The sequence below is a fragment of the Equus caballus genome, chromosome 16 (genome assembly GCF_041296265.1).
Source record: "Equus caballus isolate H_3958 breed thoroughbred chromosome 16, TB-T2T, whole genome shotgun sequence".
NCBI classification, from domain to species: domain Eukaryota; kingdom Metazoa; phylum Chordata; class Mammalia; order Perissodactyla; family Equidae; genus Equus; species Equus caballus.
In genome coordinates this window covers 85,247,256-85,382,896 of record NC_091699.1, presented here as the reverse complement: position 1 = coordinate 85,382,896, position 135,641 = coordinate 85,247,256, and the positions used below count along the sequence as shown (strand labels likewise).

At 44.9% G+C, this 135,641-nt stretch overlaps 2 protein-coding genes across 3 annotated transcripts; one reads left to right on the top strand and one right to left on the bottom strand.

Annotated features, from left to right (window-relative positions):
- The first annotated feature begins 50,920 nt into the window (after positions 1 to 50,920).
- COPB2 (COPI coat complex subunit beta 2) lies at positions 50,921 to 78,422 on the top strand. Its single transcript, XM_023621017.2, has 22 exons — positions 50,921 to 51,348; positions 55,031 to 55,168; positions 58,871 to 58,957; positions 59,158 to 59,284; positions 60,334 to 60,482; positions 62,340 to 62,486; positions 63,335 to 63,434; positions 64,096 to 64,238; positions 64,495 to 64,694; positions 66,057 to 66,167; positions 67,910 to 67,998; positions 68,084 to 68,190; positions 69,261 to 69,404; positions 70,009 to 70,139; positions 70,390 to 70,597; positions 74,304 to 74,414; positions 75,382 to 75,596; positions 76,950 to 77,042; positions 77,132 to 77,312; positions 77,508 to 77,576; positions 77,732 to 77,803; positions 78,057 to 78,422. Exons 1-22 carry the CDS (start codon positions 51,346 to 51,348, stop codon positions 78,147 to 78,149), a joined length of 2,718 nt encoding a protein of 905 aa, XP_023476785.1. The 5' UTR covers positions 50,921 to 51,345; the 3' UTR covers positions 78,150 to 78,422.
- MRPS22 (mitochondrial ribosomal protein S22) lies at positions 62,670 to 95,242 on the bottom strand. 2 transcript variants are annotated; one of them, XM_070239106.1, is made up of 8 exons: positions 95,012 to 95,223; positions 88,701 to 88,864; positions 87,177 to 87,341; positions 84,866 to 85,009; positions 84,469 to 84,552; positions 82,988 to 83,133; positions 79,916 to 80,024; positions 62,670 to 64,578 (listed from the first exon to the last, which is right to left on the bottom strand). In XM_070239106.1, exons 1-8 carry the CDS (start codon positions 95,181 to 95,183, stop codon positions 64,558 to 64,560), a joined length of 1,005 nt encoding a protein of 334 aa, XP_070095207.1. In that variant the 5' UTR covers positions 95,184 to 95,223; the 3' UTR covers positions 62,670 to 64,557. The 2 variants fall into 2 exon arrangements, with proteins under 2 accessions (XP_070095207.1, XP_001495392.4); XM_001495342.6 differs by lacking the exon at positions 62,670 to 64,578 and adding an exon at positions 79,041 to 79,175 and having other exon boundaries at positions 95,012 to 95,242.
- Positions 95,243 to 135,641: the final 40,399 nt, after the last annotated feature.

Below are 135,641 nucleotides of genomic sequence, written 5' to 3'. Positions count from 1 at the left end.
ATGCCAGCCCAGCCTTGCCCTTGCCCACCACAGCCTCAAATGACTCTCCTTTGTCCCTCAGGAAAATCCTGTTGAAAGAGATCATATTCAACAGCCCACCAGGACTAGCTATAGAGTGCTCTGCACTTGTCAGGGGGCAGGTTTATCAGTGACTTTTGAGCCCAGGTTTTGCAAAATGCACTCTAGAGCATATTAGCCCCCCAAGATTCTGTGGAAAGGTTCATGGTCAAATGAACTTCTGAAATGCTGGGAACTGTGTCCCCTTTGTAGAAATTCACAGTGAGAGTTAGTGTTCTTAAAGCTCTGAAAATTCCTGCAGCCAAGAAGCCCCGCCTGACCCCTGGGACCCGCTTTACCCAGGAGGGTTCACGGGCACGGGGTTTGGAAACACTGTGCTCGTTCCTTGCAGTCGCATGGCCCTTTTTCCATTACAGATAACAAACACTGTCATTTAGAGCTCCCAGTTTCCAAGTGGGATTTGCTCAGTGCATTTTCTCCGTAAACGGAGAGTGACAATGAATTAGTTAACATATGGTGTGAAAGACGGACTGTGGCCTGTTCATTCTACTGATGATTCCTTTTCAACAAAGATGGATCTGAGCTGAGAAGCGGTCAGGTCTGAGGTGCGCATGTTAAAGCCGGGGCAAATATTCCGGCCAGGGCCTGCCCTCCAGTCCTGCACTCACTGTGGAGGAGAGAGGGCAAGTCGTCACTTCACAGCTCTGTTCCCTCAGCCTGTTTCCAAACCAAAGCGTGACAAAGGCATCCCCCGGCACTGACAGGGCTGTCTGGGAACAGAGCGGAAGGGGTCACCTTTAAAAACCTGTCTGAGGCTTATACTGAGGAGCAGTGGGCTGGCGGGGAGGACTCTCAGAACCTCAGAATCCCGGCCTCCAGGGGCTGTCATGAGAGAGGTCGGGGTTAGCTGTAAACCAGGGGGCATGATCTTGAAAGTTGAAGAAAACCCATCCCATGAAGATCCCGGCTCAGAAATGGGCAGCATTGCAGAGCGGCTCGCAGGGACTTCGGTGTCAGCCCTTGGTCCAAATCCTGCCCTGCACTCTCCAGCTGTGTGACTATGTGGCAGTTACTTCCTCTCTGAACCTCCGTTTTTCTATCTGTAAAATGAGGAATATGGAACCTGCTTCATAGCGGGTAGAAGGGATTGAATGAGATCTTAGCACAGTCACTGAAGCATCAGTCAATACCACATGTATGTATGTGTGTGTCCATGTATATACATACACATGTATATGTGTGTGTATATATACATACATAGACATAGACACACACACACGTATACACATTCTCCTCCCCAATCCCACATCTCACACTTAGTGATTCCCTTCATTAAAATTCTTTGCTTTCTAAAAGCTTTAACACTGAGACCCCTTACTACAGTCCTTCTCAAATTTGAAGATCACCAGGAAGACTTATTAAAAACACAGATCTCTGGGGCTGGGCCCCTGGTGCAGCGGTTAAGCTCGTCGCTCTCAGCTTCAGAGGGCTGGGTTCGCAGGTTCGGATCCCAGGTGTGGACCTACACTACTCATCTGCTGTGCTGTGGCAGCGACCCACATACAAAATAGAGGAAGATTGGTACAGATGTTAGCTCAGGGCCAATCTTCCTCACCAAAAAAACCCCGAAACACAGATTCCTGCTCCCACCCCCATCAAGATTCTGGCTCTGAGGTTGTGGGCAGAGCCCAGGAATCTGTTGTTACAAGCTCCCCTGGATGAGTCACCTTCAGGTGTGGGCAAGCACACTGAGGGACCCTGCCTCCTTCAGTTAAAGAGTGATTCCTTTCAAAGGGGCATTCGCCCACGTATGCACACTCTCAAGCAAAAGCCCCATCCATGTCGACAGGTGGCCACAGCTCAGGTGAACTGCCCACGCATCTTTCCATGATGCTGTACCAGGGCCCCTGCCTGTGTGTGCCCAGCCCTGGGGGGAAGTGAGGTCGCACTCTCTGGAGCAGTTTCTTGACCAGGGAGGCATCCACGCCCTGGAGGATGGCGTTGGGTGGTGAGGACAGGGCACACAGGAGGAGGAAGTGTCATGAGCCAAGGCACAAGCCTGAAATAAGCAAAGAGGGTTGGGGAGAGTGTAGCCCTGACCATGATGAAAGAGAGGAGGCCAGGAGCCAGGACGGTGGTTACTCAGACCAGGGTGGGTTGTGTACACCTTGCTGGGCCTCAGTGAGAGGATCGTGGGAGCCAGTGCACGCTTCTGAGTGCAGGGCAACGTGATCGGAGACACGGACCAGGAAGCATGCTCTGGCCACTGTTGGCAGGACCGATGGAGGGGAGGAGAGGGACTCAGTTTCGCCTGTTGGGAGGCTGTTGTAATTGGTAGTTCAGGAGAGAAGCAGCAAGGGACCCATGTCAGGGCAGGGGAGCGGCCGCAGGTAGGAAGGGAAGAGCCTGAGAGTGGCTGGAAGGAGCCCCTGCACTAGGCAGCAGCTGCCCGAAGCTCACAGAGCAGGTGAGGCAGGAATGATGGTTGTGAGCCTGGACAAGAGGGAGCAGGATGATCTTCAACACGGCCTGGCTGCAGAAGGGAGAGGTGATGCTGGAGGGCAGATCGAGGGTTTGGGTTAGGCCTGCTGCATGCGAGGTGACAGAGCAAGGATTGCAAAGGTCAGCCCACCCTCTCCCCATCACCCACTGCCACCCTTCAGGGGCTAAATGTTACCTCGTCATGAACCCACCAGCCCCCACTGGCTGGGAAGGGATGAGGCAGCAGCCAGCAGTCACAGACGCTGCTTCTGAGGCCTGGAAGTGATGATGTCACCAGGGACGAGGGGAGGAAATGGGAAAGGAGAAGAGAGAAGAGGAGGAGAAAGGATGGGTAAGGAGGGGAGAGGAAGAAAGAGAAGGAGAAGAGGATGAGAGAAGAGCAGAACAGGAGGAAAGAATGGGACAGGAGGGGAGGGGAGGGAAAAAGGGGAAGAGAGAAGAGGGGAGAGAGAATGGGGGAAAGGAGAGGAGACAAGAGGCTGGAGGAGGAGGAGAGGCTTGGGGCAGAACCTGCACCCACCATGTGCGAATGCAGACAAGAGAAGATGTGGGGTATGTCTGGACTGACCGTGAGACATAGACCGCAGAGCAACTGCGGCTGAGACAGGCCCCAGGGGCTTTCTCTAATTTTGTCCTCCCCCTCCAAAAGCAGACGGGCTTATGTCAATACAACTGGGCAAGTGCATTTACAGGCACTCCAGAGGCATGGCCTGTGTCCTTAATTTATGCTCAAGGAGAGGCTAATAAGCCTTTAGTTAAGTACCTCCTCAGTCCCAGAACTCTTTCCAGTACTATGAGAGAGGAGCCCATTTTACAGATGAGCAAACTGAGACTCAGAACTGTCACTCACTCACCCAAGATCCCACGGCTGGTAAGTAGCAGAGGCAGAATTTGAACCCAGGTGAGTCTGTCTCCAAAGTCTGAGACCCTCTACACAGAAGGTGGCCCCTGGCAGGCACAGGATGGCCCTCCCCCTGCCTGGACGTCCAGTCCCACCCCAGCAGGCTCTGGACCCCTGGCGTACTCAGGAGACCTCTGATGCCCTTTCTCCCCAGTCCCTTGAAATCAGGCTTTACTTTTCTTGAATCAGCATTCCCCTTAAGTCTCCTTCAAGACTAATTCTGCTGCAGACAGGACGTCATTGGCAGCGGCTCGTCGGCGTTCTCCCTGGCTGGGGGTTTAGGTCTGGCCTCTGTGCAGAGTGGACAGAACTGATGCACAGAGCTGGCCTCCCGGAGCCGACTCTTCCACTTGAACTGGGTCTTTTTACTGGAGATTTGTGATTGACCAGAAGGGCAGAGGTTGGGGATATTTACTTTTGGCTCACTGATTACACTTCCAATTAGAAGCTGAGGCTTGAGAAAAAGATAGAAATGAACTAGACAGAATTTTCAAGAACTTTAAAGATTTGGTCACAGATTTGCTCGGGGCTGGCCCTCACTCGCTCCTCATGCTTCTCAATTGCTGCCGTTACGGGAAGAGATGGGGGACCAAAAAGAAGGCCTGGAAAAGGAGGAAAAATTCCACCTCTTTTGGAATGTTACAACAGAAAATGCATTCAGCCAATAGGAGGTCAATGAGCTCCTACCATGGTCAGGGGCTGTGGGTGCAGAACACGCTCCTGTCAGGGAAACAGCTATGCTGGGCATTTCACGTGGAGGGAATTCAGTACAGGGAACGGCTTCCACAGGAGATGGGAAAGCTTAGAAGCCTAATAGGAGAAGGTGAAGTGGCTCAGAGCTCAGCATCAGCAGGAAACTGCCACTACCACGAGTGACAGAGGGATAGAGGGAGGAAAGTGGTGTTGTCAGAACCCAGAAGCCAGGGCTTCCAGGTGGCATGGGACCATGGCGGGAGGAGCTATCAGAGGAGACACGGCCACTGCCCCAAACACCCGGAAACACAAGAGGGAGGAAGAGACAGAGAAACACTCTGGCTTCTCCTTTCTTAGCTCTTTCCAATCTCCCATCAGTGCTCCCACTGGTGGAAACTAGCCCCAAGCTGGCTGCTAGGGAGCCTGGGAAATGTAGTGCCCTGCCGTGCAGAACCCAAGAGAGAAGGGGGAAGACATTTGATAGCAATGGGCACTGAGGGGCACTGAGGCCAGTGGCGCCTGCCCCTGCGCCTGCCCTCCTGAAGCTCCCAGTTAGACTCAGACCACTGCAAGGATGCCTGAAGTGAGCACGCCCCCAGAGGAGGAGCTCTGGGCCCACCCCCACCATTGCCTGACTTGAGTTTTAAAGAGCAAATATGATTGAGAGAGGCTGTCTCTGAAGTAAAGGGAAGAGGGGAGGGGGCCCTCGTCAACTGACCCCTCCACGAGTGTGCCAGGCGCTCTCCATAGATTCCTCAGCTCCCTTAAGCCTCAACAAAACCTTGCACAGTAGTGCCAACCCAACTCTACACAGGAGGAAACTGAGGCTTAGCAGGGTAGGGAGGGGAAACATGGGGACAGGGCGACAGCCAGGAGGACATGGCAGGGCCAAGATTAGGAAACAGCCTCACAGAGCCTGGCCTCTTGTTGGCGTTCCCAGGGCAAGCGGCTGCCTTACTCCAGCCAGCCATCAGCCTTTGGGCCAATGCGACCTGTCCCAAGTGCTGACAAACCTTCATCCCAATCTTAAAGGACAATGACGTTAATAAAAGAAAGTACTTATTGAATTGGAACAAGACATGATTTTATTAGCGTTAATTACTTTTAGCTCCTATTAAATATTTAAAAGCTCAATGGAAATGCTATCTTTTATTAAAGTTCATTGTTTTAAGCTTAAAAAGCAATGAAAACCTCTCTCAAACTTCTTCAGTGCCTAGCTCCTTGGCTAACCACATCCCACTGGCTAGATCGCTGGGCAGGTGGTCTCACCTCCCCATGGATGGTTGTGCTTACATGTGGGTATGTGTCTGGGTGAGTGTGAGCATGCGGGCAACTCTGAATCTCTGCTTTGTGGTATTTTCACACTTGCAATTATTTAATGATTTGTAATTCTTGTTCATCGTCGTTCCCATCCACCTGGATCAGAAACTCCACAAGGGCAGCGGTGGCGCTAGTTAGAGCCCTGCTCGTAGCGTCCGATGCCTGCTGGAGCCTCTGTCCTCTGCCCGTCTGCCTCACACACACTCACAGTCAGCAGTAAGTATTTATCAGGCACATGGTGGTGCCAGTACCTGTGACAGATGCCCGACATTTTCTCCATCAGCCTATTCATTCAAGGAGCACTGACTGATCACCTACCCTGAAGCAGGCCCAGAGGCTGGGCATCGACGAGATGCTGGTGGGCGAAGCGGCCGTGTGTCCTCTCCTGGCAGATTGTGTGTTTGAGCCTCACAGCCTTGTGAGGCACGTACCGTTATGCTCTTCAAATAAATGAGGCTCCAAAAGCCGAGAAGGATTCCAAAAGCACACCCGGAAGGGGTGACAGGGCCAGTCTCCAATCTCTTTTCCCTGCCTGACACTGGGTGGGGCAGGAGGCAGAGGGAGAACCAGCAAATTAACCAGAGAAATTGGAAGATCTGTTGCTTTATATGTTTCTCATAATAAAAGAAGAAAATAAAAGGCCCCCTGTAACTCAGCAGCCACAGATAAACAAGATCCTGTCTGTTAGGCCCTTAATACAGTGCCTGGCATGTAACAGTCATACAATAAATAGTGGCTAAAAGAATAGTCAATAATTATTATTATTTTTTCTTCTTTGAGGAAGATTAGCCCTGAGCTCACATCTGCTGCCAATCGTCCTCTTTTTGCTGAAGAAGACTGGCCCTGAGCTAACATCCGTGACCATCTTCCTCTACTTTGTATGTGGGACGCCTGCCCCAGCATGGCTTGCCAAGCAGTGCTATGTCTGCACCTGGGATCCGAACCAGCGAACCTCGGGCCGCCGAAGCAGAATGTGTGAACTTAACCGCTACACCACCAGGCTGGCTCCAATAACTGTTTTTTTAAACCCCAAATGGGACCATTTTGCCCCCCAGGGGACACTTACCAACGTCTGGAGACATTTTTGGTCGTCATAATTGGAATGGGGCACTACTAACGGGCAGAGGCCTGGGATGCGGCTAAACATCCTTCAACACACAGGACAGCCCCTCAACTAAGAATTATCCAGCCCCAAACGTCAATGGTGCAGAGGATGAGAAGCTGGTCTAGTGGGACTTTTCTTGTGTCATTAATTATTCTTTTCTAACTTTTTTAAATTATTTTTTCAGTGGATGCAGAGCCATCAACCACACGGCTGATGATCTAGAATACATCGGAATACTCTTTTTCTCTTGTAACCTGAGTAGGGGATTAATCCGCTTTACTCTGGCTTCCGAGGCTTCAAAACAGTCGCAGTCACCTGGGGGGCTTCCTTCAGAGCCCGGCTTCGGGGTGTTGCCACCATTTGGCTCATCCCACTTCCGCTCGGTCTTGTTGGCTCTCTCAGGGAGCATGGGAGAGTTGGACAAAACCTGCTTCTTTCCAGAAAGAGTCAGGATTGCAAAGATTTGGTTAATATTTTTAAATTTTAAATCCACCCTCTCAATGTTCTTTCTGTCTCCTGTCACAGGCCTGGAGGCCCCCTGTGAGCCCCATTGTGACCTTTGGGGAATGTTAATGCTCTCCCAGTAACGGGAACCCTGGAAGCCAGGCCATGTGACGTGAGCCCAGCCAGATTAGAACACCTTCCAATCCCTTTGGACTTAAGGAACAAAGGCCTTGTTGGAAATGTCAGGTTAATTAGAAAAAGTAGTGCTGCTTTCTCTAATCAGGGTAGGTGCCGGGGACGGCGAAGGCATCCGCCGGGAAGCAGCTGCATCTTCTCTAAAACACGAGACTGTGGAAGACCTGCGAGAGGGAGACTCCAGTCCCTGATACCCCATCTTGGCTGAAGTCAGGGTGTCAAGTTTATTGTATACCAATTACTCCTCAATAAAGCTTTTTTTAAAAGTCAAGTTTCTACAGTGGGAACCTGATTATAACTCTGGCTCTAGGGGTAAGAAGTTCAATGAAATTCACAGACCTGGAGCCAGGAGGGGCCTTAGTGGTCATCTGACACCCCTCCCCCCATTAGAAGCCAGACCACTTAGTGAGAGAAGAAGCTGGGACTCCAATTCAGATTTTTCCGACTTCCACTCCAGAACTCTTCGCAATTACAATGGGGCCCAAGGAAAATAACCACCTCATTGAAGGTCATGCTACCCCCTCCCATGCTCTTATTTCCAAATGGGGAAAAGTTACAAAGCACAGCATTGGGTTGGGGCTCACTAAAGGGGCCCCTTGCGTTTATGCAGCAGCTTTCAGTTTGTATGGCGTTTTCATGCTGATTATTGTGCATAATCTTCATAAGAACCAGGAAGAAAAGAAAAAGCAGGTGTTATTAAAATCCCCTTGGCAGATGAGGAAACTGAGGCACAAAGGGATTATGATTTTCCCCAGGTCACCAGGAGAGCTAAGGGCAGAGCAGACACTGAGCCACAGTTCTCCTAACCTGTGTTCCAGACCCTCCCCCACCCCTCTGGTGCTCACTTTTATTGCAGATCCGGGAGTTCCAAAAGGTAGGAGAAACCCCAGGGTGCCCAGAAATCCCTGGTGGGCCCACCCCAGTTTGGGAGACTCCGTTCGAAAAAGCAGAGAAGAAGCCTCAGAAAAGAGTGAGACACTCACACGGACCCTGCTGCTGCCTCGGACTCACTGGCCTGGAAGGTGGGCATCTCAGTGGCGAGAGGAGCCCACGGCCTCTTGCTGGCACCTGGGAAGGGAAGCCTCCTTGTCAATGGCAGAAGTGTGGAATGGCTATTCCTTGACTCTGGGTCTCCCATCAGAAAAAGAAGAAGGAGGAAAAGGCCACATACCCCCATCTCCTTGCACCCCTCCAGGAGCAAAGGCCAAACCCCCACCAGCCACCAAGTGGACTCTCCCCCCTGGCTCCTTTGATAACCAGCTTGTCCCAAGTCCTGTTTCTGATTCCTTATTTTGTACCAAGTGTCAACAGAGAAACTTCTTGAAAGGAATCACATCTTTCAACAGACGAACCAATGCGTTTGCCTTAACCGAGTAGACATTCTGGCAGGCAATGCCTGGGCCAGCTCGCTCCGATCTACTCAGATGGGCTTCACCGCCGTGTGGTCTCGTGGGGAGCTGCCCCAGCCTCTCTGCATAGGAATGTCCTTCCTCTCCCTTCTCCCTGTCCCCTGCCTATCACACCCACCCTGGGAGGACTTTGTCATTAACTGATAGTGGGGGCTCTGGGGACAAAGGTCACTAGAGGTGGGAAGGGAAACATGAGAAAGCAGGGCCTGTGGGGAGGACGCAGGGTGGTGGCGGGGGAAAGTGGTGCCGGGGAGCAGGCGGTTGGCCGCGAGGGGCTGGGGCTGGGAGGAGTCAAGCACCAAAGTTCTGGGTGCGTGTGTGTGTGGGATTGTCTGAGTGGATTGTTATGTGCCGAATGTACACAGAATAAACCACTCAATCCCCCCCAGGCCTCCCTCTTGCCCTCTGGGCATCCACGGGATTCTAGACCACAAAGAATCTCTGAGCGAACAGGGAGGGGAAAGAAAGACTTGCTGTTCCTCCTCCGCCTGTGTGACTTTGAGTCAGTTTCCCAACCTCTCGGAGCCCTTTTCCGGCAAGTAGGTAGACTAATCCTTGCCCACCTCTCAAGGTTGCCGTGGGTCTTCCAGAAGCTAGAGGGTGTCACAGTCCTGAAAACCTGGGAGTGCTTCCCGTGTGCCAGTGTGAGGTATGTGTTTGCTAGGACATGTGAGAGATGGCTTGCCAGCCCAACCCACAATTCTCCCCTGCCCCCTTTCCAATCAAGTCTCAAATCTGTTCTGGGATCCCCCTGGCTCCAGAGGGAAACCCTGTTATTGGCCTGCAGTGCCCTAAATTGCACAGTCAGGCTGAAGGGAGAGATTGACATTTCACGGTTGGGCAAGAGGTCTCTTGTGCTCGTCCCCTACCCTCGCAACCAGCCAGGTACTTGCCATTTTCCATGGCAGCCATCTTGCGCCTCTGAAGAAAATCGTCTCAGGAGGATGTCCACAGCAAGGACGGCAGAGCTGGGACACACGGACAGCCTGCTTTCGTGATGACGTCGTTGGGCCTCCTATAGTCCTTCACCCGGAGCCTGCCTTACCTCTGATCTACTAGAATTGTGAGAAAACAAATCTCCTTATTTTTCAAGTCTATTTGAATTGGAATTTCGGTTACTTACAACCCAAAGCATCTTAACTGCCCATGGTGAGGGCTTCTTTCTCACGCCAGCCGCTGAAGCTGTTGCAGGTGCTGGTGGATCTGCCACCCTTCTCCTCACACACTGGGAAACAAGGCAGCTCCATGGTGGGGACAGAGAGAGGTCGACAGCTCCCATAACCCAGGATGAACGGTCACTCTCAGGTCCAGCAGTCAGGCAGGCCCCCGCTCTGCGCAGCCTCCCTTAGTTCCTGAAATGCTTGCCCCAAATCTGTTTCCATTCTGTTCCTGGGTCTTCCCTAGACCTGGATGGAACCCCAAGCCCTGACCCATGCAGACCCCCAGACCTTTCCCTACTAGGCACGCTGCTCAGCTGGGCATGCCCACCTTGCCTCTGCTCAGGCCCCTGCCCAGGCCTCAGGCCTGTCATGCAAGAAGCCCTGCCCATATCCTGTGGTCAGTGGCAGCCACTGAAGAATTTCAAGAAGAATGAGAGATATACTTTAGAGCTCTATTTTCTGAAAGACCCTACTGGAGGCCCGGTGGAGGGTGGATTATAAGGGGGGCTCCGTCAGCCTGTGCCGCAGTCTCCAGGCCCCAGGGTCTGTGTGCAAGGCTGAGGGGTTGATGGATCCTCTCCGTGGTCCCAGCTTTGACACTGAGCCATCTTCTTGAAAGGAATAATAAAGATATAAAGGCCACCATTTTCGAGTACTCAGCCTGTGCCAGGCACAGTGCCAGGCCCCTTCCGTGCTTATTTAGTCCTCACAACAACTCAATAACCATTTTTTATCCCCATTTTACACATAAGGCTCCACGTTGCTCAGAACATTTAAGTAATCTGTCCAAGTTCCCCCACGGTGAAGAACAGAGCCTGCAATAAACCCGGATCCAAAAGGCCCCCTGGCTCCTAGGCAAGTGCTGGTTTTTGTCCTGTAACATGAGCATTGTGAACACCACATTTCAGAAGTGCTGGCCAGAGGTATTTGCTCAGGAACACGGTGTCAGATAAGCTTGCATTTGGTGAATGTTCACTGGGTGCAGAGCCCTCCCCAGGCTCTGGGATCTGAGCTGCCACCCAAGGCAGAAGAGGCCTGTCCAGAAAGAGGTCCTTCAAAATCCTGGTTCCCATTCAGCCCTTCTCTCTGAGCTCTGGGACATGAAAATGATGCATGTGGGAACTGACGGCCCCATTGTACTCAGGCTTGTGCTCTCTTTATGCACGGGCAGTGGGCAGGCATGGTGCCAGGGGGAAGGATGCCAAAGAAAGCTGAGGTCCTTGTGTGTCCTGGAGATGGGCCCTGGGTGGGCGAGCAGGTCAGTCTGTGAGACCAGACACTTGAAAACGAAGAGGAGGAAGAAGTGTTTTCAGGTTCTGTCCCTTTCTTGGATTTCTGGATGCCAATAGGATATGTTGGTAAGAATCCAGCAGGACGTCAATTGGTAATGTTGTTGAATCTCTGGAACCCTAGATTTTGCTCGTATTCACTTGTCTTTCAATTTTGCTCATACGTCACTCGGCTTTGAAAAGAGGCCTTTAGTTGATTGCACAACAACATCCCTGATCAGCCAGTCTTCCCAGCCCTGCCCCACTCCCCATGCATATTTTCTCAGATGCGGGCCAGGCAGGCCACTTTCAAGCCTGAGAAATCACTGAAGAGGGCATCTAGCTGAGCCCACTCCCAATGACGACAGCCCTTTCCCTTCCTGGATCAACTTTGTTAATTAAGAAAGCAGACTCAGGCTTGGTGTGAGGGAGACCATTGTGCCTGCTTCTCAAAAGCAAGGGCACCACTGTAAGGACCAGTTGGCATGGCGACTGAGCCAGGAGGACACTTTCAAAATGGGCAATGTAATTTAAAACCATCACTGCGTTTTTAACTGAAGGTCACATTCCCATAATTGCGAGGACAGCTAATTGGGCAATTAATTGTTTGGAATCTTTTATTTCTGTTCCCTTGTTCCACTTAATGTAAGGGCACATGCACACGCGTGCGTGCAGACACACCATATAGACCAAGTTGTAGTCCCATGGTTACCAATGACCAAAATTATGAAGAACCTGGTCTCAATGCTCGACCCTTTTGGTGGTTGTTGACTCATCAATGTCGTTGCTTTCTAATCATGTTTAAGGCAAGATGCAGCCCCTAGAAGTTCCTTCTTTCCCCTCCCCCGACAAAGAGGGTGTCTGTGAGGGTCAAGGTGTTGTCAAGCCCTGTGTGGATGCACGCCCACATGACAGAGGTGAAATTTCCCTGGCCTGGGACTCTGACTTGGGAAAGCTATGACATGGATCTTCTCGTATATTTAAATTCTGAAGTCCCTTGCCTAAAGAGCTGTCTAGGTTCATTTGTATATCCATCTTTTCTTAAATCTCAATGAAAAATACTGATGTCACTTGAGGGAGAAACTGCCTGAACGGGGTGCAGATTTGCTCTGATTAATCCTGGATTCCATGGCCACATGCTCTGTGACTGAACTGGAACCCAGCTCTCTGAGTTCACTGCTTTGATACACCAGTTGACATAAACTATTTTTGTTTAAAATGCTGTTTCCAAAACTCAGATCTGGTGAGCAGTTCCGTTTTGCTGGTTCCTGCGTGAAGACTACCTGAGAGAGAGAACGTTTTCACTATACCCTAGGACGAACTGTCCCTCCAAAGAGAAACTAGGGGTCTGGTTAATTCATCTTAATTATTTTTTAAAATTCAAATTGCTGTTCTGAATAAACTAGAAGTAACCAAATGTGTCAACTTGTGTTTCAGCCCAGGGCAGCAGGCTGACTACTGTTTAATTGAGCTGAAATCTAGAGATGAAAAGCTGGGAACCAAGAATCCGTCACCCTGCAGGGGGAATGGAAACCCTGTTTCCATCTCAGATGACAGGTGCCATTCTGACCTTTCATTGCTGATTGCCAGCCTTTTGAGTGCAAAGCATTCCCTTTTGTTCTGATTTCTGACAACTGTTTAATCATGTTCTATTCATAGAAATTGCAGTAGAATTCTCTTGTTTCCCTCATATCAAATAAGATAATGCACAGGGAAATCAAGTTCTGGAAACAAATAATTGAGTTGTAAGACTCCCACCAGTAGTGAAATCTTAAAGTGTGTTGAAGGCTAGATGTGTGGGTATAGACTAGGGGACAAGGAGGGGATCTATCCTTCCACAAACATTTCCAAATAAATTTGCCCTCAACCCAAGGTCAATAAAATGAAAAAAATCTAACTTTAATGGCACAATGGAAAGATTTTGAATAGGAAACTGACATTTATTATATATCTTTCGTGTATATGATTTTATCTGATCTCTAAAATAAGCCTATATGTAGGTCCCGTTAACTCTGTTTTATAGACAGAGAAACTGAGGCTAGAGGAGAGAAATAATTGCCCAAGATTGCCTGGCCAATAAGTTGCTGGGTTTTTACTCTTCCACAGCCCCATTCTGCTTTCCAAAGCAATTCGTCTGCCACAACTCCCATGTCCCAACAGCGGCCTGTCCAGCTGGTCATTGGTAGCTTCAGTCAAGCAGCTGCTGCCAAGGCTTCCCAAGGGCTCAGGGCTGCAGACTGTCCTAAGGCCAGGCAAGGTGTTTGGCCAGGCGTTACGAAGCAGACTTGACCTGGTCTCATTTCACCTGGCCTACGTCATCCCAGAGTACTCCAGGTAACTTGAAGTCCCCTGAGCTCAGGGAAGGCGGAAAGGGGTATATAAGCTTTTTTATTTTTTTTTAAATAAAATCAATGTGCATATGGTGTGAAAGAAAAAAGGCAACTCAATACAGAAAAGTACAGAGAAGGGTGAAAAATTAGAAATGCCATCATGAGACTTGGGAGCCATTGACAACAACATCTTGGGAAAACACCCTCATGGGCACTTTTATGAACACAAGCACAAGCACACCATCGCAGGTACGCAGATGAATTTCAAAGGGGTTTCCCTTTACATGTTGCTCCATAACCTAATTACTTTCACTCAGAAAATGCAGCTCTCAATCCTCGTTCTCAACACTGCATGATAATCTACTGCATGAATTTCCACCATTCCTCAATGAATTTCTGCCTATATAAGTCATATCTTTGAACATGTATCATTTTTATTTGTTTGGGGCACTTTGATTTTCTCCTTAAGCACTAATTCCCAGAAGTAGAGATCAAAGATCTAAGGCCTTTTCTTTCCTTTCTTTTTCTCTCATTGCTGTAGAAATCTGAGGAACAGCCAACAGCACAAAAACAGTCACCTCAAAATGGCCAGGGGGAATGTTCTTTTATTCCTTGGGTTTTCTTCCAGGCAGAGTTCTTCATCCATCCTTCGCCTTCTACATATTGTTGGCTTTCATACTCATCATGTATTCCTTGTTATTTTGCTCATTAAAATGTAGGTAGCTCTGAAAAACTTCCCTCATGGACTACATCCCACTGTACCCAAAGCCTGTTTGTCTTCTCCAAGATGCAGAGGCTGGAGTAACACAAGTCTCTCCAGTTTTTTATATCCTGAGTCACAGAAGGGAGAAGAACTCATGCATAAGTCATGTGAAGCCTGGAGGACTTTGGCCGTCTCTACTGGGGTTTTTATTAAAGCCATAGGCAGCTCCCCTAAGGCTTTAGAACGATCTGCCCATTCAGAAAGGAGCCCAAGGAATGGCGAGTCCTATTGCCAATGACTCCTTTCTAGGGTAGCTAAAAGTTTCTACTTGAGCCTTTGTTTTGTTTTTTAATTTTCTGCTCGTCACCTCAGTCTAGTCTTGCCAGATTTAATCAAAATGATAACAATAATAAGAAAACCAGGACTCCCAGTTAAATTTGAATTTCAGATAAATAACAAATTTTTTTAGTATAGGTTCGTCCCCAATATTGCGGGGGGCATATACTAAAGAATTATTCATTGTTTATCTGAAATTCAAATTTAACTAGATTCCTGTATTTAAGCTGGAAGCCCTGCCTTGATCTGCTTTGCTCCAGATTGGGGCATAGTTGTGTCAATTCTAAGAATTTTTTTCACTCACCTTCTTCCGTCAAAGTGGCTTATGGGGAGAGTTTACAAGTGATGGCAAGTCTAGACAGACTTCTCGCCTTCATTCCTTGACCATCGCTTTTCAGACTTGTGGCATCAAGTTGTACCCCCTTTCCTTGATTGGCTGCTGCTGGGGCTTCGGGGGTCGGGGTGGGGTGAGGTTGGTTTTAATTTTGTCATTCTTTCTCCAGGAAAGTGAGTTTGTGATCCAACTTCATTTTCTCTCTAGAGCTCAAGAATCACTTTCTTTGCTAGAACCTTTTGAAAAACACAAAGATGGATCCACTCCATAACCCTTAGCAATTCTCCTTGGAAATCTATTTTCCCTCCTTCCTAAGTTTTTTATACTCTACTCTTGCTGAAGTCCTCATTGGCCAAAAGGCCCTCCAAATCACGTCTCTCCACTGCCAGCCTTCTCAACTTGTTTCCTTCATCTCCTCCCTTCTTTGTCTCAACTTTCTATTTTGCAGACCTACCTCCTTCCCCAGGGGCAAGTTTTTCCTCTCTTCCTTTTCTTTTCTCCACCCAATTAGCTGTGCAGAAACAAACTCAAACTCTCCTGGTGTGCAGGTGGGGTGGGGAAGGATTGAGGTAGGGATAAGATGCAACCAAGTAGAAAGTTGAGGGGGATTTCTCTTTGGCAGGCTGGGAGAGGAGAAGATCTTTGAATATTTCTGTGCTAAGAATTGATACCCCATCTCAAGTCCAGCAGTGGACTTTACAGTTTAATGGTTCCAAGAGCTTAAGTGATTTGCCCAAGGTCACGTAGCCAGTCAGGGAGGCAGCTTAAACTCAGATCTTTGGATTCTAAAGGCTGGGCACTTCCTATCTCATGATGCTGCCTGTCTCACGTTTTAGGTGTATGTCATAGCAGAGATATTAGCATAACGTTCATTTCCTGATGGCAGGTGTAGTGGTCATGGCGATTGACTCCCCAGCATATAGCCCCCTTCCAGAAGGTGTTAGTTTGCTAGGGCTACCATAACAAAGTACCTCAAAGTGGGTGACTTAAACAAAAAAATTTATAGTCTCACACTTCCGGAGGCTGGAAGTCCAAGATCAAGGTGTCTGCAGGGTTTGCTCCTTCTAAGTCTGTGAGGAAGAATCTGTTCCATGCTCTCCCCTAGAATCTGGAGGCTGCTGGTGACCTCTGGCAGTCCTTGGCTTCTGCTGCAACCCCCTGTCTCTGCTCTCATCTTCACATGGCATTCTCCTCCTGTGCAGGTCTGTGTCCAGATTTCCCCTTCTTCTTAGAACGACAGTCATATAGGAGTAGGGGTCCACCCTACCCCAGTGCAGCCTCATCTTGACTACATCCACAATAAGTACGTCGCATTCTGAAGTACTGGGGGTTAGGACTTCAACATGTAAATTTTGGGGGAGGGAGGGGGTGTAGGGACACAATTCAACGCAGAACAACTGCCAAAGATTGGGGTAAGCTACTGTGTTCTTCCCATCTTGCTGGTCACGGGTTTAGAAGCAGGCATGTAGCTTAGGAACAGCCAATGAGACTTGAGGGGAAGCCTTCCAGAATCTCATGGGAAAGGCTTCCTGGTTCCTAAAGAAAGAGGCGCAAAAATAGGCTTCCTTCTTAAAGTGTTGTCAAGTCTGGATGCGACGTCTGGAACTACTGTAGCCCCGCCACCCTATCCTGAGGATTCACCAACGCACTGACGCAGGTCCAACAGAAAGGACCTCAGCAGCCCAGTGCTCCAGAGGAACTGTTCCCAGACACAACCGCCTGTGGGACTCATGTCACAGGAACTAAGACATTTTCCTATTTCTCACGCCAGTCTCAGTCAGGATCTTCTGTTATCTGCTGCCGAAAGCATCCTAACGGATACCAACTGAAAAGGCTCTGCCAAGTAGACATAGTTCCAACACACTGTAGAAATACTGTTCAAAATGCATTCACTCAACTTTGAAATGCAGCAAGTCGTAATGATATATTTATTTGGGAATATTTGCACTATTTCTACTTTGGTACATAAAGTGAGATCACTTAACATATTCTATGACACCATTTTAAATTCTCTTAGCTCAAGTTTGCAAAAGAAGTACAATTGTTCTTAAACTCGAATGTGCGTCAGCATCACCAAGAGGCCTCATTGGAACAGCTCGCTGGGCCTCCCCCCAGAGTTTCTGATTCAGAAGATCTGAGGGGAAGTCTGAGAATTTGCATTTCCAACCAGTTCCCAGATGCTGCTGGTCAGGGTACCACAGTGTGAGAACTACTGGTCTGTGAAATAAACAGGCTGGTATGCGTGACCCTTTCCTGTGCGTGGGGTCCTACAAACGGCCGTGAGAAGAATCCGCATTCACGGAGCGTCCACCACTCCAGAGCCCTGCCCTGGCTGTTCTCCACTCATTTTTGTTACTTCGCCCGACAACTCATCCAGGTGGGTTTATCAACCTCATTATACAGAGAAGAAACGAAGACACTCAGAAGCTAAGCCATTTATCTCAATGGGAAGAACCAGGGTCTGAACCCACGCCTCTGTGACTACGTGGTCTTTTTACAAAGTGTGTGCTCGCCAGAGACAGAACACTGGCCTAGCTAGAAGTCGGGCTGATGCAGCAGGCCAGTTTGGAAGTAATGTTATCACGTCTTTTTTTTTTTAATTTTTTTTATTTTTTTGAGGAAGATTAGCCCTGAGCTAACTGCTGCCAATCTTCCTCTTTTTGCTGAGGAAAGACTGGCCCTGAGCTAACATTTGTGCCCATCTTCCTCTACTGTATATGTGGGATGCCTACCACAGCATGGCTTGCTGAGCGGTGCCATGTCCGCACTCAGGATCCGAACCGGCAAACCCCAGGCCGCCGAAGCGGAACGTGTGCACTTAACCGCTGTGCCTCTGCGCTGGCCCTGTTATCACGTCTTGAAGCAAAGGGGCTCGTGTGACTGAGATCAAGCACCCTTGGCCCAGGGAGGCAACGCTCTTCTTCAGCACTTCTCTCTGAGGCCGCTCAGCATCCTACTTGGAGGATCACCTCGGAGGCCGAGGTCACAAGATCGACCGTGGGGCTCAGCTGTTTCCTCCCCACACCATGGGTGCTGCTGGCCAGTGGGGGACCCAGGATCAGTGCAGAGGCCTGTGTGGCCAGCCACACCCCCAAGTATTCTGAGCTTGCCTTGTCCCTCGTGTCCACATGCGTCGGGGCTGGTGCCTCACTTTTCACTGCAGAGACCAGGCTCTGCTTCCTGGGGCCCAGCAGAGAGGGTGCAAGGACACCGGGGAAGGCAGTCCCCATCTGTGTCTGATGTGTCCCAGGATCTGACACTCCCTGTGCAGCATTTATTCCCATATGAGGTGCCCTCTGCTCACGAGGAATGCAGATGAGGAAGGAGCTGAGTCCACACTGGGTTCCCCACTCAGGAAAGACGTACCAAAGTGTGAAGTCCCCCGAAGCAGGCAGCTGAGAAGTTAGATTAGGTTTTGTTTCTGCTGCTTTGGTAGCTAAACCTGATGGAAATCACAGGAAATTCAAGGAGCTGGGACACTGCCAAGTGCCATTGTTCCTCGGAAGCTGTTGACGAGTCTGCTGTGCTGGGGAAGAGAGCAGGTCAGCGCCTCTGATTTAGAACCCTCAGGGCCCCATCCTGAGGAATGATTTTCCTCCCGGAAAGGACAGTATCCCCTCACCACACAACACCTGGCTAGGTGGGGGTTGTGCGAGAGGGGAGACAGAAGCATTCTGAATCCACCACCCTTCTCCTCCAGGCTCTAGACTGACTCTTCCCAAAGCTCCTCTTTCCACTCACGGCTGGACCAGGGGCTCAGGCCCAGAGCCCCAGAGGATCTCTCTCCTCCCCTGGACTTTTACATGCAACCACTTCTTGAGTTCTGCCATTTCTTCACTCCTGGACTAGAATCCTGGAGCGAAGGAGCTGAAATTGGAGCCCAACGCAATCATCTGGCCCAAGTCCTCCCTTTTGGAGAAGATGCCCAGAGAAGGAATTTGCCTTGTCCAAGGTCACACAGGATGTTATTGGCCAAGGTGTGCAGAGGAAAGACCCAACTGAGGGCTGGTGCCGGGAAAAGCTAGCCAGGAGACACATTTTGACCCAGCTGAGGCTTGTGCTTACATTTCTTACAGAAGTGAAGCAGACGGAAAGGGCAAAAGGGAATAAACCAACAGGGAAGGAAATCGATCTTCAAAGAGCTCCACTTCTGTTCTGGGTGTGAGACACTTTCCCTGTAACTTCAACTTACCTCTTGCTCTACTTGGGAGTAGATTTTTATCTCTGTTTTACTGATGAGAAAACTGAGGCCCAGAGAGGTTAAGTGACATGCCCAACAGCACACAGCTCATTGCTAGCAGAGCCAGGACGAGAAGGCAAGTCTCTGTACAACGGCCCTGATATTCATACGTCCTTTCTAATCCCCCAGCCCAGGCTCCCCAAGGTCAAGTCAGGGTTCCAGCACCAACCTCCTAGCAGGTACGTTACCCTGGGGATCTCTGCAAGTCAGGTCACCTCTACATCACCACTGGATTATTTTTCCCAGAATGCCCCTGTTTAAAGTTGCCAGAATGCCGTGTAAGTGGAATCATGTAATCGTCTGCCTTCTTTCACTTACCATGTTTTTGAGATTCACCCATGTTTTGCATGTTCATTCCTTTTTTTACTGCTGCATAGCACTGCACTGCATGGACATACCATGGTTTTTCATCCATTGACCAGCTGATGGGCATTTGGATTACTTCCAGCGTTTGGCTATTATGAATAAAGCTGCCATGAATATTTATATACAGGCGTCTTTGTGGACATATGCATTCATTTCTCTTGGACTAGGAGTGGGATGGATAGGAATTACATTGTGTGTGTTTAACTTATAAGAAACTGCTGAAGTGTTTTCCAAAGTGACGTTTCCATTTTGCTTTCACACCGGCAGTGTGAAAGTTTCAGTTGCTCCACACCCTCGTCAACTCTTGGTATTGTCCTTTTAATTTTAGTCATCTAGTGGGGTGTATGGTAGTATCTCACTGTTTTTTTTTGACTAACGTTGAGCATCTTTTCATGTGCTTACTTTCCTTCTGTATTTGTTCTTTAGTGAAGTGTCCATTCAAGTCTTCTGCCCATGTTTTAATTGGGTTGTTTGTCTTCTCGTTATTGAGTTGTAGGAGATCTTTCATGTATTCTAAATACAAGTCCGTTGTTAAATATATGTTTTGCAACATTTTCTACCAGACTGGGGTGGACTGTTTCATTATCTTAACAGTATCTTCTGAAGACATTGTTTTTTGATGAAATCCAATTTAATCCATTTTTTTGTTTATGTTTCATGATTTTTTTTTTATTAATGTTATGATAGATTACAACCTTGTGAGATTTCAGTTGCACATTTTTGTTAGTCATGTTGTGGGTACACCACTTCCCCCTCTGTACCCTCCCCCCACCCCCCCTTTTCCCTGGTAACCACCGATCAGATCTCCTTCTCAATATACTAATTTCCACCTATGAGTGGAGTCATATAGAGTTCGTCTTTCTCTGACTGACTTATTTCGCTTAACATAATGCCCTCGAGGTCCATCCACGTTGTTGTGAATGGGCCAATTTCGTCTTTTTTATGGCTGAGTAGTATTCCATTGTGTATATATACCACATCTTCTTTATCCAATCATCAGTTTCTGGGCATGTAGGCTGGTTCCACGTCTTGGCTATTGTAAATAATGCTGCGATGAACATAGGGGTGCAACGGACTCTTGAGATATCTGATATCAGGTTCTTAGGATAGATACCCAGTAATGGGATGGCTGGGTCATAGGGTATTTCTATTTTTAACTTTTTGAGAAATCTCCATACTGTTTTCCATAGTGGCTGTACCAGTTTGCATTCCCACCAACAGTGTATGAGGGTTCCTCTTTCTCCACAACCTCTCCAACATTTGTCGTTCTTGGTTTTGGATGTTTTTGCCAATCTAACGGGGGTAAGGTGATATCTTAGTGTAGTTTTGATTTGCATTTCCCTGATGATTAGCGATGATGAACATCTTTTCATGTGTCTATTGGCCATATTCATATCTTCTTTTGAGAAATGTCTGTTCATGTCCTCTGCCCATTTTTTGATCGGGTTGTTTGTTTTTTTGTTGTTAAGCAGTGTGAGTTCTTTGTATATTATGGAGATTAACCCTTTGTCGGATAAGTGGCTTGTAAATATTTTTTCCCAATTAGTGAGCTGTTTTTTTGTTTCAATCCTGTTTTCCCTTGCCTTGAAGAAGCTCTTTAGTCTGATGAAGTCCCATTTGTTTATTCTTTCTATTGTCTCCCTCAACTGAGGAGTTACAGTGTCCGAAAAGATTCTTTTGAAACTGATGTCAAAGAGTGTACTGCCTATATTCTCTTCCAAAAGACTTATTGTCTCAGGCCTAATCTTTAGGTCTTTGATCCATTTTGAGTTTATTTTGGTGTGTGGTGAAAAAGAATGGTCAATTTTCAATCTTTTGCATGTGGCTGTCCAGTTTTCCCAGCACCATTTGTTGAAGAGACTTTCTTTTCTCCATTGTAGGCCCTCTGCTCCTTTGTCGAAGATTAGCTGTCCATAGATGTGTGGTTTTATCTCTGGGCTTTCAATTCTGTTCCATTGATCTGTGGACCTGTTTTTGTACCAGTACCATGCTGTTTTGATCACTGTAGCTTTGTAGGATGTTTTGAAATCGGGGATTGTGATTCCGCCGGCTTTATTTTTCTTGCTCAGGATTGCTTTAGCAATTCGCAGTCTTTTGTTCCCCCATATGAATTTTAGGATTGTTTGTTCAATTTCTGTGAAGAATGTTCTTGGGATTCTGATTGGGATAGCATTGAATCTGTAGATTGCTTTAGGTAGTATGGACATTTTAACTATGTTTATTCTTCCAATCCATGTGCAAGGAATGTTTTTCCATCTCTTTATGTCATCGCCTATTTCTTTCAAGAAAGTCTTGTAGTTTTCATTGTATAGATCCTTCACTTCCTTGGTTAAGTTTATCCCAAGGTATTTTATTCTTTTCGTTGCGATTGTGAATGGGATAGAGTTCTTGAGTTCTTTTTCTGTTAGTTTATTGTTAGTGTATAGAAATGCTACTGATTTATGCACGTTAATTTTATACCCTGCTACTTTGCTGTAGTTGTTGATTATTTCTAATAGTTTTTCTGTGGATTCTTTGGGGTTTTCTATGTATAAGATCATGTCGTCTGCAAACAACGAGAGTTTTACTTCTTCGTTACCTATTTGGATTCCTTTTATTTCTTTTTCCTGCCGAATTGCTCTGGCCAGCACCTCCAGTACTATGTTGAATAGGAGTGGTGAAAGTGGGCACCCTTGTCTTGTTCCTGTCCTCAGAGGGATGGCTTTCAGCTTTTGTCCATTGAGTATGATGTTGGCTGTGGGTCTATCATATATGGCCTTTATTATGTTGAGGTACTTTCCTTCTATACCCATTTTACTGAGGGTTTTTATCATAAATGGGTGTTGGACCTTGTCGAATGCTTTCTCTGCATCTATTGAGATGACCATGTGCTTTTTGTTTTTCATTTTGTTGATGTAGTGTATCACGTTGATTGACTTGCGGATGTTGAACCATCCCTGTGTCCCTGGTATAAATCCCACTTGATCATGGTGTATAATCTTTTTGATGTATTGCTGTAATCGGTTAGCCAAAATTTTGTTGAGGATTTTTGCATCTATGTTCATCAGTGATATCGGCCTGTAGTTCTCCTTCTTTGTGTTGTCCTTGTCAGGTTTGGGGATCAGAGTGATGTTGGCTTCATAGAATGTGTTAGGGAGTTCTCCATCTTTCTCAATTTTCTGGAACAGTTTGAGGAGAATAGGTATTAAGTCTTCTTTGAATGTTTGGTAGAATTCTCCAGAGAAGCCGTCTGGTCCTGGACTCTTGTTTTTGGGGAGGTTTTTGATTACCGTTTCTATTTCCTTACTTGTGATTGGTCTATTCAGATTCTCCATTTCTTCCTGATTCAGTTTGGGGAGATTGTAGGAGTCTAGGAATTTGTCCATTTCTTCCAGGTTGTTCAATTTGTTGGCATATAGTTTTTCATAGTATTCTCTTATGATCTCTTGTATTTCATTGGTATCTGTTGTGATTTCTCCTCTGTCATTCCTGATTTTATTAATTTGCGATTTCTCTCTTCTTTTCTTGGTGAGTCTGGCTAGGGGTTTGTCAATTTTGTTAATTCTTTCGAAGAACCAACTCTTTGTTTCATTGATCCTTTCTATTGTCTTTTTTGTTTCAATATCGTTTATTTCTGCTCTTATTTTTATTATTTCCCTCCTTCTACTGACTCTGGGCTTTGTTTGTTCTTCTTTTTCTAGTTCTGTTAGGTGTCGTTTGAGGTTGCTTACGTGAGCTTTTTCTTGTTTAGTGAGGTGAGCCTGTATTGCGATGAATTTCCCTCTTAGGACTGCTTTTGCTGCATCCCAAATGATTTGGTATGTCGTGTTCTCATTTTCATTTGTCTCCAGATAATCTTTGATTTCTTCTTTAATTTCTTCAATGATCCATTGTTTGTTGAGAAGCGTGTTGTTTAGTCTCCACATTTTTGCACCTTTCTCTGCTTTTTTCTTGTAGTTGATTTCTAGTTTAATAGCGTTATGATCAGAAAAGATGCTTGATATTATTTCAACTCTCTTGTATTTATTGATGTTTGCTTTGGTTCCCAAAATATGGTCAATCCTTGAGAATGTTCCATGTGCACTTAAGAAGAATGTGTAACCTGCTGTTTTTGGATGAAGTGTTCTATATATATCTATTAAGTCCATCTGGTCTAATTTTTCATTTAATTCTATTATTTCCTTGTTGATTTTCTGTCTGGATGTTCTGTCCATTGGTGTTAATGGTGTGTTGAGGTCCCCTACTATGATTGTATTGTTGTTGATGTCTTCTTTTAGTTCTATTAAGAGTTGCTTTACAAATTTTGGTGCTCCTGTGTTGGCTGCGTATATATTTATAAGTGTTATGTCTTCTTGGTGGAGAGTCCCTTTTATCATTATATACTGTCCCTCTTTATCTTTCTTTATCTGTTTTGCTTTGAAATCTACCTTGTCTGATATTAGTATAGCGACACCTGCTTTCTTTTGTTCATTATTAGCTTGGAGTATTGTTCTCCATCCCTTCACTCTGAGTCTGTGTTTGTCTTTGGGGCTGAGGTGTGTTTCCTGGAGGCAGCATATTGTTGGATCTTGTTCTTTGATCCATCCTGCCACTCTGTGTCTTTTGATTGGGGAGTTCAATCCATTTACATTTAGAGTGATTTTTGAGACGTGGGGGCCTACCACTACCATTTTGTGTCTTGTTTTCCGGTTTTCTTCAGTTTCCTTTGTTTCTCGTCCCATGGTTTAATCTGTTCTGATGTAGAGCTGCTACTCTCTGTTGTTGTCCTTCTACTTATCTCCTCTGCTCTTGGTTTTGTAGCCCCTTTCCTTTTTTGGATTTTTCAGGAATGAGGGTTTTCCTGAGGATTTCCTGAAGAGGTGGTTTTGTGGCAATGAACTCCCTTAATTTTTGTTTATCTGGGAAAGTTTTTATTTCTCCATCGTATTTGAAGGATATTTTCGCTGGGTAGAGAATTCTCGGCTGTAGATTTTTGTCCTTCAGATTTTTGAATATATCATTCCACTCTCTTCTAGCCTGTAAAGTTTCTGCAGAGAAATCTGCTGATAGCCTGATGGGGGTTCCTTTGTAGGTTAGTTTCTTTTGCCTGGCTGTCCTTAATATTTTCTCCTTGTCGTTGACTTTTGCTAGCTTCACTACTATATGATGTGGAGTTGGTCTTCTTGCATTGATAAAGTTTGGAGATCTATTGGCTTCTGTCACCTGAAGATCCATCTCCCTCACCAGATTTGGGAAGTTCTCAGCCATTATTTCTTTGAATAGGTTTTCTGCCCCTTTCTCCTTCTCTTCTCCCTCTGGTATACCTATAATCCTTACGTTGCATCTCCTAATTGTGTCTGATAATTCTCGGAGAGTTTCTTCATTTCTTTTAAGTCTTGCTTCTCTCTCCTCCTCTGCCTGCAACAATTCTATATTGCCATCTTCCAAATTGCTAATTCTTTCCTCCATATTATCGGCCCTACTGTTCAGAGCATCTAGATTTTTCTTAATCTCCTCTATTGTGTTCTTCATTTCCAATATTTCTGTTTGGTTCTTCTTTATCATATCAAACTCTTTTGTGACATAGCTCCTGAACTCGTTGAGTTGTCGGTCAGAATTCTCTCTTAACTCATTGAGAATCTTAATGATGGCTGTTTTGAAGTCATCATCATTTAGGTTATATATCTCATTTTCTTTGGGATTGTTTTCTGTGTATTTGTTACTTTCTTTCTGTTCTGGAGATTTAATGTATTTTTTCATATTGCTTGATGTTGTTGATTTGTGCCTCCACATGGAGATAGAGTTTAGTTGCTCCTTTCACTTGTTTCAGCTGCTGCGGTGTGGGGAGCAGCTGTTTATACTTCACCAACCAGGAACCCTGTCCGTAGTTGCTAACTGGGCCTGGGCCCCTCTTCGTAGCCACAGTGGCCCTTTGGATTCCCTCCTCTGCCGTGGGGGCCGTCACAGCGGGGCTTCAGGCTGCAGGTGCCTACTGTTGCAGCCCACCTAGATGTGCTCTCTCCTTGGGGTCTGCAACGGTGTTATGGGCTTTTCCAGCGGCCAGGGGTGGGATCACTTATATTTGTCGCTCCGTTGCTGTCAGCACCCACCGAATCTCACTTGTCCTCTATGGGTCGCAGGAGAGCTATTGGCATCTTCTACAGTCTGTGGTTAGTACACCTAGCTATGCTGCTTTTGCCCTGGGGTCTTCCAGCCTTGTGGCTGGCGGCTGGGTGCCTTCTACTGGTGCTGTGCAGAGGCTTTCCCTAAGGCTGCTGTGAGCCTGTAGGGTTTCCCCCTAGGCTACTAAGCTGGGTCTCTGGAACTCTCTCCAGCCCCAGTCCTCTCCGAGATCTCCAGCAATCCCTAGTCTCACGGGGCGGGCAACGGCAGCTGGGGGTCGCCCCGCCCGCTGGGCTTCTCTCCGGGCCTCTCCCGGGAGCCCTGAATGCTGGGCGTGGCCCCTCTGCTAATGGCAGACAGAGAGTTTTGTCTGCTGCCTGGCAGAACTCCGGCTCTTCCCCTCCGGGTCGCAGAACTGGCCTTTGAAAGTTCCCCCCGCCCCGGTCCTCTCCGAGATCTCTGGCAATCTCTAGCCCCACGGGGCGGGCAATGGCAGCTGGGGGTCGCCCCGCCCTCTGGGCTTCTCTCCGGGCCTCTCCCGGGAGCCCTGAATGCTGGGCGTGGCCCCTCTGCTAATGGCAGACAGAGAGTTTTGTCTGCTGCCTGGCGGAACTCCGGCGCTTCCCCTCCGGGTCGCAGGACCGGCCTTTGAAAGTTCCCCCCACCCCGGTCCTCTCCGAGATCTCTGGCAATCTCTAGCCCCATGGGGCGGGCAACGGCAGCTGGGGGTCGCCCCGCCCTCTGGGATTCTCTCCGGGCCTCTCCTGGAGCCGTGAATGCTGGGCGTGGCCCCTCTGCTAATGGCAGACAGAGAGTTTTGTCTGCTGCCTGGCGGAACTCCGGCGCTTCCCCTCCGGGTCGCAGAACTGGCCTTTGAAAGTTCCCCCAGCCCCGGTCCTCTCCGAGATCTCCGGCAATCCCTAGTCCCACGGGGCGGGCAACAGCAGCTGGGAGACCTCCGTACCCTCCGTGACTCTCTCTGGGACCCTCCGGGTGCCCCGAGCACCAGGCTGGGTCTCCCTGCCAATGGCGGGGAGAGACTCTCCCCGCGGGCTCAGGTGTGCAACTCCAAAGTTTCCCTCTGCGTTTAGGAGTAATTGCGGGGGGTTTAGGTAGGGTTCTGGTCTCCTGTTTCCACCGTCGCTCCTCTGTTGTGTTCTCACTCCTGCCCTAGATGTGTGTGGATCCTCTGGGGGCGTCCGTTGGAAGAAAGCCGCTTGCGGGTACTAGGCTGCCCGTCGGGGTCAGAGAGTTTTCACCTATTTCCACATCCTCCCGGAGGAAAGTCCGTCCGCCTTCCGATGTATAGTTGCGTGGGTGTCTCAGACGTCCTGAGATGCTGTCTGGATATCCTTTGTCAAGCGATAAGTGTCCAAATAATTGTAGACTCGAAGGGCGAGAAACAAAGAGGACTACTCACGGCGCCATCTTGGATCTTCCTCTATATTTCATGATTTTTGTGTCCTGTTTAAGAAATTTTGCCTAACCCAAGATCACTAAGGTTTTATAATGTATATATGTTTTTTTCTTCTAGAAGTTTTTTGGTTGGCTCTTACATTTAAGTCTGTGATCCATTTCATGTTAATTTTTGTAAATAGTGTGACATGAGGGTCAAAAATATGTTTTTGCATCAACATTCAATTGTCAACACTTCTATTCTTGAGGCACCTGATAGTTTTTCTAAAAAAGGAAGAAGCTATGCCAAAAAAGAAGTTTAAAATATTGTCACGTATTTGAAATGTTCACATTTAATAAGTTAATGTTCTCAACCCAAAAGCTAGGAAGATACAGTGATTGTACGTATAATTCCATTTGCTCAAATGATCTCAAGATCAGACCTAAAGACAGACCCCACCTCCGCCCTGCCTGCCCCCAAGCCTGCTTCCATCAGCCAACGTCCAGCTCCCCAGGGCCTGAGCAATCATCTCCACACTCTCTGCTCTCCCCAGAAGGACTGGATGGGCTGCAGCAGCTCACAGGACGGCCCTTAGTGCCTAACGCAACAGCTACTGTTTGCGTTGGGGCTCCCGCTCCACACACAGGTATCACCCATAGCCATATTGTATGGCATGTGCAAACGTAACATTTGATCCTCCCAGCAAACAACGTGTCACTGTCCTCATTTTACAGTTGGGGAAGCTGAGGCCCAGAAGTTTTAAGTTCCTCAGCCAGGGTCACTGAATGAGAAAACAGCAAAGGAGCTGGGATTTGAGCCCAGAAATGCCAAGACCAGAGCTCTACTCCCCACTCCTGACCATCTCTCCACAGATCCGGGCTTGAAAGTGGTGATTCTGCTAATGTGGGTTCCTGAACCCGTGCTTGTGTGATCACCTGGATGGAACTGACTTTTGCCATTTTTATGGGAATAAAAGAGAGGAGCTATTTCCTCAATTAATGGAGAATGTCAAACAAGATTGTAGGAGTAAATTTTCTTCAGATCTTTTATTTTGAAACATTTCCAACATACAGAATACTGAAAGGGAGCACTCGTATTACACACCTAGATTTAACTACTGTTCACATCTTGCCAAATTTACTTTACTCTGTAAACTTTGTTTCTGAATTATTTGAGAGTAAGTTGCAGACACTTCACCCCTGAATACTTCAGCGCGTATCTCCCAGGGACAAGACGGCCTCCTGAGAAGGGTGATACCATTATCACACCTGAGAAAACTAAGCCTTCAGTGTCTACTATCCAGTCTGAATTCAAATCTTCTCAGTTGTCTCCAAAAGGACTTCTGTAACTTTTTTTAGATCAGGATCCCATCAAGGATCCACACCTTGTATTTTGCTACGTCTCTTTAGCCTCTTCTAGTCTACAAAACCCCCATCGTTTTTATTTTGTGTTTTTATGATCCTGACTTTGTAAAGAGTTCAGGCCAATATTCCTAGAGAATATTCCACATTCTGGATATATCTTGATGTTTCCCTAGTGGTATCTTTTCACTTATTCCCCTTTCTGTAAAGGAAACCATTTTCTACTTAAAGGTCCTGGCTCCTTTAACGAGCCTCATTTGCATTGGAACCAATACTGTGTGAATAAGAAATAAGTTGCACTCACACTTTTACAAAAAGCTCTGGGTGACCACGGTAACTGAAAAGTGGGATGCTTGACTTTTACAGTAGTATAATAACAACAATAATAATAACCTAAAGATTTACCTTCCCCAACTAACCCTGCCTGCCTGCCAGGGGTTGGGGGAGCATGCAGCAAGCCACTGGGAGGAGGCGAGGGGCTGCAGGAGTTGTTGTGGGGAGTGCAGAGAGAGCCTGCCTCCCAGCCTCCCAGCCCCCGAGTGACGAGTGACGGCTGAGCCCTGGGGATCAGAGGCAGGAGAGTCGTGCGGGGTTATGTGAATTTCATGGTACACGAGGATCGTGACGGTGGAGAGGCATCACAGTGCCTTGACAGAGAGCAGGACAGGCTTTCAGGAGCCCTGATTTCCAAGCCCAACCAGCCCAGCAGCTGTCTGTCTCCTTGTACAAGGGGTGCACAACGGGGGACGTGCCCAGGTGGTTTCTATGGTTACCAAATAGGACCCTCCAGAAGGGCTCGAAAGAGGATGGGGCACACAAAAAGACACACGCTACCTTGAAGGCAATCTCATTGGCCAAAACCGGAACAGACTGAGAAACGCATAAAGAACTAAAGCAAGTAAGTATTGGATTATCACCCATAAAATAAATGTCCATGATTCCATACTGAAATAATTTTTAAATTGCCTAAATAAATGAATAGGGAAGAAGGAACAGCTCTTCCTTACAGAAGAATTCCAATAAATAAATGTAGAGGAAATGAGAAATATTTTTTAAAAATCACTATTAGGCAAACACCACAGTAATAATCACTACAGGCAAAAATCTATTGATGGATGCTCAAACTGGTGTGAGAAAGTTTGAGGAGATAGAATATTTGCATAGTCTCAAAGCATCTCCCTCAGATATTTATTAATTATAAAGGGGAAAACCCAGCAATTTTACAGTGGAGAAACCCAGCAGACAGCACCTCAACCACGCGATCAAGGTTAATTATCACCAGTAATAAGACATATTGACATCATGTGCCCCTGCTATTTATATGCTGAGAAGGTCGCACCACTCTGTGGTATTCCTGCCAAGATCCACAACCTCAATCGAATAGTGAGAAAACGTCCAGCAAATCCCAAAGGACAGATATTCCACAATCTAACTGACCCGTATTCTTTAAAAGCGGCAAGGTCACCAAAGACAAGGAAAGACTGAGGGCCTGTCACAGACGGGAGCAGACTAAGGAGACAGGGCAACTAAGTGTGAGGCGAGGTCCTTACTAGTGGAAGAACGGGTGAAATTCCAATTAGGCCTGTAGTTTAATTAATAGTAATTAATAGCACTCAAACTAACATTCATAGTACCAATGTTAATTTCACGGTTTCATCACTGAACTATGGTTATGGAGGATGATAACATTAACATTCAGCGAAGCTGAGCGATAGGCACTTTTTTTTGCAACTTTTCTGTATGTCAAAATTCATTTTAAAATAAAAAGTTAAAAAAATATGGCTGTATGTGTAAGTGAAGTAGAAGGTCCTCTAGCCACTGCGATCTGAGGGACACAGGCAGGAGGGCCCTGTCTGCGACATTTTTCTCTCCAGCCTGTCAAGATGTCTGAAATCCCGCCATTCGAGATGCATTACTCTCAACTAAGGTTCTTAGTTCCCAAAGGCCCCAAAACTCATGTGACAGGAATTTATGGAGCACTTTCTATATTCAGGCATCTGCTAGATACTAGGAGTAATAGTGAATATGACAGGCAGCACTTCTGTCCCCCTGGAGCTTATATTCAGCCATTAGCATCTTAGTATGAATTGGCTGGTATGCTCCATTTCCTAAAGCAGCCACAAATCAGGGCCCTAAGAAGGGGTCCATTTGAATGAGTAAAAGAGGGGAGGCTACGCTTAGAGCATGGAGTAGGGGCCATTTGGAGAAGGCAGGCCTGCACTGCAGCTTTGAGAAGTTCCAAAATCTGAGCATGGCACTGAGATGAACAAGATGGGGCCCTGGGAGGCAGAACAGCCCCTACTCTAGGCGGGAAGGCCAGCTAAGAATTAAATGCACATGGGGTCTGAATCGAACCTGAGATAATAACAACAGCCAACACCTGGATAGCACTAACTCTGTGGCAGGCACTGTGCTCATGACTTTATATATGATAACTCATTTGACCCTCACAACAACACTATGAGGTGAGGTACTATTATTTCCCCCTTTTACAGATGAAGAAACTGAGGCACTGAGAGTTTAAGAAGCTTGCCCGACGTCGCACACCTGGTATGTGGTGGAGCTGGGCCCTGGACTGGGTGGTTTGGCTCCTGAGTCTGTGCCCCCAAGGCCCATGCTCTCACACTTCTCCCAGAGCTGGGTAAGAGTACCTTGGCACACGGAAGGAAGGAGAGCACCACGGAGCCGGGACCAAGGCCACCGGTGGGTCAAAAGAGGCCAAAAGAAGCTGAGTCTTGTTTTGTATGAGTGCCTACTAGTGTTAGGTGCAATACTCATGTATCAGCCATGGAAAATTCATACTTCTGAGGTACTATCATTCCCATTTTACAGATGAGGAAGCTGAGGCTTAGGGAAGTTAGGTATTTTGCCCAAGGTCACATAATTCTACTAACAGGTGAAGCCAGGATTTGGCTGACTTGTGGAAAGCTATCACAAATCACCAATGTGGCTGCTGTTAAGTCTCACCCCTGGGCTAGAACTAAATAATCTCTCCCTCTCCCCCTCCCACACACTAAAGTTAATTATTTAACGCCCACAATATACTTGGGTACGGCATGTTGCAGAGCTGAGCTCCTACTCAGTGCATGTTTAAATACATTTAATCCAATGAATATTTCAAGGTAATTAATCTCCACAGGGCGGGCGAGCGCTCAGGTTCCCCAGCGCATCAGAACACATCCGAATCAGCTGAGGAGGCGATTTGCACTCTGCAGTAGGTTGAGAAAGATTCTCTTGCAGGCCTTCAGAGCTGACTCCCTGGTGTTAACGAGCAAAAACGCCGCCACTGACAAGAATTAAGGCACCGCCTAGTGGCTGAAAGAATTTTTGCAAGGAGAGACTATGGCTCACAACTCCAGGGCAACATATCTGTTTGGGATCTTGTGGAGGAGGTGCCCTGCAAATGTATGCTCTGCGTGCTCACACACTCATATCCTTCACGTGAGTTTTATGTATCAAATGCACATAATCACGGTACGTAGCACTTGTGTTAGCGCATAGGAGTGGGTGGGGGTGAGAAAGGGTGAGAACTATGGGAAGACATTCACAGGCCCTGCCTGGGTCCTGTAACTCTTCCGGGATACGTTGAAATGACTGTTTGCTGAGGCTTATTTGAGGCCACAGAACTCCATGGAGTTAACAGACCTTCAGTGATTTCCAACCTTTGGGTGTCAAGTCTAAGAACTCTTTGCCTAGCTCTAGAACTGAAGATTTTCTCCTCTTTTTTTCTCTGAAAGCTCTATAGTTTTATGTTTTACATGTAAGTCCATGATCCATTTTGAGTTTATTTTATACAAAGTGTGAGGCGTAGAGTGAGGTTCTCTCTCTCTTTTCTTTCCTATGAGGATCCAACTGCTCCAGTATCATTTGTCAAAAAGGTTGTATTTCTTCCATTGAATTGTTTTTGCACTTTTGTGAAAAATCAGTTGGGCATATTTGTGTGCACCTATTTCTGAGTTTTCTATTCTGGTCCATTGATCTATTGGATAACCTTCCTTCAGTACCACGTAGTCTTGATTATTATAGCTATATAATGCCTTAAAATCAGGTAGATTATGTCTCTGATTTTATTCTTTTTTCAAAATTGTTTTAGTCATTCTAGTTCCCTTGACTTTGCGTATAAATTTTAGAATAATCTTGTCTATATCTATAAAATACTTTCTTGGAATTTTGATGGGATTTGCAAAGATAAGTTTGGAGAGACTTGACACCTTTACTACATGGAGTCTTGCAATCCATGAACAAGGTATGTCTCTCCATTTATTTAGATCTTCTTCAATTTGTTTTATCAGCATTGTGTAGTTTTCAGCATATAAGTCCTATACATGTTTTGCTATATTTACATGTAAGTATTTAATTTTTTGTTTTTTGAGGAGGGTTCGCCCTGAGCTAACATCTGCTGCCAATCCTCCTCTTTTTGCTGAGGAAGACTGGCCCTGAGCTAACATCCATGCCCATCTTCTTCCTCTTATCAAGTTGAGGAAATTTCCTTCTATTCTAAATTTTCTGAGAGAGATTTTATCATGAATAGGTGTTGAACCTTGCATCAATTGATGTGATCATGTGCTTTCTTTGGCCCATTCATATAGTGGATTACACAGATTGATTTTCAAATATTCTACCAGCCTTGCATCCCTGGAATAAACCCCACTTGGCCACAGCGTATAATTCTTTTTATATATTGCTGAATTAAATGTGTTAATATTTTGTTAGGATTTTTCTAAGTTCATGACAGATACTAGTCTGTAGTTTTCTTTCTTTCTTTCTTTTTAAGGAAGATTAGCCCTGAGCTAACATCTGCTGCCAATCCTCCTCTGTTTGCTGAGGAAGACTGGCCCTGAGCTAACATCCATGCCCATCTTCTTCTACTTTATATGTGGGACGCCTACCACAGCATGGTGTGCCAAGCGGTGCCATGTCTGCACCCAGGATCCGAACCAGCGAACCCCAGGCTGCCAAGGCGGAATGTGCAAACTTAACCACTGCGCCACCGGGCCAGCCCCTCTTTCTTTCTTTTTTTAAAATGAAGTGGAAAGCGTTTCTTCTTCTTTTTCTAGAAGAGATTGTGTAGAATTAGAATCAATCCTTCTTTAAACATTTGATAGAATTCTCCAGTGAGACCATCTGGACTTGGAGATTTCTTCCTGGGGAATTTTAAAATTATGAACTCAATTTCCTAAAATGGTCATAAGGCTACTCAAATTGGGTATTTTATACTAGGCAAGTTGTGGTAATTTGGGTTTCTTTTAGGAACTGGTCCATTTCACCTAAGCGGTCGTATTTATCTCGATTTGTCTGTAGCGTTCCTTTATCATCCATTTGACGTCTGCCCTGCCTGCAGTGAAAGCCTGTGTTCATTTCTGATATTGGTAATTCGTGTCTTCTCTCGTTTCTTTCTTTGTTAGTCTTGCTAAAGGTTTGTCTATTTTATTGATCTTTTCAAAGAACTAGCTCTTTGTTTCATTGATTTTTCTCTATTATTTTTCTGTTTTCAATTCCATTGGTTTCTGCTCTTTACTATTTCTTTTCTTCTGCTTGTTTTGGGTTTATTTTGCTCTTCTTTTTCTAGGTTCTGGAGTTGGAGCTTAGATTATTGATTTTAGACTTCCCTTTGCTAACGCAGGCATTTAGTGCTATCAGTTTCCTTTTCTGCTCTCTTTTAGCTGTGACCCACAAATTTTGATATGTTTTGTTTTCATTTTTGTTCGATTCAACGTATTTTTAAAATTTCCCTTGAGACTTCCTCTGTGACTAATTGATTATTTAGATGCATATTGTTTAGTTTTCAATTGTTTGGAGGTTTTCCTCTTATCTTGCTGTTATGGATTTCTAGTTTGATTAGTTGTCATTGGAGAACACACTCCATATTATTTCAAATTCTTTTAAAATGCTTTCTTTAAAATTGTGGTTCTACGGCCCAGGATATGGTCTCTCTTGGTATATATTCCGTGAGCATTTGGGAAGAATGTGTATTCTGGTATTGTTTGGTGTTTTGTACTATATATGTTGATTAGGTCCTATTTGTTATTGGCATTGTTGAGTTCATGGAGTTCTATGTCCTGGCTGACTTTCTGTCTAGTCGTTATATAAATTATTGAGAGAGGAATGTTGAAGTCTCCAACTATAATTGGTGGATTTGTCTAATTCTCCTTTCAGTTCTAACAGTTTTTGCTTCACCTAGTTTGAAGCTCTATTATTTCGTGCATACACATTTAGGATTGCTGTGTCTGTTTGGTGGATTGATCCTATAATCATTTTATAACGTCCCTTTCTGTCTCTGGAAATTTTCTTTGCTCTGAAGTCTATCTTATCTGATATAATATAGCCACTTCTGGGTTCTTTTGACTACTGTTTATATGATATCTTATTCCAGCCTTTTAGTTCCAATCTGTCTATATCATTGTAGTTGAAGGGAATTTCTTGTAGATAGTGTGTAGTTGGGTCACAGTTTTTAATCCACTCTGCCAATCCTTGTCTTTTAATCAGTGTATTAGACAGTTACATTTAATGTAATTATTGATCTAGCAAGGCTTAAAGTTTGCAGTTTTATTTTTTGTTTATTCTGTTTTTCACTTCTCTGTCTTCTTTTTCATGCCTTCCTATGGATTACTTGAACTTTTTTTAAGAATTCCATTTTGATTTATCTACAGCGTTTTTGAGTATATCTCTTTGTATAGTTTTTTTTTTAGTTGTTAGTCTAGGTATTACGCTATATATACATAATATCACAGTCTACTGATATCATTATTTTACCAGTTCAAGTTAAGTGTAGAAACTATACCTCCTTTTATATATTTTAAATATATAATACCTATAATATCTCCACCTATAACATGATTGTCTTAAATATTTCCTCCACATACATTTAGAACCATATCACACCATGGTATGATTTTTGTTTTAATTATCAAACATAATTTAGAAACTTTAAGAGAAAAAGGAAAGTCTATTATATTTACCCACATTTTTGCTTACCATGTTCTTTTTTCTTTCCTGATGTTTCACGTTTTCTTCTTTTATCATTTCCTTTCTGTTTAGAGAAATTCCATGAGCCATTATTTAGAGTAGGTCTGCTAGTGACAAATTTTCTTAGTTTTCTTTCATCTGAAAATGCCTTGATTTTTCTCTCAATCCTAAGGTTTATTTTTCCTGGATATAGGATTCTGAGTTGACAATTCTTTCTTTCAGCCCTTGAAAAATGTGCTTCTTCCTTTGTCTCCATGGTTTCTCACGAGAAATCTGCTGTCATCCAAATTATTTTTTCCCTATAAGTAAAGTGTCGTTTCTCTCTCACTGCCTTCAAGATTGGTTCTTTGTCCTTAGTTTTCAGAAGTTTGACTATGATGTAGTCTTGGTATGAATTCCTTTGAGTTTATCATGTTTGGAGTTTTTGCAGCTTCTTGAATCTGTTGGTTTATGTCTTTTGCCAAATTTAGGGAGTTTCCAGGCATTATTTCTTTGAATACTTTTTTTTTTTTAAAGATTGGCACCCAAACTAACAACTGTTGCCAATCTTCTTTTTTTCTTCTTCTTCTTCTTCTCCCCAAAGCCCCCCAGTACCTAGTTGTATATTCTAGTTGTGAGTGCCTCTGGTTGTGCTATGTGGGATGCTGCCTCAGCATGGCCTGACGAATGGTGCCGTGTCCACTCCCGGGCTCCTATCTGGCGAACCCCAGGGCTGCTGAAGCAGAACACACGAACTTAACCACTCAGCCACGGGGCCGGTCCCATTCTTTGAATATTTTTTCAGCCTTGTCCTCTTTCTTCTCTTCTTCCAGCATCTGATGACACAAATATTCTTCTTTATATCTTTTCTTTGCTGAGACTTTCTTTTTACTTCTCTGAGACTTTTTACTTCTCATTTGCTTCAAGCAAGTTCATAATTGCTCACAAAGCATTTTTATGATGGTTGCTTTAAAATCTTCGTCAGATAATTCTAACATTTCTGGCCTCTTCATGTTGATATCTATTGACTGTCTTTTTCCATTCAGTTTGAAATCTTCCTGGTTCTTGGTATGATGAGTAATTTTCAATTGAAGTCTGGATATTTGGGAATTATTTTTAACTCTTGATCTTATTTGAACCTTCTGTTTTAACTAACTTCCCCTGACACTGCTCTAGTGGTGGGGAGGGTATCTCATTATTGCTGGATACCAGTAGAAGTCCAGGTTCCCCACTCAGGCTCCATTGACACCTGAGGGGAGGGTGGGGGGAGCTCCTTGTTACTGATAGGTGGAGGGAGGAGTTCTAGCTCCCCACTAGGTCTCCACTGATACCTCCCTAGATGGGATGGGCAGGAGTGTCTCATTGCTGTTCCTTGTATGGCATCCACCGACATTGAAGGGGTAGAGGGAAGAGTGGCCTCCTTCCTGCTAATTCTCCACCAGGCCTCCCCTGATACTACCTCAGTGGGATGGAGCGGCACCTCATTACTAACAGATGGGGTGGAAGTCCAGGCTCCCCACACGGTCTCTGCTGATGCTCAGGAGGGGCGGGCCTCCTCCTCAGCCAGTGGAGATGAAGGTTCCAGCTCTGCACTGGGCTTCTCCGACATCACAGCAGCAGAAGCGTTGAGAGACTTCATCACAGTTTCGTGAAGGTAGAAGTCTAAGCTCGCTACTCAGGCTTTGCTGGCATGAGTGGGGTGGGGAAGCAGTTCTTTCTGTGGCGTTTGTTTGGAGTAGAGTGGTTAGCATCTAAAAGTTGTGTCTTTCTAGGCTTCCCCTTTCCTGGCCCACTGGTTAGTGAGAAGGAGCTTTTATTTGGGTTTTGTTTGTGCCCATTGGTGTTTGCTTCAGCTCCAAGTCTGGGATATATAGCACCAAAAGGGAATCCAAGGAACTCAGCGTTGTGTCGTTATTTGGGTCCTGAGGTCCCTAGCTGGTCTGTTATACTTAGGGAGAGGAATGGGGAAAAATACGTCTACTTTGTTTTCCTGGAAGTGGAAGTCAAGTACCGCTATTTACAAATTTTAACGTCTTGAATTGTTGAATTCTCTAGTCTGTGTCCTGAGTCCTTTTTTTGCTCACCCCCACCTACTCAGTGACCAGAAAGGACTTCTTGTATACCTGTTTTTGCCAGTACATCTCATTCTTGGGGTAGTAATCATAGAAGAGTTGACCATGAATAAGGGGATGGGGTGAGGAGTTGTAGCACAAAGTCAAAGGGAAATATGAGGTGCAAAAATTGGGTTAATATTTTTTAAAGGTATCATCATTTTAAATACATTATCTATAAAACTCTTGCAAGCTATCCATGAGGTAGATTTCATTATCAGTTTACATTGAAAAGACTGAGGTTGCTAGAGGTGTCAAACTTCCCCAAATTAAGAAGATGACGTGAAGAAATGGAGGCAGCTATGTTTGTCCCCATTATTAGGAAAGCAAAGGTTTTCCCAGAACCCCCACCACAGACTTCTACTTGCATATCACTGCTGCAATAACTGTGTTGCCTGGCCGTTCCTCACTGCAAAGAAATCTGGAAAAGCTAGTCAGTGTGTCAAGTGAATTGCAATAAGGACAAGAAGGCTGAGAAGGATTGTCGATCCACCACCCTGCAGGTCTGCCACAATCCGTGACTGTTACCCAGGGGCCTCCTCCATATACAGGCTGCCCCCAGTCCCCAGGGCATCTACTTCATTTTAAAAGGCATATTCAATATGCTTCCATATTTGGAAAACTTAAAAATGAAGAATAAGTTTAAAGAAAATTAAACTTAATATCTACTTGACATCTGGGGATCTGTGAAAGATGTAATGTTCAATGTATGAGATGCGAGAATTTTTATATTTAACCAAAGAAGGCATGAGTTTAAACAGCTTAAGAAGCGTGATGTCAGGAAGTAAACACCATGGGCACTATTAGGAGACATTACCTGTATTAGTCAGGGTTCTTCCCGAAACAGAACCAGTAGGAGAGATACACATATAAAGAGATTTATTGTGAGAAATTGGCTCATAATTATGGAAGCTGAGAGTCCCACAATCTGCTGTCTGCAAGCTGGAGACAGGGAAGCCAGTGGTGTAATTCAACCCAAGTCCAAAGTCCTGAGAACTAGGGGAGGTGATGGTCTAAGTCTCAGTCTGAGGGCAGGAGAAAACCAATGTCCCAGCTCAAGCAGTCAGGCAGAGACGTCAAATTCTCCCTTCCTCCATCTTTTTCTTCTATTCAAGCCCTCCATGGATTGGATGATGCCCACCCACATTGGGGAGGGCCATCTGCTTTACTCAGTCCAAATTAAACACTAATCTCATCTGTAAGCACCTTCATGGACACCCCAAAAAATAATGTTTAGCCAAAGAGCTGGGTACCCTGTGATCCCATCAAGTTGACATATAAAATTAACCATCACACTACCCAATACCCTGAAAGTTATGGGAACTCTAAAGACCACATAAAGATGAACTGACCACCCTCTTTGTCAGCTTCAACTCACCTATTGAAAGGGGCCAGTGTGTTCTCTGGACCTGTCCAGAGTGAAGTTGCAAGTTGTCAGAAAGAGTTTGGTGACACTGTTATCTGTTCCTAAAGTGCCAGGGAGAGCCCTGGGGTAGGGAGAAAGGGAGACGCATACTGCCAACCATGGCCAGAGCTAAGCGCCTTGTTTGGCTCTGTCTTTCTTCAGGGTCACTTGGCAGCCAGAGTAGTTGAGCTCAGGTAATTTGTGGAAAAGATCTTCCACTCCATGTGATTGCTAATTGCTCAAGGAGCAAAGCACAGTCAAAATGGCAGGCAGATATGAAACTCCAAACGTTGGTGATAACTGCATTTAACCTTTCCTAAAGGAACATTAAAGAGGCATTAATACTTTGGTGGGGGGAACCCCAATGTGTGAAAAAAGAAACAGCAGTTGCTGACAGAGTCACTTTCCACCTGAAGGAACTGTGCCAGAATCAATTTCTAATAGGAGGGAAGGGTAATGAGAGTGCATTGTGGATTATAGTCACATTCTATGGCACCTTCTACATCTCTAAAAGCTTCTCTGGACAGACTGTAAATTACCCTGACCTTAAAGAAAATGTTCACACTAACGCTTTGGTTTTTATGAACATTCCACCTGGACAGTCTGGCCTGGCTTTAGATAAAATAAGAAATGAGCCGAGAAACCAGCTGAGCCGCCAGGTGCCAAGGGCCAAGCCTGGTCTGATGATTGATTCTGACTGTTTTCTTGCCACTCATATATCTAGAGAGAAAAGAGCATTATTTCCATAAATGATAAGCAAACCCAAGGCCAATTTGGAATGGTTATTTGCTGTCCCAAACATGCTTTGGCTTTTGTTAAAATTAACGTGATGCTTGGGGTTTTCCTTCAGGTTTCAAAACTACAGCCGAGAACACCATACCACCTTTTGTTTGCGGGCAGGTTACTGGATACTGGATACTGTGCTAGGCAGGGCTCTTGACTGAAAACGACAGACACCAACTCTAGGTATGTGTCAGAGGCATACTGGCTGGGGAACAAGGCCCAGCCATCATCCCACCACAGGCTCTGTCTGCTCCGCATTGCGCTGTGGGCACTGCAGGCACTGTGGGTGTCACTGCCCCTGGATCCTCTCCATCAGCACTGCTGCACGTCATGCTCTGGACGCGCCCTCTGTGCTGCTGGACCCCACTGCCAATTATCACCAGCTGACCAGGTCTCAAGATTCAGCTCAAACAGGAGCACCTTACAGGTCGTACTGAGGCCACCTGGCCATGCTTAAGCTCAAGCTGCCAGGGGATAGGCAATTCACCCATATAGTAGGGGTATACTCGGCAGCCAAAACAATGCCTACTGTAGATGAGTTAGGAAAAAAAATAAAAACAGCTACCCCCATGTGCTATCTGAATATATATATGTATACCATATATATGATATGTATGTATATACATATTAGAATTTTCTGGAAGTTAATCAACAAATATTTATAGATAGTAGGTTTGGGTGTCCTGGTGAAGATCTTATTCTCAACTCCTCAGTAATAGATGAGCTGGAAATCTTTACCTGGGATCTGCACTGGGTCCTTTTCCAGGTGGCCAGGTCCCAGTGATTTGTACCAGTTTCCTGCTCTACACACCTCAACCCCATCACCTAGCCCACTTCTTCTTGGATTTTTTATTAAACATTTACTTCTGAGCTAGGTGCTAAGAGGAATACAATATAGAGAGAAGGGAAGGGAGCTAACATTTACTGAGCGTTCATTTATTATTGAGTGTTCTGGGAGCCTAGTTAACTTAACATCATCCTCTAACAGGTGGGGCTGTTACCTTACAACACCCATCTGGATTCAAGGCTCTGCTCCACCACATATTTTGACCTTGAGCAAGTTATTTAACCTTTGTGACCACCAGATTTCTCATCCATAAAATGGAGATATTTTCAGGGTTGTTCGATGGAGTACCACGTGACACATGGCCAACTGTTGTTACTACCTCCATCAGCTGAAATCTGGCCCATTCTCGAGTGTCTCCTCTAAGAAGCCTTCCTCAATCTCCTAAAGCAGATGGTCTCTCACCCTCCTCCTTTTGTCTTTGGTTTTGACCTTCTTCATGGAGCAACACAGACAGTGAAGGCTGTGGTGAAGGCATATCCCCAGCAGCACCTGACAATGCCTTGCACAAAGTAGGTCTTCTATAAAAAGCCATTGAATTGAAATAGCCAAACTGAATTCTTCATGGCAAACTATCCATTTAACACCCTAAATTTGCTAGTTAGTTGTCTAAATTGCTTTTTCTCCACAAAAAAAGGAGAGATTGTTGCATTTAAAACAGAGTCACACAAGCAAGCTCTGTGTTCTACAGTTAGCATATTATACAAAATCATGACAAAATAACCTTAAAAACATCTTTAGGAATGAGCCATGCTGGAGACTGACATACTGCCTTTCAGTAAATCCAATACGGCCATTGTCCCCTTTAATTACTGATTCCAGGGTTAGGACTAGATGACACAGAGCGATTGCATTGAGAGACATGTGATGGGAAAATGGTCTGTTTTTACACCGCAGCGTCTCGTTCAGTGAGGGAACAGGTTCTCACTACTGGAGGTACAAAGCAACTGAGGGGTTTTGAAGGAATAACAGATTCACTTCTTTTAGTTTGTGTTCATTCCATGAGAAGGAGAAAGGTACTGCCAATATTATTGAAACTATTTCTTTCTTTATTTCTGAGCTCAAATAGCTGAATTTGCGTAAATGTAAATATATGATGCAATTCCACTACGTAGTCACAGGCTAAGAAGCCCACCCCATCTTAGTTCACTGGTGACTCCTACTCAGGGTTTTATTGTACAAACCAGCTTTTCAGCGAATTGCAAACGAGAGCGGTAGGGGATGAGACAAGGGAATGCCTTTGATCTATGGAAAATGCTCTAAAGCTGCGTTAAGAGCCCTCTTCACTGTAATCTTGACTGCTGGAGGATGTGGCTAAATTTCTGGGCTTTCTGCCTTCTCCCCTGAAGCCCAAAGTAAGATTGATGTTCCTCCTTGTCCAGGGCTCTTAAGTGGCAGTGCAAGCTTACATTCCTCCTTGATGCCCCGTGGCTGCTCTCTTCCCACGGCCATTGGTCCCAGCTCCCTATGGGAACATGGCCTTCATGTCCGGGGCACAGGGGGAGGGTCCTCTTGTGTGAGCCCTGCTGACACCTGCAGGGTGACCACTGCACTGTGTCCTTCATTCTTCACTTGTTTGGCCATGTGGCTGCAGGGCACTAAAATCTGTAGCTAGCCCCCTGCTCTTTTTGCTGCAGTTGGAATTTACAGTGCATCCAATCTTCCATTTTTGTTGCTGTTGTTTTAAGCAGGCAAAATAATTTCATAAAGTCCCTTCAAAGAGTAATCATCCTAGATATGTTTTTGAGGACATTTTTATTTTCATAATAAGGTCAGCACGTTTAGGACAGAGATGGCACCTTTATATCTGGCTCTAGAACTCTACATGATCCCTAGCACATAATAGCTCATCTGGAAATGTTGTGGAATTCAATTGCATTGTCTACATCATAGGCTTGGTGCTTGGGTTTTTAACATGGGTTCCATGAAGTCTTGAAATTGTATGAAAAAAGTACATGTGTCTATACTTTTTGTTTCCCTTGGGGGAAGATCCTGCTCTACTCTGGGAATACTGGCGACCTCTGTGAACCTTTCCCTCGTATTCTGATCGGGGTGAGGGAGGCAGCAGTGGTGGAGAGAATGGAGGGAGAACTTGACTCAGATAATTGAACAGAAGCTGTTGGAGAGTCACCGCTGAGAGGTGCTGGGAGAAAATAGGCACATGAAGAAACGTGGGGAAAATTCTTGCCAAATATGTCAAAATGTTATCCTGCCACACCAACCATAGATGGGGGTCAGTCTTCATGGGCACTGGCTCTGTCTCCCTTCCTTTAAAAATGTGGCTTTGGTGTGTGCTACTCTTCTGTTATGCAGCTCCTTGCCAATTTACCCTAGACCTCTTTCCTCCATTCTAAATCAGAATAACTTATCATCATTATTGTCTTTCATGCTCACAATGCCTTTATTAAGACCCAATTATAAACTCCCTAGAGGATTCTGGTTTCTGGAAATAGTAGGGTAGGTTATTCAGATCAACACTCTTGCTGAAAACAACAAAAAATACTGCTAAAATGGATTTAAACACCGCTACCTTAAAATAATCAAAGATCTGAAAACACAATAAGGAACTTCTAGGTCACTACCTGGATGAACCTGTTACCGAATGGTAAGAAAACTATTGGATGATCAAGACCCCTAAGGGATCTGTCAATTCGGCTGTGGCCACTAGGGCTAGATGGGCGCAAGTCAAGGCCTGGGGCCCACAGAAACTGAACAGTCTTACAGGACACCTTCCCCAAATTAATACACTCGCGGATTAAGGGTAAACCAGATCTAAATCTGCCTTCTCTGCCCCTCAACCTCAGGGCACTGCAGGAAAGCCTGCTTTAGCAACAAGCAAGGCAGGAGAATTAAAAGGAAAAGGTACAAAAAGTCTTCGAGAAGTCGTGGCCACAGACCACCCTCTTGTGGGTTTATACTGTGGGTACATTCAGCCTGAGTGGGCCAGAGACTTTTAAGCCATGAATTTAGCATGACAAGATCTCAGTTGTTGTCGCTCCCAGGTGCCCGGCAAAACCAAAATAAAGCCTCTCTGGAGAGGGGCACATCCAAACTGGGCTTTGGAGTACCCCCGTGAATAATCTAAGGACAGTGACCAGTTCTCCAATCAGGATAACCAAGCATCGAGGGAACAAGAACCAGCCAAACAGCAGAGAGAAGAAATAGATCCAAACAGACTTCAGCTATTAGACCCAGTTTTCAAAACAGTTATGCTTATATGTTGATGGAAATAAATAATGACCTTGAAAATAACTATAAGGAGATTGTAAAATGTTACATGCCCTATCTGAAAAAGAACCAAACTAAAAATCAAAAAGAAAGTAATTGAAATTAAAAACTCAATGATCATATTTGCAACATATTGATAATATAAGGAAGAAATAATGAACTGGAAGGTGGAGCAGAAGACATTATATTGAATGCAGTACAGAGAGAAGAGAATGAAAAGAAATACACAAAAGTGTGTAGGAGATGTGTAGAATATAGTGCGAAATTCTAACTTTGGCATGCCTGGGAGAGACAAGAGAAGGGATAGGACAGAGATTGGGAATTTTTCATAACTGATGAAAGACACCTATTCACAGGTTGAAGAGACTCAGTGGATTTAGGCAGAATAGAATGAAACCCACGCCTAGACAATGCATTATGAAACTGCAGAAAACCAAGACAGAGAAAATCTTAAAGCAGCCAGAGAAAAAAGGCTATCTTCAAAGGAGCGACTGACAATGGACTTTCAACAGTAAGTCAGAAAAGTTTGGGCTGATAACAGCTTCAATGTGCTCAAAGAATTCTGTACACAACCACCAAAAAAAATATCATTAAAAAATGAATTTGGTCCCTTTTCTTAGTCTGTGGTCCCCTATAAAATTCTCGCCACTCTGATAGAGGCCTGACAAACCCATGTTGATTGATTGTACTTTTTTTTTTAAGGTTTTATTTTTTTCCTTTTTCTCCCCAAAGCCCCCCCCAGTACATAGTTGTATATTCTTAGTTGTGGGTCAATGATTGATTGTACTTTAAAGTGATGGGCTGGGGGCCAGCCCAGTGGCATAGGGGTTAAGTTCACAGGCTCCACTTTGGCGGTCCGGAGTTTATAGGTTCAGATCCTGGGCATGGACCTACACACCACTCATCAAGCCACACCGTAGCAGCATCCCACATACAAAATAGAGGAAGATTGGCACAGATGTTAGCTAAGGGCCAATCTTCCTCACACAAAAATAAACAAAGAAATAAGTAAATAAAGTGATGGGCTGGGTGATGACCTCATCAGACTGATGTTTGAGCAAGTTGTAGAACAAGGCCCTGCAATGGCACACAGAGTTGGTGGAAAAGGGAGGAGGGGGTACCCGAGAGGTTGGAAGTGGTTGCCAAAAACCAACCAGGCCTACTGCATAATCTGCCCTACCGTGAATATAGCTTGTTGGTGGCATGCACCTACTTTGTCCTTTCATTGATTCCTCACCTGTTGACGCACTAAGGACCAGTTCCTTAACCTTACCTTACAGGCAGGGTTGATACTCAAAATATTTAACAATGCTAAGGTCGTCAATCAGAAAAGATTCCCACTATCAGACCAGATGCGGGCTGTTGCACAAGATTGGGCTCCTGGAGGCCCCTGCGGTGTAAGTTGTTACCCCTTTAGAGGCTAGAATATGGGGAAGCCGGGGGGGGGGGGGGGGGATCTGATCAGCTAGAGTGGTGGAGACATTCAAGGTAGCAGCGGTATCTACAGCTGGTATTTAAAGCATGTTTGTTGGCAGTACTAATACATACCAGCTGAATATGAGCCCTGCTCACAGCCCTTCCACCAGGCTCCTTGGCAGCTCTCATCCTTCCTTTGCTCCCTGGTCACTGCCTCACCTTTCTCTCTTGCAACTTTAAACCTTCAAACAAAACTTCTTCTTTCTCTAGTTCTACCTGTAATGCACCTTAGCAAAAAATCCATAGGACAACTGCCTTTCTCAAAACCTGGTTCTTAGTTCCCCTGGAACACTCAGACAGGGATTGCATATTCTCTTTTGGCAAACTGTTCATCCCTGGATATGACTGTATCATTTTGTTGCACCTTAAGTGGGCTTTACAAAAGGAAAATCCAGATTCATGCAGAAAATGAGGCATTTCTTTGTTTTACAGTCAGATTCAAAATAGGCTTCCTTCAAATGACAAGCTCCTTTGCTACATTTTATATTTGCACAAAATAATTTATTTCATTACATAGTATATGTTTATAATTGAAAAGTTAGAAAATACAAATAAAAGCACCTGTAATCTCATTCTGCCTCCCTCAGCTATTGACTGTATTACCTATATATGTATCTATATATGTGTGTGACCCAATTAACTAACGTTGTCTTTATATATAAGCCTTTTCAGGGTAAGTTATATCTGTACTCATTGTCAATATCAGATGTGCCAAGCCATGGCCGTATTTAGCAAAAGAAACAATTTTTTCTTTCTAGAGACAATACCTTTATTTGGATTTTAGTGAATGGATCAAGCACTATCAATGTGAAGTCGCTTTGACATCAAACGAAAAGGCTCGCAGTAGTGCAGCTCAATATGATCTGGATTATCATCTTCAGGTGCAAACGCATCATGAGTTCAGAGCCCAAGGACTTCATTTGTAAACCTTGGGGCTTGAACTACATTTGAATTCAAATTCAGTAACACCCTTAGATCAACTTGAGCTGACAAATTCTTTAGAAGAAAGTGGAATAAGGCAATTTGATGGAAATTATACTGTGCAGTGCCTTGTCACTCCAGATATTTCACTTTTACATTAAATTTTTTTTCAATTAATTTAAAGGTAACTGTTATATGCCAGATATCCAGGCTATTTGTCATTATTATTCATTTATTTATATGCAGCACTATTTACAAGGACATAATTCTTAAGGAAACATAATTGCTCTAAACCTATCAACTTGCTTATGTAAAACTTTGTACAATCTTTTCTCTGGAAAGACAGTTAAGTGTTGGTTGTCAGAAACGTTCACCAGGGACCTCTGCATACCCTGCACACTTGGCCTCTGCTCCAGTCCCCTCACACCCACCAGGCTCCTTCTCCTGAGCCTCAGGACCCTCACGTTTGTATGGTATTGTTGCATACTGAAGCTGCAACAAAAATTTGCTGATTTAAGGTGACTTCCAGAGAAAAAGAGCAATGCATGCTGTGAATGAAGTAAAAAAAAAAAAAAAAAAAAGAGTCTATTAGTACATCCTGCAGCCAGTCCCCTCACCCGCTTCGTTTGTCAAGAACATAGAATCACAGACTGAAAAGTCTAAAGAAGCTTGGAGTAGGAAAGGACTCTAGAGCTCATTTTGTCCAACATTATTTGGTAGGTAATGAAACTGAGACCCAGAGAGCTCACTCCACAAGACAACCCTGGGACAGAGAAGTCTCCAGAGCCTGCTGGTCATGACTTACCATGAGTGGTCTTAGCACCCCGCATGTGAAGAACTGGGTATAGAATATCCCGGTGTGTGGAACACTATGGAGGTCACTAAATGACAAACTCCCAAAACTCTACTGCCATGTTCACATGTCCAGCAATTTCCACTATGAAATCACCTCCTTCACTTCATTCAAAGCTCACTTTAAACTGTTTCCTCTAAACATATTTATTAAAGAAATGTGAAGTTAATGCAATTTTTTAAAAGATAAAATTATACCCACACCAAAAACATGACTAAAAATCTGGATTTTTACTCCTTCAGGTAAACAAAAGTGAACAATCTCTCCATTCCAAATCCCGCATCATACTCATCTGGAGTAAATTTGTGTTAAATTTTAAATTCTTGGAAGTAATCATACGAAGGGCATAGCACATTGCAGTCGATCAACGCTTTTGCAATCAGTCAAAGCTTTTGTCTCAAAGCGTTGGGGAACCACAAGCCTCATTCTTCTTGGAAGACAGCTCAGTGGTTCTCCAACTCACTTCAGTCTGTTGATGGTTGGTATGTGATTCTGTGGTCAAAACTCTCACTTTCATTCACTTCATGCAGAAATCCAGCTGATAACTTTAACATTTCCTTTAATAGGGAAAGTAACTGACATGCAATGATGAATCAGTAATGGGGCATGAAGATTACCCTACTTAACATTCTTCCATGGTTCCCTAGAGCCTTCAGAAAAAAGTCCAGACTCTTAAACTGGCAGTAATGGACCTTCAGGATATGAGCTTCATCTATCTTTCTAGGCCCATTTCTCAGTCCTCCCCCTTCTTACTCCCTGGCCCAGGCATGCTAAACTACTTTTAGTTCTCTGGAAAAATCGAATTCTCACTTCCCTCCACTTAGAATGCCCTGCATATATCCTTTTGACATTTGTCTGGTTAGTGTCTACTCACACTGCAAAGGTCCATTTAGTTGCATACATCCTTTTGGAGTGTTATCATGAAGGAATTAATGTCAACTACACCCTGAATATGGGAACAATCAACCCACTTTCAGAGAAACATCAACATTTGCCTTTTCATCACTAATCTTTTGGTAAAATAGTTTATATTCACCATGTCCACTTCATCATCCAAGCATTTCTTAATCTCTTATAAACCTGCTTCCCCTAGCATTACTCAACTGAAAATGCTTTTGTGAAGGCTACTAGTGTCCTCATAATCATTTAATTCTTTGGCAATAGTTTTTTTTCCCAAATACCAAGACTCCTTAGGTTCTCTAAAACCATCTAGACTGCTGGTCACCTGATAATGTTCTCCCCACCTTTCCTTCTGTGGCATACAGTTTCCCAGCTGTCTTATCTAATTGTCCCTTCTCTGTGTCATTTACTGGCTCTACTTCTTCCTCCAGTTAAAGATACTCCTCTGGGTTCATTAGATTCAAAACATTAGCATTAGGATGCCTCCCATCCCTTAACTCACAGCAAACTCAAATCCTTTGTGTATCCTGTTGACTCTATCTTCTTAGTGAAAAAGGAGGAAATCACAGTCCAGTAAAAAAAAGTATTAGAGATAGATTTGGGTTGGGATCTCAAAGCTGTCACTCATTCTTGAGCAGTATGGCATGGAGCATATTACTTAACCCATTTGGGGGTCAGTTTCTCATCTTCAAGTTGGAGAAAATAATGCCTATCTTTTAGTATTACTATATGAATTACAGCATGCAAAATGTATATTTCAATGCTTGGTACACAGTAGGCGCTCAATGAAAGCTATTTACTGTTACTGTTATTTCCATACCCACCTCGCCCAAACTTGAATAGTATCTCGCCGTCCCAATCCATTTCTTCATACACATCAACAAAAGGTAAATCCTATAGAGTACAGATATGAACAAGTTTCTTTTCTGGCCTAATGGTTCCTAATTGCTTACTGAATCAGAGCCCAATTCTTCCTTATGTAAGAATCTTCAGGTTCTAGACCCATTCTTCTTCTCCAAGCTTCTCTGTCACTGCCCTTCTAAATGAAAACAATTCTCCAAGGAAACTGGACATTTTCTGGTCCTCAAACATACTTTATACTCTTCACCTCAAGGTACAGCTCAAATTCTGCCTCCTTTATGAAATTTGTTACCTCCCTGGCTGGATATTTTATCCTCAGAGTATTTTATTGGTACTTCTCTCTCGGGGTACTCATCTTCTGTCTGGTATTCAGTTTTTTGTGCATAACTGACCTTTCCTGCTTATAGATTGTAACCCCTTTGAAGACAGAAACTAGGTTCTTATTCAAGCTCCTACTCAACCATTTGCTAAGTAATGAGGAATGTATATTTTTGAAAAATACCAACTAGACTTTTCCTCGAGGAATTATTCTCACTTCCTCAACTTCTTATGAAGGGTGGGAATAGAACAGGGAGGAAGTGTGTATACTGTGTACTGACAGAAGCACTGCTGGCTGAACTTCCACTTGGAATTCTCCCAGCAGGAGCAAAAACGCAGGACTGAAACAGCCATCCTAGAAACTGACCAAGTAAGACTTTAAGATCTGTTGATCAGTTGCAATCAACCTCTTGGGTAGCCCTTTACCAATTTGCTAAGCTTGTCCATACTTCTTTTCCTCCCCAGAGCTATTTTCCTAACCTTCCAGTCTCCTCTAAACCAAAGAGTAAACAGAACATTTTATTTTAAACCCACAGGTGAACACAGAGGAATATTCACACATATAATGTTATTTTATGTATTAGTTTATATTTGAGAATCTTATTTCTTTAAAATGAAGTTTTTTCCAACCAAAACCCAGGACTCAATTCATGAAGGTGTAATCTTCAGGCAGCACCTAGCATAGTGCTTTGGATATGGTATGAATTCAGTATGTAATGGTTGAAAGAAGAATGAATTTATAGTGCACAACTGCAGAACTTAATGTTGCTTAACTGCAGTGGACGAAAGGAGAAAAGATATAGTCAAAGTGAGCCTGACACCTGGGCGCTCAGTCCCTCATCAATACCAGCTGGGTAAACCCTTGGGAGCTTAGTGGCATACAAGGATTTAAGTATCCCTCACTGAGTTCCTTGAGAACAGAGATGATACATCATTTTATTTTGTATTACTTGGTACTGTGCCAAGTCTGAAGGTACTCTCTCAAGTACAAGAGTATCCAGGAATCAGAAACATTGGAAGGTCCACTATGAAGCAAATTAGGTATAGTTCATATTTGTAAAATTTTCAACTCTTGTGATCTTCAATTGCTCCATAGAGTAAGTAAAGTAGGTGTTCCGTTATTAGCCTCAATTTACAGATCATAACATCCCACCGCTGACACTAAAATCCACTTCAAGATCCACTCTTCTTTCAACTATTGAATATCACAAAAACACAGAATAGTAGGAACAGAAGGATCTTTGGAAATTACCCAATCTAATGTTTTTTTTTAAGATGAGGAAAACCAAGCCTCACAAAGAGGTCACATTAGCAGCAAAGCTCCTACTAAAAGCCAGATTACCTGATGAGGAGTCCATCTCTGTCTCCCTTTGAGTATCAGTTTCTACACACACATTTATATATACATTTTTCACCTTGCTGAAAATCTAGAGGTCTAAAAAAAGCCCAAGACTTCTCTCAAGCCAGAGGTACTTGTTTATATGTAGCCAGAGGGCAAGTTTTATTTGGCTCACAGTGCTTTAAAAAAATAAAGTGGGGATGTAGGAGGGCGAAGGGTGATAGGCTAACGCTCTTGCATTTTATTCTGCAACCCCTATGGCCCATGTCCTTATTCTAGAGTTCAGCTACCTTAAGAGATATTTTGACGTAGTAGAAAGAGCACAGGACTTTGAGGACCCATCAGTCTGGGATCAAATCCTGACTCTACCACCTACTATGCGGCCTTGGCCAAGAGTTAACTTCTTTGAGTCTCAGTTTCCTCATCAGTAGAATGGAGATTATTCAGATTTAAGTGAGGATTTCGGAGGAAGGTTTGTCTGGCATACAGGCGAAGACTGATCAATATTTGTTAAATGAATAACGATCGATGCTCAATGAAAGGAGACCATGCAGATGGGGTGGTCCCATCTCCCGGGAGCTCCAGACTGAAGGCTCTGCGTCTCCCTCGACTTCAGGGTCTGAAGCTCAGCCAGGAGTCCCGTCCACATCTCCCCAGCCTCAATCAGCGCCAGGTCCAGGCCCGCAGAGAAGCTCTGGGCCTGGGTCTGCAGCCCATCAGAGTACGGAAGGCTTGGAGCCTTGCTCCGCCCCCTCTCTCCCTCTCCCGCTCCCCAGAGCCAGAGTTAGAGCCTCTGCGACACAGCCCCACGACGGGGCAGCTGCCGCCGGCGTCTGCCAGGAATTGAGCATTTTGTTTTCCTCATCTTTTTCTCTCTCGGTTTTCTGGCTCTCGGCACTGCTCAGCAGCCCCAGGCCACGGTCCTCCGAGGTGGAGGCCACACCCCGCCTCCGCCCGCAGCGCCAAGTTGGCTCTGGGCAGTCTGGCAGGCCGCGTTGCCTAGGGAACTGGGGAGGGGCTTGGGAAACGTCAGCCCAGCGCCGGGTTTGCGCAGGCGCCCGGGCCCTGGCCTACACTATCGCGAGAATCGCCTCCCGGAAGTTCCACGTCAGTCAGTCGCCGGTCAGCGGGTGGTGGGTTTCTCCGGCGCTGCGTCGCGCTTAGCAAGTGAGGGCGTCCGGCCTCGGACCGACGGAGCCATGGTAGGTCCAGAACGTGCGGGAGGGAGCGGAGCCCTATTGGCTAAGGCCTATTCTTGGGGCTCCCGGGCTGGGGGCCACGGTGAGCAGCGGCCTGGGCTCCCATTGCGGCCGCCGCTTCGGGCCTTTGGGGTCCTAGGCGGGTGCGAGCGAGATCTGTGAGGGAGGGGCCGGTGGGGCCCAGCGGTCCCGGGTGGTTTAGGGGGCTGTGCCTGGAGTTGAGGGGTCCCTGATTCCTCCGGTGCATACGGCCTCTGCCGGAGCTCCTGCGGTCTGCAGCGGGTCTGCGGGGTAGGGAAATACGAGAGGCCGAAGACGTGGAACTCCTGGAAGGCTTTGGCAGAATTTCCTCGTTCTACCCTTAAAATGGTGACAGCTGATCTTGCACTCATGTTGGGCTTGTTCCTGGTATAGCGTGTGCTGACCACAAACGACAAACTTAAGCAGAGAAGCCAAAAAAAAGAAAAAAAGTAAAGCGTATATGGAGTCAAAAGTGGAATTTCGTGTGCTTTGGCATCCCAGCCTGAGTTTCTAGGGGGAAAAGAAGGGTTGGGGAGTTGTTTATAAAACTGGTGTGCGTGCTTTTCTGCATTTGCAAATATAGTGGCTGGTAAGAAAGGCAGTCATGACAGCACTTTTACCATTACCGACACCCTCAAAAATGCCCTAAAATACTTTTGTACAAGAGCATTATAAGAAGAAAAAAACCACGATAGTGTGAGAATATCTTTTCCGAAAAAATGTAAGAAAGTATTTTATGTTTAAACATTTTCCTGCCTTTTTTTTTTTACAACTTAAAATTATGTTTGTACAAGGCTAATTGCAGCAGAGTTGGAACTACAATAAAGGTTGATTCCTTGGGGAAATTAGTGAACGTTATGGATACTCCCAGGAAAATGCATAGAGAAACACACAGTGATGCATAAAATTTCCATGGGTTCACTCACAGACCGTCCCTCCCCCACCCCAACCCAACCTTCCTTGGGTCTCCAGGTTAAGAACAAGACCTCAAGTCTTAATTATATCTGGTTACCTTACCTCTGACCTGCTCTGTCTGGGGTCTGCTGTGCTTTCCGTAATGTATGTTTTTGGAAAAGCCCCTTGGATCTGCCTAATTTTGTTTTCTTTTGCAATCTTTACATTTGAGAGTGTATTTTTATTATGAAATACTTCCTTGGTTCTTTAACACATTTTAATCTTTTCTGTGAGATACAAAATGTGCATTTATTCACTCATTTACCATAGAATGTTTACTATGTGCCATGCACTTTGCTACACGTTTGCCTCCTAATTCTCACAAGAGGTGGGAGAGTGAGTTATAACTAATGTTTACGGAGTGGTTTCAATAGATCAGGCCCTGTTCTAACTGATTAATGCTGAATTTAATTCTCGTAACACTAAGAGGTAGCTAATAGTATGACCCCTCGTTTACATACATCAAACCTGAGAGAAGTTAAGGAAACTTGCCCACTCATGAATGGTGGAACTGAAATTTGAATCCCACATGTGTCTCTAGACCTGGATTGTACTGTTTGTCCTTCAACCCCCATGCCCAAGTGTATACGGTGCTGTGGAGATAAAGACGCGAATAAACAATGACCCTGCCCTTATGGAGTATCTGCTCTGGAAAGCAAAACGAGGTGTGTACACAGATGTTAAAGGTTAAAACTAAATCCTGGAGGATCCCATAGGAAAGGATACTTCTGGCTAGAGTAATCAGAAAGATCATACTGGTGGCAGTAGCATTTAAGCTGAGTCCTAAATGCATCTGGCTTTTGGAAGATGGAGAGAGACATTTAGAGTTGAGGGTACAGTATGAGTATCTTGCTCATCCTTGTGTTCCAGAGTACCTAGGACACTGTCTCATTCAAAGTAGTCATTTAAAGGTTGGGAGAAATATAGCAAGAACTCTTGGCTGTGCTTTTTAAACTAGGATTTGTGCACTGGGGAGATGTAGATGCACTGGGGCTGCTCAGTTCCCTGGCCCACCTTCTGGAGCATCACTTTTACTCAGTAATCAATCATTTAAAATATTTTTTTATGGTAAAATATACACAGTCATGATTTAGTAGATATTTTATATTTATTTACTAGATGTTCTGTAGAGCAGGTTTCTCAAAGTGTGGTCTGTAATTTCCTAGGAGTCCCCCATAGTCTTTGAGGAGGTCCACAAATTAAAACTACTTTCCTAATAGTAAGACACTATTGGCCTTTTTCACTGTGTTGGTATTTGCACTGACAGTGTGAAAGTAATGGAAGGTAAAACTGCTGGCATGGTACTGACAGTGTGAAAGTAATGGAAGGTAAAACTGCTGGCACGGTACTGACAGTGTGAAAGTAATGGAAGGTAAAACTGCTGGCACGGTGTCACCAAATTGTACTGATAGTGCATTCTTCATTGTCACACAATTTTTTTCTTAAAGCCAGTTTCACTTAAGAATGTCATTGATGAAGCAGTAAGAATTATAGTTTTATTACGTCTGGACACTCGAGTACACATCTTTTAAATGTTCTGTGTGATGAAATGCATACTATACATTAAGCACTTCTGTTGCATACTGTTGTTTAAGTTGCAAGCTTTACTTGAAATGACTGAAAAACTGTGGTTGTTCAGACTTTATTATTTGGCAGACATTTTCTAAAAACTGAAAGGTTCCTGAAAGTATTTGTTGCCAATAATAAAATTAGAGCTTTCAAGTGAAAACTAGAATTTTAGAAAACTTTTGTCTGTCACTGAACTTGGCAGATTTCTAATACTTAAAGACTTATCAGTTAGCGTAGATGGTGGTATTAATGAACGTGATTTTTTTATACTGTATAATGAAATGTGTCATCAACATTTGGGAGATCTGCTTAACTCAGAGAACCAATGTTTTCCAAGTGACGAATGCATGATGTTACAGACTGAAGCAAGAGTGACCTATCCCTTCAAAATACAGAATAGACCAGTGGATTTTAATGTAACAATGTATAAAAAGTTCATTTATGTGGTTTCAGATTTCACATTGCAACTAACCTTTAAGAAACTACCACTTGTCAAGTTGTGGTGTGCTATCAAAGAAGAATATCTACAATTATTTGGAAAAAGTATTAAAGTATTCCTCTCTTTCAAACTACATATCTTTGTGAGGCCAGGTGTTTTTTTCATATACATCAACCAAAACAAATATCACAACATCTTGAAGGCCAAAGCAGATATGAGAAACCAGCTGTCTTTTATTGTCAGAATTTAAAGAGTTTTGCAAAAATGTGAAACATTGCCATTCTTCTCACTAAATTTCTTTTGAAAATATAGTTATTTTTCATAAAAATATGTTATTTAAGTTAACATATAATGGGTTTTTATTTGAAAACGAATTAGTACATAAATATTTTAAAGTTGCCTCAGTTTTAATTTTTAATGTAAATATCAGTAGATATTACCTACATAAACAAAAGCTTGTTAGGGTCCTCAAAATTTTTTAAGAGTGTAAACGGGTCCTGAGATCAAAAAGTTTAAATATTCTTATTTTTTGTATATATGAGCAAAGAACAGGTGCTTTAGATTTGAAATTGTGTCTACATTTTAGCAAAGTAAAAACTCAGTTGATTCCTTGGCCTGTTAATGCACTGTTTTTCGTTAAGATCCCAAACATTTTATTTGGCATAGCAATTTAATTTTTTTTTTTATGTCGTTTCTCCTTAGCCACTGCGACTTGATATCAAGAGAAAGCTCACTGCTCGATCTGATCGAGTTAAGAGTGTGGATTTGCATCCTACCGAGCCATGGATGTTGGCGAGTCTTTACAATGGCAGTGTATGCGTTTGGAATCATGAAACACAGGTAGAAATTTTTGAGGACTTTATTAGAAATACTGTGTTTATAATCAAAGAGAGAGAATATCGTAACAGAGTCCAGTAGCTATCTGCAGACTGCTTCCTCAAATTGGTACAAAGTATTTTCAGTAAGGAGGAACTAACATTTATGGGGGTATAGCTTGTGGGAGAAACTGTTCTGGACTTGTTATATACAATATTTAAATATTAAATTCTGATGTGGGCAATATTAGCTCTTCTTTCAAATTAAGGAAACTGACATCAATATAAGATCACTTGCTCTAGATAACGTGTTTAGTAGTACTTAATTTTCCATTCAGTGAGTAGTCTAACAGTCTTAAGAATAGGATTTTTAATTTTATTTTTTCCCAAGTGCTCCATGTAATGATATGCAGATAACTTTCAATCAACCATACAAATCATAGATTACATCAGAGAAATATTTGTAGTTTTGATTACACATATGAAAATATGCATTTTAAGATTATCTGCCTTAGGGGGCCGGCCCCATGGCCGAGTGGTTAAGTTTGCACTCTGCTTCGGCGGCCCAGGGTTTCCCCAGTTTGGATCCTGGGTACGGACATGGCACCACTCATCAGGCCTTGCTGAGGCGGCGTCCCACGCAGCAAAACCAGAGGCACCCACAACTAGAATATACAACTATGTCGGGGGGGGGGGGGGGGAGGCGGGGCGGGGGGAGGGCTTTGTGGAGAAGAAGAAGAAGGACAAAAAAGGAGATTGGCAGCAGATGTTAGCTCAGGTGCTAATCTTTAAAAAAAAAAAGATTATCTGCCTTAAATGTTTGTTTTGTTCTCTTTCATCTGAGTAAATAATGTATCCTTCAAATTAGCTTATTTCATATTTTCCAGTCTTCCTTGACCATCCTTAGTCTTTTTCTTTCAAAGTGCAAAACATAGTAAGCACTATCCTGTACAGTTATGTATCTACTTGTGAGGTAATTATCCTCAACATCCAAAGGTAAGTTCTTAAAATCCAGGTAAAATTCACATTTGAGGAATTTAAGATGGCAGAAATAGGCTCAGGGAACCAAGGTCAGGAGTAAACCTAAAAATGCTCTTACAGTCTTATCTCACGATAATGAAACAGTAATGACAGCGCAGGAAACCAAGACCCCACCAATGACATTTTATATACATCAACACTTTGTTCTCCACTGTATCCCAGTGCCCATAACATTACCTGACACGTAGTAAGTGCTCAGTAATTATTTGTTGGACTAATGAATGATAAACATTCCATTTATCACTATATCAGTGTTTCAGGCTTTCTGTCCTCTGCAATTTCAGATCTTTATCTTATGAATTCCTTTTGCCTTGATGCAGATAACATGCATGCTAACTACTTTTTTTTTTTTTTTTTGGTCTACTTCTCCATCCAAATATCTAAAACTTTTCTGATTTTATGCTTAACAGATAATGTTGGTGCCTCTCCCACCCCACCACCCTTCCTAATTCTTCCTACGGATCCCCTCTCTCAACTCCATATAGCTTGCTCTCAGCTCTGTCATTTCACTGTTGTATGTTCTAAAGCCCACTGTACTTCCCTTGTCTTTCTCCAGGCTTTACCGTGACATAACTCTGCTTTATCTGGGTCATCCACTTCACCTTCTGTACCCTCCTGGGCCCTCCTGCAGGGCCATCTGCTTCCCCTTTCATAATTCATCTCATTGGTAATTTCTTGTTTCATTTCTTTCTTTCCTTCAAGAATGGAGGTTCTGTGAGGACAGGGATTACCATAGTCTTATTTCCCACTGTTGCTCCAAGCACATACCTGGCAGTTAGGCTCATAGTAGATATTCAGTAAGTCGTTGAATGGTTGATCTGTTTTAGGTTATCCTGCTTTTTTTCCTCTGCTTATCACCAATAAGAGTTACTTGCTGCTCCTATATATTGAGAGCAAAATTCTTGAAAGAGCCAAAAAGGTTTTTGGAAGTAAATTCAAATGTACTTGAATTTCAAATAAGGAGATACTATGTATTCTTTGAGGTGGTAGGTGCAGTGGTTGAAGAATCAGTATGTTAGGGTGCTGACCTGGTGGCATAGTGGATAAGGTCATGTGCTCCGCTTTGGTGGCCCAAGTGGGTTCGGATCCCAGGCATAGACCTACACACTGCTCATCAAGCCATCTGTGGTAGTATCCCACATACAGAGTAGAAGAAGATTGGCAACAGATGTTAGCTCAGGACTAGTTGTCTTCACACACATGCACACAAAAGCAGTGTGTTAGAATTTGAAGCCATCTTGCTAATTAAATGATGTAAGCAAGCCTTTTAATCATGTTGAGTCTCAGTTTACTTATCTAAAATGAAGATGCTATTGTTGCCTTGCCTACATTACAGGATTGTCAAAAGGATTAAATCAGATAAAACAGGCGTTAGTCATTATTTTCCTAATTTACACTGGGTGTCTGTCTGTTGAGTGTGTAGCGTTTCCTCCTGTTTAGATTGTTTAGCTTCTAGAGTGCGGAGACCCTCTCTCTTGTCATTTGTTTTTGTATCAGCCATAGCACTTAACATGGACTTGAGCTATGACTGTTTGTTCTGCAGCTGCTTCGTTTTTACTGCTCAGCAGATCCCTGGATTTGTTGGCTCCTCGTGGGCTTTCGTGGATTTGTCTGTTGTCTTATAGATTGCACGTTCTGTTGGCTCTCAGTGTCTATATCATAGTCAACTAGTAGTGATTGTACAGGTTGGAGCTGATGTCCCCACTTATTCAGCCTTTGTCTGAAGAATCCTTGAAGTCTGGCTTGGGAAGCCAGAGTAGGCTCAACAGTTTTTATGAACCAGTCTCTTCTCCTTTTATTTAGTGCACATGGTTAATCAGTCAGTAAGACTGTGCTGTTTTCATTACTCCCTGGTACAAAAAGAGAGATTGAAGAGTGGTTTTATTTTCAGAATTTTAAAGAACAAGGCATCAAAATGGAAGGACAGAGATGTGTTCATCCCTGCTCTTTCTCAGAGGGTCTCCTAGTTTTCTGCCTTTATCCTGTGTGTTATTTCATTCCGAGCAGCTTGAAGGCACATCTTAATCACTGTGTCTCATACTTCACTAAAAAAGAGATGAATAGTGTATGTATGGAAGCATATTGCTAAAGTGTACAAAAGAATTGTATCTTATTTATTAGTTTATTTTATGAGTTTACGGGTTTAATTTTAAAAAGAAGAACCTAAGAGCTAATTTATTCAACAAATACTTGTTACACTCTGGTTGTTTGCCAGCCACTGTTCTAGGCTCTGGGAATACAGTGGTGAACAAGACTCCTGTCCTCAGGGAGCTTAGCAGGAAAGATTGCCATTAAACATGTAATCGCAAAGGTGCTGCGTTGTGAAAGGGGAGTGTATGGTTCTGTGGGTGGGTTTTCAGGCAGGGCGGACAGGAGCAAAGGTAAGGCTGGGAGTAACCAAAGTGAGGCTAGAGAAGTAGGGAAGGGCTGGAACACAGAGGGTTTGGAAGTCCATCTTGTGGACATTTGCTTTCTTTTATCTTTTATAAGTTTTTAAATTTTGAATCTGTTAAAGAAAAGTTGATTGGCCTATTTTTTTTTATTTGATTGTTGGGCTTTCGTATTTTAGCCTGAGGATATTTTTAAATTAGAAGTGATCTAAATAATTGGATGTTTTAAATATACCAATAGATTTTTGAGTTATTCTCTTATAACTCAAAGTGTATATTTTTGTTAAATTTGAAAGACACTGGTGAAAACGTTTGAAGTGTGTGATCTTCCTGTTCGAGCCGCCAAGTTTGTTGCAAGGAAGAATTGGGTTGTGACAGGAGCGGTAAGTAATATGAATTTCTAATCCCATTTTCTGAATCGGTCAATGATTATGTAAATGAGCTGCAAAATTTTGATTCTTGATTTGTTTTGTTAATTAGTACAGTATTTGGACCATGGACTTTATACCTTGAGCCTATTGTATACTTTTTTGTGCAACTTACTTCATAACAGTAATGATGGTTTTTAAATTTCCATTTCTAGGATGACATGCAGATTAGAGTGTTCAATTACAATACTCTGGAGAGAGTTCATATGTTTGAAGCGCACTCAGACTACATTCGCTGTATTGCTGTTCATCCAACCCAGCCTTTCATTCTGACTAGCAGCGGTAAGAGATGACCCCTTTCGATCATGGATGTCTCTTTGAGTAATTCATTTTCATTCAGTGAGACATGCAATTCTTTTATTGCTGTTACGAGTAGAGTTCTAATACCAAGCAGCCTTTAAACTCTTTAAATCCATTAATGTGCTATCAATGCTGCTTGCTTCTGTATTTTAATGAAATATCAGCTCTGCTTAGGATTTTGTGTAGCAATTGCTCCAGTTCCTGTCAAGGAAGACCGACCTGAAGGTCTAGATGCTTAAACATGTGCCGAACAGAAAGCTAATTTACATGCTGATGAGTGAGGTTTTGGCAGATTGCCATATACCCTACTCAGTTTTATCTTTATATCGAGACTAGTTTGCTCCTTGGTATTATGTATAAAACAGTGGTCTTTTGGAGGGCACTTAAAACGGATTGCACTGAATTGGTAATAGCTTTTTGAAACCTTTTTTTTTTTTTAAAGATTTTATTTTTTTCCTTTTTCTCCCCAAAGGCCCCTGGTACATAGTTGTATATTCTTCGTTGTGGGTCCTTCTAGTTGTGGCATGTGGGACGCTGCCTCAGCGTGGTCTGATGAGCAGTGCCATGTCCACGCCCAGGATTCAAACCAACGAAACACTGGGCCACCTGCAGCGGAGCGCGCGAACTTAACCACTCAGCCACGGGGCCAGCCCCTTTTTTGAAACATGCTTATTCCCTAAATAGTCATTGCCATCATTTTCAGTCATACTTAGACTCTAATCAAACTCACGTTCCTCTTTTGTCCTTCTGTAAAGCCCGCTGAGTCTTTCTTAAATTTTTTCATGAAATTTTTATATTTGCTGTTAGTAATTTCTCTATTTTATCTCTACTCTTCTGTAGAGAGTTAAGTTTATTCTTAGAATAAATAAAGATTTTGAAAAATCTGTGAAGTTCTGATTCTATTTCTGTAAGTCATGGAATGTGTGATTTGTGTTAGATTTGCTGCCTTAAAAGGCACAAAGACTCTGTGCCTTAGTTCTGAATGAAATAAATAGAAATTGCAACTAACTTGAGCCTTTCTTTTGGCCTAGATGACATGCTTATTAAGCTCTGGGACTGGGATAAAAAATGGTCTTGTTCCCAAGTGTTTGAGGGACACACCCATTATGTTATGCAGATTGTGATCAACCCCAAAGATAACAATCAGTTTGCCAGCGCGTCTTTGGACAGGACCATCAAGGTAGGCTGTCCGCTGTGTGTCAGCTGTGATTGTTGGTGGAATGTAGTTGGTTTAGGTATTTTACTACTGGCTGCCCAGAAAGTTATTCCTGTCTTAGACGTTTCTCTCAAAAACTCAAAATAGGACTTCTCATGTTGATCTAGAAAGGCATATTCTGTTTAGAAAATATTGTGGCAACTCGATGCTTTTAATGAGGGAGTGTTTTCCCACGTGGGAACAATAAATTGTAAGACTTTTAAACCTCTCCAAACCCAGAATAAGAAAAATGCCACTATCTTCTCCAGATTACTGTTTCCTCCCCTTTTAGTGTATTCGTTGTTGACCTCTGCTGATTATTAATCAATTTTATATTTAAATTTCATCTGCCTCCATTTTCTTTTTCTTACTCCATTTCTCCATACTGCTGCCAGTTACCTTTCTAACACAGGATCCCATCTTCTCAGTTCCTAATCTAAGGATAAAGGCCAAATGCCTTGGTGTGGAATACGAGAGTTTCCAAGAGCAGCTTCAGCTAATATATTATGAGACATCGCCTATCACCCTACTCTACTCACCTTTCTCTAGAGGTGCCATGAATGTTCGCAGAACCTTCCCTTTTCACCTGTTCCCTCTGCCTTCAGTACTCTTCATTCTCCCTTTTTGATTTATTTTCCTCTGGAGAACTACTCATCTTTCAAGGCTTAGCACAATTATTTACTCTCAGAAGCTCTCTTTAGACATCCATTTCACCTCTAGACAGAGCTGCTCAGCTCATCCCATTCCTTTCACTGCTTTTGCCTCTATTGTGGCTTCTCGGTGAATAATAATTAATGTGTCCCTGGAAATCTGTATTCCCCGAAATGTTTGGGGCAAGAACTGTGTGTCTCCCCGTCCCCACCCCAACAGACACTCAGTAGCAGGCGGCACAGTGCCTTGCTTGTACTAGATGCTTATACATGTTGCGTGAGTGCCGTCCTATTCCTTTTTCCATTTACAATATTTCAGGTATCTCTGTGCATAGATTTAAAATTATATACTGCATTAACTTTTGCTTACATGTGTATGTTTACCTTATATTAGTTTTCCTTTAATATAAAATATTAAAAGTTATGTCTGACAGTTATTATTAAATGTTATATGTCTGAATATCTTAGGGTTTTGACCTTACTTTTTTTTCCCTTTTATTGGATTGTCCTTGCCTTTGACATAGGTTGCAAACTTTGAAATTAGTTTTAAACTTTCTTCACTAAATTAGGTATACCTTGAGAACAAGAATTGTTTTATCTTTGGCTCTAGTAAAGTTTGTCATATGCAGTAAGTGGTAAACATTTGTTTACACATCTTTATACTCCCCACAGGGCCTCTGATGTGGTAGGCACTCAATAAATACTTGTAAAGATAAAGTTCAATACCAGTACTGTGGTAATGTTTGACTACTTTTCCTATTTTTAATTTTTTAATTAAGCAGTACTTTTCTCCTTTTAATACATCTTATTAAATCCACTTTCATTAGCTTTATATTAAATCCTTCATAAAATCATTTCCTACCCTTAAAGGAGTGTTTCTCAAAGTGTAGCTTGTGAATCTTCTGGGGTATCTGTTAAAAATCTGTATTCCAGAGTTTCACTGTAGATCCACTGAGTCATAATCTCTAGAGAGAAAGTCTAGAAATTGGCGTTTTCAGAGAATGCCACAGTGATTCTGCCCCCTGGAAATTCAAGTAAAGTGAGAAAGAACAAAAATAAATGAGTGAACACAATGAACGTTCTTTAGTTTCTCTCTCCTGGGCTCTGGAGTTTTATGTACTGTCGGAAGTGGTGGCACCGCCTTCCGAAATGCGAGGCTGCGTATTGACTGCAGTGTTGTTGCTCCCTGAAGGTGTGGCAGCTGGGCTCCTCCTCACCAAACTTCACTCTGGAGGGACATGAGAAAGGTGTGAATTGCATTGATTACTACAGTGGTGGTGACAAACCATACCTCATTTCGGGTGCAGATGACCGTCTTGTTAAAATATGGGACTATCAGGTACAGTTTTTTCTTAGCCTTACTTGACAGATGTTAGACATGCTTCTCACTGTTTCTTACAGGACAGTTAAAACTTGGGTTATGGAACTCTGTTCGTAGAATAACAGCCTAAGGCCTCAGTATTCTCACCTAAACTGTGGTCCCAGAATGCTCCAGAAAAATGAAAATAAATGCCTGTCACAATTTTAAAAATAAAATGCCATCATATTTATTTTTCGCTTAATAGTAAAAATTAAAAATTTTAACACTTTAGTTCAAATGAATTCTTACATCCTCTAGTATCCTCATTGGCAGACTTCCATTTATATTTGAAACCTAGCAAAGCAATGAATATTGTCAGAACATCGCCACGGTACAACCATTTTGCCATATAGACCGTTGTAAACCTACTTGTGAAGTCTTGTTCCAATGCTTTTGATTTCTAAGGTTTTGTTAAGTTTCTGGTTTTTTGTTTCCCACATCAAAATTTCCGCAAGCAGTTAATAAAATGAGGCCTAGAAAACCAATTTTACTTAGAAAGTTATTCAAATGTGTATTTAAGTACAGAATAAAATTATTAAAGACATTATCCTAGGAATTTGAGGGGGAAATATTCAGATGAATACCAGATCTTTTCTTGGGGGGCAGGATGCATTTTTTTCTTCTTTAAATGTGACAGTTGCATTTACTTTTGCTATCAAATAATTAGGGAAAATATGCACACAAGATAATTCTATTTCAGAAATTTCTGTATTAAATTCTATTTAGAGTGTCATAACCACTATCATAATGTATCTGTGCACTGGGAAAATAAAGGATGAGTTACTTGTTTTTCACTAGTAAAAACATTTTCTGTGTCTTGATTACAGAATAAAACATGCGTACAGACCCTGGAGGGACATGCCCAAAACGTGTCTTGTGCCAGTTTCCATCCTGAGTTGCCAATCATCATCACAGGTTCAGAAGACGGTAAGTCAGAAATGCATGCTTATTCCTCTGCTTATAGTTACTAAGTGGATATTTAAGCCAGGTAGTGCCGTGCATTGTAATTGGAGGTTTCCAAAGATTTTGATATTTTTATTAGATTAGAATATTTGAACTGTCAAAGAGTAAAGGGACATCATCATCATCATCATCATGATTCTAATGTGTTTTGATTCTATTACTTAAATAAGAGGACACCCAGAAGTCCTAGAGAAAAATTGAAAAAGGCTGTGCTTTGGAGTCTAAAAACCTGGAGTCAGATTCAGGCTTTGCTACTTCATGGATGTGTGGTTTGGGCAAATTATGAAATGGGAGCAGACATATCCACCTCATAGGATTGTAGTGAAAGGATGAGAAGAAATCACAGGTATAAAACCTCTGGCACATAGCAGGCATCATACCCAGGAAATCCCGTCATTATTTCACACTTAAAATCACATTTCTTAGCTTTAGTTTCTTATACATTTTCTATTATTAATTTATTTATGTTGCTGCATAAAATCACTTACAGACTATAGATCAAAAAATTAAGCTTCCAGGAGGTGTTTTCTGTTTGAATATAGAGATTTCCATGTGGCTAGTTCACCTGACACAGTTCATTGTTGGATGTTCAGATCAACGGGAGTACTCACATTGTTCTTTTTAGGAACTGTGCGTATTTGGCATTCAAGTACCTATCGCCTCGAGAGCACATTGAATTATGGAATGGAGAGGGTGTGGTGTGTGGCCAGTCTGAGAGGGTCCAACAATGTCGCTTTGGGCTATGACGAAGGGAGCATCATTGTTAAGGTAATCTCTGCTTGTCCTCTCTCTGAAGACATGGATGGAGGGACGCAGCTTTTCTTGTATTGTAGTGCAGTCATCTTCCACGTCACCAGTTCTATTAAACTGGCGGCACTTCCTTCATTAAGCACCAGAGATTAAGCACTGGGAGTTTAAAGTGAAGGAAAGGAGTCTCTGTTAAATGAACATAGAAAGTGTTTATTTTGTTGTGGTTTTATTTGTGTTCCTGTTCATTGCTGAGAGCCATTTGTCATTCTTCTAGCTTGGTCGGGAAGAACCTGCCATGTCCATGGACGCCAATGGAAAGATAATTTGGGCCAAACATTCAGAAGTCCAGCAGGCCAACCTAAAAGCAATGGGAGATGCTGAAATTAAAGATGGAGAAAGGTTGCCACTGGCCGTAAAGGATATGGGCAGTTGTGAAATATACCCTCAGACTATTCAGCACAATCCCAATGGGCGGTAAGCCATCGCCAGAATCTTTCTCTGAGCTTCTGAGTATGTTAGAGCAGGGTCTGCATATCCATAGCATGTGTCACCCTGCCCTACGGGGAGCGTTCCTCATGAGCTTTTGCCCTGGCCTCACAATCCTTCCCAGCACAGCTGCACGCAGCCAGACGAGTTGATCAAGTCGGCGTGCAAGGTGAAGCATTGCTTTCCTAGCCTTGTCCCACCAGACAGTTTTGAACAGTTAGATAGTTCTGTATTTACCTTTATTTCAGATGTGTTGGGTTTGTGTCCTTGTGCTCCTTTGAGGGCAAGGATCATGTCTTATCCTGAGTCTTAGTGGGTGCCCTCTAAATACTTGCTAATTCATTTGCTCTTAAGAAGAAAAGCCGATTCTGTGGTATGTGTCTTTTGAAAAAGTTTTGGGCTTGGTAGTAATTCTGCTTCTTAGCTCTAATTTGAACCATCAGTTCTGCTTCTCCCCTAAGATTTAGAAAGCACCAAATATCTTGTGAGAGAGGAGTTTTGAGCACAATGAGTTTAAACCTGTGGAGCTTTAAAAATTATTTTACAGATCTTGGCATTTTGTAATGCCATCCTGCGTATTGAAAAAGACAAAGTATATAAACCAAGTATGCCGCCTCATTCAGTAAATGGTATCCATAATTATTTGTAATATAATTTTCTTATGAAGAGTAAGAATATATTATATATTTTTTCCCTTAACGTCATAAAACTTTTTTGCTGTTTTACATTTTACCTTTAACAATCTAATAGCAGCCACTACAGTGTTATAAATTGTACCTTTGAAGAGAGTTGTTTTATGTTTATTGAGAAAATTGTATTTGTGCAGCATTCTATTTTTACTCTTTATTTGAATGTTAAAATATTCTATTTATTTTGATAAATTTAACAGTCATTAAAAACTGGAGTAAGATATTTTTAGTCATTTGAATGATCAGCTTTAAAATGAAGATAATCTTGGAACAAGGTAGTGGCGTCTTATGGTGTAAATGGAATAAGCAAAGTGCTCAACCAATACTAGTTGAGTTATTGGGATCCTTCTGTGCATCTCCAGCCCCCTCACCTTCCTCTCCCAAGTCGTCTTTGTTTATATGAGGAGGCCATTGCAATAACACTTGCAGCAATAACCCCATCTTCGTAATTTGCTTTTGGAATTGTTGGGTGGAATATTTGTGTCTCGCTCCGAATTCAAAGAAATGTATTACTTTAAAAGATATTAGATTCAGTTGTAACAGTCAACTGAAATAACATTTGTCATTGGAAATATTTTACCATAAGGATGAATCGTTGTTTCTTAACTTCTACATGTCATTGGTCCTCTGTTCTTCCCTCCCTGGCTTCTGTGATTTCTAGGTTTGTTGTGGTGTGTGGTGATGGCGAGTATATCATCTACACAGCAATGGCATTGAGAAACAAGAGTTTTGGGTCTGCCCAGGAGTTTGCATGGGCCCATGATTCTTCAGAGTAAGTTTTGGCCATGTGATACCCGGCTGGCCCTGATTGCAGGGGCTGTACTGTGCGTGGCTGGATTAACGAGGCTCCCGAGGCTCAGTGTAGACTGTGCTTCTCTGTGTTGAAGAGCAGTTCTCACCAGGAATGCCTGTTGGAAGATCAGAGTCAGAGGCAGCTGTGCAGTGAGCTGCCTGTGCCCTTTCTGTCTTCGTGTTGAGCTGGCTCCTTCACACTGATCTAATTATCCTGTTAAACTGGGGGCCCAGCATCCATTTTCTTGATGGAGCCTGTGGCAGGGCCTGGTGCCTGTGGGCTCAAGACAAAGTAGGCCCTCCCTGTGCCCTGGCGTCCTGAGATGCTGCTGCCCCTTTCTGAGCTAGTTGGGAGAGACGCTGTAGTTTGATGTCATCTTGATGAGAACTTCATTGAATCTTTTTTAAAACTCATTTTCTGTGATGTTACCCCTTCCCCCCTGCAATTCTTAACAAAATTAATTCTGTCTGAATTCAAAATGTTCTTCTCATTGAAAATGGGAAAAATCATTTAACTCTGAATTATTATACTAGATAGACACCAAGTGGCTCCTTTTTTGATTCCTTCTTGGTGCAGGTAATAAACATTAGGGCTGTGGTTTTTTCAGACCACACAAGTGAATTACGTCTTCACAGTTTTCTTAGTTTTGTTTTCCCCATATTTAGTATTGCCCCCACCCTGAACAGTGGGTAACTTGAGCCTTGGCATTGTGTAATAAGATGCATGTTTTTAGAATTTTTTGACAGTAAGATTTACTGAGAGGTAAGAAATTGTTTGGCTCTTTTCATGAGTTTCCTAAATATACTCATATGTACAGTTCCCTGTACTAAAAGGTACTTTGTTATTGTCTTAAGTAAAATTACAGTTCCTGATTGCCTTCCCTCTCTCAGCTTACCTCTCCTTCTGTTTTGATAGTTCCCTCTTTCAGCCTTATCCAGCCAAGACCCTGATCAGCATCTTTCCTGTTTTGAGCAAAATACTCATCAGATCACGTCCTCAGATGCTGCTGAATATCCTGCAACAGCCATAGCCCCTCTTTTCAAGGCAGAGGCCTGAATGTATGCAACTTTTTAAGTAGTTGCCAAACATGGCTGACTAGTGAGCCACTTATAAAAGTTTTTCTTTATTTTTAAAGTCACCTTTATTGTGGTATACTTTATACAAAATAAAAGGCGCTATTTTAAATGTAAATTTCTATGAATTTGGACAAATGTGTATAATCTGTAACCACCAGCACAATCAAGATACGGAACATTTCTGTCATCCCACAAAATCCCCTTGTTTCCCGTAACAGTCAGTTCCCCACCCCTGCTCCGTGGCCCCAAACACTAATCTGCTTTTTTGTCACCAGGTAGATAAGATTTATCTTCTTTAGAGTTTCATATAAACGGAGTTGTACAGAATACGCTCTGTGTCTGGCTTCTTTTGCTCAGCATAATGTTTTTGAGATTCATCCGTGTTGTTGTATGGATCAATAATTGGTTCCCTTTTTTGCAAAGTAGTATTCCATTGCATGATACCATGACTGGTTTAATCCCTCACCGATAAATGGATAATTTGGGTCTTTTTCAGTTTCTAATAGTTCGTGAGGCCTGGTAATTTGTGTAATACTGTGAAACCCAAAGTTTGTTATTCAAGTATATTTGCAGATATTTCTAACGTTTGGTGGAATTATGGTTTAGTATATAACATGCTATGTTTGCTTCCCTTTTTTCTCCCAGATATGCAATAAGAGAGAGTAACAGTGTTGTAAAGATATTTAAGAACTTTAAGGAAAAAAAATCATTTAAACCAGATTTTGGAGCTGAAAGTGAGTGTTATTTATCTATGATACATTTTTGGAAGCTTTCCAATGGTTCAAAAACATCTAAACAAAAATTTTTCTTTGTTTTTAGGTATCTATGGAGGCTTCTTATTGGGGGTCCGATCTGTAAATGGCTTAGCTTTCTATGACTGGGACAACACCGAACTCATACGCAGAATTGAAATTCAGCCCAAACATGTGAGTTTTCCCTCCATTGTTACTTTTGAAATGTGCATCTTTGTGAGCAGCTCTGGGTCCCTGAGACTGAGAAATGTCCATGTACTCTGTTGTCCCTGTTCCTTTGTGTTGGACACGGTGCCATTTACTTCAGGATTGCTCAGAAAATCAGAGTTGTGGTATTTGAATGAGGCAGTTGACATTGCGTATTTTGAAAAGTATAAAAAGTTATACAAATGCCAGGCGCCATTCATATTTCAAATGGCTTTTGACAGAGTTAACAAAAGCATGCTTTGAAGAGAAGTCAGGGAGCTCTTGACTTGGAAAGGCCTGAGGGGCTCCCACACAATTCAGAAAGCCTTTTTATACTTTACTAAGAACGGCTGTTTAAACTTCAGGTACCTGTCTCCAGTGACAGAATTGTCTACCTTTACAACTACTTGCTGCTTTGACAGCTTTAATTGTCAGGAACTTATCTTTGGAGACAAACCCACCTCCCTGGAGTCCTGCCTCTGTCTGGTGGAGCGTGCATGCTCAGCGCAGCCAAGCGCCCTCAGCAGGGCACAAACTGGCTCCTGAGCAGTGAAAACAACGGGTTCTCTTTATTTGTAAAGCATAGTTATTCATATGGATATCCATGTTATGGATATATATGCCACATTTGTGTGTATATGCATAAACGTATGTATAGTATCTGTGGTACTAAAATTTTGTAGAGGAGGTGCTTAGGAAAAAAATGCCTGAAAAGCTTCCTGGGGGGTGTAATAATGAAAAAAAAAAGGGTGAGAAATACTATTCTAGAGTAATAGGGAATAAGCTACTGCTCTGCTAAATTACAGCCCATCTGTGTTTACTGACAGCTCTCCTCCTGTCTCCCTTTGGTCTTTCCATTTCTAGACTAAATAGAACAACACTGCCCCGTCCACCCTCCCAGATACGTACACACACATACATAGACACTGCATAAAACTAAGTACGTACTTACTATCTTAATATAAGATGATAAATCTTGTAAGAAACAAAGTGTACACAGTTTCTTCTATCCACTCAGAAATCCAAAGTCATTTGTGTTTTTGTTTGTCGTGTTGCAGATTTTCTGGTCTGACTCTGGAGAGCTGGTCTGTATTGCCACCGAGGAGTCATTTTTTATCCTTAAGTATCTGTCAGACAAAGTCTTGGCTGCCCAGGAAACACATGAGGGAGTTACTGAAGACGGCATTGAAGACGCCTTTGAGGTGATTGTATCAGCGCAACTTTAGCTTTGCTGTTAAATGATTTATATTCTTATAACAGAACTTCACTGATTTTAACATTTTATTATGTTAGATTTGAAACCAAGTATTTAGGGAGTTCTGGTGAAGTGTGAAAATTATAATCTTGTCTCAAAGATCAGGGTCTGAAAGCATATATGTTTAAAAGAAATTTGTGCTTTGGTTTTAAGAAATCTTGAGACTAACTTTGATATCTTTCAGTAAGGAAATTAGAAGGTGTTTTGGTCTTAAGACAGTTTAGCCAGAGTATTTTAAGTGAGCTCTCCGATGGTGAAGATAAGTCATCTATTATGGAGATGTCCTGGAAGATTTTATGCAATACTTCTTATCCGTTTCATGTGTGTTAGGAGTTTAGATGAACGCTTTTTTAGATCACAGCTTTGATGCAGCAGTGAGATCTTAGATTACAAATACTCATCCAGAGTCTGTTGTTAAATGAAGAAAGAAGATAGAAATTCCAAGGCCATTTTCTTTCTGGAAGGAGGATTTTACCCCAGTTAGATTGTTTTTTGTTACGGGATTTCGAATGCTGGATAAGGATGTAATAGACTTTATTTCCTTTCTGCAGGTTCTTGGTGAGATTCAGGAAATTGTGAAAACAGGGCTGTGGGTAGGCGATTGCTTCATTTACACAAGTTCTGTGAACAGATTGAATTATTATGTTGGAGGAGAAATAGTCACGATTGCCCACTTGGACAGGTAGCTGACTATTGTTTTGCTTTTTGTCTTAAGCATCCTAAATTTAAAATTATGCTTTTTAAGAAAAACCTGTTGCAGGCTTGTAGCAATGAGAGGCCTGATTTTTCAGTGTTACAGTTTTAGTAGGTTGGCTACTGTTAACCAAAATTGCATCAATCAAGTGGAAAGATTTTGAGCAAGAAGCAGGGTGTGGGTCTGTGTGTTTACTGATTTGGGCTTCCTTCTAAATTAGTTGCTGTTTCTGTTACAGGACCATGTACCTCCTGGGCTACATCCCTAAGGACAACAGGCTGTATCTGGGGGATAAAGAACTGAACATCGTGAGCTACTCCCTGCTGGTCTCCGTGCTGGAGTACCAGACGGCTGTCATGCGGAGGGACTTTGGCATGGCCGATAAGGTCCTCCCTACCATTCCGAAGGAACAGAGGACCAGAGTCGCGCACTTTTTGGAAAAGCAGGTAAGATGATTTTTTGTTTTCTTGTTATGTGTTTTTTAAAACCAGCAATTTAAAAGAATGGTAGTATGGGTTTGAAAAAATGTATTTCTCAATTGCCGCTGATTTTCCTATGGCAGTGGAATTTCTCCTGTAAATTTAAGTCACTTGTCATGGTCTTCCTTGTCCTTTCTCATTGCCCTTAGTACTCCTGTTAAATGTTGGAGGTGATCACCAGTCTTCTCTTTCTGTAGACTTCCTTTCCATTTATCAATATTTTCATCTCCATGCTGCATTTTTCTCTCTATCCTAGCTGGCTTTTTCCTTTTTTTTTTTTTTTTTTTAAATTGTGGTAGACATGACATAACATTTACCATTAGTGGTACGCCTTTTTTGTAGTGGAATGTGTTTTAGTCAGTTATATGTACACAAAGTATAAAGTTCTGCAAGGCTTAAGAAAAAATCAGCACTCCTTTCCCTCTCTCTACTTTTAATTAATCACTTTTAATTCTTTTAGTTGACTCTCTCCATATTTATTTCACATCTCTAGGCATAGCTTTAGGCATTTCTGATGACTTCCCACTCTATAGAAGATGAGGATTTTTCTGTCACCCTTCTGCTCCTACCACATACATGCCACTTTCCTACCCTTACCCTCTGGGTAGTCATAGCATAATTTTGATTGGGTCGGTATTCAGTGTTTATATTATAATGACTGTGTAAACACTGTTCACCGCTGAGCTGTGTGGTATAGTATAGCTTTCCCTTCCTGCAATTGTTGCTTTCCCTAGAATTAATAATTGTCTCCTTTTTTTTCCTTTGCTTATTTTTCTATGTACGTAATGGTTAGTTCTCCCTAGATTCTGCTGGTTCTCCAGATTTCCTTGAAATCTTTCAGTATGATTAGTCTGCTTCAGGCTAAACTGGTGTTTTTGCTCTCCTCATGGATATCCCTTCACCATCATGTTGGGGCTTCCCTTTGCCTTTCCCTTGAGTTGGATCCATTGTTTCCTTTATCCCCTATCTTCTTTCCTGGTTTACTCCCTCATTTTGCTGGAGCATGTACTTCAGTAGTTTTCCAAGAAACAGTTATTAATGGGAAGTAAATTTTTCTGTGACCTTGATTATCTGAAAGTGCCATTGTTTTACTCTCAAACACATTTGACCACTTAACAGGATATAGGTTGGAGGTAATTTTCTGTCAGAATTTTGAATGCATTTTTTTTATTGCCTCCTAGCTTCTAGTCATTGTTGAAGTCTAAAGCTATTTATATTCCTGATTCTTGGTACCTGATTTACTTTTTCCTCTCTAGAAGCTTTTTGGATCTTGTCCCTGTTGTTCTTTAAATGTTACCGTGATGGTGGGACTTGACAGGTCAATTATCATTCGTTCTGCTGGGTATTAGATGAGCTCTTTTAAATGAAAAATCATGTCTTCATTTCCGAGAGATTTTCTTGAATCATTTCTCTGATGATTTCCTTCCTTTGTTTTCTCTATTCTCTTTGTGGAACTGTTAGTCAAATGTTAGACCTCCTGCACTAGTTTTCTCATTTTGTTATTCGTGGCCTTTTTAAATCTTATTCTTGCTTGTGGATGAAAGTTTCTCCTATTGCCCTGAGGATGTGGATGATAGGTTTTTTGTTGTTTTGAAGTTTTTTTTCCCCCCGTACCTGGTATGCTTCCTTCAAGTTGCTGTTAGTCGTTCATTTTGATCTGTCTTTCCTTTTAGAGATTTTCCTCAGATATCTGATGATCCTTGGGCCCTCATTTAAGGGTGGAGATCTAAGCAGTAGATCAGAAGGTCTGAGTTTGTGTGTGGGCTTGTTGGGTATGGACTTCACAAGGTGTGATGAGGCTGGGCCATTTGATTGGGGAGCCTCAGTGTCAGTGTATTCATCTGGTGGATTAATGAGCACTCAGCAGCGTACCAGGCACTGTTCTAGCTGCCGTATAGCCCTCACTGACCTTTTAGGATTGTACCCTGGGGCCGGTTAGAGTTTACAGAGAAGCTTCCCCGGCACCATCTTTCTGGAGGCTGAGTAGAAACGGCTTGGGGTCTCAGTATTTAGTAGGTCTCAGTGTCCCTTCTCGAAATCTCCAGTTTTCCTTTTGATACTCAGTACTCCTGCCAGGTGTGCAGGGTGTCCCTGACTGGAGACCCTCTAGCTTCCCCTGCCAAAGAAGAAACCTCCTGTCTTCTGTGGGTATCGAGAGGCGGTGGGGAGGGGGCAGGTGGGGGGACCTGGGAATCTCACGGCTGCTTATCCAGACTTGCAGGCCGCTCGCGTTGTTTGTTCCAGCAGCGCCCTTCAGGAGCGAGCGCCCTTCACGAGCGAGCGCCCTTGGGGATTCGCATATGGGAATCAGGTTGTTTCCAGGCTGTCCTCACTCCTGATTTAGGGTTTGTTTTCTCTAGTGTTTTAACTGAACGTTTATACTCCACCAGCTTCCTGGCTTCCAAAATTTTGTTACTAGTATCTCCTCTGCCTTTCTGTATGTCCCTGGGAGTTTATGCCTTAAAAAAAAGAATCCCTTTAGTGTCATTTCACTGGGAGTTTGGCGGGAGACAAAAGTATCTTTAGTCCACCTCATGTCATCTGCTTTGCCCTTTCCTGTGTCTCACTAGTTCCACAGATCCTCCCTCCTCCACTCTTGATTGTATATTGTCCACATCAGTGCTAGGGAGGAAAAGGAGTAAGGCAGATTACTCAGAATGCCGTGTTTACACTGTACTCCTGGATGCATGGGGGGAGGGGCAGTTTGTATGGTCTGGGAAGTTACAACATTTTAACACAACAATATGGCCATCCCAAAGATCCAGCCGGACTGAAGTCAGAGCTGCCCAGCTTCTCCCTCCTGACCACCCCACAACTGAGCATTCTCCCTCAGTCTGCTGAAGTCTGCTGAAGTCTGAGCTTTTTGTCTGACACAGCACATCCCTCCAGCTGCAGGACTTGCCCATAAGGCACACCCCATCAGTACTGTTTGTCCTGGGGGAGAAGCTAACTTAGTAATTACAATAGCTGGTTTAAAAGCCTGCTTCTGATGACTGAGTGGAGCGTGGGAAGGCAATTCCAGACTTCCTGCCCTCTGGAGCACCTGCTAGTGAATAAGCTGGACGTGAGATGACCAGTAAAGGCACAGTTGATGACACCCGATCAGTGTCAGGACCCGAAAGCAGAATGTTTACTACGTGACCTACAGGGTATAGAAGATGGGCAAGTTTCACATTTGACTTCCTTTTTTTTGAGAGACTGGACTAGGTGGTCTCTAGGGCCCAGCTTAGTGAGTAGATTACAAACAGCTAGGTCTACACCACCTTGCCTTTCTTTGAAATGGCTTGTTCAGTCAACTTTCCAAAATCCTTTTCTTTTTGATGTTTGTTTACTTTTACATTTCTAATTTTACTTGTTGTTTTACTTGACTTTATCTAGCATTAGTCAGCTTCCACTGCCACTGCCTAGAAAACATTAGGCATTTTGTGACTGAATTTTGTCTGCCAGGTTTGTTCTCATCAGTTAATTTAATGACTCTAACTTTTCTCTGTCTCATTAAAGAGTATTTTGTTATCTGTTACTTTCGTCTAAGTTGTCGGGTTTCTTTGTCAGCAGGGTATTTTTAGTTTGAGAGGGAAATGGATGATTTGCCCTGTGTGTGTGTGTGCACTACATATATATATATACAGACTACACATTTTTATATACATACATAAATATTTTATCTGTTTAGGGCTTCAAGCAGCAAGCTCTTACAGTATCCACAGATCCTGAGCATCGCTTTGAACTTGCTCTTCAGCTTGGCGAACTAAAAATTGCATACCAGTTAGCAGTGGAAGCAGAGGTATGTGCTAATGCATGGTTTTTCATAACTGATGGAAAGGTCAGTAAGTACTTCCGTGTGTGTTTAGTATAAGTTGTGTTGTTAAAGTTTTCTGAAATGCGTATTAGTGACTCATTTTGGTGAGGTTATTGCTTCTCTTTGATCTTTTTAAAAAATGCATTATGTTAATCTTTGCATAAATTAAATGGATTATATTGGAGATATTCTGAGCATTCTAATTTGTTTAAAAAAAAGTGTTTTCATTTCTTATGAGATCTGTTTTAGAAGAGAAGGAAAGATATAAGATAGTAGATAAAGTAGTCTGGGAACTCTAAAAGAGTGCATACGTAGCAGTTATTTGCCAAACTAGTGAGAAAGATGGTTTTAAAGAAGGATTCTTAGCTTTTAAGACAGTTTACTGACATTTTTATGATCTTTGTACATTGAGGGCTCCCATTGTGGTTTAAGTCTAGCATTTGCTGGTAAGCTCATTTCACATGTGCTAAATAAATTCTAGATATGTTAAGATCACCACCAAATGTGCAGCTTTTTATTTGATTTATGAGAAGCTACAAATGACAGATATTTATTATTGTTAATTATTTAACAACATAAGAAACAGTTTTCTACTCTGAAAAAATATTAAATCACTCATTAAAATAATTGCAATCTAATTATCTTAAAAGTTCAGTTAGTTTTAGTTTCACTGTATAATTACAAAATAGAAATATAATGGGATTGATGATTATTCGTGCATCATTAAAATTGATTTGTGTGTTTGAATTAATTTTCTATATGTGAGAATTTCCATTTTCTCATTATACATTTTGTCATTCCATTCTTAGAACCAACTTAACAAGCACAGCTCAGTGTATATATATAAAATACTGTCGGCACAGTAATGCTCAGGTTAACAGAATAATGTTGATGTTGGAAATTCACATGTTTATCTTCAAAGGTATCTTAACTTGGAAACTCTTTCTTACAGTCAGAACAGAAGTGGAAACAACTTGCTGAACTTGCTATTAGTAAATGTCAGTTTGGCCTAGCCCAGGAGTGCCTGCATCACGCACAGGATTACGGTGGTCTCTTGCTTTTGGCCACTGCCTCTGGAAATGCTACCATGGTGAACAAGCTAGCAGAGGGGGCCGAGAGAGATGGCAAGAATAACGTGGCATTCATGAGCTACTTTTTACAGGGCAAGTAAGTATTAATCCAAGGTCTGAAAGAAGGGGCACTGTAACATAAAAATGCTTATTTGTGCACTGACTTGGAGGGTGGTTTCTCGAGAGGAATGTGAAGAACGAACCCTGGAGACGGAGCTGATGCCAGACTGAGCGGCTGCTCATGGGGGCAGTCAGAGGCGGACAGCACTGCTGTGGTGGCACTCACCTTCAGCAAGGGATGCTCTTAGCACATTTGGTCTAAATGTTTGAGCAAAATTATAAAATAAAACACAAAAATATTCATTAACCTTGCTCTAATACTTTTTTTTTTTTGGTGAGGAAGATTGGCCCTGATAAGATGTGTTGCCAGTCCTCTTCTTTTTGCTTGAGGAAGATTCTTGCTGAGCTAACATCTGTGCCAATCTTCCTCTATTTTTTGTGTGTGGGATGCTGCCTCAGCATGGCTTGATAGAGCAGTGTGTAGGTCTGCACCTGGGATCTGAACCCGTGAACCCCAGGCCACCGAAGCAGAGCACATGAACTTAACCACTATGCCACCAGGCTGGCCTCAATACCAACTTTTTAAACCCCACACTTTATTATAAAAACTTTGAAATGCACTCCAGTATATGTATTTATAAATTCATATACCTGTAAGAATAGGTTCACAATTCCTTATCCATAATTCAAAGATCCAAAAGTATTCAGAAAGTAGTTTTTTATAACTTTTTGATGGCAAAACCTGACCTGAACTCTGATTTATCTATTGTTAGCTGCTTTTACGCCCCTTGGAATGTTTTTATCACATTTAGTATTCATGTATTATTGTAGAATATTAGTGTTTGACTTTGATGCTGAGGATGTTAATGTTTAGTGTATGTACTGTATTATTACCTTTCTAAAATCCAAAAAATTCTGAATTCTAAAACACATTATCCACTTTATCAAGCTTACACAGAAAAACAATTGAAATTAAGGAAAGAAAAAATAGACACTTGGATATTTTCCTACTGGGCACCACTGGATTGTCCAGCACAGCCCATGTTGGAGACACTGCCCTCAGTATTCCCACTTGAGAAACTGAGTTTCTGCTCCCGTATCTTCTGAAGCCTTTAAGATGGGCTCATCTAAGCTGCTTTAACTTGTCTTGAAAAGCCCCTGTAGATTGGTCACAAAAGCTGTCTTATCCATCATAGTCCTGGAGTCCCCTGATTATGTGACACACTAGTGGTGACAAGTTAATGGCTCAGGGACAGAATGAAGCGTCTGTGTGGGAGTTGGGGAGGGAATGCTGACTTTGCAGCGCTAAATCCACATTTCTTTAATGTGTTAAGTGCCAGCATTATAGCCTTTATGCTTGGTAACAGTGCCTCTCCTGTTTAATCTTTAGGCTTGATGCTTGCCTGGAGCTCTTGATTAGAACCGGACGACTGCCAGAAGCTGCCTTCCTGGCCCGGACTTACTTACCCAGTCAGGTTTCAAGGTACAGACTTTTCATTTTAGGAAGAAATGTTTCAGATAAAAACAGCACACTTACTCAGTCTTCCTTTGGTTCCCTGATATCTGTAATAGGGTGGTGACACTCTGGAGAGAAAGTCTCTCAAAAGTCAATCAGAAAGCAGCAGAATCCCTTGCTGATCCAACAGAATATGAAAACCTTTTTCCTGGATTGAAAGAAGCGTTCATTGTGGAAGAATGGGTGAAGGAAACACATGCTGATCTGTGGCCAGCCAAACAATACCCACTTGTCACAGTGAGTGGCCAGGATGCCAGGCTTCATTTGGTCACCCTGTGACTACAGGGTGGATTTGCATTCACAACTTAAGGTTTCGAACTGCAGTACATACATTGTTGTTGGATTAAGAGCTAATGGGGGATTTAGGACAAGATCATAGATGAGTTCTGACTTTAGAATATTTTATTTCATCATTGCTTTGTTCTCTGCTAGCCAAATGAAGAAAGAAATGTTATGGAAGAGGCAAAAGGCTTTCAGCCCTCAAGATCTGCAGCACAGCAGGTCAGTAGAATACTACTGTGATAATCTGGTTGAGATTTGTTCATTTTAAGTATCATCTCCCACTTCCTAAATCTGATCAGCCTTCCCTTGGGGAAAACTTCAAATTACTGAACAAGTTCCTTTGTTTTCACATGTATCTCCATTTGGGTTTTCAGGAACTTGATGGAAAACCCGCTTCTCCTACTCCAGTTATCGTGGCCTCCCACACAGCCAAAAAAGAAGAAAAGGTACAGACATCATACCCAAACTTCCCACTGGGACCCCAGCCTCATGCCTCCCTCTGCATTGCATGAGGTGTCTGCAGAAGGTGCAGCCTCTGCATTTTAAGTGATGTAATCAGTTTCAGAGCAGGGCTTTGAAATGAATCGGGAGATGCCCTTTTTGAGTGACTGCTGTTTTGGTTCTCTTTGGATCACCAATCAGAGAGAACTTGTCTTTAACACAGTACTACATAACTCACCTCCTTCCTTTTCTTTGCAGAGTTCACTTGAACTGGAAGATTTGGATAATTTGGACTTAGAAGATATTGACACAACAGATATCAACCTAGATGAAGATATTCTGGATGACTGAACATACTGGTTCCCATTTACCCGTTAAACAGCTCATTATTGGGCCCAGGTATTGATCGTCACCCTGACCACAGTGCTTTGGACTCTGAGAAACTCCTTAGGTTTTATATGTGAACACTGTGGCCAGCTAGGAGCATAATGCGCCCCCTCCTCTTAGGAGGAGTGTATGCACAGCATCTAAATCACTGTTTCCTTGTTAACTAAAACAGAGGGTGGGCTTTGATCTTTTTTCATATTGTCACTAGACCATATCTCATAAAATTTTCTGAACTAATGAAGATACTTCAGAGTTTCTTTTCTGAATAATGAACATAGGCTTCTAGTTTTAGAAGGCTGAGCTAAAGCTACACCTCACCTAGGATCAGCCTCCATTTTCTTTTCTTTGCATAACTAAATCATATTTTCAAATATCATTATCACATTTTTTCTTATAACAGAATATCCATGCTAGAATTCTCTAACCTGGTTTTCTTGATCTCACTGCATTAATCCCCTCAGTCTGTGTAGCTTGGGTTCTTGTGCCTTGCCCTGATTTTGTCTAGTAGCTACCTGTCTCTGGAATCAGAGTCTGAAATTCCAGCTCCTCTGACCTCATTAAGCAGGGCTGTTTAAATTACCTCCTCGCCTGTTTGGTAACACAAAAGCTATAGTATGTTTTTTCTTTTTTACACTGCTCTTGTCTGCTTAGGCAACTTCATAATCAGGCACTGAATTATACCTCGCAGTGATCGCATCACCTGGTAGCCTAGGAAAGTGAGTGGGTAACAAATTTTTCTTTGTATTTCTGTACTATTTAGAATTTAAAAAACAATTTTATTGGGAACTCCAAATCATTACCTTTTAATTCTGACATTTTTGAAGCATTCAGCTCAATATTAACAGAGAAAGCTGGTTAGTATTTAATAAAATGAAATTTATTTAAAAAATATTTTCAGGAAGCTGCAGAATGGCTAATGAATGCTTCTTGATAAGCTTGCAGTGTTAATTCTATATATGCTCCCTTCTGTGCTTCTGTTTTTGCAAAGACCTGTTTAAATTAAAAAAAAAAAAAAAAGTTGTAAAGCAATAGAACACACACTGAAGTTTCCAGTTTGGAGACTTCATTATCCCAGTGAAAAAGTCTTCCAAGTTTCACAGTTCTTTTTTCTGGTTATAAAACAGAAGCGTACTACATGGACTGAAAACAGCATCCAACACAGTTCAAGCAATACGAATTCTAAACGCCAGAGGCATCTTAATATGACTGCCGTTTCTTTTAGCCTGTTTCCAGAAAAAAATTAAGAAAACCTGACATTGCACCTCCTGCTAGATCAAAATGAAAACCATCCTTAAGAGTGAGAGTTAGCAAACCAATCTTTTTCCCTAAAAGCATTTTGCTTTATCTGGCTTATCACATAAAATCAGGCTTGGTACTGTAGTTTCTCTCTACTCCTCCCGGGATCTCATCACTGGTTGTTTTTATCCTGTAAGCTTTATAGCTGCTTTGCAGTCTGCATAAAGTACTGGGATAGAAGCTAGATCCACAAAACCATCTCTCTGCTGAGCATCTTGGGCTCCAGCTGTGGCTCCCCAACCCCGTCTGTCTCTGTCGTCCAGGCTGAAGAAATATGAGGGCTCTAATCACTCTGTTTCCACGGAGTGGAGACCACAGTGTTCCACAGAAACCACTATTCACGAATCTGTTTAGTTACCATTAAATATGACCCACTTTAGAATACTTCCCAACTCAGCACTTGACAACAGGCAGTGTGAAAAAAGTTCCTTTACCTTAATTAATTGTAATCCCTCAGCAGCGTGCTCCTTGGCCTCTTGAGCTGACTGGCTGTCTGGATACAGAATGTGATACAGCTGGACCAAGCTGGAGGCATCATCGACTCTACAGTGAAAGAGTTTAACTGTTATCGAGGGGTTTTTTTCATTTGCTTCACAGTCCTATAAAAACGTGTGCCAACTTAAAACTAAATTACATTTCAGACTTTCTTAGGGCCAGAAAAACTTTCTTAAAGGCCTTCCATTTTATAGTTTCAAAGGCGTTTTCAGGAAAATGGGCTAATTTAGGCTTCACACCCACCTACTCTGCGGTAGGTAGGCAGGAGTCACTATAGGCAGGGCCCAATTTATGAAAGTGAATATATTCTAAACGTGGCTGTTTTCTTTTTGGAAATGGAGCACCATTTTTCACAGAAACAGCATTCCTAATGGTAGATGATTTCTAGGTCAGCCCACTTCACCAGCAGATAATAATGTAATCCAACTCGGAGGGTAAGAATATGCCTTCATCCTACATAATCCAGAGGCTGGTCGTCATGGCGATGCTCAAAGCCACCTGCCTTTAAGTGCAGTAGCAGTGACATCTCCTAACACGTTTTCATTGAGACTCCGAATTAACAGATAAATGCCTCCACAACAGTCTAAGGAAAGACTCCCAGGCCACTTGTCTATTTATAGGAACCCATTAGTTAAAAATTAGCATCCTAGTGAAGCAAATCTGAAATTACACACATCAGACGAGTCAGGTTCTACTTCGGCCATCTAACTTTAGTGTCACACAACTCTTTGATGAAGCCAGAAAGAGAATTCAATTCTTCTGGTTTGTATTTACCTTTTTGGAACCCTAGAAACAATTTTTATCAACATTAAAACTTCCCTAGCCTTCTCCAAACCATCACTATCTTCTCACACAGTCAACACCTTCCTACCACTTGCCACCTCAAAGCTGAGAGGACATATAAAAATAACGCTTCCAGAAAATGCTTGTGCTTTTGAGTTCTGCTGTATACACTTAGTGAGCTACTGGCTTCTAGTTGGGGGTGAGGACACCCTATTCACTCCTCCCTCAGCTATCACTCTTCAACCTTCCCTGCTTTCCTGTGACCTGAACTGGGGGATAAAGACTGGGTGATAGCAGGAGTAGGTTAAAGAATTTCTCAAGCCACTGTGACCTTAGAGAAATGCTCTGGGCTTATCCCAAGGCCCATCCATTCTAAAGGCTTCTCTTGGGAGAAATGAGAAGCCAGAGCTGCTCGTATAGTAAAATTTTCCAGGGGAAAAAATTCAAAAATGTTCATTACAAATCTTTTGTGCTTGTTATAATCTTATTAAGTCCAATAAATGTGGCAACAAAATATCTACCCAAATAAATAAAAGATAAAAGTAATTCCCATTAGAGCTTAGGCATGTGGCCCTGTAAAGAGCTTAACTGGGTTTCCATACGTTAGAATCATGTGTAGGGCTTCATTACATTCATGCTAAAGTATCATGCCTGCATCTCACAGAACAATTGACTTCACACCCAGCCCATATATTTGAAACTGAGAGCAAATAAATTTACATGTTCAAAAATATTTAAAAAGCATATCAGTTCAAAACCATCAGTGGGACTTGAGTCTGGAATAAATGTGTGCAGAATCCTAAGTCTGGCCTGGGCTCCACTCAGGATGTGCACCCTCTACTGTCTAGCCTGGGATTTGCAGCAAGCTGTCCTGTTCAGGACTCCCACAGGAATGGTTTTACTTATGCAGAGCAGGAAAGGTTAAGTACTCAAATCTCCCTCTCAGTATGCAAATAAACTGTTTCAGATGTAAAGCTTCCATGTGATAATGAGTACTACTATAACATCACATATTAGTACACCTCCATAAAGAACTTTAATTTTCAAAGTTATCTATTTCTATGTTGCTCTAATTTTTTACAAAAAACATTATATTCTTTTTATAAGAAAATAATTTCAGAATGATTACATTTGAGAAACTTAAGAAAATTCATTCACAGGAGATGTCACTAACACACCTAAAGGCAAGTCACATTTGACCATCCTTATGGTCAGCCAGCCAGCCCCCTGCTTATGTGGGATGAAGGTATATTTCTGCCCTCTGAACTGGATTATTCTACACATGATGGTGAAATGGGCTGGCCGGAAAATCGTCTACCATTAGGAATGCTGTTTCTATGAGAAATGATGCTCTGCTTCCAAATATGGGTTGTGTTTCTTAGACAATGCCTATGGAACCTTCTAGTTCTAAATGCCTTACCTTTGTGTGAATGGTTCAGATTACATGGAGGATACTCTGAGTCAAAACTTCCTTACAGTCTGAAGGTGGCAATAATCACTAAAACCTCTTCTTGTAGTTCAGACTTTTGAGTTAAGCAAGGACTTTTTGTGGAAAGTTGACTTTCTTACTGCAGCCACACTGGTTTTTTTTTCCTTGTCATTTTGGCTTTTCTAACCCAACCAATAGAAAGATACTCAAACAGTTTCTCTTCAGTTTTATCACAAGTTGTAAAGTACACTATCATTTCAGCTAGAAGCCTGGAAGCACACGAGTTTGCATGCTAAAATACAACAGAAATTGTTTCACACGACTTTGAAAATTGTAACTTTCTCAGTGTCTTAAAAATAGTGCAGAAGCAAGAGTATTTTCGTAAACTAAATGATGACTTTTGCTGAAAAGCCCTAGAAATAGTCCTACTAGAAAATAAGTGCCCACCAGAGCTTATGGCTACTTCTTTACATTTCCTATTTAATCCCCTTGAGTATCTGGAAAGGTGACTGATGCCCAGGAGCACTGGCGAGGCCAGGGCTTAAGTCCATATCAGGTGTACATTACAGTTCCAAAGCCACCTACTCTTTCAAAGGATCTAGCCCTGTTTATACAACACAAAAGCAAGGACAGAAAACTGGGTTGTGCTGAAAGAACAAACCCAGAAATAAACTGAGATTAGTGAAAGCTATCTATCACTTGACAATATAATGTTACCACTGGGAAAATAACATAGCTTAAATACAGATTTACTGTGACGGTAGTAAGAATTTATTTTACCTGCTGAGATCATACTTACAAATCTCTCTGAATCTGGTCAATCAGTAAGCCATCAATCCTTTTTTTATTTACAAAATACCAAGCCATTCCACCAAAATGTCTTGTTGAACGTAAAAGGTCATACTTTCCATGTTTATCTATATCTTCGTAGGTCTGATGGTGAATCTAGCCACATAAAACGCAGTTTTCAGAAACAGGAAAAAAGAAGTGAGCAGCATTACTGGATATACTATGCTAGCACGAGTGCTGCGCAGGAAAGTTATCAGTGGAACTAGGTCTCCTTAAGACCTGCCTCCGCTATCATTAACGAATAGGTTCGATTTAGACCAGCCTTCCACTGTAGAAGTACGTGCAGCCTGGAACAAGTTTGTCGAACATTTACAGCCATATCAACTACTTTTCAGCAGCCAAGCATTATCTATGAAGTACCTATGACATACTTATAGACCACTGGAAACAACGGACCACCATTTCTTGGTCACTGGGGGGAAAAAAGAAATCAAGAATGTTCTTTTACTCCTCCCCTTTTCTCCTAGCCCATCAACTACCCCCATTCCATCTTATTAACTAATGTCCCTTCAGTTCTCCTTCCAGATTGATCTTCCCAAATAAGGACTTTGATGAGGGCATTCCTGTGTTTAAAAGGCTTTCAAAGGCCTGCTGGTTGAAGTCCAGATTCCTCAGCCTAGCATCTCAGGTCACCCATGATATGGCCCCATCTACCTTTCTAGCTTAATCTTAAACCACTCCCCTCTATATAAATTGCATGTACAAGCAAACCAGATGATGGTCCATTTCTCAAGCATACTTTGCTGTTTCCTGCCTGTTGTTGACACTGTTCACTCTACCTGAAACACCTCTCCTCACCCAACTCCACCCCCACCCTTCTAGAACCCTCTTCAAAGACCCCTATGAAGCCCTTCCTGAGAGCACTTTGTAACTATCTCTTAGCACCTAACATCTTAGACTTAAGGTGATAATTATCCGTATATTTATCTAGCACCCTTCCCCACAATCATTTCGGGACTGCAAACTTTAACACAGCACACCCTATCCTAGTTCCTGTCATCACCTATACCATCCACAATAATACGTTACACATGGAAGGTACTACATGATTATTTATTAAATTGAACTGTAAGACACATTCATTGCATTTTGGCAAATTCTGGTAAATAACTTTGTTCCTGTGTGATAAATTGAAAAGAGGACAGGCTTTGCCATCAGGTTTGGGTCCTAACTCTACCACTTACTAGCTGTACAACTTTCAGCAAGCTACTTAACTCTCCAAGCTTAAATTCTCTCATCCTTAACTCAGAGGTGGTTGTGGGGATAAAATATCTATCTGGTATACATATCAGGTACTCAAGAGGTATTCAAGTATTTCCCTTCTCTTTCCCCTGTATCAAAGCTTATAACCTAACTCATTGTGCTAGATTAAAAATCTTACTCATAACCATACTTAAAGCCCATAATTTAGAAACTATAAAATATACTCACTTTGATATATTCAGCAGAATCTGGCTCAAACTGGGCAACACAGAGATTAAGGACATCAACATGCCGGTCCTGACTGTACATTGTCTAAAAGCAAACAGCAGAGTAGGAATTAGATGAAAGGAAAACCAAAGTTCAACACCTGTTCTGATGCCGTGACAGGCCTCCCCATCTCCACACAGGCCCCATCTGTGCCCATCAAGAAGCATGCACAAGTACCACAGGCTTTGTAATTGTCACACCTGGATTCAGTCCCAGCTAAGCCAGTTACAAGACAGATAATCCTAGTTAATCATTAGACATTTACCTGTGTTTATCAAAGCAAAATGCCCAGCAGCATCAGAGCCAACTGATTTAACAAAGAAACCATCACCACTGACTCTGAAACCAGTCACCTTACCTTAAGATTTTCCTCCTTGAAAATTATTGGTGTTAAAACTCTGCGACCTTCCTTTGGGAAATAAACTTGTATCATCCGGTCCCGTTCTTCCCAAGAGGCTTTGCGTAGTGTGCCACTTGGTTCTCTGACGACAATAAAACGTTCCTGAAATAGAAAACATAATCAAGGATGAGTTTGTGAGGACTTATTTTTAGTTCCAGTGTTCCACTAAGCACTATTATAAAAATAATTTGCAATCAACAATATAAAATGCAACTGGGCAAAGTAACATGCAATCACATGTATGATTTCAATGATAATTTTAAACCGCAGAGACTTGGCAAGATTTGATACTTCCTTTACTAATCACTGCTGTGCTTCTGACCATCAGAAATCTAAAACGAAAGTATTTACTAAGTGCCAACTATGGTCCTAAAGTGGGTTCAATATATAACATGGTTCAACTAAAAAAAGCTGATCTGAGATTCATCAAAGTCCATTTCAGTGGAAAGAAGTGCTGTAAGGCCTTTCCAAATTGTTTCACTTCCCCATCCCAAAGTCTCTCTTATGACTCACTTTATGATCCACTTTTCAAGTCCCTGGGATACATAGATACAGGAAACAAACTGGTGGTTACCAGAGTGGAGAGGGGGTTGGCCAAATAAGTGAATGGGATTAAGAGGTACAAACTTCAGTTAGAAAATTAGGAAGTCGTGGGGATGTAATGTACAGCATAGGGAATACAGTCAATAATATGCTAATAACTTTGTATGGTGACAGATGGTAACTAGACTTATCGTGGTGATCATTTCATGATGTATATCAATACTGAATCACTATGAAACTAATCACACCTGAAACTAACAGGATATTTGTATGTCAACTATACTTCAATAAAAAAATTTGTAAAAAAATAATAATAAAGTCCCTGGGATAAAAGGAACAAACCCAAGAATGTGGGGTTTATGATTCCTCATACTGGCATGAGACATAAATGTGTCAGAGAAACTGACCAGTCCACCTGCCTCTAGCCTCTTCACTCTTCCGACTGCCACATCCCAGGACTCAGGATCACTTCCTCTGAATTCCACTCACTGTTTGTACCACTCAACTGGCTATTTATCATGTGCAAGGTTCTTGACACCTCTCAGATATTGTTATAAAACTCGAAAAGGACAGGAACTGTGGATTATAATTCTTTGCAACACCTGGAGTGACTTACACAGAGCTTTGCACATAGCAGCTAATTGATACACATCTGATTAATGTACTGACTTTTCAGAGGTATAAGAGTTTTGAGGATAATATAATTAAAACTTTCATCAAGTAGTGCAAATAGGAAAAAAACCAGCAAATGCCAAAATAACACAATTGTTTCTCAAAAGGATTTTGGTAATTTGAATTCCAAGTTCCCTTCTCCCTTTCAGGTTATAGAATGTTCCCACAACCAGCCTTCACAGCACTGCAAACATGAGTAAAGCACCCCAAGCAAAAATTCTAATTAAAATGAAACTCTGTGATCCTTGTTCATTATGTCAGGTATACAGGCAGTTGATATATAGACATGCACATTGCTCAAATCATGTCTTCTAACCATTATTTATGATAAAGAGATTAATATGGGGTGGCCCTTCTCTCAACCATAGCATTATACAGAATTCTTCTGCATTTTGTGGGCTGAACTGTAAATTATTCTCTTTTTACCCTTTACTTGAAAAGGTTCAAACACAAAACATGTATTTTCTAAGTGCCAGAGTGTTCTTCTGGAACTGGCAATCAAGGGAAGAAGAGCTAGAGAAGAAAAACTCCCACAGAAGCAGCGGTGCTGTCTGAAAGTTACCTGGGGATATCTGCCATTCTTCATGCAAATTCTGAAAAGTGAAAATCCTTTGGGAAGTGTGGGTTTTTTGGCATCATCAAGAATTTACAGGAAAGAAACTCTTCATCTTCTCAGAAAGCTTCAGCTCAGTCAGTCAGTCTAACTTGGACAGAAAGAATCCCCCTTCTCCCACTGCCTTAAGATCTCTGCCTGTTTGTGGTTTGAGTGTGGGTGTCTGTCTGTAAAGCCCTCGTTCTATCTCAGCACACCTGCCTCTAGTCTTGGAGTTAATCTGGAATATACTGGGTGCATAATCTGTAGGGATATGGTAAAATGATGATGTGGGGCTGGTCTGCAGCTCTCTTCTTCCTTATGCTAATCTTCTAGAAGGATCTCACCCAGTCACAGGAATTCTGGTGTGGAAGATTCAGACAGCTGGGTCACATGATGCTAAAACCTTGTCCCAGGCCCATCTCCACATAAAGATCACTTTGCGATGAGAGGTATACTCACCCGGTGTGGTATGCTGTATGATATATCAGTAAACACGTATTTGGCTGTTTCTGTTCCTTCCAAAATCTTATCTTCAGCTAACACGTCATTTATTGGCGCTCGCTCTTCCAGAACTGGTGGCATTTTTAATCGTACTTTAGCTGCCTCAACTGCCTGTCTTGTAGCCTAATGAAATAAAATGTTTTTTTTTTTTTTAAAGTGAGTAGATTTTTTTTTTTTTTTTTAAGATTTTATTTTTTCCTTTTTCTCCCCAACGCCCCCCGGTACATAGTTGTGTATTCCTCGTTGTGGGTTCTTCTAGTTGTGGCATGTGGGACGCTGCCTCAGCGTGGTCTGATGAGCAGTGCCATGTCCACGCCCAGGATTCGAACCAACGAAACACTGGGCCGCCTGCAGCGGAGCGCGCGAACTTAACCACTCGGCCACGGGGCCAGCCCCGAAATAAAATATTTTTTAAGGAATGCCACAAGGTTACAGACCAAAAGGACCATCTGACAAAGGAGATACTAATCAAAAATGCTAAGGACTACAAAGAGAAGGAGCTGTAGCCATGAATCAGTGAGTGAAAAGCGAGACTCGGGATCCTGGACCCTGGCCCTTGCCTCTGGTGTGACTGAGAACACCGGCTACAGGCTCGACCAGTCTCAAAACAGCAAAGGAACGCTCTGAGACAGAGCCAGGGCACACAAGAGCTGCTTCAAATAGATAAAGGGTTTCGTTTATTGGGTGCTTACTACGTGCCAAATATCGTTCAAATACTCTGAATGTATCTAGCTCATTTAATGTCCACAATTACCATGAGAGCTAGGTGCTACTGTTATCTCATTTTATCGGAGGGAAAATAGAGGCACAAAAATGTTAAGTAAACTGCTAGGAAGCATGGGATTTGAACCCAGGCAGCTCCACTCCAGAGCCCACGCTCCTCACCACCGCCCACACCCTCCATGCCATTCTGTCAACAGTGATTACCTCTGGGCGGTGAAAGGGGGACTCAGTCTTCGTGTGATACACTATCGGATATTTGAGTTTTTGCTATGACTATAAATAACTTTTGAATTAGAGCAATAATGCTTCACATATTCATATATCAAAGCGTTTTCCACAAAGCACTCAATACCCACGACTCCAGGAGGACACTGGTGCCTGGAGTAGGATGCTGTTCAGCAAGATCTCATAATCTCACCAAAGCTTCAGCCTCAAAGCAGCTCACAGCAGATGTTTCTCCAGGAGGGAAGCTGGGGCAGGCAGGATAAAAAGAAGGATGCTCACGCTGGTTTTGGAGCAGAAGGCTCTGCTTGGACACCCAGAGCTGACCCACATGCCCTGGCCTGCCTGATTTTGGTCATGCTCCCTGCTCCTTTCTGCCTGGCTGCTCGCCTTTCTTTTCTTTTCTCAGTTCTGTGCCTGAACACGCCCTCATTAGTAGCTGTGGAAGAGCAGCTATCAGCATCTGGAGCGGCCTCTGGAAATCTTGTTTAACCCTTTAAAGGAAGGTATTCTACCAATATTCCTGCACTGACATACCTCTTCCAGCTGTGCCTGGGTCATTAGCTTATAGGTTGGTGGCTTCAGTTCTTGTATAGCTGGCTTAAAAACCTTCTGCAAATTCAAGCCTGTCATCTTGATGAGTATGGTTTGGACTTCCTCATCCATAAATGTAGGTTTCTTGATCTGTGAGCTACCAGATTCTGTGAAAATGGGTTTCAGTATATAAGAAGATGGCAAAAATGACAAGCCAACAAGACCTCTAAATACAAAAGTAAGTCAACAATAAAAACGATTAATACAATGTCTACCTCAGTATGCATAATGCTAATACCTAGGAGAGTCATTCATTCATTCATTCCTTCACTTAAAATTTATTGAACATTCACTAAGAAAAGCAGAGTTTCTGCCAAAAAGGCACTCAAAGTCTAGTGGAGGAAGCAGTAGGAAAAAAGTACTTCATGTAATACTACTGCGACTACTAATGGCTGCTGCCACTTACAGAGCTGTCTCGCACATGCCAGGCACTGCAGACACTTTCAGGAACGCTGACAAGAAGCCACAAACTAGCTATTGATATTCCAGTCTTATAAATGAGGAGGCTGGAGCCTGCCTAAAGACAACTGGCTATTAAGTTGTAGAGCCACAATTTAAAACAAGGTTCATGCCACAACTAGAAGGACCTGCAACTAGGATATACAACTATGTACCGGGGGGATTTGGGGAGATAAAGCAGAAAAAAAACAAATTGGCAACAGTTGTTAGCTCAGGTGCCAATCTTTCAAAAAACACCAGAGTTCATCTGATTGTAGAGCCTGTCTCAACTGTGATCTACCATGGTGCTCCTCAGTGTAAATGCTACATACAGGGAGGTACGAGGGGTTGTGTGACTAAAGAGCCAGGAAGTAAACAGAGCCTGGGAGCAGAAAGGGCATGGTAGGGTCAAAGACGGCTCACTAGGGACCTGAGTAGGGCAGAGAAAAAAGGGAAGGAGACTCTAGGCTGAGGGGGTGCTGCTGGGAAAGAGAGGCCTGGATCACTGGATCTGCTGCTGCAGAGGCCCTGTGGTGTCACGGAAGAGCCTTGGACGGGAGCGCACACCCAGATCTCAGCTCTGCCTCATGCGGTTTGCCTAGCCCCCATTTCCATTTCCACTAAGAAAAAAAAAGCCCCCCTTCCCAGCCACCTCTTCCTCTGCTGGTCCCATAAATGTTGGTGTCCCTCAGGATTCTGAACTACACCCTTCTCTCTTCTCACATTCCTGATGGATGATCTCCTAGCCTATAGTAACCTCTATTACTTCTATATGCTGGAGATTCTAAAATCTGAATCTTCAGCCAAGATCATCTTCCATCCAACTACCCAATGGACATCTCACGTGCACTTCAATCCTGCCAAGCAGAACCCATCAACTTTCTCCTGTCTCAACCTCCTTTTCCTACTAATCCCTATCCTAGCACCATCCAATAGGTCCTGTGGGCCAGAAACCTTAGTCATTCTAACTTCTCCTCTACCCTCCACATCTAGCCAAGAGCAGTAAAATAATAATAGTAATGATACCAGCTGACCATCTGTTAGATATTTATTATGTGCCAGTACTTACTGAGCTAAGTACTTTATATACTTAGCACATTTAATCCTTACAATAACCCCATAAATACTATGATTATCCCCATTTTACAAAAAAGAACACTGACACCGAACATACTACTTGTTACACCTCATAAATCTCTCCTTAATCCTCCATTTCCCACTGCCACGACCCTAGTCATGGCCAACCTTCTCTCTTGCCTTAACCTCCTAACTGGTCTCCCTGCCTCCATTCTGACCCCATCGTGGACCACTCTGCACAGAACCAGAGTAATCTCTTAAAAATTAATCAAAACAACAGAAAAGTTCAACAAAACTAAGAGTTAGTTCTTTGAAAAAATAAACGACAAACCTTTAGCTACACTAACCAAGGAAAAAAGAGAGAGGACCCAAATCAACAAAATTATAAATGAAAAAGGAGACATTACAGCTGATACCACAGAAATGCAAAGGATCATAAGAGGCTACTATGAACAACGATATGCCAAGAAACTGGACAACCTAGAAGAAAAGGAAAAATTCTTAGAAACATACTACCAAGACCGAATCAGGAAGAAACAGAAAACTCGAATAGACCAATTAAAAGGAAACTGAATCAGTAATCAAAAATCTCCCAACAAAGAAAAGCCCAGAACCAGATGGCTTCACTGGTGAATTTTACCAAACATATAAAGAAGAATTAAGCTAGTCTTTCTCAAACTCGCCCAAAAAAAAATCAAAGAGGAGTGAACACTCCCAAATTCACTTTACAAGGCCAGGATTACCCTGATACCAAAGCCAGAAAAGGATATTACTAGAAAAGAAAACTATAGGCCAATATCCCTGATGAAGATAGATGCAAAAATTCTCAATAATGCTAGCAAACTGAAGTCAGTAGCACATTAAAAAGATTATTCACCATGATCAAGTGAGATTTATTCCTGGGATGCAAGGATGGTTCAAACATACTCAAATCAATAACCGTGATATATCATATTAATAGAATAAAAGGAAAAAAATCATATGATCATTTCAATAGATACAAAAAAAGGATTTGACAAAATTCAACATCCGTTCATGTTAAAACTCTTAACAAATTAGGTGTAGAAGGAACGTACCTCAACATAATAATGACCATATACGAAAAACCCACAGCTAACATCATACTCAATGGTGAAAGATCGAAAGCCTTTCCTCTAAGATCAGGAACAAGACAAGGATGCACACTCTTGCCACTCCTATTCAACACAGTATTGGAAATCCTAGCAAAAGCAATCAGGCAAAAAAAAAAAAGAAAGAAAAGGCATGAGAATTGGAAAGGAAGAAGTAAAATTGTCTATTTGCAGATGACACGACATATGTAGAAAATCCTAAAGACTCCACTAAAACCCTGTTAGATCTAATCAACAAATTCAGTAAAGTTGCAGGCTACAAAATTAACATACAAAACCCAACAGCATTTCTATACACTAACAATGAATTATCTGAAAAAGAAATAATGATCACACTTACAATAGCATCAAAAACAATAAAATACTTAGGAATAAATTTAACCAAGGAGGTGAAAGACCTCTATACTGAAAACTACAAGAAACTGATGAAAGAAATGGAAGAAGACACAAATAAATGGAAACGTATCCCATGTTCATGAATTGGAAGAATTAATATTGTTAAAATGTCCATACTACCCAAAGTCATCTACAGATTCAATGCAATCCCTATCAAGACTCCCATGACATTTTTTACAGAAGTAGAAAAAACAATCCTAAAATTTACAGGAAACCACAAAAGACCCTAAGTAGCCAAAGCAATCCTGAGAAAGAACTAAGCAGGAGGCATCATACTTCCTGATTGCAAGCTATAGTTTAAAGCTATAGCAATCAAAACAGTATGGTACTGGCATAAACACAGACACACAGATCAATAGAATAGAATTGAGAGCCCAGAAATAAACCCACACATATATAGTCAACTAATATCTGACAAGGGTGCCAAGAATAGTCAAAGGAGAAAAAACAGTCTCTTCAACAAATGGTGCTGGGAAAACTGGATAGTCACATGTAAAAGAATCAAACTAGACACCTATCTTACACCACTCACAAAACTTAACTGGAAATGGATTAAAGACTTAAATGTAACACCAGAAACCATAAAACTCCTAGAAGAAAACATAGGCAGTAAAATCCTTAACATCAGTCTTGGCATGATATGCTGGGTATGACACCTAAAGCACAAGCAACGAAAATAAAAAATAAACAAGTGGGACTACATCAAACTAAAAAGCTTCTGCACAACAAAAGAAACAGCAGGGGCCGGCCCCGTGGCCGAGTAGTTAAGTCTGCGTGCTCTGCTGCGGCGGCTCAGCGTTTCGCTGGTTCCTATTGTGGGCGTGGACATGGCACCACTTGTCAGGCCACGCTGAGGCAGCATCCCACATGCCAAAACTAGAAGGGCCTGCAACTAAGATATACAACTATGTACCAGGGGGATTTGGAGAGATAAAGCTGGAAGAAGAAGAAAAAAAACATTGGCCACAGTTGTTAACTCAGGTGCCAATCTTTAAAGAAAAAAAAAGACTGGCTGTAGTTGTTAGCTCAGGTGCCAATCTTAAAAAAAAAAAAAATCAGCAAAATGAAAAGACAACCTACAGAATAGGAAAAAACATTTGCAAATCATATATCCAATAAGAGGTTAATATTCAATATATATAAAGAACTCATACAACTCAATAGCCAAAAAACAAATAATCCAACTAAAAAATGGGCAAAGGACCTGAATACACATTTTTCCAAAGAAGATACATGAATGGCCAACAGGTACATGAAAAGATGCTTAACGTCACTAATCATCAGGGAAATGCAAATCAAAACACAATGAGGTATCACCTCATGCCTGTTAGAAGGCCTAGCATCAAAAAGACAAGACGATAAATGCTGGCGAGGATGTGGAGAAAATGTGCAATGATGGTGGGACTGTAAACTTGCACAGCTACTGTGGAAAACAGTATGAAGGTTCCTCAAACAATTAAAATATGATCCGGTAATTCCACTTCTGGGAATACATCTGAAAGAAACAAAAACACTATGTTGAAGAGATATCTATACCCCATGTTCAGTGCAGCGTTATCCACAACAGCCAAGACATGGAAACAGCCTAAGTGTCCATCGATGGATGACCAGATAAAGACATGTGGTGTATATATATACAATGGAACATTACGTAGCCATAGAAGACAAGGAAATCCTCTTATTGGTGATACCATGGATGGCCCCTGAGGGCAGTATGCTAAGTGAAGTCAGTCAGACAAAGAAAGACAAATACTGTATGAGCTCACTTATATGTGGGATTAAAAAAAAAAAAGCCAAACTCATAGAAAAAAAAGATCAGATTTGTGGTTACCAGAGGCAGGGGGAAGGGGGATAAATTGGATGAAGGTGGTCAAAAGGTACAAACTTCCAGTTATAAGATAAATAAGTGCTAGGGAGGTAATGTACAACATGATGACTATAATTAACACGGCTGTATGCTATAATGAAAGTTAAGAGAGTAAATCCTGAGAGTTCTCATCACATGAAAAAAAGTTTTTTCTTTTTCTTTTTTGTATCTGTATGAGAGCATGGCTGTTAATTAAACTTATTGTAGTAATAATTTAAGATATATGTAAGTCAAATCATTATGCTGTACAACTTAAACTTGTACACTGCTGTATGCCAATTATATCTCAAGAAAACTGAGGGGGAAAAATTCTTTACATTAAAGAAAATGTAATCAAGATTCACTCCCATGCTTAAAACTTACCAATGGATTCCAGTATCATTTAGACAGAAAGGTAAGGTGGTCTGCTAACTTCAGCATGTCCCCACTAGACGATGCGCTCCCTCCAGGCCAGAACCCTGTCTTGAACTCATCTCTAGCACTCCCGGTCCCTCAAAGTGCCCAGTACACAACAGGCGCTCAGCACCACTGTCTCCTCGGACAATCTCACCCATTCCCCCAGCTTCAGTCACCATTCTTACCACAGTGTTTCTCAATCTATACGTAACTACACACTGGATACCTCCATTTGAACCTCAAAGGCACCTCAAATGTAACATGTCCAAAACAGACGTTTAATTCTGTCTCTCTTCACCTCATCTACTCCTGCCTTTTCTTCCCAACTACCCCTCCTTTACCTCCCCCCCAAAAGTGTTCCTACAATTAATCTTTTCTTTCTTGGTATAAACAGGACCACTCTCCTCTCAAGCCAAAAATTTGAGAAGCAACACTCTCCTTTTAAATTTGCATCCAAAGTCATAACCAAGCCTCATCAAGCCTGCTTTCGAAATGGGTTCCCAAAGCCCTATGATTTTGACTTTTGCTTAGGCTGCTTCCTCTGCTTGGAACGCTTCTCCTTTTCTCCCTAGCATGGTTAACCAGGTCTCCGCTTTGGTCCTATCTCCCAGGAACCCTTCCCCGCCCTTCCGACCTAGTCAGAGTGCCGCTCTTACGTGCGTTCTCCTATCACAGCCCGGGTCCCTCTGCAAGGCCACCGCCCTCAGGGAAAAACCCGGGTCCTAGCCCCTAAACCTAGCACGGCGCTTTGCCCAGAGCGGAGCACTGCAGGCTAAGTGAGGGAACGAACGAGCAAACGCGGCGAAGACAGCCCGTGCAGGTCCAGGGGAGAGCCGGCTGGGCCCAGGGGCGCGCCGCGGGGAGAGCCAGGGCTCCGCAGGCGTCTCGCCAGCCCACAGCTCTCGGTGTCCCCGGAGAAAGCTCCCGCGGCCGTGTGGCAGGTCACTTACCGGCCGCGGAGCAGAGCCGACGGCATGGCATTCCCGCCCCGCAGGGCGCGGGCAGCGGCTGGAGCAGGGCGCCGGGCAAGGGCTGAGCTCGGGCCCGGAAACACACCCGTTCTGTGCCCCGAGAACCCGTCAGGAGGCTCCGCAGGGAAACAGACACTCCGAAGGTCGCCATGTTATCCAGGGGCCGCTTGTGCCGGAAGGGGCTGGAAGCGATTCCGGGTCTCGCGCGGTTTGTATGGCATTCTGGGAAATGTAGTCTAGATGAGGGAAGAGGGAGCCGGAAGCGACGCAATTTCTAGGACTTTTATAGTTTCTTGTAAACCGCTTGTTCACACGTAGGTGTTCATGTTCTTCTCTGTGCGTAGAGCCAAAGGTAGAACTCACACCACCTTCCCTATGTGCTCTTTTTCCTGGACTTTTCTTTCGTTTCCATGCGTCTAAATAACAAATTTCCATTTCCTGCCCAAACTTCTCCTAGCCCCAGGTTTAAATCCAATTGCCTATTCAACTTCTCCATTCAAACTTCTCACAGACAACCCCTCGACACACACCTTAAATATAACTCCTGATTCCAAGCCCCGATGACCACCACTACCACCATCCCACATTGACTCATATACCTTATTCTCTGTCTCAGAACCTTACTCCTGTCCTTCATAGCCCTTTTCTAAATTTGTGATTATTTTACTCATTTACCTACTTACTTATTTTTCTCACTCCATGAAGACAATGACTCTCTGTATTTTGTTATAATATCACCTAGCCTGGTACATCTATGTGCACAGCAAAACGTCTGTTTTGGACATGTTACATTTGAGGTGCCTTTGAGGTTCAAATGTTGAATAAATGACTAAATGATTAAATGATCGTGTTGTGTTCTTCCCAGCTGTCCAGGACGCGCAGGGCTTATCCTTCCCTAGACTATCGGTTGGTGCCTGTACTAAGAACTTATCCGAAGGCTTGGCTAAAGAAGGGTGTTAAGTCAACACTTGTTTGAATTAGCTGGACAGGCAGACTCATCTTCTAACCTCACCTCTTCCCCTACTGCCCAGTAAGAGCTCTGTTTGTGAACTCTTTCCCTATTTGGGTGGGGAAGGAGAGAGCCCTAGGCTTGGTGCTGCATTCAGGCATGAGTACTGCCCTGTGCTTCCCAACACTTCCTCTGACACCTACATGATAGCCAGTGTCAGAGAGTGGTAGTGGGATGCATGCAAGTGTCTCCCAGCCCATTCCCCTCTCTGAGAATTGACCACCTACTTCTCTCCTGTAGCCACTGCTGAGAGGATAGGCCTTAGTGGCTATGTTTTTCCTGTTAACATCCCCCCGGACAGAACTGATGGGGCGATGGTGGATACCTAATGCAGGAGGAATGAATCCATAGGCTGCTGTATTAGTTCTATGTAGCTGCTGTAGCAAATTACAACAAATTTGGCGGCTTAAAACAACAGGAATTTATTCTCTCACAGTTCTGGATGCCACTAATCTGCAGTCAGTATCACTGGGTCGAAACTGAAGCATCAGCAGAGCTGTGCTGCCCTCAGAGGCCCTAGGGAAGAATCTCTTTCTTGTCTCTTCCAGCTTCTGGTGACTACAAGCATTCCTTGGCTTACGGCTGCATCACTCCAGTCTCTGCCTCCATCTTCACATGACCTTCTCTTCTGTCTGTACCCAGTCTCCCTTTGCCTCGCTATGATAAGGATATATATGATTGCATTTATGGTCCACCTGGATAATCCAGGATACTCTCCCTGTTTTAAAATCTTTAGCTTAATTACTTCTGCAAAGACCTTGTTACCATATAAGGTAACATTCCCATGTTCCAGGGATTAGGAGGTAAATATCTTTTGGGAAGGAAGGACATTTTTCAGCCTACCCCAGCTGTCCAGGCACCAAGCAGATTTTCTCTCAATATTTCAAACTAAGAAACACAGAAACTGCAGCTGATGGCAGAAGCTTGCAGTGAATAACTGTTTAGAGTTAGGTTTAGAGCAGCCTTTTTCAGCAATATGCTCACTACTGAATGAGCAGAGAAAACCAGTCTGCAGAGAAAGGTGGGAAAATAGAGCAGAAACAGAGATGGCAGACTATAAGGTTTGAGAAAGAGAGAGATGGAGAAAGGTGCTATCTTAGTTGGAGATTCTCCCATTTTCTTTTCATTGACTTCCTTTACTTGGGCTAAACTAAGTCTTATTGACATGGAGTAACCAAGATTCCTAGTTCCAGCTGTAACCTTGGGCAGATGCCCACATCTTTCAGAGCCTCAGTCCCTCACCTGCAAAATGGGTATAATGATAGTACTCACCTTGCAGACTTTGAGGATGAAGTACTTTCAGGATCTGTGCTTGGTATTTCAAAGAGGGGGTGCAAGAAGGTCATATTGCAGCAAGTCAGTGGCTCTCTGAAGATCTTCAGAGGAAGAGCTTAGTGAGTTACATTTGTCAGTTAAGATTCTCTGGTTGCAAGCAACAGAAATCTTTCCTGACTAAAACAGAGATGGAATTGATGGGAAGTATGTTGAATTTCTCACAGGGTTAAAGGGAAGACTGAACAGCCTAGCTTCAGAAAGGACTTGAAGGATGGAAGCTCCAGGGATCCCAGAGGAAGGAATTCAAGAGAAATCTCTCCAGGAGACTGCTGTCAGAATGCCATGGTTCCAACGATGTGCTTTCCATCAAACTCAGGTTCCTGGTGAGAGAAGCTGATTTGCCTGGGTGGGTGCTGTTCATCCCTAGGCAGTGGAGGGCTGGCCTCTGATTGACAGTCTCTGGCTGCATCTAGTGGTAGGACTCCTCAAGTCAAATCTGAGAGATGGATCACCAGCTCTGTAGAGCAAGAATGGGTCTTATTTTCTATAAAACAAAAGAATAATGATGTTTCAATTACCCAACTGCCAGTGATGTTACAGGATCTGAATTTATCATTGTTTCCCTAAAGGGACTGGGATTTTGCCCTGGGCTTTTAGAATTCTTCAAGATGAGAGTGTGGGAGTAGAAGTCAGAGAGAGGGATGGAAAGACAAAGAACAATGCCTGATGGAGAAGAGTGAGTCTGGACAATCTAAGAACTCTGGCAATCTCCAGCAACACCCTTGCAACTTCTGTACAGTCTTCAAAACCTTATCTTTGAAGCATTCCCCAGGGACCACATCTGCCCCATTTCTGTCCTCACCCAGAGTGTTTTTCCTCTGTTCTTGTCCAATCTCCCATGTTGCTATGAACAAAAATTCCTTGGCCAAAGCCCCTTTGTCTGCTGAGAAGGGACCAGTAGCAAGGGAAAAAGTAAAGAGAGTAGGGCCAAGTGATGATGGGAGGTTCCCAAGGAAGCTGCAGGGAATGAGATCCTGAGTGGGGACATCGGCCATTGATGGGACAGGGCGTTTGTGCCAGGAGGCAAGGAGTTAAAGGCAGGTAGAGTGTGCATAGGTTTTGAGGAGGGAATCAGAGGGCCTTCCTGCCTCTCTGCCTCTCTTTTCTCTAAGCAATGGTGAGAAAAGGTAGGGCTGTGCTGGGAGCTGCAGGAACAAGACGTTTGAAATAGCTGCTGGGGGCTGTGCACATCGCTGTGATGCTAGAACTTGAAGCAACACCAGCCCACCAAGTGGTGGGACAGTCTGCAGCAGTGCAGGAGAAGACAAACCAGGAACTGTAAGCCAGGAGGCTATTCCCGACAGTTTTAAACGAAGATGCCAAACATTTGAAGATGTGCCTGCAAGCCTGTGCAGGGCTGAATCTGAGCAGAAAAACCTTGAGCAACGGGGAGGATGTTGCAAGATGTAACAAAGCACAGCCCTCTCACTTGGAGTTTGCTGTCTTCCCATAAATCCCGCTGGTCTTCATGGCAAATTGGTGAGGTAGACAGGGAAGGCACCAATATTCCCATCTTCTATATGCATAAACTGAGGCTCCAAAGTTAAGGCTCACCCAGTTTATGCAATACACAGACAAGGCTAAACTCGGGCCCCTGGCAGCAAAGCTCTGTTATGGTGGCAAAGTTCTGTTCCACAAGTGTTTCATGTGGTCAGGAAAAACACCGAGACTTCCAGAAAAGATGTAGACTCTCTCCTAAGCCCAGAATGTGGCCCAAAAAAGAGCAGGCAGGGAGACTGTCCTCCACCATGAGACAGTGTGGTGGATGAGTCAGCTGCTCCAGCCCTAGAGTTATCGGTTTATCTCCAGTTTTCTGCATGACACTCTGTCTCTTTTCTTGTGACAGTGCCCACTGAACTAAATTCCATCCCAAACTGAGCACTCAAAACAAAAATGATTGCCAGAGGCTAAGGCTACACCTGTCTGGAATGATAGGCAGACTCTGTCCTATAGCACATGGATGTAAATGTCAGAGGCATCGAGGCTGGCTCCTCCCTGCCATCCCGGATGCCCCCACAGTGATGCAGGCCAAGAGCAATGACCCCACGTCACAGCCATCAGGGATACAATCTACAAGAGCCGACGCTTGGCTCCCTGCTCCCGAGAGCTGGCTGCTGTCAGGTTTGGTATGTGGAACATTTTGTCTGAGGGACAAGCTGGCCTGGGTTGAAAGTAATTCCCATCAGCTCAGAACCGGGTGGTCTGTCACAAGGTTATTTTTCAGTTCGATCTGGACTCAGGAAGTCCTTTGGACTGAGAGCCGGTATTTCTAAGCCTGTCAGAAATTTCTTTCACAAGAAAATGTGATGCATCTGATTGTCCTGACTTGCATGCAGTCCCAGATCAGAGGCCTGAGCGTAAGTTCACTTCAGACTCGGGACGGCAGTGTTTGAAGGTTCCTGGGGCCTGGGCTGGGAGAGGCTAGCAGCGGGATGCACTCGTTGCTGCTGATGGGAAGCCAGAACCGGAAGGGCAGAATGTGTGTTCTCAGGGTGCCCTAAGTGTGTGTGTGTGTATGCACGTGCGCTTACAAGTATGTGTGTGTTTGGCTGTATGTGTCATGCAAATATGTGTGTCCATACACGTGTGTGTCTTCATGGGGCATTTGTGCGTGCATGCATATGTGTATATATGGTTGGCCATTGTGTATGCATGTGAATGTGCATGGTGTTCAAATATGTATGGGCGTGTATATGTGTCCTTGTATGCATGTACACACATGTGTGTACAATGAGCACGTGTGTGTGTACGGCCTTGTCAGTATACAGGGGAACATGCATGTGTCTACACATGTATATTGGCCTGGGAATGGGGGCAGTTTAATGGTAAGAGCTTTGGAATCAGACAGATGTGGCTTCAAATTCTCACTCCGTAACTCATTAGCCGTATGAGCCCCTGCTGCTCACCGCCTTAGTCCCTCCTCTCCGAGATGGCATGATAACAGCTTCCACAGAGGACCAGAGCGAGGGTTAACAGACGTGAAGCAACGGCAATGGCACGCAGTCAGTGCCCATCAAGTGGTAACTGGCTTTATCACTGTCATCATCACCATCACCATCCTTCTGGTCTCATCTCATCTTGGACCCTGGCTGTGTTTCACTGGTTCTGTCTCCTAAAAAACTCATCCAGGGCTGCAAAAAGTTCAGATGGAAATGAACTGACTTGAACTAGCAATCCAGAGAAGTGAGTGGCCTGACCGATCCCCTCACCCCCTGTGACTTTGCTACCTCAGTAAATCACAATTTCCCCATCAGCTACTACTGAGCTCATCAGAGGCACTCTTCACTTCTGTTACAGATTTTTTGATTTCTAGTATTTCTTTTTGATTCTTTTTTAGAATTTCTCTCTCTTACACTGCCCATCTATACTTGCATGCTGTCTATTTACCCATTAGAGGCCTTAGCATATTGATCATAGTTGTTTTAAATTCATCTTCTGATAATTCCAACATCCCTTTATATCTGAGTCTGGTTCTGATGCTGCTCTGTCTCTTCAAACTATTTTTTTTTCCTTTTAGTATGCCTTGTAATTTTTTCATGATATACTGAGTAAAAGGACTTGCAATAAACAGGCCTTTAGGGATGTGGTGGGGTGTGGGGAAGGGGAAGTGTTCTGTAGTCCTGTGATTGGCTCTCAGTCTTTGAATGAGCCTGTGCTCCTGGGCTGTGAATGTCACATATGCTTCTCAGTTCCCTCCCACCCCCTAAGTGGGGGACAGCATAGCTAGTGGGGGCTGAGTTGGGTATTTTCCTTCCGCCAGGTCAATTAGGCTCTGGTAAAACCCCAGCAGGTTAGGCTCTGTCTGGTAAAATAGTTTTTCTTGAGGGAAGACCTTGTTAAGAAGACCATAACGCTCTGGCTCATTTCAAAATGGTTACTGTCCCCCTTCCCCTGCAGGAAGAACGAGGGGAGGGGATTTTTCTGCCATATTCACTGTGAGAACCTGGTCCAGCTCCTGGAGGGAAAACTCACAAAAGTCTGGGGGTCCCCCATGACTGGGTGACCCTTGAGGTTTTTTTTTTTTTTAAGATTTTATTTTTTTTCCTTTTTCTCCCCAAAGCCCCCTGGTACATAGTTGTATATTCTTCGTTGTGGGTCCTTCTAGTTGTGGCATGTGGGATGCTGCCTCAGCATGGTTTGATGAGCAGTGCCATGTCTGCGCTCAGGATTCAAACCAACGAAACACTGGGCCACCTGCAGTGGAGCGTGCGAACTTAACCACTGGGCCACGGGGCCAGCCCTGGCCCCTTGAGTTTTAACCCTTATACTTGTCCACATGGGGCAATTTGCTCATTACACTTTAGGTTTTCCTACCTGGGTACTGGTTCCTGCAGAGGTTTCTGTGCCTGGATTTCTGCTCCCATAAGCTGTGATTCTGTGTATCCACCTGTCTCTCCAGTCTTGGGGACAACAGTTTGCCCTGTGATCTTGCTTCTCTGACGGATCTAAGAAGGGCTGTTGATTTTCAGTTTGTTGGCTTTCTATTTGTTAGGATAGACCGATGACTTCCAAGTTCCTGACATGCCAGACCAGAAACCTATTTGGGTTATATTTGTCCAAACTGTTCATGATCTCTTTTCCTGCTTTTTCGGCTTTCTTCCAAATTAGTTGGGTACTTTTTAATAATACACTTTATATCCTTTGTTGGCTTATTATATTTTTATTTCAGTGATTGTTTTAGGACTTATAGTGTATGTCTATAACACAGCATACCTTCAAGTGACGTTGCACCATTTCACATATGAGAACCTTACATTAGTATACTTCTATTTTTTCCCTCCACCCTTTAGGCTATTTTATCATACATTTTACTTATATACGTGTTACAAACCCCGCAATGGATTGTTACTATTTTTGTTTAAACAGTCAATTATCTTTTTGAATAGACAATTTTTTTAGAACAGTTTTAGGTTTACAGAAAAAAAATTGAGCAGAAAGTCCAGAGAGTTCTCATATACCCTCTCCCCAGAGTTTCACCTATTATTAATGTTTTACATTTGTTACCACTGATGAACCAATCTTGACACTTTTTCTTTTTTAACTAATATCCCTAGTTTACATTAGGGCTCACTCTTTGTGTTGTACAGTTCTATAGATTTGGACAACTGCATAATGTCATGCCTCCACCATTACAGTATCATTCAAAATAGGTTCACTGCCCTAAAAATGCCCTGTGCTCCCCTTATTTATCTCTTCCTCCTCTTCTGAACCCCTGGCAACCACAGATCCTTTTACTATCTCCATAGTTTTGCTTTTTCCAGAACATCATATAGTTAGAATCATACAGTATGTGGCCTTTTCAGACTGGCTTTTTTCATTTAGTCATATGCATTTAAGACATGCATTATCCATGTCTTTTCATGGCTTGGTGGCTCATTTCTTTTTATCATTGAAAAACGTTCCATTGTATGGATGTACCACAGTTTGTTTATCCACTCACCTATTGGGAGACATCTTGATTGCTTCCAATTTTTGGTGATAATGAATAAAACTGCTATAAAAATTCATATCCAGGTGTTTGTGTGGACGTAAGTTTTCAGTTCATTTAGGTAAATACTTAGGAGCACAAGTGCTGGATTATCAGGTAAGAGTATGTTTAGTTTTGTAAGAAACTGCCAGACGGTCTGCCAAAGTGGCTGTACCATTTTACATTCCCAAAAATCATCTTTTAAAGAGATTTAAGGAATAAGAAAAAATGTTATGTATTTTCCTGTGTATGCCATTTCCAGTGCTCTTAATTCATTTGCATAGATCCAGATTTTCATCTGGTATCGTCTTTATGCCTGAGGACTTCCTTTAACATTTTTTTTAGTGTGAGTCTGCTGGTGTAGAATTTTTTTCATCTTTTGTTGTCTGAAGAAAATCTTTATTTTACCTTTATTTTTTGAAAGATATTTTTGCTAGGTATAAAATCCTGGATTGTCATTTTTTTCTTTCAGTATTTTAAAGATGTGCCTTAAATGTATTCTTGCTAGCATTTTTCTGATGAGGAATCTGCTGGAATTCTTGTCTTTGTTCCTCTGTACATAAGGTATCTTTTTTTCTCTGGCAGCTAAGATTTTTCTCATTATCTTAGGTTTTTAATAATTTGATTATGGTGTGTGGGTGTAGTTTCCTCCCAGTTCCTTGTGCTTTACATTTGTTGAGCTTCTTGGGTCAGTGGGTATATTAGTTTCCAGTGAATGTGGAAAATTTTTGTTCATTAGTTCCACAAATATTTTCCTGTCTACTCCCCTGTCCCCCTGCTCTCCTTCAGGGACTCCAATTATGTATATATTAAGCCATTTGAAGTTGTCCCTCAGCTCACTGATCCTCTTTTTCTTTTTTAAAAAAAACAAAACTCCTTTTTTTCTGTGTGTGTTTCATTCTGAAGATTTTCTATGCTATGACTTCAAGTTCACCCATCTTTTCTTCTGCTACATCTAATCTGCTGTTAATCCCACCCAGTGTATTTTTGATCTCAGACATTGCAGTCTCCTTCTCTAGAAGTTTGATTTAGGCCTCTTTTTGTACTTTTTACGTCTCTACTTAACTTTTTGAATAGATAGAACACAGTTATAATCACTGTTAATATCCTTTCCTGCTAATTCTAACATTTGTGTCAGTTCAGGGTCGGTTTGGATTGATTGATTATTCTTATTACGGGTCATGTTTTCCTGCTTCTTTGTGTGCCTGCTAATCTTTGCTTGGTTGCCACAATTTGTGAATTCCACTTTGTTGGCTGCTGGATATTTTGGTATTCCTGTACATATTCTTGTGGCGTCATCTGGGATGCACTCAAGTGAATTGGAAACATCTGATCTTTTTGGATATTCTTTTATGGTTTGTTAGGTGGTTCTGGAGCAGTGCTCCATCTAGGACTAGTTATTTCACGTTACTCAAACAAGACCTTTCCAAATATTCTATCCAATGCCCCATAATTTATGAGTTGTTCTTCTCTTGCTTGTGGGAGCAGACACTATTTACAGCTCTTTGTGTGTGCTGTCTACTGTTCTCTAATCCTTTCAGATTTCCCCCCCTCAACCCCCCAGCCTCTGGTAGTTTCTTCATACACATGCTCTGATCAGTACCCTGCTGCATGTTTGAGGAGGACCCTCTGCAGATCTTCGGAGTTCTCTCTCTTTGCAGTTCTCTGCTTGTTTGGTCCTGTGTTGGGCAAATTCTAGTCACCTTGATCTTTCTGGACTCTCAGCTCCATCTCCTGAACTCAGGGGATGTTCTTGGCTCTGCCTATGTTCCCCTTCTCTGTGCTGTAGCCTGGAAAATCTCTCGAGGCAGTAAGCTGTGAAAATTGTAGGATTCGCCTTGTTTGTTTCCTGTGTTTCAGGGATCACTGCCCTTCCCAGCCTGATGTCTAGTGTCTTGAAAACCATTGTTTATATATTTTGTCTATTGTTTGTTTGTTTCAGGTAAATCTAGTTCTTGTTCCTCTATCTTGGGTAGAAGTGGAAGTCCTCCTCAGTGGACTCATACAATACCATTAGGGAGTAATTCAAGATTGTAGAACATGAATTTTCTGAACCCAGACTGATATTTTCCTTCTGACTTAAAAACTATAATTCACAAAGGCTCACAAGTAAAACAAACAATGATGCAACTATAGGAAAGCAATGAAATCCTAGGAAATTGGAACTGTCACTGCACATCTAGAATGGAGGGCCCCATGGCAGGATGATTTCCTAGAATGGACAGTCAGCGTGCACTGGAGGATATGGGGCAGGCTGCAGAGATGGGAGCCCCCAGCCTATGGCAGGTTTCCCTGTTACATGCCGTGTCCCAGCCCTGCCTTCATAGTGCTTATGAAGATTATAGTTAAATAATTATTAGTTTACGTGGTTATTATCTATTTTACCTTCTGGGCTACAGCTTCTGTGAGAGCAGAACTTTTTGGCATTATGTCTTCAGTACTCATCACAGTGCCTGACACGTAGCAGGAGCTCAATGAATATCCATGGAATACATGAATGAATGAATACAAGAATGATGATAAGCAGAATTCGAAGAGAAGGGCCCAGACCTCCCTCCAGGATCTGGAGATCAGCTGTGATGGTGGCTTTGAGGGCAGACAGGGGCCATGAGTCCCCCTTATCCCCCGCAGTGATACGAGAGGGAGTTCATTATGTATTTGTGGAACACATGATGTTGATGATGATGGTGACAACAATGACATCCATTCTTACTTCAGCTATGAAGAGAGAAAGAATCTGAATGTGATCAGAAAGCTTAAGACCACTGTTTTATTGTTGTTTTCTTCCTTGTTACAAACAAAAAAAGAGGTCAGTTTCTGGTACATATGCTCAGTCTTGGCAAATATTTATGGAAGGATTGGATTTTTTAGTGAATTTTTTTTGTTGAAAATGTCACTATTAGTAAGTACTGCATGTACCAGTAACAGAGTACCTACCTAAGGCCAGTCAGAGATCTACTTAAGTCTTCCACGTCCTCAGGAGGCTGGTGGAGGGAAGCTGGTGGCAAGAACACAGATTGGGATGTCAAGCAAATGCAGGGTCAAATCTCAGCCACGTGTCCACTGGCAAATTTAATTTGGCTACCTAGAAAATGGAGGTGATGCTGCCTGCCCACGGGGCTGAGTGAGGACTGGGATGATGCAAATGAAGTGCATGGTTCATAGTAGGCACTCAATAAACGGTAGGTGTTATTTTAATTACTTAATGGAGAATGACCACTTTGAGAGAGCTGACTTCATAAGTTGGGGTTCCCCAAACAGAGGTGACCTGGGTGCTGTCACCTGAGGGATCCTGCAGGGGCAGACACCCTGCACCCAGGTACCTGGACCACCAGTGCCGCTCACTCAGCAGCATTCTCTGTTGAGAAAGGATAAAATGATGGTGTGCCACACACGCACACACTGGCCCAGTGAGATGACAAGGAAGGTCAGTGAACACAGCCCTAAAATGTCAGGTACAAGACCAGGATGTCCGTGATATCAGAGATCAGTATAACTTTCCAACGGCTTTCTTTTTATTTCTGTCTCTGTCTGTACTCTCCACTCCCTTCACCTGGCCTCCCTGGACAACAATCTGATATCTCCATAGCCCTTTCATCCCCACGTGTCCTCAGTACCCAGTGGGTGCTCACGATTTCCTCCACAAGTTGACAGAATGTCCTGGTTATCTATTGCAGTGTCACTAACTCCTGAAAATTTAGTGGCAGCATTTATTATGCTCATGAATCTGCAGTTTGGGCAGGTGTGGTGGGGACAGCTCGTCTCTGCTCTACCTTGTACTGGTTGAGGCAGCTCAAAGGCTGTGGGCTGGAACCACCTAAAGGCTCATTCTTTGTATGTCTGCCAGCTGATGCTGGCTGTCAGCCCGGACCTCCGTGGGGACTCAGCCAGAGCACCCACATGTGCTTGATCCACGTGGCCTGGATTCCAAAGGTGAGCATCCCAGCAGAGAGAGTCGGGCCAAAGCCACAGCACCATTTCTAAGCTCCTCTTGGAAATCACACAGCATCATTTCCATCTCACTTTATTCAACAGCAGCAAGTCGCTAAGACAAGCCCATATTCACAGAGAGGTGAATTAGACTCCAACTTCTGAAGGAAAGAGTGTCAAAGAATGTGTGGACACATTTACCTACACCAGGCAGAGCATGCGTGGAGCACTGCCTCGTGCAGGGCCCGTGTGCTGTGAGAGTCTCTAGCCCAGCTAAGGGGAGGAGATGCTAGCACAGGGGTGGGGTGGGGGTAATAGGACAGCACCTCAGTTCTGGGGTCAGACCTTTTGGGGCCCATGGCAGGGCTGTAGGAGATCAGGTGAGGACAAGCCCCTCTCCCTGAGAGCTGGGTGGTCAGCAGGAAAGGCCTCCCTGGAGGAAGAGGGGCTTGAGCTGTGACAGGAGAGGAGGGCACTCCTGGGGAGGAGCACATGCGAAGGCTGTGAGGTGGGGATGTGGCTGTCCAGACCCAAAATCTGCTGAGTGGCAGGGTGGGCTCTGACCCCACGTCTATATGACGGAGGGCCTGTGTCCTTCCACCCCAGCAGAGGCTACTCTAGGAGGACAATGATGACAACATGAGATTTCCTCCCAGGGGGCCCAGGACCCGAAGGCTTTGGGGTCAGTGTGAATTCCAGCTCTGCCTTGTACCAGCAGGGTGAACTTGCATCTGTTACTCCACTTCTCCGAGACTCAGTCTCTCTTATGCAAAGTGGGGCGGATGATCCCTGCCTTTCAGTGTTGCAGTGGGGCTTAGCGACAATGTGTGTAAAATGAGGAGCAGCCTCGGGCACAGAGTAGGTACTCAGGGAGTGGTGCTTATTATGACTCTTGCAAGGCACTTTGCCATTTCACATACAACCTTTTCATTTGCCTCCCAAAATGACTTGATGGGAGAGGAAAGGAAGCGATGATCATCCAGGGTGCAAGTGAGGAGCAGGGACAGGGGGATACAGGTGAGTGTGGGCCAAGGGCACTGGCAGGGGGGCTTGAGGAGCCACTGCTGGTAGCAGCTGGGACCCAGTCCTCCCAGGGTCACTTACACTCTCTGAGCCCAGTCCTTTCTCTTGTCGGGGAGAGTCGGTGCGAGGATTAAACAAGGTGATTCAGCCACTTAACGGGGGAAAGCTCCGGGCCCAGGCTCTGGCCCGAAGGAGGTGGTCTGGTTCCTGCCCAGAGGCCCGCTCCGCGCGGTGAGAGGACACGTGTTCTCCCGGGGCGGCACTAGGTGGCGCTGTGGGACTGCTGTCGGGACGCGGTCCCTGAGTGTGCAGTCGTCCTGGGCAGCTCACCCCCGTTCCCGCCCGCCCTCGGTGGAGCCGGGACAGGCCCTCTGTGTTCGGCATCTCTCGGAACCACACAGTGCGTCCTCACCTTTCATGCAGCCTTTTGGTTCCTTCCCCACCGACCCCACCGACAGACAGAACCTCAACCCTTCCGCCTTCCGTCACAGAGTCACGGATCTCCCAGGATGGAGGGGAGGCTGAGGAGCAAACTGGAGCACCGGTTCTGGGAGGAGGATGACCTTGCTGCAAAGACCCCGTCCACCTCCTAAAAGCCAAAAGCCCACATCCAGGCATGCAAACTCCTCTTTCTAATTCTGGATGCTTGATGATAAATCTCTGCAACAGTGTCTTTGGGGGAGACTGGGTTTTCTAAAAGGGTCTGTTTAGGAGGGCCAGAGGGCCAATTCTCCCTCCCATCTGGCACTTGGGAACCCCACCTGTGCCCACAGGCATTTGCTGTGGATCCTTCAGTGTAGGGCAGTGGAAAGAGCATGAGTCAGGAGCCATCAGACCTGGAAGGCAAGCTCGCCCCCACAAAGGGGTGATTTAGAGCCAGAGGGGCGTGGCGACTTCTCAGAGGCTCCTCTGCAGAGTGGGGAGAGCACTTGCTGCCTGTAGGGTGGCAGTGGGGAGTAAACAAGTGTGCCTTGTCCGCTGGGGAGCTCTAGGCACCTGTGAGATGTGGTTGTCACAAGGAGATAGACTTGGACAGCCTTGGGACACACAAAATGGCTGGCGTGGGCAGCTAGGGCAGGGGGGCCAGAGCAGCGTGGAAGGGAGGGATGGGCCTTGAGCCAGGTGATGGGATTAGGGGTGGAGGTGGAGTGGGTTCCCGGTAGCTCGGGACTGGAAAAGCGGGTGAGTGGGACCTGGGCCGCAGGCTGGAAGAGAGGACAGTGCTGGATGCAGGGACTCGCGTGCCTGGCCGCTGAGTCTGAACCCAGCTCCCAGCCACAGCGAACTTCTACCCCATGGGGCCACCTGGAGATACCCCTCTGGCAGCAGTGCGGGGCAGCGCTGAGAAGCCAGCCTGGAGGCTGTGTCATCTGTGGCCATCCGCTCTGTTGTTAACTGTGATTTCAGAAGTGCGGGTCCTCCTCAGACTTCTCCTGACGTTGAAATGGGCTTGAGAGTTGAGGCTCACTGGTCTTCTCTGCCTCAGCAGGACAGCCCTTGACAGGGGACCCAGGGCTGTTCACATGGGTGTTCCCATCTGCACTGACACCACGATGGTGTCCCAAGCCTTCACCTCCCACTTCCCAGCGAGGCGGGGACCCAGCCTGTCTCAACTGCCTCAAGGACAGAAGCTGGTTATGGGAGCCCTGGCAGCGCCACCCCAACCCACGCGCTCACACACACACACTTGGGGATGAAACACATGGAGGACAGGGCCTTCTCGGCTCTGAGGGAAAACCACGCAAACCACAGGGCCACGTGGCATGCCCTATCTCCTCTGCACCCGCCAGTTCTCATCATTGTTGTGGCTTTGGAGGAAATGTCCCTTAAATGTTAACTCTGAACCCAGCCACAGAAAGACTGCGGGAGGACGGACGAGAAGGGCAGACATTGGGAGGGGCTGGGCTGGCCGAAAGACACACGTGGGGACGACCTCTTTGGAGGAAAGTTCGAATCTCAGTTTCTTTCCATGTACCCTGAGGCTGCCTCCTCCACGGAACAGACAGAGGAAGGCGGCAGAATCTGGGACGATGGGAGCCGGTTTGTTGGGTTCTGGTTTAGTGATGTTTGTGTTCTGAGGTCCAGGAGCGACTCCCCATGTCACATAATTTTCCCCTCCTCGTGGTAGCCTGCCAAGACCTTTGATCTAGAAAAGAGGCGGAGAAGCCGGCCCCCTGCTGTGAGCCCTGGACAGCCCCCAAAGGGCTTTGTGCTCAGTTTGTCCATCCATAAGATGGGACAACAGTACATGAAGGCTCGTCACAGGGTTGCCGTGAGGATCAATGGATAGACGTAAAACAGCAACGCGCCATTTAGTGAAGGTGGTGTTTTCCCCTCAGTGGAAAAAAGCAGCACTTCTCGCAACATACAAATAAAACTTCAGTCCCCAGAGCCAAGTGAGTCGGGGAAATGAAGCCAAATGCAAACCTGGAGCACTGTGGCTGGAACTCTCCATGACAAGGGCTTTGAAGTGAGGGCTCTCCCTCCCTCCCTCCGCAGCTCCGGCAGCTCCCCCGGCCGCTTGATGAAAGGGAAGACGGGCTCTGTTGTGGTTTGACACATGCCCCAGATGTCAGGTTGCAACTCCATTCTGCCATTAGCTCTCAGAGGTGGCAGCTGTGCGGAGTGGGAAGGGCCCGGGCTCAGAACCAGGGCCCGCGGTGCCAGCGCTGGTCACACCCCACGTGATGCACCCGGGCCTCCACTGCTTTGTAGGGAAAGTGGGGCTGATACCAGCACGTGCCTGCTCCTTAGGACTGCCAAATTCAGCTGATGAAAGTATAGGATGCCCAGATCAATCTGAATTTCAAGTAACCAACCAATAATCTTTAATACAGAATAGCCCAGGCAATATTTGGGACATACTTATCCTAAAAAATGACTTGATGTTTATCTGAAATTCAAGCTTAACTGTGTGGCTTGTATTTTATCTGGCAACCTTCCTCCCTCAGGAGACTTTACAAGGGGTCATGTGGGTGAAATGGCTTCAAAACTATCAATGCTTTGAAAGTACATGTTGGGAGGTATTCTGGAAAGATGGTGGACAGTAACTTTAGCAACCAATATGGTCTTTCATCTGAAGCTTCTAAGCCCGCCCACCCCATCTCCACCCCGACTCCACCAGAATCTCTTCATTGGGAAAGGGCCACCCTGCTCTTCCAGCCCCTGGTCCCCTCTGCCTCTCACACCTCCCCAGCCCCCGCCCACCCCCAGGAGCCTGGAGAGGTTCGCTGGGGTTCTTGGAGGCTGCTGAGGTCATTCTCCGCTCCGGGTCCTGCCCACCGTGGTTAATGGGCTGTGGCCTTCCAGGAGCATGTGATGGGGTTGGGGGCTCCCGGGCCCAGTCAGTGGGCCTGGCTGGAGTGTGTGCTCTGCTGTGGAAGCAGAGGCCTCGGACAGCTACTTCTCATCTCGGAGTCTCGGAGTCCTCATCTGCACAACGGAAATGAATGAATACTTCTGGAATACTATCTCACTTTCAAGACAGGAAAATGAGATGATGCCGGGAAAGCACCTACTATGGTACCAGGCACACAGTGGGCACCGAGTCAGGGTAGCTGCTGGTTACCACCACCACCTGTTCACCGGCCCTGTGCTGCGCCAGGCCGGCCCGCCAGTGGTCACCACGTGTTCTGTCTGAGGGGAAGGCTCTGTTGCGCACTGCCTCCCCCCACGGGTTTCCACCCTCTCAGGATTCCAGCTTACCAGCCAAGGCAGCTTCTGCTCCACAGTGCTCATCTCTCCGCCGCTCCCCCAGCCTCAGCGGATATGCTCTCTTATCTGGTCACTGTCATTGTTCCCCAAACGCAGCAGAGAAAGAGACAACTCAGCTTGCACTGCAGGCATGCCTCAGTCACATCACCAGTCCATTCGCTTCCCTCCCCTTCCAGAAATCCACCACCTCAGGGAAGCAGGGCAGGTGCCCAAAGAGGGGCTGTCTGCTGCCTCCCGTTGAGACCCCACGTGGCTTTGAGGACGAAGTGCATTTGGGGAGGTGGTGGGTAGATAACAATGAGAAGGAGGGACTCTGGGGTCCTCTGCTGTGGTTCTCTCAGCCAGAGGAGCAGTCAGGCTGAGTGGCCCACTGGGAAGGACAGGACTGAGAGTCAGGAGCCTGTCTCCCCAGGGAGCCCCGGGCCACCCCTGACCCCGCTGGGCTGATGTGTTCTCCTCTTGTCAGAAGGAGAGGCTAACGCATGTATGGACTGCCCCCCAGAGTTACTCATTCACTCATCCAACACACATTCTTCTCGTGGGGTTGGGGGACACAGGGGTGAAACACACATCCCTGCTTCTGTGGGGCCCCCAGGCCCGAGCGAGAGGGACAGAATGAGGCAGATACAACGCAGGGAGGGAGAGCTGGGGCAGAGGGAGGCTCAGGCCACGCGGGATAGCACGGCGGGCAGGCTCCCAAAGGTGAGCAGACAAATGGCGGGTCAAGAATAATACAAAGTGTACACAGGCGTCGGCTGACAAAAAGTTAAAAGTCAGCCATCTCAAATGTTGGCCAAGATGTGAAACAATAGGAACGTTCACACCCTGCCAATTTAGTACAATGATTCAAAAAACAATGCCCGTTCCCTATGACCCCAGGAGAATTCCGCTCCCAGGTACACGCCCTGGAGAAACACGTGCACGTGTGCACCAGGGGAGCCCCACAAGCCACTGCAGCAGCACAGATCCCCAGAGCCCGGGGCTGAAACAGCCCAAGGGCCATCGGGACTGGAGTGTGAGTGTGTGAAGTGTGGCACGTTCTCACGCAAGAACCCTACACAGCCATGGAAACGCACGAGAGGCAACTACATGCAGTGTAGGGACGAATCTCACAGACACTCACGCAAAAGAGGACATGCGTGATTCCATTTCACCAAGTTTTAGAACAAGCAAAACAAAACTGTGCTGCGTTAGGGATGTGCGTGTGGGTGTGCCGACTCTAAAAGCGAGGCCGCGAGCGTCACCAAGTCAGATGGGGTTTCCTCCACGGCAGAGCATCCCCACTGGGGCGATTCTGCTCCCCAACCCAGGGCACATTCGACAATGTCTGCAGACACTGTCTTTATTTTTGATTGTCGTGACTGTGGTGGGTGGGGGAGTGTGAATCCTACAATGCACAGGATGGCCCCCTACACACGCCCCAAAGAATTTTCCTGCCCAAATGTCATAGTGCTGCTCTTGAGACACCCTGGGCTGGGGGACAAGGGGGGTGCTCACACGGGGCTTCTAAGATCCTGGCGATGTACAAGAGTGGTCATTTTATATATATCCTCTAAACTCTATGTAAATGTTTTATACACTTCAAAAATAATACCAGAGCTTGCAGTTGGGTGCTTGAGAGGTCACCAGGGAGGCCCGTGAGATGAGGCCAGCCTTGGCCACCAGTTGCAAGGGGAACCCAGGGACAGTGCTGTTGCTGAGATACCCCTCAGAAGGCATTTCAGAGACCTGGGCAGCCCGACATGTGCCCTCAACACCCTCCAAGAAACCAGAACTCGGAGGGGCTCCCCATGCCAAGAACAATACCCTGCCAGTGAGGTGAGTTCTCTGGGCTCTGTTCCACCTCGGGGTGTGGTGGGAATCTGGGGGGCCAGGTGGGGAGGTGGCCTGGCCAGCTGCCTCCCCTCCTCTCTGCTCAGGAGGACCCGGGGTCCAGGGCTTCACTGAGGCATTTTGGGAGTACAGGAAATAAATCCTTCCAGTCCTCAGTTCCACCGGTGTGAGCACCACCCAGATAAGCTCTGAGCTTTTACACCCCAAGATTAGTAGGAAGGGCGCAGCAAGGTGTACTGGAATTCGGACTCAGACCTGGGTTTGATTGGACTTGCCAGCTATAAGTGGTATGACCTCGAACAAGTTACTTGATTTAGTTGAACCTCAGCTTCATCATGTGTAAGAAACGGAAAAAGTGGTATCTGAGCCATAGTGTTGGCATGAGGAGAAGCTGAAATAATGTAGATAATATGGCAGGCTAGCATCAAGGGCACAGTAGCTGCTGCTAAGTGGTAGCCATGACTGTGTTCATCGTTAGAGGCAGCCACTACCACCACTGCATGGAGGAGCAGGGCGGGCAGTGGCCACCACGGGCCTCCACCCTGCTCTGCATCGCCCACAGAGGTTTAAGCCTCTAGTGTCCTCTGTTTCCCTGCAAATGTCCCTTGCTATTGACTAATTTAAAAAATTATTAGCCCCTTTAGGGAACCAAGGGAAAGAATTTGGGTCCAGGCCTGGGCCAAGGCCCTGGAAGGGACAGGTGCTCCCCGGGGCCAGCTCCAACAGGTGACGGCGTGAGAGCTCGTACATCAACAGGAAACGCAGGGCCACTTGGCTCTGTTTCCACCACCTCTGCCGGCATCCCGGATTCTCTCGTCAGGGTTGGAGCTTCTGTTTTGTTTCACCAAAAACATTGTGTGTTTTATCACTTGGGGTCCCAGCAAGCAAGAGATGGCCCACTCGAATGAGGATCATTTGAAGGGATTAACTAATGGACCGTCAAATGGTGTGAGCAGGTGGAGGGCTGCCACAGGGACAGGGCCGGCTCTGAAAGGCTGGGACGATGGAAGGGTTACCGGAACCTGGAGGGAAAGTGGTCCAGACAGGGCTGTGACCTCCAGCCCTGCAGGATCTGCCCACTGTCCTCCTCCCTTAGGTCTCCAGCTGGTGCCTGGCTGATGCTAACAGGAGGACAGTGGGCAAGACCTGTTCATGCCATCCGTTCAGCCTCCTGGACACAGAGCAAGGGGGGAGGGAGCTGCAAACAGAGATACCAGCACAGGGGTATGTGACGGGGGTTAGTCAAAGGGGGCTCCATTTAGGGTCTCTCTCTGGTGATGGGTCCCTGCCTCATATGTCAGTTTTGTGAAGACTCACGCGTTCATGTCTGAGTGATAGCTTTAAAATCAACTGTATTGAGATATAATTTGCACACAATGAAATGCCCTATGTTAAGGGTATATTTTGATGAGTCTTGGCAAATGGATACAACCAGGTAGCATTCCCACCATCCACCTATAGGACATTCCCATCATTCAAAAGGACTCCGTGCGCCTTCCCAGCCGATACTCCCTTCCCCCTTGGGCCCTAAGCAGCCACCACTCTGCTCTCCAACATCGTCGATTTGGTTTATCTTTTCTAGAGATTCACAAAAACGGAACAACACAGTATGTTCTCTTTTGTGCTGATTTCTTTCCCTCTGCTTGATTGAGTGTCATCCGTGTTTCTGTGTATCCCAGTTCTTCACTCACTTCACTGCTGAGTTAGCATCCATTGTACGACTATGTCACAATTGAGCTATTCCCTCTCCTGTTGATGGACATTTGGGATGTTTTTAGGTTTTTGCATAAGACTTTGTAGAGACGTATGTTTTCATTTCTCTCAGGTAAACGCCTGTGAGGGGACAGCTGGATCACTTTTGTGTTTATTTAACTTATAAGACACTGCCAAATGGTCTTCCAAAGTGGCTGTATCTAGAGTTAGCTTCAGGTTTGGGGCTTCTAGGGTCTCCTCTGGTCCCCTGCTCACCTCCCGGGCATAAGCACCATCATGCTTCCCAATTTCACACCCTGGCCCTGTGGGGTTGCCTCCCCTCCAGACCTGCCAGTCAGGGCACCAGACTCTGATTCCCTGGCCTGGACCACACTGCTGTGATCGAGAGGAGTCACTGACCCATCATGGCCACCTCGGGCACAGGGCCCCTCTAGGTGCCGGTCCAGGTCAGCAGCTCGTGGACAGACTCACCCCTGCTCCACCTGGCTAGCAGGGCTGTCAGCCTGTCCCAGATGGCTCTCCCCATGTTCCGCTCCAGCATCCAGGGGCAGTGGGACATCTGCCTCCTCTGCTTTGATCAGGGCAGGGGGGTGCTCAGCGGTGGGTTTGGGACCATCTCTGTGATGCATTCTGACAGCCTTGGCCGAGCATATGCTTTAAATCCTCATGAGAAAGGGTCTTTTAAGTGGAAAGGGAGCCCACAGCAGCCTTCAAAGGGCTCTCTGGACAAATTAGGGTGTATGAAGAGGAACCCCGGCTCTGAGTCACCCTGCTGCCCCAGGTGCAAGATCAGTGTGGCTCGAGAGAGAGGAGTCCTGGCCTGTCCTTCAACCCAAAAGTGACAGTGGAGTTGAGTTGCAGCCCAGCACAGATTCCCCTCCAAGAGCTCAACCTCCTGACCCCTTTCCCAGGTTTCCTGTGCCCAGCCTCCCCACCTCCGCTGTCCCTCTGAACCATTCCGCCTTGGTTCTCCATCCTACACCGCCTTAAGCAGAACCTGCATTCCTTCTAAGGGCTTTGGAAGGAGTTAGATAATTCTTAACTGACGCACCTGGAAAAACTTAATGAGATTTCAACTCAATACTTCTGCAAATCAGCGATATCCAGCCAGGAGGACTCGGAGAGTAGAACATTGCAAACAAAAAGACTTCGCCCTTTTCTTCTTCTTTTGTCGTTAGGCCCCCTATTCCAGGTGATAGGATCATATCATGTAGATGCAACCGCCACCTTGGGGTCCCAGCTCTCTGGCCAACAGCAGGGTCAGCCTTTTTCCCTGAAGGTGCTCAGAGCCAGGCTGGGCCTCCAGGAAGGCGGGGAAGGAACCTTCCCTGAGCTGGCGTGTCCTTCTGTGTTTAATTTTCCCGTAAGTCAGCTCTGATTAACGGGGACGGCCTCATGTTTTGCGTATTCAGAGCTGAGTTCTGAGAGCACCTTGCGAGGGCGGGGGTCGCCCCCAGGCTGGCGGGCGGGGGCGGAGGGGTAGCTGCTCACCAGGTCACCCCTGGCACACGTCTGCTACCCATCAGATCTCATTGGAGGAATGATCTGCCGGCCGCTGAGATCATCTGACAGCCTCCTCCTAATGAGCCCCAGGGCTGCTCCCAAGCTCCTGTGAGAGGCTGGATCCAGAGGAACCCCCACCAACCTGGAGAAACATCTCCAAGGGGAAGAAAATGTTCTCTTCCGAGCCCGCTTTGCTGTGTGGAATGGTGGACCCCAGCACTTCAGGAGCAGATGCTTTCATACTCCACTTTCCACTTGGGACACATGCTTCTCAAGTCCCTTCAGTAAAGACAGGAACCTGCAATATTTACTCATGACATTTGGTGTATCTGTCACTGGTTCACTGCTGATGGCCTCAGGCATGTGCAAGGGGAGGTGAGTTCAGGTCTCACGACCAAGAACTTGCAGTGCTTCTCAGGACACAGGGCGGGTCCCATGGAATCCCACCAGGAGCGTCAATATGCACCGTGGAGAAGGGGGAGTTCTGTGCACAGGGTTCACGTCTAAAAGCATAAATCGCATTATGCACTGCCCGCTGGAGGTGCTCTACTGCATCTCATACCACTTGGAAAAACATCCTGGCTCCTCACCAAGACTCTCCAGTCCCTGCCCAGCTGGCCTCCAGCCGGGGTGTTTTTCTTTTGTTCTTCCAATGCTCCCTACAACCCCTGAGCCTGCGCACTTGCTGTTCCTGTACCTGGAACTCCCCTCCCCAGATCATCACAGGGCTCTGCCATCTCACCATCGAAGTTTCGGCCCAAATGCCATCTCCTCAGAGAGCCCTTCCCAGACCACCCAGTATAAACGAGGTTCTCTCCCCAGGCACTCCTGGTGGCGCCAACTCATCACAATGTCCTACTTAGCCCTTACCATGATATCTTTCCTGTTGATCAATTGATTGATGGATTGACAGTTTCTCATGCTGCCCACTAGGATGTAGCTCCATGAAGGTAGGGGCCTTGTTCATCTTGTTCTTCACTGTACCCTAGAATGCGAGGATGTTTGATGAGCCTAACAGAGGAGTCTCGTTCAATATCTGTTGAATATGGGGTGGAAGAGGGAAGGACTCTACACACAGCGGCTGCTTTGAAACGCTCCCAGCAGCCCACATCAGCAGCCAGGGCGGTCCAATCATGACCTCAGCCCCACCACCTGCCGGCACATGGGAATGAGCCTCAGTTGCCTTGTAAGTAAAACACTAGGATTGTTGTGAAGATAAGTGTGCACTGCTTGGTAAGCATCAAGTGTGACACATGGTAAGTGCTCCATAACTTGTAGCTTCATCCCCACCACCAGCACCACTGCCACCACCAGCACCACCTCCACCATTATCATCACTGTCTACACTGCAGCTCAGCAATGACCCACTTTAAATCCTCTTTTGTGTTTCTTCTTAACAATGGGCAAACACTGTTGGTTTCCTGGCCCAAGGTCATCTCAATCTTTCTCCTTGCTAACAGAACTCTGATTATCTGATAGTAGACGTCTTGATCTTAGGTTAGGTGGGTGCAGAATGTGGTCTAGGGAGTGGGCATGTGAGTTGTCCCTGGTCAAGCTTCAGGCAGAAGTTTTCCTGCTAGAAAAGAGAAGCACATGAGCTAGACGTGAATACAATTGTATAAGAATGTGATATCTGGAGCTGTGGCAGCTATATTGTGGTCATGAGGCAACATGCATGGGGAGAAAAATGCTGACGTGCTGAGGATAGGAAGATAGACAGCTAGAAAGAGCCTTGCTCCTTGATGACATCCTTGAGTCACTGAACGGACTTTCTTCAGTTTTCCGTTAAGTATCTATTTTTCTAAGTCACCTTTGGTTAAGTTGTTACTTGCTGCTAAAAACTAAGATAGCAAATGCGGTTTCAGGCTGCCTACAAAGCTCTGATTGGCGCTCCTTGCAGCAATCTGTACTCCAGCTGGCCACGTGCCCTCCCTGCGGGACACCAGTTGAGCCAGGCCTGCTGGAGAACCCACCCCTGCGCTCTCCCTCTCTCCCACAGAAGGAGAGCAGCACGCTGAGGAGCATGTAGGAACCAGAATGGCTGAATTAGGGAGCCCAGCAGGAATTCTCCCTCTTGAAGGGAGGAAGGAGTGGGGATAATTGTCTTCAGGGGCCTCTGTTTCTGGATATTTAAAATAATAAATGATACAATGATTTAAGATAAATGGTAAATTCGCTGAGAGAGAGAAAAGGTGGAACAACTTTACACGTGAGAACCTGCGTCCTCAGAGTAAACTGAGGGCCAAACCTGAGATTAATCGTATTTCATGTCAAGAATTTAACAGGTTACACACTGGACTATGCCCCAGAGGAAGGCTCCCCTTCATTTTCTGTGATGCACCCCCTCTATCAGGACAGTGGAGCGGAGCTGGAGGCCACTGAATTCACAATGCAAGGAACCCCAGTCTCTTTCAGGTAAATACTCAGTCTTTCTCCCTCTTTCCTCTTTTTCTTCCCCAAACAGCTTCTAAAAGCAGACGAAAGCTCATGCGTCCTCCTCTGGTGAAGGGAGGGTCTCAGGAAGCTGAGAGAGAAGACCTGGAGTTGTCCTCTGCACGCACTCCTGGCCTCCTCTGGTGGAGCTCAGGGCTGCAAACCCACGGTCTTTCCTCCAGCATGATTGGTGCCCGTGGGGCTCCCGGACCTCAGCCCCAGGCCCGTCCTCAGCGATGCTGCACACCCGGTGTCTCAGCACCACGCACACCTGGCGCCGCTCAGCCTCCCCCATCCCGCTCTCTCCTCTGGGGTCACCCTGACCCTCATCAAGGCCGCCCCTGGCCACCCCACTCCCTACCTCCCACATCTCTCAGTGGGAGCTTGTGGACAACTCCGGATTCCTCTAGAGGAGCCACAGGCGACGTCTGGTATTTGTGAAGTTCCCCATCCAGCTGTTGCTGACTCTGCCTTTGGGGCAGTGGCGTCATGCTGGACGCAGTGCTTCTCAAAACAATTCTCAAAAAAATTTTCTCAGTGTACCTCCGTGGACCCTATAAATAATCCCTGAAATCAGAATTACCCTCAAACTTATCTGTATCTTCTTACACCACATCTCTTTCGGGTTTCATGGGGGAGGGCTTGTCGGGGCAGCTAGCTGACACAGTCCAACCACATCCCCTGCCTTCCTCCTGTCCTTCTCCCTCCTGGCACTGGAAGCGGTCTCCCTGCCCGCTTGCAACCTGACGGGATTCTTCTGGGCATTTCCCCTTTCCCTGCCAGAGGGATCACCACCTGCTCTCTCCTCCCCTGGAGCATGGACCTCATGACTCTGCCTCAGTGGTAGGTGGGATTTCAGAGAAAAAAGCCAGCTCACTCGTTTTAGAAGACATGTTGAGAGGCATCTGAAAAATCGTACCCTGGTTATATTCACACCTGCACACTCTGCACAGACCTGCTTAGCGGCAGCTCCTTGACTAGAATTTATTTCCCAGTGAGAAGCCATCAACAGCTCCCTCCCACTGGGCTTGTTCAGCAGGTGACAATGGCTCTTCCTCTCCCTTCCCTCTCCATTTCAGCCAGTGCATTTTCTCCAGGACCTCCAGGCTTTCTACCAAGTGGAGCGCCCAGGCTGGGTCCCAATCACCCTGCACACAGGCTGGAGCAGGGCCACCCTGGGGGTGTGACCAACGTGGCTGGACTAGATGAGAATCGCTTCCTGGAGGAGGTGGGCTTGGAAATCAGCCCTGATGGGTGGGTACAAATCAAATTGGGGAGACGATGGGGACGGCTTGCTCGATGACTCAGAGGCAGGATGAGCTTGGTGGGAACACGTGCTCATCCTAGAGTCTCCCTGGTGAACCCCTGCTTGACCTTCAAGACCGAGATCCAAAGGTCTCCAAAGCTCCATCAACATTGCTGACACACACTCTGTGCCAACAGCAGGAAAAACACGGGCCCTCCTTGACCAGAGGCTGGGCACCTCTAGAGCTTAGGCCTGGCAGCCCCCCAGCCCACTCTGTAGCCCCCTAATGCCCTAGAACACAGGTCTGGTCCCTTGGTCCTGAGTAAGGAAGGCCTCTCTGGGACCCTCTGAGACTCATCCCCTGGGCTTCCGATTGGTCAACCTTGCCCTCCCCCGGGAGGGCTCTCAGCTCCCGTCACTGGAAGGCAGACCCATCCTTGTCCTGATTCATGTTTCCATATTCATCAGTCTGTTGTGTGGCCTTGACAAGCCCCTTAACCTCTCTGGGCCAGTCTCCTCATTCATAATGTATCATCTGTTGCGAGGTTCTGAGGATTACATACATTCATGCATGTGATGCACTTAACACATTGTAAGTGCTCAGCTAACGGTCTCTTCATAGCTCATCATTAAGGCATGTCCTGCTTTATAAGAAGCTTGTCTTCTTTTCCCTGGCACAACTCTGTGCAAGTCTGCCACATCATCGAGGAGTGTGTCCACCTCACAGTGGCCTCGCCCATCCCAGGCCTCCAATCTCTGCACCCCTGCAGGACTCGCCATTCTTGTTCTGCTCTTGTCCCTGTGGAGTGCAGCCAAGGGCCCTGGGAATGCTGGGCCCCTCTCATCTCCCAGAGACCTGCCCATCACCCTAAGTTCCTTCTGACTCACCTCCCAGTTCTCGTCTCCCATCTCTCCCCAGCAACACACTCACACGCATGCACTCACATGCTTGCACACGCATACACACACATTCACATGTGCTCTCATACATGTACACAGACACACACAACCTACAGGCTCACTCGTGCATGGAATGACTTTCAAGAAACCACGTGCTGAGGTCTGACCATACTAAAATGCCCTAAACACACAGTGAAAAAACCAAGTTTCAATGGCAGTAGGAGACTGAGGGGCCAGTCCCCCACACCTGGGAAGGCAGAATTAACAAGCCAGAACCAAGACCGAGGCAAGACCGGAGAATGTAAGTTAACCATGAGAGGCGGCCTGTGGATAGAGGTGCGTGGTTATTAGGAACGGCTCACCTGTCCCACATATAAGGGCTCAAATAGCTGTGCTGTCATTTCTTAGTTGTGTGGCCTCTGGCAAGTGCTTTGCCACCCTGAGTTTCCACTCCCTCATCTGAGAAATGAAGATGACAGGACCCACCTCTGAGCAGCATTGGGAGAATTAACCCAGAAAACGTATATCAAACACCAAGCACAGAGCGGGCACGTGGCGAGCACTCTCTGAGGAGAACAGCTTTTTATTATCCGTGTCAGGCCCTTGGAGACTGGGAATAAATGGAGGCCAGAGGAGCCAAAGAGGCTGTGGGGGCACCGAGCTGGCCTCGTAGAGGGGTCCTGACCACAGAAACCACGTGGGCCTGGGGAAGAGAAGTGGCACAGGCACAGTGCTGGTTGGCAAGCAGTCTGTCCTGTGGGGTGGAGGGCATTCAGGGGAAATTCTAAGGCTTGGGTGAGTCCTACTTAAAATCCTCTTAGCCCAAATTCCTTTGGAACTAGTTTGATGGCCTCAGAATCAGCAAGCATCCTTGGGTGTGTTACAACAAGCAGCAATCCGCACAGGGAGGCAGCTCAGGCCCAGGTCCCAGGTCGCAGCCCTACTGAGAGACCCACCAGTGCTCAAATCCGTGGAATCCAGAACAACAGGCTCTCTGAGACCAACGAACCCAGCGTTGATCCCAGCTCCCCACTTATTGGCCGTGTGACCTTAGATAAGGCAATTCGCCTTCTCTGTGGGATGGACAGACGATGCTCAGCGATGGTTGTCAGTAACCACAACTCCAGTACCAGCCCGCCTCCCAGTTCTGCTTCCTGCCCAAGCTCTTTACCCCTTCTCTGAGGCTCCGGGCCCACGTGGTCACTGTCCGCGATGTTCCCCCTCCCCTCCATGTGAATGCTAACGTTCCTCTCCTCTCCGGAAGAATTCAAAGGGCCCTGGAAAGTTGTTTATTAGGAAAAGCTGTGGGAGTCTGTCCTGCTTAGTGGAGGCGCTGACCTCTCCCATCCTTCGCTGCATATTTCTCTCCAGCGACATCTTTTCATGTTCCCTGGCTCACTTGGGTGAGTCACAGATCTGTAAATCCCGACCACAGAAAGCTTGGCAAAGTATGGTAGGTGTTTATTGGAAGTGGAAGGAGGCAAACCATGAAAACGTTGGCTGTGGCTCTCGTCTCTGAAATTTGCAAGAGCTGGTCTTAAAATCTACGTCTGAAGCATGGAAACAGATTCGTGGAGCACTCTATTTCTTTTTTTTTTTTTAAACCACCATGAGCATAAGATTGTATAATACTCCTCGGCTGCAGTCAGATCTTTAGGCTGCCTTGGTATGGTGCCAGATAGCCAAGCGACAAGCGAGAAATGCAATTTGGCTTTCAGTTTCCCTGCTGACACAGAACATCGTTTACTCACACCCCCACTGATACAAACACAGGCTGCAGTTCTCTGTACCCTGTGCTGAATCATGCCTGCCTCCAAGCCTTTGCACATGCTGTTCCCACTGCCTGTAACTCCATTCCACTCACATCAGGGAGCAATTGTTGTTACTCTATGCCAGGCCATGGGCTGGGCACAGGGACACAGAGATGAATCAGACACAGTTCCTGACCTCAAGAATCAGTGAGGAAAAGAGGTTAACAGAGGGGGAGGCCCAAGCTGGGTCTTGAAGGATGAGTAGAAGTTCTCCAAACTGACAAAGAAGCGAAGGCCCTTCTCATGCAAGCACATCTTCTCATCCTCGAAGTCCCAGCCTACGTCTCCCCCTCTGGGAGGGTCCCTTCTTGTTGAGTTGGTGACTCCCTCTCTGTATCCACTCTGTACCTGCTACACTCCCTCCCTTGTCCACCCCATGCCAAAACCCATTCTCGGGTGATTTTTCTGCCCAGCAGTTCAGGTGGGGGGTTTTGGAGAGCTGACGTTATTTCTTCTCTGCACCTCCAGTTCAGCTCCAGACCCGCCACACGGCACATTCATTTGGCGTTCGGTGGTGCTTGGTGCGAGTGTCATCATCACCAGCAGGCACGGCCTCAGGAGAGTGTTGGGAGCCACACCTGAGCCCACCCGGGGAGCCCCTGTCACTTCAAGCATCAGAGCCCTGACAGGGTCTGGGTGGGATTAACCCCTGGATCCCAGCCTCATTCCAGCGTCGTGGCTCATGGTGGTGTTGGGGGGGCCCTGTTCAATCAAGGAAGAAATATGCTTTGAAATGAAAACGCTTCTCTTTCTGATCTGCCTGGCTCTCGTTCTCTTGCCTTCTTAGTATGCATGAATTCAGCCCCCATTTCAAGACTTACCCTCAGCATCTTCTCCACGAGGACGGGGCTGGAGTGAGCTCCCTCCCCCGGCCCCTTCCAGTCCTTTCCAAAGACAAATTGCTTACATCTGTCAAGGCTTTTCTGATTAATAGAGGAATACGCCATGGGATGTCATCAGGGGTTCAGAGGCTTTTGATCAAAGAGGGAGGGTGGCCAGGCCACACATCCCTGTTGGTTCATTTATCAGGTCGGTTCAACACCTTTCCCCCCAAGTGTCCCCAGCAAAGGCCTTCCCACCAGCCCACCATCAGCTCCCACGCCCCCTGAGGGAGGGGAGCAGAGAGGAAGTGCGCTCCAGTGAGGGGGCAGTGGGAGCCACAGACAAGGAGAGAGGAAGAGGGGGCAAGTTCGGGAGCCTGGCCTGGGCACTGACTGGGGCCGTGGGCCCCAAGTTCTTTTCATTTCTGGGCAGCCACTGGGATGGGCATCTACAAGGCCATTCCCCAAAGCATGGAATGAAAGGAAGGGAAGGAAGGCCCGCGAATGAATGAGTAAATCAGAGAGAATGAGGGAGTGAGGGATCTAAGAAAAGAATGAATAAAGGAGGGGAGGAATGGTTGAATTAATGAGTCACTAAGTGCCTGGATGGGCAAAGGAATTAATGATTCACAGCGGTCCTTACAAAAGTTGGACTATATAGCACAGGTTCATGTCTCATTCTTTCTCCCGTTCACCCAGTGGGTGGTATCAACAAGCCACAGCCTGGAGAAGCAAACCTAAGGCAACTATGGAGCAGCCGGGCCTCACCTCTGCCCCAGCTGCTCCCCGTCGATGCTCCTAATGGCCCTGGTGAGCTGGGCAGAGCAGAGGAGGCCTGCGGCGGCCGGGTGACTTACACACAGGCAGGGGCGACACAAGAAAGAGGCCTGCCTCTCAGCTCAGGCTTCCTGCTGCAAAGCCAGGTCCCTGAGGAGTGGCTGGTGGCCGCCACAGGCTCTGCATGTCCTCAGGCTGTGAGGTCACTGTCCACCGTGTCCCCTGAAGCTCACCTCTGCTGGGGACTTTGTAACGGGAACTCCAGCGAGCCATGTAGGGTAAGGTTTCAGTTGGCCTTGGAGGCTGCTAAATTAGGCTCTGAGGATTTAGATTAGCCTAATTTAATGACACGGATGGATAGCTGGGTTGAAGTTCCCTGTTACATTTTTTTTTCTTTCAACTCACTCAACAATTATTTCCGTCAAGTTGGTTGTAAATGCAGCCGGCCCAGGAATTATAATTCATGCCTTACTGAGCAGCATGGAGACCAGGCAGATGCTGGCCATGTCCACACGTATGCCACCCATGCAGGGGCGCCAGAGGGCAAGCAGCACCACAGGCTGTGTCTGTGCCGTGAGTCAGAACCGGGAAGAGGGGGCACAGAGTGTCGTGCTGGGGCGGGCTGGCTGGGAGGCTGGCAGGCAAGAGACTCATGGGGACACAGCTGGCTGGCTTTTGACTGGGTAGTGACTGTCGCCACCCCCTGCTCTTGGCCCCAAGAGAGCATCCCACACAGACACGAACACACATAGGCATGCAGTCACAAAAGACACATATGGACATATCCAGGATGAGATACACATGGACAGTGAGTCACAGACACACACAAGCACACACCCTTAGTTATGACACACAGATCCGAACCACAAGTTACTTACAGACACACACACGCACACCAAGCCCACCTACCCTAACGTCCCACTGTCCTATGCCTAGTTGGCAAGGCCATAGCATCCCCACATCTCAGGGCTGTGACAGAGGGGGCATCCTGAGGAGCCTGGGGTATCTCTGAGGTCTTCCTGGAGGAGGGGCCACCTGAGACCAGGGATTAGGTGAAAATGGCAGGAAGGACATTCCTGGCATAAGGAGGAGCCCAGGCCAAGACCCAAGGATACCAGGGAGAAGTTGTGTTTGGAGAACATGGGTCATGCAGTGTGGGTGGGCCACAGGGAGTGGCCGGGAGCATCTGAAGGAGCCAGATCCCGGTCTTGCTGCGCAGCAAGTCAGCCTCAACCTGCACACTTTGATGCTGCTGTGATTCCTATCAAACACCTTTCCCCTCTGAGAAGGGGACCATTTCTGGACTTCCCAATGCTGGCCGGTCAACACTGGCCATGGCTGCTGACTCTCCTCACCACCACCGGTCCCCAGTCCCTTCACAGGCTGGCTCAGCCCAAGGAAGAAGGGCACGCTCCCGGAGAACTCGCCACTGCTGTCTGTGGGGCCACTGCCTCACACCCTGCCAGGGCGCAGAGCCCGGCTAGGGACAGGGTTTCTGAGTCACAGTCTTGACTCCATTTGTTCTGGGTAGATGCAAGGGGCTGTGCCGGCTGTGAGGCCCCGGAGGATGCCAGTTCTTAGACCTGTCACTCAGCTACCGAGTGAGAAAGCCAAACTCCCTGCAGAGCCATTCCCCAGGGATTTGGCCCCTCATCCAGGTTCTCCCCAGAGTGCCCTCTCCCCACACTCAGCCCCATTTTCCACCCTCCCCTGGCTAACTCTTACCTGTCTTTCCAGACCAAGCTAAAGTGTCATCTCTTCCAAAAAGCCTTTCTGAACCCCCACCCCTACTCCCCCAGGGGAGTTGGACACACTTTCCCAGTGCTGCCCTCCGTTGAAGCCTCATCAAACAGAATCGTCTGTTTACTTGGAGGTCTCCCACAGACCCTGAGGGCTCTTCCTCTCTGTGGGCCCAGCTTGCCCATGGAGCCTATGTATTAGCTAGCTATTGCTGCATAACAAACTATCCCCCAAAACTTAGTAACTCAAAACCACAACAGTTATTTATTACCTCCAAAGTGTGCAGGGGTCAGGAATTTAGCACAGCAGGGCCATCTTGTCCATAGCCTCTGGGCCCTCAGCTAGGGTCTGGAACTATCTGAAGGATCACTCCCACTGGCTGGTGGTTGACGCTGCCTATTGACAGAGGACTAGTGGGCCTCTCCATGTGGCCTGGGCTTCCTCCCAACATGGTGGCTGGGTGCCAAGGGCAAGCATCCCAGGAGAGAGAGAGAGACAGGAGGAATCTATACCATTTTATGACCTAAAATCAGAAGTCATATGGCATCACTTCTGCCACACGCTATTGCTCAAGGTAGTCAGACACACTCGTCCAGACTGGGGAAGAAACAGAGGTCCCCATTTCTTGGTAGAAGGAGTGGTAGTCACACTGTAAGAAAAGCATGTGGAGTGGGATAAATATAGAGGTGTGGCCATCCTTGGGAAATACAGCCTGCCACAATTGGGTACCAGAGGTACTCGAAGAAGGGCTGGTGAATGAATGAATGAATGAATGACTCTTGTTCTGCACTGTCCATCTCCCCTCTGTCCTCACATAGTTCTCACTTAAGACTCTTACCACTTCTGACAAGCCGAAAAGACAAGTCACAACCCTCCTTCCGTTCTGGAGGCCGAGGGGCTGTGAAATTCCTCAAGCTTCAGAGTTTGCAGAATTGTTCCCAGAGTTTCAGTGGTGCTCACCGTGGTTTTGGGGAATAGGAGAGGGGGGAAGGGAACCAGAGAGCCTGCCAGAACAGACGCGGGAGGCAATTTCCCTCGCTGATCCACAGTCATCATTTCAGGAGGCAGTTCTATGGAATTAAAACATTAGGGGGAAGCTCATTTTTAAAAGGTTTTCTAGATTTCAATAACTGTCTCCAGTTACTTAATATTTTTACGAGAAAAGGCACTATTTGTGCCAGCTTATTATATTTACTGAGCTCCACTTTCTGAGCAATTGTCTTGCGCTTTCACAGTTTCCTTATTCCTAACAGAATGCACTGAGACCCTGCCAAGGACCAGGCTCCGTGCTAAGTGCTCTGTAAGCACTATTTCTGTAACAGGGCAAAATGACTAATGCATGCGCATTCAGACACTCCCTCCACTTGCCATATTATGATGCAATTTGGCTAATCAGAGGGGAGAGAACAGAAAAGCCCTTTGATGAGTGAGGATTTTTGGAGCAGGTGCAGGTTATGGGAGAACTGAGGGGAAGAGGAGAGCGACCTTGAGAATCATTCTGGTGAATTACAGAATGGATCTCCTGCAATGTTCTTCAAGAGATTGAATGAAGACTTTCAAAGTTACTTTTGGCTCTTGGCCTGAGCTTCCTTGAATGTGACTCTGCACAGAGTCTTAGCTATGGAGACACTGGAACTTATAAGGGTTGCATCTCACTTGATCCCCACAACAACTGGATGAAACAGAATTTCTCATCATCTCCTTTGAAGAGCTGAAAAAATAAGATGCAGAGAGTCTAAACAATATGCCTAAGGTCACAGCGCTGAGAAGTGGCTGAGCCCTGCAGGACTAGAACCCAAGTATCTCTGATCTGGAGGGTGATCTCTTAGCCACTCTGTCATTCTGCCTCTTAATTTTCACAGATAACTGGAAGAGCGCAGGCATTTCACCAGAAAGGGATTCCAGGTACTATTTCCCAGATGGGAGCAGGTGGGCAAGAAGTCCCAGGCGGGTGGTTTCCACTCTCCAGATGGCACCTGGGACTCTGCTTTTCCTTCTCAGCAGGAACATCTTAGATTACTTAAAGCTTTCAAAGAACACACACCCAAATAATTCCATTTTCTTTTTCATTTGCCGTCTTTCTTTTTTATTGTGGTAATAATGGCTTATAAGATAGTGAGAGTTCAGTTGTACATTATTGTTTGTCATACACCATGTAAGTATGCCCCTTCACCCCTTGTGCCCATCCTCCACCCCCTTTCCCCCAGTAACCACTAATTTATTCTCTTTGTCCATAAGTTTGTTTATCTTCCACGTATGAATGAAATCATATGGTGTTTGTCTTTCTCTGTCTGGCTTATTTCGCTTAACATGATGCCCTCAAGGTCCATCCATGTTGTTGCAAATGGCATGATTTTGTCTTTTTTTTGGCTGAGTAGTATTCCATTGTATACATATACCACATGTTCTTTATCCAATCATCCATTGATGGGCACTTGGGTTGCTTCCATGTCTTGGCTATAGTGAATAAAGCTGCAATGAACATAGGGGTGCATAAGCCTCTTTGTATCATTGATTTCAAGTTCTTTGGGTAAATACCCAGTAGTGAGATAGCTGGGTCATATGGTATTTCTAATTTTTTGAGAAATCTCCATGCTGTTTTCCACAGTGGCTGCCCCAGTTTACATTCCCACCAGCAGCAGATGAGGGTTCCCTTTTCTCCACACCCTCTCCAACATTTGTCATTTTTTTGTCTTGGTGATTATAGCCACACTAACAGTTGTAAGATGGTATCTAAGCGTGGTTTTGATTTGCATTTCCCTGATGTTTAGTGATATTGAGCACCTTTTCATGTACCTGTTGGCCATCTGTATGTCTTCTTTGGAAAAATGTCTATTCAGATCTTTTGCCCATTTAAAAATTGAGTTATTTGTGGGCAGAAGATATGAGAAGACATACAGATGGCCAACAGGTACACGAAAAGGTGCTCAATATCACTAATCATCAGGGAAACGCAAATCAAAACCACAATGAGGTACCACTTCACACCTGTTAGAACAGACATCATCAAAAAGACAAGAGGTAAGTGTTGGCTTGGACATGGAGAAAAGGGGACCCTTGTGAACCATTGGTGGGATTGTAAATTGGTACAACCACTGTGGAAAACAGTATGGAAGTTCCTCAAAAAATTAAAAGTAGAATTACCATATGATCTGGCAATTTTGCTTGTGGGAATATATCTGAAGAAACAAAACACTATGTTGAAGAGCCATCTGCAGCCCCATGTTCACTGCAGCGTTATTCACAACAGCCAAGACATGGAAACAGCCTAAGTGTCCCTCAAAAGATGAATGGATAAAGAAGATGTAGTATATTAAAACAATGGAATATTATTTGGCCATTAAAAAGAAGGAAATGCTGCCATTTGTGCCAAGATGGATGGAACTCAAGGGCACTGGACTGAGTGAAATAAGTCAGACAAATACTGTATGATCTCATTACATGTGGCATCTTAAAAAAAGAAAAAAAACTGAACTCATAGAAAAAGAGACCAGATTTGTGAGTACCGGAGGAAAGGGGTAGGGGGAGGGGGAATTAGATGACGGTGGTCAAAAGGTATAAACTTCCAATTATAAGATAAATAAATACTAGGGGTGTAATGTACAACATGATGACTATAGTTAACACCGCTGTATGGTAAATATGAAAGTTGTTAAGAGAGTAAATCTTAAGAGTTCTCATCTCAAGGAAAAATTTTTTTTTTTCTATCTATATGAGAGGATGGACATTGACCAAACTTATTGTGTTAATCATTTCACAGTATACGTAAGTCAAGTCACTATGCTGTACGCCTTAAAGTGATACTGCTATATGTCAATTATTTCTCAATAAGATTGGAAAAACAAAAGAACACGACCCTCTCCTGGTCCATTTGAGCCAGGCCCTGGCCTGTAACAATCGCCCTTGTGACTGTCCCCTCCATTAGTCATGCTATACCTTCTACTTGGATGTCCCTTCCTCTGTTTCACTACCAATCCAGCTCCTATCCTATTTCTAAGGCCCAACTCAGGTGCCACCTTCTCCCTGGAGTCATCCGTGAGCACTCCAGCCCACAACACATGGAAGCAAGTTTTGGTCTTGTCACCTCCACCTGGCCTGTAACTAGCCTGGGTGCAGGGACTACACCAGCTCCTTCTCTCTCTCTCTTTCTCTCTCCCTCCCTGGAGCAGCTGGGCCAGGCCTAAGCACGTGGTAAGTGTCCACTAAGAACGCTGGACTGAAATGGGGGCAAAAAGTAAGGAGTCTTACAGGAAGCTTTTTAGAAAGTCAAATCTGATAGAACAAATTGGATGATTCCAAATCCAGTCTCAGCAGCTCCTCTGTTCTCAGCTCTTCCCGTCTGTGTTTGCACTGTTGAGTGAAAGTCTGAGGAACCTGTAAGATGAACAGGGTCCTCTCTGGCAGACCCTGAGCTCATCACTCAGTGCTCCTGCCTGCTTCCGGCACCAGATCCCCTCTCAACAAACAGTCACACACACACACACACACACACACACACACACCCACTATTCTAAGTCATGTTCCCGAGGGTCCCTTCTCAGTCGCCATCCTCAAATGCATTGGCCCGACACGCATACCTCTCCCCAGATCCAGACCCAGCTTCCTTCAGTCCTCCCTCACCCATCTTCAGTCCTTGCCTTGAGTCCTTAGACAAGTTACTTAACCTCTCTGAGTCTTAGTTGCTGCAACTCAGAACAGAATGATAAGAATGCCTGGCATATAGTAACAATTCAAGGGTTGTGGAATGAACAGATGATCAAAACATACCTACTTCATAGGGTTGTTCTGAGGATTAATGAAAATATGATGAGGAAGTGTTAGAGCACACAGTAAGCACTCAGTCAATAGTCGCTATTAGAAAACCCTGTGAACAGCAGCAGAGCATGGCAAGAAAAAGACCAGAGAGCTTCCGCTCTGCTGTCCACGGGGTCACTGGGACTTGGAATTGCCTCCACAGCACTAACAACAACAAAAACTCTTAGAAAATAGTTGCAAAAACTGAAACACTGCGCTGTGAGTTTCCTTGCCATTCACAGCCAAAATTCCTTACTTTTTTTGCATAACCACATCTCTGTCTGATCTAAGCAATATTAAGAAACAATAACAAACAAACAAAACACAAAACCAAAACAACCAGCACCAAGTCACTCCACAGCTGTCCCCTGTGACCACACGCATGCCAAGCATAGTTGGTGGGGCCGGTCTGGCCACCACGGAGAGAGAGAAGTCCTGATGAGATCCAGCGAAGGAAACCCGAGACGGCTCTAGGGGGAGACCGAGGCAGCCAGGAGGAGCAGGGGTGCCCGTGTGAGGCCCATGTGCACAGCTGCAGCGCCGGACACACAACGCTGCCCACACATCTGCAGGTGGGTAAAGGGGCTCAGGAGCACACCAGACACAGGAACCACAGGAACAGAGGCGAGTTCAGGGTCCCACCTGGTGGAGCCTCCTGTCAATCCTACCACATGGAGGGAGTGGCTCTGCTGGCTCCTCGGAGGCCCTCCTCAGCACCCTGTGGCTCTGCTGAGGGCCAACTCCTCCTCCTTGCACTGCCCGTGTTCATGGTCGATGCCCCCAGGAGGCAGGCTGCAGGTGGCAGTGGGTGCCATGTTGCTCTAACTGCTCATCCTGCTGACCTCTGTGTGGACATCTGTGCAGTTCTCCGCAGAGCCCACCACGGTGAGACGAGCACGCAGGAGCTAGGAGCTGCCATTGCTGCTGACGCAGCCAGGACTTTCTGGGGCCCACCTGGCTGAGGGCCACAGTCTCCCATGTACAGGTATGTCCACTCACTCTTCCAGCCAGTGGCCTGCCTGGATGCAAGCCATTTGGACCCTCAGCTCCAGAGGAGGCGCGTCCAGCGGAGTTGTGGGCTGCATTTGGTGGATTCACCAAAGCCCAGCACTCTGGACCGTTCTGAGTATCCTGGACCATGCAGAAGGTTTCTCCCGACCCTCCAGCCAGCCATCCAGACCTCAAAACTGACCTGAACTCAGACTGTGTCTGGCTTGCAGGCTCTGCGTTTTCCTACCCACTCAAAGCACAGCACTTTCCATGACAACATGGACTTGTGTGGCTTTGCAGAGGGACGAAGGGAAGCTCAACTAAGTATCAACTCCTGGCCAGGTGGGTCGCCTTCTCGGCCCTCCCCTGGTAACCAGCAAAGTTGGCTCAGCTGGCTTTGTGGAGGAGAAGAACCCCTGCCAGAAAAGCAGCGCCCCATCCCCCTGCATACACACTCTAATCCCTCCAGTGAGGGCGTGCTGGAGTGCTGCCCCACGCCCCGCACACCAGGCGGCGAGATTTCCAGGTCAGTGCATCACGTCTGTGCCCCGCGCAGTCCCTGAGCGCCCCCCTCCCTTCCCTGGGGGAGCAGAGAAGGCTGGACTGCCCCTGCCCTCAGTCTGTAGAGGCACCAACCCCGGGAATGTCCCCTTCTACTTATTGTTGTGGCTGGTTGGCTGTTCTCTCCAACCACGCAAGTAGAGCTAAATCTGTAGAAAGTTGTATAAATAGAAAACTGCAGAGAGACGCAATCAACATTGTGGGATTTCCTTCCCGTCTTTTTTCCCCTTCTGATCATTTTGGGTTTTCTTTTTTTTACATAATTGAGATCCTAAAGTATTTATCATTCTGCCACTCCATGCCCAGCTTTCTCCTCCCTCTTTGGCTTAACCTTGCATCCGCAGGGTTTTTCTCGTTTCATCAAACTCTCTTTACAAACATCATTTTTTTTGGAGACTGAATAGTCTTCCTTCCCTGAGCCGAGTCAGGGTTTATATGAGCATTCCCCTAGCATAAGCTTTGTTTGTTTGTTTTGTGGCATTGCAAAAGTAATGACATGAAAAGCTTTGCTTACATTTCAAAATAATTCCTTGGGATAGATTCCCAGAAGCGGCACTGTTGGGTAAAGTGTAGGAATGTTTTTAGGGTTCTTGGTCTCTGTTGCCCAACCACCTGCAGGACGACTGGACCAGTTTACACTTGATAAACAGAGAATTCAGCACACTGTGCTCAGTGCAGTGACAGATATCCCTCAACCACAGACCTTGCTGCCTGGACCCAGCTATCTTGCCATCACTATCAATTCTGGGATTTCCAAGCACCAAACAGTTTCCCTTCCCCCCTAGCCCCAAAGGCCACTGTCCCCACAAAATAAAAAACTTTAAACATCTTTGGAAAGTGCTCTGGGCCCAGGAGAGAAGAAGAGCAGGTTCTAGAACCCTCTGTCACCAGTGAGCTGAGTGAACTCACGCCTTAGGGTCTTCATCAGTCAAGCAGGGAGCTTGAAATGGACGATCCACAAGGCCCCCGGCCTGTGGCACAGGCTGGCAGTACAGGAGTTAGGGGTCCAGATCGGGGTGTCAAGTTGCCTTGGTTCATATCCCAGCTCTGCCGCTTGCCAGCAGCATGACCTTGGGCAAGTTATCTAACTGGCCTAAGCCTCAATCCTATAATCTGTAAAATGGGAATGAAGGAAATTAAATTACCTATCAAGTTATCGTGAGGATTTCATGTAATGATCTATTGAAAAGTTATATATTGAAAAAAAGGAGTGCTGGCACAGAGTAAACAGTACACACAGGGTCTGATGCTATCACATCTGCTTGCTGCGGGCTGCAAACATGAACGCCACTGGAAGGGGTCCCCTAAGGCTGATGGAAACACTCGGGAGAGAGAGGGGATGCTCCCGGCCCACCACGTGAGTGGTCTGGCAGTGGTCTGACCGCCCGTCGCTGTCAGGCCTGGCCGTGCAGCGGCCCACAGGCAGGCCGCACTGAGGCACGATGCTTCCCCGGGAGGGGAGGTGAAGGCCGCTACACCAGGTGGTTATCAAAGCCCAGGGCCGCCACGGAGGCTTGGGAACATAATCTCCGGAAAGAGATTGTCTGAACTCACTCGCTGAAGAACAAGGACACTGGGCGCTGATAAGCCTGTGCAGTGGCCAAGAGGAACGGTACCTGGGGGCTAAGGGAGGGCCTCGCTGACTCAGCCTGCAGACATTTCCTCGGGGCTCCAGTGAACAAGAAGCTGGATCCGTAGCTCTAGGTGGTGGAGAGTTGGGGAAGAGCAGGACAGGATCCTCTCTCTGAGCTGAGGACGGAGAGAAAGAGCCATGAGCAGAAACGTGCCATGTTGTTCATGGCCGGCCCCCCGCCCAGCACCCAGGCACTGGGCTGAGCCAGTGGCTCCTGCTCCCGGGATAAGTGGGCGGTTGGCTCAGGGCTGCCCAGGTCCTCAGGAGGAAGGGCTCACGGCTCTAGCCAACAGGTACCCGTAGCACCCCAGTCAGTTTGCCCAGCGGCAACAGGAACCCCTGATTCCAGGACCGGATGTCCTCACGGGGAGGCTGGTGGGAGCGACTGTGGCACTTTACAGCTCTCGACCAGCGAGCGAGGTTGGGAGCAGTCAGAAAAGGGTCTAAAGTGACACAGTGAATTAGGGGCCAGCAGCATGTGAACATGTGTCTCCTACACCTCGTTTTTCTGAGAAGCCTCTGCCAGTCGGTCACAAAAGAGCTTAAGACCCCTGAACCAGTTATTCCCGTGTTAAAGACACCAAGTGAGATGAACCTCTGTAACAGGAATTAAATTTTTGCAGCAAACTCTCTGTGTTTCTCAACAGGGAGCAGCAGAAAGAAGCTACTAGAAGGTACTTCTCCTTTCTTGATGGCCTTGAAAGTCAACATTCAGCAACAATCATTAACGTTGACTTCCGTGGGTCCTGTTACCCATCTGGCATCCACTCCCTCTGTTCTTCTTTCCAGACAGACCTTAATTTTGCTCAGGTCTTTATCTCCCTCATGTCCAGCTCATAGAAGCACAGTAATTAACCTGAGCCTACAGTTCCCAAACCACACACCAAGGCACCCCAAGGTGCGACAGTGAATTCACTGTAGCTCCAAGAGATATTTTAAATTTTCGAGGGAAAGACAGTGATGTCTGCCAGCTCAAGGTACTTCACAGTTTTAACATTAATGACACCATCTCTTTGTAAAGCCATGTTTTCGGTGGTTGCTGTCGTGAAAAGCAAGTACCACACAAAAATCACTGTAAATAGGAAAAAAAGATGGTGGCGTCTAACTCCAGGTTTGAGAAGTTGTGCAGTGCCCAACAGGCACACACATCCCCTTAGTAAATAATTCTGGTTAATTAGGGATGATATAAAAAGTTTTTTTTTCAATTTGTGTCAATTTTTTTTTCAAATGGCTACTAAGTTTTTAGGACATAAATACGCATTAAATTCTTTGCACCAGCTAACGAATAAGGAGAGCTGTTAGGTATTTCTTTGGCCCTAGGATGTCATGAAAATTACTAGGGCACTAAGGGTGCTGTAACTGAGAGAGGCTGGAAA

Coding starts and splice junctions, on each gene's coding strand:
- COPB2 (XM_023621017.2), top strand. Junction 66,168..67,909: donor TGGGCCCATGATTCTTCAGA/GTAAGTTTTGGC, acceptor TTTTTCTCCCAG/ATATGCAATAAGAGAGAGTA. Junction 74,415..75,381: donor AGTTAGCAGTGGAAGCAGAG/GTATGTGCTAAT, acceptor TCTTTCTTACAG/TCAGAACAGAAGTGGAAACA.
- MRPS22 (XM_001495342.6), bottom strand. CDS start 95,183: ATGGCGACCTTCGGAGTGTCTGTTTCCCTGCGGAGCCTCCTGACGGGT. Junction 88,865..95,011: donor TCGGCTCTGCTCCGCGGCCG/GTAAGTGACCTG, acceptor CCATTTTCACAG/AATCTGGTAGCTCACAGATC. Junction 87,342..88,700: donor CCCAGGCACAGCTGGAAGAG/GTATGTCAGTGC, acceptor TTATTTCATTAG/GCTACAAGACAGGCAGTTGA.